Source organism: Hakea prostrata, chromosome 9 (genome assembly GCF_041222555.1).
Source record: "Hakea prostrata isolate BN-2017 chromosome 9, UWA_Hpros_2, whole genome shotgun sequence".
NCBI lineage: Eukaryota > Viridiplantae > Streptophyta > Magnoliopsida > Proteales > Proteaceae > Hakea > Hakea prostrata.
In genome coordinates, this window is record NC_142608.1 from 12,892,554 (window position 1) to 13,026,253 (window position 133,700).

A 133,700-nucleotide genomic window follows, 5' to 3' on the forward strand; every position below is an offset into this window, starting at 1 on the left:
AATGGAGTTTCAAGTGCATTTTCACTCCCAAGATCAGTCAGTCCGTAACCTTTAAAGTTGCAGCCTAGAAAGATTACTGCAAGTGCCTTCAAGTTATATTCACTATTACACTGAAAAACAACCGGGGGAGAGGAGTAAAATTAAATTGTACAGAAGGAGACTGCTTCTAAGTAAATTTAGAACTCCAAAAACTATGGGTGAAAGAGTAAAATCACCTCCTTTTTAGAGATAACTGGAAAGGTGTCTCTCTGACGTTACCATCATACTTAACCCAACAATGAATTTTTTGGATCAAAGGCCCCACTTAAGGGCGCCATAGAAAAACTCCAAAGCCTATCATCCCAAAAAGAAAAGGAAAAAAACAACAAAGAAAAAGAGTAAAGCGTTATGACTATTGCCTTATCATCAGTACTGGGCTCTAACGTTAGTTCCAGATTTCATACTGATTTATCATTTTGTTGGATGATCATGATTGGACAAAATATTATACTTTGCAGTTCCTCGAAGAAACTGAAACTGCAAATTGCTCTCTGGAAAATTTTGGTAACTAGGATTGAAAGCAAAACGCCTAACGCAGCGGGAAGGTACAGCTAAAGTTCAGCTTTCAAGAAATGGGGTGCACATATCTCGTCGTTAATAGCTGCCCTTTCTGGTCGAACTCGCTTATTGATGAAAAACCTCGAACTCCTCATTCTCGTCAATCGACTTCTGTAAGAATTCGGTGCTCATCTGCTTATCAGGATGTCTCTGTACCAACTGGTAAATTTACCCTTTGTTACACATATCTTTACCTACTTGAATGACTTGAATGTGGAACTCTGCAAGGATTAAAGAGTAAAACTAGAAGGAAAGAAATACTTATCCTTTTTTATGCATGAACTGAAAATCAGAATACCGAAGGGGCCAAATTGCTAGTACAAAAGGTTTAGAATTCTATAAAGAAGATAGGAGGGGAAACATGAAGCTTTCAGAATGTGTTGTTGCTTTGAAAACTTGCTCGTAAGTATGCTTATTCTGGATATAAGAATGACCCATTAAAATTGGGTGTTGCTCCACTATATTTTGAAGAAGATAGAATTGTCTAACCATGGATTTGAAAGTCGTGGTTGTGGATCATTCAATATTATGGTCTATTTTATAGACTACCAATTTTATTTCTTACTGATACAACAACCCTCCTTACATCTGACAATGAATTACTAATGATGAGTAATTGATTTCTTTAGTAAGTGTATGTCTCAAGGGAGAGAAGTGGTGAGTAGCTTGTATTGCGGAGAGTGGGTTAGTTTTTCTGCTGAAGCTCTATTCAGTTAGGAAGTTACTGTTAGTCGAAGGATGTACTGAATTTTCCAGTCTTACATGCATAATTCATGGGGCCCCTAGGATTGGATCCAGAGTTTTAAGCTACAAGGTTTGTATCAAGCTATCATAAAGGACATTCTACTGTGAGGTTGTAATTGGATGACACATTTGAACTCTATCTGAACATTATATCTACCATTTAGTGTAATCTTGATGGTCTCAACTCTCAAGTACTGTGACTCAATGTTGCTGTAAATAGTACAAACTTTTGCATTTAGCTTAGATTTTAATGCGTCATTTAGAACCAATTTTAGGAGCTTCTCTACAATTTTGATGGTAGAAAAATGTGTCAAATGCAAACCATCTTACTAGGCATAGTAAGGTAAAAATATATTTAGGAAACACAGATCTTTCTTTGCAGCCTAAATTTCTTTATAATTTAAATGGGTTTTCTTGTGATGAAAAATTTTGTATATCCCAATATATCCACTGGGAATTAGAGGCAAGATTGTTGCATTACTCTGGCATCGAAAAAAGGGCCAGTCTCTTAGTGAATGAGGGAAAAAGTTGTCTTTCTCTGAAGGAATCATTTAATACCAGAGGAGGTATTTTCTGACAGTGGGAAAAGTCTGCAAGTGATTTATCGGTTCAGTTACTTCTCCAATGGTTGAATTGCCATAGAGTGCAACTCTTGGTTAGGCTTTCTGAATATGATGTAAAGTGACCTCTGTCCTCACATCATTTATGCAGAAAATTAAAAGAAAAAAATTTCCTATTAATGAAAGTTGCATAAATTGAAAGGTGAAAAATGAAGAATTGGTCTGGTGGGTCTAATCTGGTCTCGTAAGAGAAGAGGATTCTTATGCAGTAAACTTGCTGATCAATTTAGCATGCACTAGGGATAATAACAGAATGTTGTCCCTCATCCTATGTAGGTTGTATAAATGCGTATTGAGGATAACTAAAACTCAGAGGAAGTACTCAGAGTAGGAATTTGATTATTAAGTCAATGTATGCCTCTCCTTCCCCTTCTCAATTTCATGCCACAAATTTAGTCTTTTTCCTTGAGTGCTTCCTTTAATAGAGAATGTATAAGAACATTGTCGTCTTCTGTTTGCAAACATACTCTTAAGTCTGTTACTAGTGTGTGTGATCGGAACAGTCTTTTATGCAGAGCAATTGATTTCAGACCAGATCAGAAATGATCTAATGCTAATTGAAGACAGTGTATTTGCTACTTTTCTTTCCATTTATTCAGCTTTCTTCTATTCCTGTGTTTTGGATGTTCTTGAGTCCAAATTGTAATGGTTTTTTACAATGTATATGTGACAGAGAGACTCAATAAAGACTCTTCCATGACTGGTGGTGCATACGATTTCACAGGAGCAACAACATCACTTACTCGTGAATTGTTATCTTCACCAAAAAAGGTGACCCTTGTCAGGCATGGTCTTAGCTCTTGGAATGAAGAAAGAAGAATTCAGGTTTTCTGTTCCTCAGTTTAGTCTATCAGATTATATCCTGATCTGGAGCCTAAGAGTTGGTCTTCGACTGGATTGCCCCATCCCTAGTTTATATGTCTTATTTTTTAGCAACTCTTCATTGAAGGTGCAAAATGACACTAGAACTTGTGACGCAACTAATTCTCACTGCCTTTCTACAATAGGAGAAGTTTTGAGAAAAGGATCTAACATCCACTAGTTCTTTGAGGAAGGACATTTTACTCTGGAAGACTTCCCATGTGTGCGTGTGAATATGCATCAAGGATTAGCTCCAGGTGCTAATTCTCGATGGATTAGTCTTGAGTTTGAGTTGGTTTAGGACTTCTAAGTCCTTCTCTGTTTCTGTTTCCTATTCTGTTTGGTACTTGTGAAGTTAACCTACAAATAAAGCTGGAGCTGCTGGAGTCTTCACAAGTTTCTGTGAAGCTCCATAGCATATTCTGGGCTGTTATCTCCTTTTCTTCTCTCTTCCTTAGTCTAAGTTCACTTTACAACCTCAAGATATAGGTATGAACAAGTTCATGTGTGAAAATCTAGTTTTTAATGAGATATAAACAAAGCAAACAAACTGAATTTGTCCAGACATTCAAAAAACCCAGCTGGCATAAACTGTTCTCAACCATCATCCTCGTACCCAAGTTTTAACTTGGGAATAAACTTCTAGGACAACATCAAGTGGCCATCCTTTTTTCTGCTTCATCTTAATGTGTTAGTCTTGAAGGGGAATTTAGCCCCTTCCAACCATAGTTACTTTATACTTTGATCAGAAGTTCTTGGTTGCCAAAGGCTCTTGTGGACCAGTTCCCTACCTCATTTTTGACTTTGCATCTTGAGACGTATCTTCACCTAGTTATGTTTTCTTGTTTAGGGAAGCTCGAACTTGTCCATCTTAACAGATACTGGAGCAAAACAGGCAGAGAAGTGCAGGAGAGCTTTAGCAGATATACGGTTTGACCAGTGTTTTTCTAGTCCTATTTCTCGTGCCAAGGTTTGATTACTACAATTACATGGATTTGATGATAAACTTCATGATCATCTAGTCAATGTCTAACTGTGGTGTTTGTGCAGACGACTGCTGAAATCTTATGGCAAGGGAGGGAGGAACCACTGGTTTTTCTTGATTCACTGAAAGAGGCCCACTTGTTTTTTTTAGAGGGCATGAAAAATGGTGAGTTCTTATTGTATTATCCTAGATCATTTGCTTTAACTCAACTGTACGTGCACTTCCCCACTTAATCAACCTCAGAATTTGGAGGCAGTGGATGCTAGGAAGAAATATCCAGAGGAATTTCATACTTGGAGAGAAGATCCAGCAAATTTTTGTATGAACGGTGTCTACCCTATCAAGAGATTGTGGGGAACAGCACAAGAAGCGTGGATGGAAATCTTATCTGCACCTGTAAGCTCTTTTGTAACTTCTCAACCCTCCCTCTCCCAGTGGCCATACTGAAATTTGATTTGTCAAGATGCCACATCCTCTGAATATTCTTTGCACATTTTTGTCTCATCAGGGGGAAAATTTTTTGGTTATCACACACAAGTCGATCCTCAGAGCACTGGTTTGTACTGCACTAGGGCTTGGTCCCGAAAGGTGATTTTATGCTTGGTTTTAGTGAATAACTGTTGCAGTAAATTGCTATGATGTTCAGTCCCCTAAACCATTATTTGGTATTTGCTGACTCTTTTAATTGTTAGTCATTGTCCCATTACTTTAAACTAATATTATATTTTTTAAGTAATACATTTCTTTCGTGGAAACGTGAAATATAGCATCTTTACGATACAGCATCGAACATAATAGTTTACAGTCCATCATTGCAAGAGCTGTTATTGCCTGGCATTGTGAGAATAAAATTGTATTTAATTGGCCATTTAAGCCTTGGTTTGTGTAACATTTGTGTGAATATTATGACTAATTTTCTCTTTATTTGTTTGCTGGACAATGAAAATGAACCTCCACTTGAAATTTATGAATACATGACTGCTAAAGAGTTTTTTTTCCCAATGTGATAATGTGCTAGGAAAGTATGCATATTTATTGGCAACAGCCTGTTGAAGCAACCCTAGGTTCTAAAATCCTAGTTTTGAATTACTACAGGTCTCCCCAAATGACAAAACTATTTTAATCAAAGATTAATGTGAATTCCATAATTTTGCAGCACAATGAGGACTCTCTTTAGTGAGGAAATAGCTGGGAATAATGTAATTAACCTTGAAAGAAGAAGCCCAAAGAAAGTTAATAAGACTTGCGGCTAAGATAAGAACTGTTTTAAAAAACAAAGGCTACTTGGGAAATTCGGGACAATCAAAGGAAAACATCCCTTAAGCATAAATTTTCCAAACTATCTTCTTCATAATATCGAACAGTTCCGTTGCTGAACTGGTTTGATTTAAAGATATCTCACTTTTGAGGACTCAGCTGAAATTCTCAGTGGAGTTTGATAGCTTAAGGACCAAATTTTCCTCACAGATAATAGGACCCTTCAAATGCACTTGGGAGCGTATCAGCAGAGTATTTTGGGGAACATACTAAAAACCTCTAGGGGGTTCATGAACCCAGGGGTGGTGAAGTAAAACTTCACTGTGTGATTGTTTCCTTCTGAGAAACACTCCAACAGACCAGAAGGTCAAAGCACATCTTTGCAACTTTGATATGGTGACGTTTAGAACGGCTTAATCCTAGTGGGGAGTGGGGAAACTGAATTTCTACCGAATCGCATGTTAGATTCAAGGATTTAATCTAGAGAAGTGAGTACAGAATTAGTTCAGTAAACTAGAAATCTTAGGAAGTGTACCTGTAGCAGGTATCCTGAAATCAACTAGAAAGTTAAGGGTCTGACAATAAAGACCCAATCTAGAGTTTAGGATCATACTGATGCTAAACTTGAAATCTGATTCAAAAGACCATGTCAGAAAACTGTGATTTGAAAGAGTTTGATTTCATTTGGAAAACCAAAATTTGATTAGAATGAAGATTGAAAAGAGAACTTAAAAGGTATTTAAAAAATAGCAAATCTAGTATATGCAGGGAGAGAAGGTAAGAGACAGCTGTCCTGAGAACCAATGGGGAGAATAAAACAAAAGAAGGATACGGATCAAGACTCACTATCTGTTTGTTGTACTAAACTACCACCAATCTAACCAGGAATCACTACCAGAGCTTCTACTGAATCACCAAAAATCTGAAGGCAAAAGCATGTCTTCATTCAACTTAAATCATGGAGTTGTTCAGCCTCGCTTTTATAAAAGAAATGAACAAAGCAGGAAAAAATTAGGAAACCCCCAGCCACTGGTTGTGAAGGATTGTCCTAAACAGACTCAAATACTATTAATAATAGAAGTAAACTTACTCTTTTAAGGACTTTGGTTTAAACAATCCTATTTCTAGTCAACTGAAGCAAAACCACATCTAAACCCCATGATTTGACTTACCCACTAACTGAACCATCACTTAAATCAAACAGGAACTGGTTCAATTTCTAGATGTGCAGGACCAAAAGGAACTCCTGCTTTTACACAACCGCAAGACCTCTGTCTTCTTTTCTTGCTAGCAACTGAAATCTGCATCATGAAATCTGTCAAAGAGTTTTTTTTCCCCTCATTCACCCAGCATTTATGCTACAGGAGGCAAAGCATGGAAGGTGCTTCTTTTGGTCCTCGCTCATCATCCTTGTTATTGCCAATTCCATATTCATTTGCTATGTAATACTTCCATTAGCCTTGTTTGCCCATGCTTGTGTGACCATTTGGCCTATGCAATACTTGGACTGCTCATGTTTGTCTGGTCATTGGGCCCTTACTTTTGCTTGATATGCTTGCTTGTGTTGCCACGTGGCTATTCACTATCACATTGTATAAACAACTATTTTGAACCTATAACAGTAAGCATGAAAATAAGGGCACATAAGGGGATTCCCTGCCTCTGGGTGTGGTCAGGGAAATGGATTGTACCCAGGGATTATGCCTAGATAGGCACCATGGCAACCTGTGCCTTGACTGCGTGATCTTTCAGGCTGTGCAATCCATGGGGCTTTTAGTAATTTTACCATGTCAGATTCTCGTTTTGTGGAATCCTCAATCAATCTTTTTCAATTTTTATTTCCAGTGGGGAAAATTCTGTCTGCCATGCCCCTTAGGTAGCATTACTGAGTTTAGGTCCTTATTTGGGCTTTGCCATGACCATCAATCCTTACTAGACCCCAACTGCTCTTTAACCCTGAGCTGCATGGAAACTGGGTCTAAATTGTTAGCAATTTTGTCCAATTTTGGAAAACTATCAGTTTTAGGCCTTGTGGGGTTGCAACGACCAGCAGTCATCAAGGAACCTCCATGGCACTATGGCAGGTTGAGTTTTCCATTGGAAATAACCTAATTTACATTCTATTTTGGCCTTGAATGGACTTTTTCTTAGTTCTCTCATTGTAATAAAGATTTTTTAGTTTCGTTGACTCACTCGGAAACTTTTATTGGTGCATGGAAAAGAAGAAAAAGGGCAGGGTGTTAAACCACTTATATATACCTCTAGGAAAGTTGAACTCTTGGCCTCTTGCTAAGAGTTGTTGCCCTTTGACATATGAGCTGACCCGTTGGTGTATTGCCTCACTTTGAACAGTGGTACACTTACAATGGTTTTGTTGGTACAGGTTTCGTGCAATTGATGTAAATAATGGTGGGGTTTCTGTGTTTAACTTCAACAGTCAGGGAGAAGCTATGTTACAATTCTTGAACATGACAGCCCATATGAACAGTGATCATGTCTATCATTATTAGAAGGATACAATGCAGTACGGACTATTACACCAGGGTCTAAAGCAACCATTGGCTATTTCATGGGGGAAGAAAACACAGTAATTGAAATCGACAGTAAATATGCTTCCACCCAAGAAACAATATTTACAAAGTTGAGATTGAGAAAGGGTTTTCTGATCAGATTTATGGTCCTTTGCTATTTCTTTATCTGTATTCATTTATTGAAAAAACTGGCAACAGAAAATTAACTGACAACAAGAATTCTGTTTTTTATTCTCTGTAAGTTTGAAACACAGACTGTAAGGTGGATCCTGTGGTATTGGATTTGCAGTTATAAATTTGGTTAAGATCTGCCACCTGCATCTAGGCAGATGAAATTCTGGTGAGAGGGACTACTTTTGGACTGTTCATCAACAGTGTCTGCCATGGTTCAATTGCTAGAATAAACCTCTGGTTTGTTTTATTGAAGTTTTTGGATCATTTATGCTGATATAACCCATAATTATTTCAGTCTTTGGGACTGAGAAACATCTATGTTTCATCTTCTGCTGTTCTTTCCCATATGGTTCTTTAGACCTCTACACTCTTTACTTTTCCAAGTCTGTCCGTGGTTCAGGGATTCTCAAGTTGGAAGGATACTTGGGCTTCAACATTATCTTTGGTAGTTAAGGCTTTACTGGGTTATGCTTATGTTCATTATAGACCAGGGATGCATTTGGAGCCAACGCGGGTTTAGCATGGTTGTCTCTTCCCATTGCTTGTAGCCAAAATTCCTCAAGTGACAACTGTTCAGAACAAAGACTTGCGAAACCAGTGTTTTTTTTTCGAAGGTTTGCCTGGGCCAGTTTATGCACACCTTAACTACGAAACCATTGTATTTTTTTTACCTTGACTACTCCTTGTGGATAGCTGTTACATATTATTTAAATATAAAGCAGACTTTCTGCTCCTGGCCCCCAAGGGAATTTGAAATCTGACTCGTGCATGGAAGCGTCGATCTTTTGACAATTGGGCCAGCTCTCGGTAACTCACCTTGCCATTCTATTGATTAGCATATTTAGCAAGGCTCTGATGATATATTATAGAAATCTAGGTGACTCGCCTATAAAACATCTTTTCATTGTATAAATTCTTCCTAAAGGTGCTTCCCAGCTGATGGCAGTGTTTGCATAACAGACCTGGAAACCTGGGGGTGGATCCCAATTTCACCTGTCTCATACCGTTTTATATCTCACTGGAACCGTCCCACTGATTGCTTCCTTGTTGATCTACAAGCAATTGCCAGTGGAAGAAAGTTTCTAATCCAACAAATCATGTATACAGTAAATCTGAATAATTCACATGGAATACAATCACATCATATTAGTCACCACTGCTAACTGTGGTTCTTGGTCTATCCATGCATCTATTCTACCATGTCACTCAATACACTAATTCCAAACAATAAAATGAATGCAGATAGATATATCATGGACTAGGTAGAAGAACCAAATTGATATTGCAGACCTCTCTGGTCACCCTAGGCAACAGCTGGTCACGTTCAAAATCAGAACCCATCTCTTCTAACTTTTTCAAACTCAACCACACACCCCCTTTGGGCGGGCGCGGGGCGGGGGTGGGCAGGAAGATTATCATGCATCAGACTATTGTCTAATCATTATCCTATTAAATTCCTTCACAGTGTTTTCCTATGACACCTCTCCTTTATGCATCAGAATTTGTGTGATCACAACAAATTTTTTTCACGCATCAGAGCTTCTATCTTTTCAACATCTTCTGGAGTGTCCACCCCATGGGCATCATGGTCAACCTTGATCACCTAAAAAGGATACAAGGCAACAACTTTCAGGATGCAAGATATTAAAAAATAGACAAGTGTAACGAATAATCAGTCCGTCATCATTACGGTTGATAATTGTATCAAGTAAGAGCTTTATCCATCAGAAGCCAAATTTTCATACTTGATGTAAGCTTTGGCCAGTGAACTAGGGTCACAGATGACTGTCATACATAAATTGCAAGTTCATCTAACATGCTGTATATTGAAAAACAATAACTGATACTCTCTAGTCATGAGATATTTTTGGTCCCATGGAGAAAAAAAATAATGAATGCGGTTCTAGGTAAAAGATGAACAAATCTATAAGTAATTGGCCATAATTGAATACTGGCTTGTCCTTCTCATAAAAGGACAATCTCAGGAGACAGTTACATTTTCATTTCTAAAAATTCCCTTGGTATATATGTAACCTTGTCTTTTGAGTTCGTGCTTTATATATATACACAAATATAACAGGTTCTATTTGTGAGCCAAACCCATAAGCCATAAGGTGCACGATGAGCGCACGGCTTCAAGAAGTAGAGGAGCTTGAAGCTTGATACAATATAATAAGATCCTTTTTTCTTTTCTTTTCTTTTCTTTTTTTCCCTCTTCTCTTCCCTCTTCCTTCTTTGCGGGGTGGGGGGATTGTTTACTGGTTACCAGAGGTTTTAGTCCATAGAGGAAGAGCTTGAGCCCCAGGTTTTCACCAAGATTATCGCATCTGATACCACATATGTGCCCAATTAAATTAGGAAAGTGAATGCAGTTCTACATAAAATTCAGACTCCATACAATTAGACACTCAAGATTTAAGCAACCAAAAGACAATAGTGTTGGCATGTCAAAATCAATTGAATAATGTGAAATGTGAAGAGAACATAAATCTCAGACGATAGAACAGGTTTAACTATTAAAATCTCATATGATACCTTCATCTTGTACCCATTCTCAAGGACTTTAAGCTGCTCTAGATCTTCTTCTAGTTGCAAAGGAGTTGAAGGAAGCTCTGGATATATCTTCAAAAATTTTGAATCATAGCTCTGGCAAGACAAAAGAGAATGTTCTAGAAGACAATAACCAACTCTTACAAGGTAATGGATGTAACTATTGTGAAGGAATGCATTGTTGTAATAACTGAAATCAAGATAAAATGCACAAGCAAACTAAGAATACCTGAATACCAAGATGAAGCAGATATGGGAAGTTTGGATTGAGTTTCCCAGACCTGTGGACATTTGGAGAAAGAGATAGGTTTAAATTACTAATCAGTAAAGATGATACATGGACTTAGAACCTAGTTAGCAAAAAGCAAAGGACTCACTTATTGTAGGGAATCAACCCCCTTGAAAAATATATCGCATATCCATGATTATCCACCACACACTTAACTCGGTTTGGATCAAATCCATCTTCAGGCTTTAAGGATGTGACGGCAGTGCTAAATACAGCATCAGGGGCTCCCTGCAAATTTATTTTTTTCAATTAGTAATCGAACCAAATAAAACAGATGAAAGTATTACAAGAAAACAAAATACTGCAAGCAATAGCGCTTTTGACTTAAACAGCACAAATATTGATTTAAATTAACTCTGGAGACGGAGAATTCACTATGCATGAACATGCTATCTATAACTATCATTTCATAGTGGTATTTGTATACATCCTGTATAAGAACATGTTATCCATAACTACCATTTTAGAACAACACCTCTGTTTTCTTCTTCCTACATCTCTCTCAACCTTGCCCCCCACCCCCAACTTAATTGAATGATGGTGTACTCATCTACAGTTCAACAATTCATCCCTATGGTCAAGCCGTCAAGCTATCAGAAACAGTAAGATTACCAATACACAAGAAAACATAACTAGAAGGCTAATTAATCTTTTCTCTCTTTTTTTCAGAAAAAAAAGGGTAAAAGATTCAGTCTAAAGCCAAAAGAAATTCTGGATATACAAAACATATCAAATCCTCTTCTCCATGCGCCCATAAAAAATTAAAATGACCAAAAGAAAAGGCAACTATCTACATAAATTTTCCCATGCATGACAGTTATGCTTATAAGGTCATCACCATAATAATCCTCAAGAAAGTAATGCAACAACAAATATACTGATGCAAAACCGAAGAAGCCCAGTACCTGCAAAGCTTTAACAATTCCATCTATTATCTCAGGTTCAATGAGAGGCTCGTCCCCCTGAATGTTAACAACAATATCATACTTCTTGCCAAGCTTTTGAAGAGCTTCACTGCAACGTTCAGCTCCTATCAACCAAACAAACAGTATGAGTGATCCATAAACCCGACTTGATAAATAAGAAATTTAATCAAGTGGACATTCAAAAAGCTATACCATTCCGGCAAGATTCTGATGTCATTATAACATCAGCCCCAAAACCTCGACAGCATTCTGCAATCTTTTCATCATCCGTTGCCACAACTAGTGCAAGAAATAAACATCAAGGTAAGTTCCTTGCCAATCAAATGAGAGAAAGAAGACACAAAGACTGATGAAACATCTGATTGTGTTCCCCTCTCCCCACACACACATATTTTGTTTAATGGTGAATTGGACAATTCTTCATCTTCAATTAATAAAGCAGAAGTGTTTGATACAGAAGAGGATTGAAGGATCAGACTGGTGAAAAATGCACAACTACAATGCAAGAGTAACCAGATAAGCAAACAAGATCCTCCAAAACTACATGTTTGTAAGTGTACCCCTTTACCTAATATACCTCCCAACACTGGAACTGGGTTTTATTGTATTAAAAAAAAATCCTCAATGCATGGTCCAAAATCTCTGTCAAATCATAGATTTTAAGCAAAATATTTCGGTTTCAATGATTTATTGAAACAAAAATGGGTATTTCTCAGTAGGAATGCAGGGTTTCAATAGACAAAAATGGGTATGACTCAGTAGGAATGCAGGGTTCTGATTGAATTTTCAGCGATTTTAGCCAAAAATATTTATTTGGTTCAGTTTCAGTACAAAAACAGTACATTGATAAGCACTATTTCAAACAAAATTGCTCAAAATTTTGATCTGTTTTGTAAGTTTTGAGTGGTTTTGCCTGTATGAGGGAAAATTCAGGCCAAACCATCACCTTCTGACCACTGAAATAGCCTTTTGGTGTTTGACCCCCCCAGGGGGGGGGGGGGAGAAGAAGAAAAGTTCCTTTAGCCATGCAAAATTAGGTAGAAATCCAATATGTTATGGTTTTGAAATCCAAACAAAAATATAGGACCTTGCCTCTCTGCATAAAGGTTTTTTTAGCATATCAAACAAGGTAAAATAGTCTCCACAAGCAATATCCAACAAAAACTCCTACCTGATGAGACCTCCTAGATTGAGCAAAGTTAAACCAAATAAGTGGTATTAAATCAGGAGTGTCGAAATTAGTCCATGATAATGCAGCCTTCATGATAACCAGTCATGGAAGAAGCTGGAGAAGGGGGGCCATTAAGTTGGAGATTGACTCCAACTTATGCTTGTTATTTGGCTGCTAGTCTTTTTCATTTTTTATTGTTCTTTTTGTCAGTCCATTCTAATGCCTGTTATTTGGAGGCTGTTCCCTTTCTTCTTCTAATTCCTTTTTCCCCCTGGATGGGGTTTGTTTTGGAGTGTGGGGGGAAAGGAGAGATTGCATAACTCAAATCACTGTTGAGAGGGATCAATATCTAATCATATTGCTGCAACAAAATTAAGATTAACCATCTATAACCCCAAAAAGGAGTTGGCAGAAAAAGCTGCTAGAACTCTAACTAATTGGTGTCTGTATCATGTTGGCATTGGAGAAGCCATTATGATATGAGATGTTATAACTTGCAAGAACCATGGGATAGCAACAAACACCTGAACTAAATCAAGCATATGTGGTAACTGAAATTAAAAATTTGGCCATTTGTATTAAAGTCACTCCACGAGACATACCAAACTAAATCTATGGATTTTCACATCTGCCATGACATAAGAATGATCATCACAAGTTTACAAATTCTTAGCATGGTCAACCTTCACAATTCCACCTTATCTTGGATAATATATTAATTCTCCTTACAGTTAAGGCTTTTAAAACATCTTTTGGTAGAACAATATTTAACTACTACACCAGCATCTCAGTGTGGAACCCTGGATCACAACATTTAGTTTCAAAATACAACATTCAAAGGGATATCTTATCCCTAGCAATAATCTAAAATGACAACAATGAACCATCTCAATATATGAACTGCAGCAAAAACATGCATACCTATGTGCTCCAATGTAGTTGCCAGCTTGGCTCTTTCCCATGTTCTCTGTGGAAAAGCAACTAAATCAGCAAGTGGATAGTTAAAGATGAAGCTTCAAGAACTGCAGTATCCTGAACTATCCATCAATTTGACAGTAAAATTCTTAAGACAGAAACAGGCTGAAAACTAGTCTTAATAGATGGCAAATAGAAATGAATCATCACAAAGCATATTAATTGGAACAGACAAGATTTGCTTTCTCCTTTAAATGCAAAAGAAGAAAATAGGAAAGATATAAAAGGAGGAGATGGCTTTTCTTGCCGCAGAGCAAATTAAAGTAAAAAATAAAAAGTCGGGGGTGGAAGGTGGAGTTTACGAATTGCACACCTATTCCTTGCACCCAAATAAGTAGGAATAAGAGTTAAGAATATGGTACCACTAGGTATAGAGAGAGAGTGGTTAGTTCAAGAACTGCAAGTGGTGTTCTGCAAAGCATTGAGGTTATTATTTCTTTTGGGGTTTGAGAATGTGAAAAGAGAGGATGTGCAAGGGGTATCCTGTTCAAGATACAAGGATTGAGTTTGGTATAAATCCAAGTGTGTTTCTTATACTGTTACCATCTCTATTCTCATAGTGAAAAAGTTCCCAAGTATCCCATAGATGTAGGCATAGTTGAACCACCTAAACATGTGTGTGATTTTGTGTTATATCAATTTTGCACGTAGGTCCCACGTAGCACTATTCATAGGTGGGGAAAATACTCAATTTTCCCAATAACTATTAATCTTTAGTCAATTTTCCCAAAACCTATTAATCTTAATTTACAGTTCAAGTGTAAATGGTAAAGAATGTAGAGCCATAAGAACCCCCTTGCAACAATGTGTATTGTTTAAGCTACCGCAGATATCTACGATTTTGAATTAAACATAATATTCAGAACCAGCTCAGGCTCCATGTGCAACGAGTTTGACTTTGTATAAAGCTTATGAAACACTACCAGAAATTCAATTCTATCTCTCAAGTTTTCCAATTTCCAACCATATTGTTCGAATAGGTAGAAAAATAACCAAAAGATACTACCAAAACATGACTGAACTGAAGAGAGAATGTCTTGAAAAGTAGTAGATCTAGATTGGGGGAAGGGGTGAAATTAGCACCAGCGAAAAGTCCTACAATATTTCTACTAAAAAAAAAAGTCCTACAATATGTTTCCATAGAGAAAACGAGAAAAGAAAACCGAAAAACAAAAATGTGAAAGGAATGGGGCAAGAGGCACAAGATCAAGTGCCTAAAAGGGAAAATTATAAAAATCGAGATGGATACCTGGATCATGGGTTTTCCCAGGATTTGAACAAGGGGTTTGCCCTGGAATCGCGAGGAAGCAAAACGAGCGGGAATGATTCCAACGACTCTGCTTCGAAATTTGGATGAACGACGAAAATAAGCACCAGCTGCCAGTGCGATGGCAGCTCCGGCAACTAAGCCGTGCGATATTACTAACCATACTTTGCTGCTACTGCTGCTGCTGCTGCTCCCTGATTCAGAAGTAGACGAACAGATCGACTTGAGGTTCATTTTCAATTTGTAGTTTTTCTTTGCATAGATGCAGATGCAGATCGACTTGATGCTTAAAACGGTTCGATAATTGGAATCAACTGAAACGTTTTTGGTTTAAAAGTTAAAACCATTTGTGAGAGTCCAACAATCCGAGACCCGAATTACCGTCTCTCCACATTCTTTACTGTACAAAAACTTATGGTTGGGGATTCTCTCCTCCTGAATGTGCGGTGAAAAAGGTCGAGAGTAACAGAACCCGATCTCGACCTTCTCCAATTTTAAGTCTTAGGCTCTTAGCTTTATCCATTCCCCTCCTCGCTCTCCCTAGTCACTCCTCTTAATCTCACGAATTTCAAATAATCATATCATATCATATCCTATCACATTAGACTATTATATAATAAAAAAAAATAATAAAAAGAAGAAGGAGTTATTTTTTTTTAATTATCCGCCCCCCCCCCCCCCCCCCCCCCCCCCCCCCCCCCCCCCCCCCCCCCCCCCCCCCCCCCCCGCGGGGCGACCCCCCCCCCCGGTTTTTGGGGGGGGGGGGGGGGGGGCTATCCGATCATGGATAAAATAACATCAAACCTCAAAGGGGACTTGGATTCAAAGTCCGGATACTCAAAACCAAGCACTACTAACTCTCCTACAATAGTTTAGGGATGCTTCTGTCCATCATGGGCTTGGGGTGAGGGGGGTTTAGGGTTGCTGGAGATGTTCAAATATCATTTGGATGAGATCCTCTTCAAATCTATAGACTTCAAATCTATGGAGTTATAATTTATAAAATTAAGTGTTTGGTTGTGGAATGAAATCAGTGAATTCATCCTAAAAATTTATTTGATCGACATGATTTTTGTGAATGTACAATTGTATAGCTTTTTTGAAATCCTCCTCACCTGTGGATTTCGACCCCTTACCATAAATATCTGATTCACCTTTTTACACTAAAAACGTGAATCAGTAGATTTCATGAATCTAGAGATTTTTACAACCAAGCGGGTATAATCCCTCAACTCTCAGTTACTTCCCATGAATCCCACGAAGCATTCTGAAATCTCTAGATTCGAGTGGCTAACAAAGGAAAGACACCTTTAAATCATCTAGCATATGAATCTCCCATAGACTATCAGAAGACAATGGTTGTAATAGATACTACTAATCCATGTAATTGTTGTCCTTAGTAATAGAAAATTTATTTAGCATAAAAAATAAATGAATAAAATAACATCAAATCGTAGGCGGTCCAAAACCTTCTTCCGCCCAATCGGGTCAAGAAACATGTTGTTCACATTGGGTACCGATCCAGACAAGGGGCATTTGAAATCGAAATCAGGCTAAGTAATGTGAGGGCAAAGGAACCTTAACGATTATAAAAAAACGTGATCCGATGAATATTTTATGGGGATGCAACTCATGTCGCGATTCCCTAGCTAGAGGGCTCTATCTCCAAGGCTTGGCCCTTATTTGGCTCCGGGACTTTGTCAATCCCAAGCCCTACCCTATATGTTCTAATATGAAGTTGTTGTTTACCAAAAAAAAAGATATTAATAATATCGAGGGATAAAATAACATCAAACCTAGTTTTAGACTCTTAAATAGTTTAATCATCTAGATATGAATCTCCATGATATCGAGAATGGTTGTAATAGATACTACTAATCCATGTATTGTTGTCCTTAGTAATAGATTTATCTAGATTATGATAATAACATCAAATCGGGTCCAGCGGTTAGGCGCGATTATGGTAATGTGGGGAGGCCTTACGTTTCTGTGTTTGGGTGTTGGCGGCTTTTTTCGACCTTAGTTCAGGGCCAATGATTATTGTCCTCAATCCTAAGCTCTACAGGGCCAAACCAAGCCCATTCCCGCCCTAATTGAGCTGGATCGGGATGGGTTGGCCCTGATTGGTCCTCGCCCTGACCTTGATTGGCTCTGTCCCTAGCCCTGACCCTGATTGGCCCTTCCCCAGCCCTTATTGACCCTATCTTGGCCCTAACCTTCATTGGCCTTGTCCCTAGCCTTAATTGGTCTTATCCTTGGACCTAAAATATCAAATGTAAATTCATAAAAAGTAATAATAATAATAATAATTTTATTCGTGCATATTGATGGGCTGATTCCTTTGATATCGGATATGGTCCATCCTATTTAGCACTTTGAGTAGCATATCATCTTGCTCGTTGTTGGCACTGCTGAAATAATATAGGAAATCTCTTGGCTTCACCCAAATAGGCATATCGAAGATGTTCTGGAAGAGGTTTCAATTCTAACAAAGGTGGCTCTTCAATAGATGGTTTAGGGGATTTAGTTTCAATCTCAAATAATACAAGAGGCTCAAATCGACTCCCTCTCAATGTCTCAGCTGGTCTTGCATCTAACCAAGCCATGTATCTACTTGCTTCATCACCTACTTGTGCAATTTCTGATGCCAATGAAAGTCTAATGGATCTTGAATGCTCTTTTTCTCAACTTCTTCTAAAACCAACTCTTCAATAACATCTACAATTGAGCATTGCTCTATCTCATCTGGAGCTTTCATTGCCTTGAGAACATTGAAAGTGACTTGCTCTCCATTTACCCTCATGGTCAATTCTCCTTTATGCACATCAATAAATGTCTTCCCAGTTGCCAATAAGGGTCTTCCAAGAATGATGGACAGATCTCTATCAACTTCAAAATCAAGAATAAAGTCAGCAAGGAAGATAAACTTATCAACTCTTACCAACACATCTTCAATTTTTCCTTCAGGATGAGCTAAAGATCTATCAACTAGCTGAAGTGTTACTGTAGTTGGCCTTGCTTCTCCCACACCAAACTTTTTGAAGATTGACATTGGCATAAGGTTAATGCTTGCTCCAAGATCACAAAGGGCTCTCCCAATATAATTATCTCCAATAGCATAGGGGATGGTGAAACTTCCAGGATCTTTTAATTTTGGAGGAAGCTTGTTCAGCAAGAAAGCACTACTCTCTTGTGTCATGGCCACTGTCTCAAACCCTCCAAATCTCTTTTTATTGGAAATGATGTCTTTCATGAATTTCACATAATTTGGCATTTGTTCAAGTGCTTCTACCAATGGTATATGATGTGGAGCTGCTTCAAAACATCCAAGAATTTCTTGAATTGATGATCTTGCTGCTGCTTATGAAATCTTTGAGGAAAAGGAGGTGGTTTATAACTCTATTTTTCTGGAGAACTCTGTTGCATTGGTGCTGTAGCCGTGGGTTCAGCACTCTGTTTTGTAGAATCAGAGTGTTTCTTTTGAACAGCAACTGTATCTTCCTTCTCCCCTTCTTCTTGGATAGAAATAGGTTCCTTTTGTTAGCTAGACTTTGAATGAGGTTGCCCTAGAGGTTTTCCACTCCTTAATGAAATAACTTTGCAATATTCTTTGCCTTCACGCCTAGGATTTTATGTGTCACTTGGCAATGATCCTTGAGGTCGATAACTTAAAGCACTAGCCAGCTGTCCTACTTGATTCTCCAGATTTCTCAATGAAGATGTTTGACTTTGAATAATTGCATCATTCTTTGCCATATTCTCCTTTAATAGAAGCTCTATCGATGAAGAAGGTTTTATAGGCTAAGTCTTCACTTGCTGTTGAGCACTTGAAACTAATGAGGTCGGATTTGCATGGAAGATGAACTGACATTTTGTCATTGAGCATTCCAAGAAAAGTTAGGATGCTGCCTCCAACCAGGATTATAGGTGTTGTTGTCACATCGCGCCCTAAATCCACCAAGGGGGTACCATATCTGGATCATCCGGGGGAGTGAATTACGGTCCCGCCGATCAAGTTTAGGAACGATCATAGTCACTTAGCACAATAATATAATCAAAAGCAAGAACAATTCTTTGTATTCAAATAATTTAATAATAAAAGTCAATAAAGGATCTCAGAAGGATTCACCAATAACATCAGAGTACGAAAATGATTCAAATAGGGTAAATAGTCAAGTGTAAAAAGGAGGGAGGAAACCTATCCTATAATAATAGCGGAAGGTAGATCGCCTAAAATTAAGGGTTACAACCGGTTCCCAAAATAACAAGGGAAAAAACTAAACTACAGTCCCGACAATTCAAATCAAAAGGTTAAAAAGGAGATGAGGCGATATCCCATCCCTAAATACATAAGTATAAAACTGAACTGCTCCAGATAAGTCCCAATCTCGGACTACTAGTCTTTATCAACTTGTACACCATGACCAGTGGGATACGAGTCATCAACTTGGCTTTCAGAGTGTTGACGGTCAAAGTCGATAGTAGTAGTACCTGCAATAGAGTCTAATAGGGATGTTGCAAAAAGGAGTGAGTTCAAAAGAACTCATCAAGGCAGTTATCCCATAAAACATAAGCCATATGATACAAACCATAACATGATGCAATATGATATAAAACACATGATGCAAGTATGATTCTAACTCTATGAATGCTAGTCTCTAAGGTAGACATGCTTTAAGTCATAGCACCATACTTCTTTTAACAGTCACTCTCCCTCAACCCATTTCGTATCTTGGGAATGCCGTAGTAATTGGGTAAAGTCCTCTCAAACCATGGTAGGGGATTCAGTCACCACTCTCTCAAATCGCCATTTGGTATAAGTATTGGCGCATGTCACGGTAAAGCCTAGCCCAATGCAGGTCATCTACTCAGTCATATCAACTCAAATCCAGATACATCCATTCCTCGCCCTGGGCGATCCTTTCCGATATCCTTCACACTAGAGTCAGTGTAATCCCGAATTACGGACTCATCAACCCTATTGGTCATCCACAAATAGTAAACGGGAAGCTCTCACGTCCTCTCACGGGTTGGTTACCGGTCTTGAGAGCCCGTGAGCCCAAGTCTATCCATTTGCAACCCTACCAATAAATGGCTCCCGCAATGAGATATATGACCTCTCACGGGTTGGTTACCGGTCTTGAGTGCCCACAAATCCTCACTGCTACCACGAGTCGTTCGGTCTCAATGCCCTTCCGATTCGGGTCTAATACGACAGGGACATCCTAGCCAAACAACTAGACAATCCTATGTATGTCATCCAATAACCCGAGAAAGTGTCAATAGGCATCTTATTCGGAGAACATCCCATACTATTCCCTTCGATGCCCAAGGACAAAAGCGTCAATAGGACACTTCCCAATCCCAAGTTATACCTAAGCAATCGCATACTCAAGTCCATCATATCTCATACATTTAATGCATCATCATGATAAAAGTTAAATCATAACATCAAAATGATCCATCATGAATACAAGTAACAAGAATAATAAATCATTATGACAAGAGTATATGAAATCACAATACTACTGTTCTAAAACATGTATAGCAGTCCTATGATATTCAAAAGCAATTAGGAGACTATGTTCACTAAGTAAAAGCACCAAAACATAAGTACATAGCCTATGTGTTTATGGAGATAACCATCCTTACCTTAGGTTGAGTTGATGACGAATCAAGAGTTACAAAGGAATGATCCAAAAGTAGTGTTAAGACCCTAAACAAACATAAATAAGAGATTAGAGAAGAAATCGGGAAGATTGGAGGTCGAACGGGTCAAAACGGAGCAACGTTGCTGTCAGTAGCATGTTTGGTCGATGGTCCTTAGTCGATGGCATCGACCAAAGAGGATCGACCAAAATGTCTTCGGGACAGAATAATGGGTTTTGGGGATTTTGGTCCAAAGTTGGTCTTCCGGGGCTCGGATCAATCCGAAACTTGGAGGGATGATTAATAACAATGTAAAAACACTAGCAAGTATTATCACAATCCAATGGTCCAAATGAAAAACCCCCAAATTGAGGTCCTATGTTCTAAAGACAAGAATCCTAGCATTCATGAGAAATTGATGTAATTGAAAGGGAAGCTAGAGAATTAGTTGGGAAATAGGTTAGGAACATGATTACAATCATTTACAAGCCAAAGATTAGACTAATCATACTCCACATCTCAGTCTAGTATAAGAAGCAAGTTGTTAAACAAAGAATCATGGTAATGTATATGCAAGGATCAAGATGCAAGTGAGGCATAGCAAGAATGAAGGAAAAACAAGTATAAATGGGAAGAGACATTATGGCAAGGTGTTTGCAAGGTTGCAGCATCTTGGCCATGGTCTCATCAATAAAAGAAGAAGAGAAGTGGGTAGGATAGAGAGCGAGAGAAAGAATCATACCTTAGAAGATGATAGTTGGAGAAGAGAGACAATGATTGCAATGATTGGGGGCAAGGATCCTTCACAAATACCAAGAGAGTGCCTTGGGAAGTCTCCACTCTCGTTCTCAGTGGTCTTAATGAGTGTAATATGGCTCAAAACATGAGGTTAGCTTAAATAGGTGAGAGAATATTCCAACAGCATTTTTTCTCAAATCTGGGCAACTTTGGTCGATGCACTTTGGTTGATGGCATCGACCAAAACAAGTTTCAGCAGAAAATCCAGAAATAGTTCAGCAACTTCGAACATGGATTCGGAGGGCTATACAGGGTCAAATTGAGCGGGGTTTTCTCCTACAAGTCCATCAAGAAGTCTAGTTTCGGGAAATACCTTCGGATTGAGCACGGGAGTTCATTAGGTACTTCAAATAGTTCACCCCTCTTCGGTGCGCAGGTTTTCACTAAACACTGACAATGTACCCAAGTAAGGGGTATCATCGTCAATGTCGGTCAAACACCATGTCTTCCATAAAGAGGGCCCACATTCCTTCACTTCAGGACATTGGATCTACTCTAAGGGAAAGGTCGGACATAACCTCCTAAGGCTTTCAAAGATAATAACACTGAAATTAAGGTCTAATATTAAGGTCTAACATCAAACAATTCTTTCTTTTTCTCAAAGCAATTAGGGTGTCTTGGTTAGGTTTGGGCTGGATTTTACATTCTTCCCCCCTTAAAGTAATTTCATCCTCGATATTGGGAGAGTACTAGGCTTATAAAGAGATGGAGGACATTGCTTTTATCTTGACCTTTCTTCTTCCAAAATCTTCGGAAAACAATTAACAATAAGTCTTTTGTAAGAAACAAGGAATAAATCTAACATGCTTTGAAATCAAGTCGGAAGTATGATCATGGCTTCATGAAGATTTCACAAGGATCATGGCGAAGATCAATATGAAGATTATAAAACCTTAAGAATGACAGGAGATTGTAGAAGAGATGGTTGCAAGGATGCAACATCTTCTTCATAGTCTCAATCACAAAGAATATAACATAGTAAGAGTAAATCAATACAACACATGAGAGATTACTAACCTTTGATTGAAGAACAGGAGATGCAAAGCTTGAAGTCTTGAAACAATTAGAAGGAATATCAAATCATGAAGGTCACATTTGATTTCTCTTCGAAATCCTCGTGTGGAAAACACAGGGTTATAGAGTGTATGGAGATCCACTCTAGGACAGCGGGATAAAAGGATCCAGTCGTGGGAGTGACTTAAGATCACCCTCCCATCAAAGGGAAAATAGAAGGCACAAGAAGAAATCGTGGAGAGGATAGACCCGCTTTGGGGTACACTTCTACCAAATGAAACTAGGCAACTCATGCGACAGAGAATAAATCCAACAATGTATAAGGTAGGTATGCATTTGGCACAGCAGCAAGGTTAGGGTTAGATGGGATTTTACATTCTTCCCCCCTTATAATAATTTCGTCCTCGAAATTAAAAGCATGCCTGGACTTCCAATAAGATGAGGAAACTTCTTCAGGGGTGTGATTGTTCCACCAAATATTTGCCAAGGGGAAGGAAGGTACAATGAGGAATAGGTCTAATAGGTAAAGAAGTCTGGACTTTTGGCTGACTTCTTAAACAGTTAAAAGGAACTCAAACACTACTCATAGGTATTTCATATGGACTAGGCAAATTCATATAGCAAGAATAAATCAAAATAATGCATATGGCCTTTATGCAATGTATTAGTAAGGATTAAATCAAGCAATGCATATGATATGTATGTAATGCATAAGTGAAGAATAAATCAGGACAATGCATGTGGTATTCATACAATGCACAAACAACTATAAATCAAAACAGTGCATATAGTATTTATGCAAATGCAAAAATCAGAGAATAGGTCAATAACAAGGATTGGAGTTAAGAGTAACATACTGGTTATGAGATCTTGATTTGGTTCCGACTCACTTTCAACAATGTTAATCACTTCATTGGTAGGAGGGGCTTGAACTGGTTTTGCAGCTAAAGCAGCTTGACGACTTAGTTTGTGAGGGCAGCGGTGGGCGAAGTGTCCTTTTTGACGGCAGTAAAAACAAGTGAGTTCCCTCTGTCCTACAGGTTGTACCGGCTCTATAGATCCTTGATGCACTGGCCTCGAGTCTGCAGCAATTTGATTGAGGTTTGCATCCTCAACACTTTGTCCCACAGTTCGGGGCTAATAAGTCGAAGTGGGATAGGGTGCAGGCCTAGTGAACTTTTTGTCGATCCTTTTAGCGTGGCTAGAACTTCTACTAGGTTGGGACTTCTAGTGACCTAACTTCACTTTTCCAACATTTGGCACAGTAACAAGGTTGGGGTTTGCCTGGGTAGCAGCACAGGTCTCACTGTGCATGGCCATTAACCCAGTCAAAATTTGGTTGAATTGCACACTCTGTTATTGCAACATTTCTCCCATGAGATTAATGATTTCTTGGTAGTTGACCATTGGAGGAGCACCGGATAGGTTGCCGGTAGCTTGACCTTTCGGAGGGTTCTGGACTTCAACATTTCCAGAGGACACTCCAGCTTTAGGAACAACTCTCTTTCCATTCTGACTTGAGGAAGCACCGCAGTTCCTTCTTCTGGCCATTCTAACAACCAAACGAAAGTTAAAAAAATCCATAGGAAAATGTCCAAATTCAAAATCACACTTCCAACATCACAAACATACTACCGACAATAAAAATCAATTTTTCTCAAAATTGGCCAAAGCAGCAAATTTTCACTTTCTTGGTCAATGCTCTTTGGTCGATGGCATCGACCAAAGAGGATCGACCAAAGAAATATCTGCGCGAAAATCAGATTAAAGGGCCCACCTCCTCATTTCATTTTCATTTCTCACACTACCATTTCGAGTTTGACTCTGAGGAAAATGATTTTCTAGGGTTCTTAAGAGTTTCCAAGCTTGATTCAAGGCTCCAACAACACTTGCAAACCTTCTTTGATTCAACAACACAAGTAAGCTCTCTTCCTTCTTCTCTTTTCTTGCAAAACTCATTTACCATTGATATGATTCTCTTCAAAACTGAATAATGCTTGTTGCTAATGGTTTGAATCATGCTTATGGATGTTTAGAAATATGCTCCCATTAGTTCCCAAACAAATCCAAGCTTAAAACACAAGATTGTACACACTTTGGTTCCAAAATCACTATTCATCTCACAAAAACCCAACTTTGCAAAAACTTGTCCCATTTTCAACCCAAATTGAATTTTAATATGAAATAAATTTCTACATGGCTAATTCACTATGGGGAAGGTGTTCCCACTCTCCGTTCGATCAAATTCCAATTTTCAAAAATTCACAAACGCAAGCCCAAAAAGGATTTTTCTCTTTCCTTCATGCTAAATTTTCACTTCCACACATCCAAATTTAATGATTTTCACCAAAAAAACCACCTCAGCACGTTTATCCAAGTCTTATGCACATGCTAGTATGTTCGAATCGTAATTTCACCAAAATCGAATTTTTCGAAAATTTACGAAAATGTCCTTCATCTATCAAACATACACCAATACTAATCCAATTGCAATTTCTTCTTTGTTTCAACAGATTCACTATGCCTAGAGGAGGGGGACGAGTTGATAGGGGTCGAGGGCACATTCCACGATCAGAGGTTACAGACGAGGAGCATTTCACCACTCCTATGGCCGAGTTTCTATATGTGTACTACTTCCATGACATACCGATAGAGCATGGACGGTTGGTTGTCGTGGATGACCTAGAGATGTTTCACATACAAGAGAGACTGGAGGCTATGGACTGGCTACACTTGCATACTACAACATATCCGCCTATCCGGTCTATCCAAATCTCGTCAGGTACTTCTATATTAGTAACCTGACCTACCGCTTCGAGGATGATCCACGAGATGGTTCTAGGATTGTCATGGAGGATGATTTTAACACACTAGTTAAGGATGACACTTGTGCAATTAAGGCTATCATTGCATCCAACTCATAAATTCCTGCTACTCTCTTATTTACAACAACTCTCTTAGCTGACCATTGGTAGTTGTTGTTGGCCATTCTCTCCAAAATCTCATAAGTTTTATTATATGACTTTGCCAATATAGCCCCATTTGCTGATGCATCCACTATGGACCAAGTTTGACCATTTAAACCATTGTAGAAATTCTCTATTTGAATCCAATGAGGAATTCCATGGTGAAGACATTTACGCAAGAGCTCCTTAAATCTTTCCCATGCTTCATGCAAAGATTTACTATCTAATTGTTGAAAACTAGTGATATCATTCCTGAGCTTGGCATTCTTTGTTGGAGGGAAGTACTTCATCAAGAACTTCTCAACTAAATCATTCCATGTGGCTAAATCACCATGCTGCCTTTGGAGGTAATAACTAATTCCCAAGGCCAATGACGTTACTAAAGCGGTGGCTCAACTTCCCTAGGGAGGTCTTGGGCCGCAATGAGTAAGGGAATAACTTCAATCTCAAGGCTTCTTTAGTTGCTCCAAGTATCTTAAAAGAATCACTTACCTCCATAAAAAGTCTAAGATGGAGGTGAGGATCTTCTGTTGGCATCCCATTAAATTGTCCCACAGTTTGAAGCATTTGGAACATCACTTACCTTGCTGCTCCTTTCTTCTAGCTCGAAATGTCCTTTCGATTTCAAAATTAAAGGGTATCAACTCTTGATCAGGCAACGGATTCATACAAGGGTAAAAGCACCTATGAATAAAAGAAAACTAACATCAAAGTAAATAAATTTCTATAAATAAAACAAGAAATTACTTATACACCAATTATCAATGACAAAATTCCCCAGCAACGACGCCAAAAACTTGTTGTTGTATCTAAAGATGCTACGCAAGTGCACCTGTCACAATCAAGTAATATATAGTAAGTAGCGTATCAATCCCACAGAGAATTTATCTTCAAATATTAATGTAAAAGGAAGATTAATTTAAACAAGAATGATAAAGTGACTTTGTGATTAACAAACTAAATAAAAAAGACAGGTGAAATAAACTAGAGATACTAAATGGGAAATATGCAATAGAAAGAACTATAAGAGATGGAATGTGTCACATCCACCCAGCCGGTACCCCATTTGGAATACCCGTGATGTGATCCACAGTCCAAGGATCAATGATCTGAGGTCCATGCCTCCCACATACACGGTAACATAATCATGAACAGTAATAATCAATGGTAAAAACAATTAATACTAAACAATATGTATAAGATAGGATTAAATATATATCATAGTGCAGAAGCTAGATAATATCAGAATGTGGTCAAAATCATATCAGGGAGAGAAGGTGTGGTAGCCACTCTCTCATAGCAGCGGAAAGTAAAAGTAGTTAAATACATGTCCAAGTATTAAAGATAATTCTGAAAAGTTAATTAATTACAGGTCCAAGTACTCCAAAAATACACCAGGGGAATGGGGCACTATGCTAGGGTTTCTTCTATACTAATAGTAGTCTCCTCAACAATACGGATGAAGTAAACCCAACGCTGCCACTCCCGCACAACTGTGGGGCTAACCCTGGTGCGGATAGTAATCCTCCTCGGCTCCAATATACGGATCCTGACCGACTCCACTACCTGGAGGGTTTTATGTGGAATCATAGTCCGCCTCAAAGGAGGTGCCATCGTAGTCCTCGGTACCTGGAATATAATCTAAAAACATTTGCACAAAAAGGAATGAGTTCGAAGAACTCAGCAAGGCAGTTATTCCATATTTAGAAATCATACACATTCAGAGCATAGTATAATGCAATGCGATATGGAACATATGATGCAAATATGAGTCTAACTCCATGAATGCTAGTCTCTAGGGTAGACATGCTCTAAGTCATAGCACCGTACTTCTTTGGGTCGTCAGTCACTCTCCCATTTCCATATCTTGGGAATGCCTGGGGAAGATCGGTAAGTCATCAAAAAAACCGTGGTAAGGGGGATCAGTCACCGCTCTCTCACATCACCATTTGGTCAAGTACTGGCACATGTCACAGTAAAGCCTAGCCCAATGCAAGTCATCTACTCAGTCAGTCAAGTCAGATTCAGATACGTCCATTCCTCGCCCCGGCGATCCTTTCCGGTATCCTTTACACTAGAGTCAGTGAAATCCCGGATTTCAGACTCATCAACCCTATTGGTCATCCACATATAGTAAACGGGAAGCTCTCACGTCCTCTCACGGATTGGTTACCGGTCTTGAGCGCCCGTGAGCCCAAGTCTATCCATATGCAACTCTACCAATAAATGGCCCCTTTCAGGTATCCGTAGCATGGTTTATGTCCCCTACCGGATTGGTTACCGGCCTAGAGCGCCCATCCAACCATACACTACCACAGGTTGTTCGATCTCAATGCCCTTCCGATTCGGGTCTGACACGACAAGGATAAACCTAGCCAACCAACTAGATAGTCCTATGTATGTCATCCAATAACCCGGGAGAGTGTCGATAGGCACCATCGGAGAACATCCCATACTATTCCCTCCGATGCCTAAGGACAGAAGTGTCAATAGAACACTCCCCAATCCCAAGTCAATACGTAAGCAATCACATATTCAAGTTCATCATCTTTCATGCATCCAATACATCTTATCATAAAAGTTAAAACATGATATTGAAATGAATCCTCATAGACATAACTAAACAAGAATAGTAATGTAACATGACAAGAGTATAAAGATGTCAATACTACTGTTCTAACACATATATAACAGTCTTATAAAGATTTAAAAGTAATCAAAAGGTTCCATTCATAAACAAGAACATAAATCATAGTTGGTGGTCTATATGTTTATGGAGATAACCATCCTTACCTTGGGTTGAATTGATGATGAATTGAGAGTACCAAGAAATAGTCCAAAATAATTGTTAAGGCCCTAAACAAACATCAATAATAAGTTAGAGAAGAAATTAGAAAGATTGGATATCAATTGGATCAAAACTGGCCAAGGTTGCTGTCAGCCAACAACTTTGGTCGATGGTTTTGGTCGATGGTATCGACCAAAAGGATCGACCAAAATTTCCTTCGGGACAGAATGATGGATTTTGGGTGTTTTCATCCTAACTTGGTTTTCCGGTGTTCGGATCAATCTGAAACTTGGGGAAACACTTAACAACAGTAGTAGGACACTATAAGTCAAGAAAATTACCCAATCCAATGGTCCAAACAAAAAGCCCCAATTTGAGTTAACAAGTTCAAGTGATAAACATCATGGCATGAGTTGGAATTGATTGCATTGATGAGGAATGACATGTAATAGTTAGAGGAACTAATAGAAATTCGATTGGAATCATATAGAAGTGATAAACATGAACATAGCATGCCCTACAACTCAGTTTGGTACAAAATGACATGATGTTAATAGAAGAATAGAGGAATACATAAGCTAGGCATGAGGTGGAGGCATAGCATCAATGAATGGCTAAGAAACTCATAGGTTAATCATGTGTAGACACTTGGAGTGGTGGTTGCAAGGTTGCAGCACCATTTCCAATGTCTCACCAGCAAGAAAGGAAAAGAAAAGAGTAGAAAATGGTAGGGTAGAGAGTGGAATGGTGATTCATACCTTAGTGTGGAAGAAGTAGACAAGAATCAATAGTAAACAATGAGTTTTTTATGAGGTGCCCTTCACATTAGCCAAGGAGGTGCCTTGGGAAGCTCTCCCCACGATTTCAGGTGAGAAAAATGATTGCACAAGGCTCAAGGCTCGAGGTCATAATAAATAGAATAGGAATATTCCATGGAATCTTTAACTTGGCAGACTGGGAAACTTTGGTCGATGGTTTTGGTCGATGGTATCGACCAAAAGGATCGACCAAAATGTTTCTCAGCAGAAAAACAAATTTAGTTCAGCAACTTCAAGTAGGGATTTGAAAGGCTATACAAGGTTAATTTGAGTGAGGTTTCCTTCCACAATTCAATCAAGAAGTCTAGTTTCAGGGAATACCTTCGGATTGTGCACAGGAGGTCAATAGGTACGTCAAAGAGATTAATCTTCTCCGATGCGCAGACTTTCCTTAAACACTGATAATGCATTTAAGCAAGGGGTATCATCATCAATGTCCATAGGCTCAGTCTCCGAATCATGATCATCAATCAGAATGGTCCATAGGTCTCTTCTACCACCGCTTCGGGTCTTTGGACCTGAATACAACAGTGGATCCGGGTTAGGGTCAGGGTTAGAATATGGCTGGATATTACAAAATGAGTGTTGGGAATCAATTTCCCCTCCCTTGAATTTATACTGTCAAAAACTACAGCAACACTGCAGCACAACATATATCAAAGAACCTGGAACAAAATTACATATGGGTATCTTCCAATCCACATATGCATTAACATTCTAATTCATAATCCTCATATTCCTATGGAGAAGTAAACTAAGAATGCAAGTTATGCCAAATTCCAATCATGGTTACGTGAGGCAGGTGAGCATTCCTACTCTACCCACTAAATGGCTAAACCCAAATAAGGATTAAACTAACTCACGCCATTCTTTTTTTTTTTGGTAGAAATCTCACGCCATTCAACAATTACCTAGACTTAATTAACTTTCCAGTTAACTAAAATCACAGCATTCCTTCATGGATGATCATTCAATAAATGAAATTAATCATAAACTAACATGCTGAATTCATTGATAATATGTTGTGCTGCAGCAAAGCTAAATAATAATGGATAATTACAGCTCAAAACACAGGTTTAGGTACTCTTATCATCTACTTAGTCACATCATGCTAGGTCCAGATACCTCCCATTATGCTTCTTGCCTTCTTGGTTTAGTATCATTTCCTATCTAGAGTCAACGTCTCTTTCTCAGACTATGCCTTGCTTTAACCTTATTGGTCATCCACATATAATGGGAGAAAAGCTCTCGTGTCCCCTCATGCTTCTCGCATTCTTGGGCTCCCACAAGCCCAAGCCTATTATACGCAACCCTACTAATGAATGGCCCCCACAGCAATATTGTGTCCTCTCATGCTTCTCATATTCTTGGGCGCCCACCAACCCAATATCATTGCCACAAGTCACTTAACATTAATATCCCACCGATAAGGTGATGACGGGGTTTCTAACCAAACTCACTAGACTTCCTAGTTATGGCATCCAATAATCATAAAAAAGTGCCAAGGGGCATCATAGAATTGTGTCACATACCACCTCCACTGATGTCCTAAGACAGAAACACCCGAATGGTATTCTCCAATTCACAGTTACAACCTACATTTGGAATACAAGATGGATTCAATCACATTCTTAAATCACAAGTCATTCAAAGTCCAAATAGTCACATGTTGATCATATATCAATAATATCATTAATCATCTATATTTTGAAATTTTAGAGTCATAATAATCATTCCCAAACCCTAAAACAACGATATGCAATCATATGATCAAGTTTCATAGCAACCAAGAATGTAACGATGATTATGAGCAAGTGAACGTTCTCACCTTACTATTGATTTGCAACCTTGTAAATTAGGTCAAAGAGTATGATCATGCTTTCTAAAAAGTCCTATTAACATGTTGGTTCAAAGTTAGAAACAACCCTAGAGATATGGTATTGAAAAAAGAAACAACCAACCAACTTGGCTGTGGGTGAGTTGCTTAAGTGGGTTGCCTAGGGCAACCAGAGCAATCAACCCAACCATGAATTTGCCAAAGCTTGGGTGGGTCACCCGGGGCAACCAGAGCTTTATGTATAGACATATTTGGCTCAGTTCGATAGGAAACTTCTCGTTTGGGTTCTAAACTACTCCAAATTATTTAGAAAATCCTGAAATGATACTAGAACATGATCTAACATAGTTTAGAGATCAAACAAAACAAAAAGAATGAAAACCTAATGAATCCTATATTAGGTCTTCTCCAAAAATCTTACCACGAGATTCATGGATGAGCTAGAGTGAATGGAGATTCATCTAAAGCAAAGAGGATAGAAGAATTAGGTCATTACAACGAGTAAAAACATTCTTCTAGGTCTTAGCAGTAGGAGGATTTAATCAAAAGAAGAGAACTAGAACAAATAAGATGAATACTAACCTTTTAGAAAGCGAAACGACAATCGAAAACCTTGACGGACACTTTCCACACATTCCTTCACATTAGAGAGGGTTTTGGAGCTTTGACGTTCTCTAACAGCTTTAGAACATAATGACACATTTTTGAACGAAAAATCATTAAATAGGGCTTCAAAAAAGTCTTTTTCCCAAAATACTCTTATTCCCCGAAATTGGTTAGCAGGCAACCCAACCCTGGTACTTTTGTTCCAAGAGTGAATTGAGGCCCTAAATGCCCTAGCTTTTCATTGGGTCTTATTCTATGTTATAAAAGGGTCTTACCTAATTTTTCAGGACCTTTTACCAGTGTCATCACTATGAAATCCCCCGGATTTCTAACCCTTTAACCTGTGGTTTTCAAGATTGAGAACCCGAGCCTTGAGTTGACAACAATTGTGGGCCATTCAAGTCGAGCCCAAAGGTTTGGAAGTGGACCCAATGATCTTGGATGGCCCTAGTGATAACTTGACACCTCTCCTAGAATTTAAAAGGAGAGAGAATGTTAGTCATGAAGGAATAAAAAGGGCGATTTTGGCACGTCTGTAGATCGACGATAGAGAGTCTGATTGACGATGTTAAGGTATCCAAACGTAGATAATCAAAAGACCTTTCTTACAAGCCAAAAATCATCGAAATCAGATTCTAGATGGGGGTCCAAACATGGACCGATTGAGTGGCAGGTTGGGTGACCCAACCCCCATCCCTTTTCTAGCTATAGGATAGAATCGAGATTTTGGTTTTTTAAACCTTATTTTAGGTTGTAACTCATCCCAAAATGCATTTTCTAATGCTAGAGTGGGGCTAAGGCTTAGGGAATAGGAGAAACCAAGGAGAAGAGTAGATCCCATCCAATCAAAGGTGCTCTGCGACTCGGATCACTGTGGGAACGTTGAAAGATGTGAGAATTCTTAAGCCCTTCTCTTTAAACATAGTTTGTGGGGGTTTCTCTTCTCTCTAATTGTGGGATTGCGATAGTGGAAGCATGTTAGGTTTATTGGATGCTCTTAAATTCTTGTGTTGAGGTTTATTTTTAGTATGAGAATTGTTGGTGCAAATCCTTGCAAAAGATTTTGCTTTTTGACTCTCTGAGACGCTTGCGAGCGATTGAAGAGAGCCAATTTGGGGCTTTTTTATCTAGATCGAATTTGATCAAATTGAAGGTACCCGTAGAATCCCTTTGCTACCAATTAGATTTTTCCAAAGTTTAGTTTCGATTCGACTTCAAATCGGTGGTGAAATAGTGATCATTCACTAATTAGGTTGAGAACTAAACTCTTTAAACTAGTGGTCAGGATTTTGTTTTCGTGAGAAGATCTTGGGATATCTTTTGAAACCCAAATTGACTCTAATTTATGATTATTAATCATCTTGCATGAATATGTTTATTTATCTTTTAGTCACTATCTTGTGGGAGTGAATTTTGGGACTTTGGAGAAATGATCAAAGTGAAAGGTGAAGAATATACTTAACCTTATATTGCATGTTTAATGCTGTTAATTAATTTTCATTATTGATGTCTTGCCTTGTTTTAGTATTATCTTGTGATTATGTATGTGACTGTTGAAAGGTAAGAAAATATGATTGCTTATATTTTTCAGTATTCTTTGAATAATGATATGAGAATGTGTGTGAGATCAGTTTTGAGACTTAGATTCTTTTATATCTTTTATTATCTAGGGTTATGGGTTCGCCCATTACCCTAGTGAACTTACATGAGTATGTATCTAGATATAAGTATATGAATGTTAGGTGTCTAGAAGTGTTTGGCTAGGAAATCTAATGAGTATTACTACCCTTCCAACATGGGTATTGAAGCTAGTAAACCTATGATGTTAGTGGCTGGGTCATAAGGGTCAAGCATGCCCACTATCATCATAGAGCGGTAAGGTTGCATATAATAGATAAGGGTTCCTGGGTGCTCAAGACCGTAATCAATCCGTGAGAGGACACGGAGAACATCCTGTCTATTATGTGTGAATGACCACTAGGTTAAGGAATGTGATAAATTTGACAAATATACCAACGAAAATCCAATTTTGGGGTCTCTGTGTTTTTTAAACATGAAGTGAGGTGTCAGTGCTTTAAAGCCTCCATTTTGGGGTGTCCGTGCAATTTACTCTATATATATTTTTATATATATATTTGTAAACCATATAATTAATGCTTAGTGACCAATTATCTCTTTTTAAAACCATATATTAACACAATGTATTAAATAACCTGAAGGACACTCCTCTTATGTTTGAAATTTGAATATACTTAACACTAGTTAACGGTGTTAGTCTGCTTGAGACCTACACGTAATATATTGCATTAAGGAGACCTAATATTAGTTTATGGTCTTTTAAAAAGACCAACACATAAAAAACTTTTTTTTTTTTAAAGTTTATTTACCTAGGAAAATATGGTTAGATTGGACCATTTTCGCATTGTCTTGCAGCCCACGGTCAGTATCCGGGGGTTTTCTTGTAGCAAAGGATTTGAAATCAGATTAAATCCAAGCATCGCTGTTAACCAAACGCACCCGAAATCTGTTTTCTCCGAGGATCCAAACACTGCCTTATTAAACATTGGAAAAGAAACGACTTCCCTATCGAGTGCAGCGGGAGCCGGGAAGGGAGTTCCTATTGAGTGCCATCTCCATTCACAGAGGGTGCCTGCCTCCTCCTCCTCCTCTTCTCTTTCCCAGTAGACAGGAGCGGCGGGTCTGTTATCGGTAAGCCCATTCATCTTCTCCGCCCTCTGTTCACTGCATCTTTGGTTATCTCATTATTGTCTTTGTCGTTTCATTAAATTCTGAGTATTTCAATAATTGGGAAAAATTGTTCTCTTTTGTTGTTATTTATCTAATTTTTAAGCATACATTTTACCTCTGTTGGGTATCTATTTATTGGCTCCTGAATAAATACTTCAATGGTTACTGTATAGAGTGTGTGTATGTGTGAGACCAAATTTCGTGTCATCTATTCAGACTATTCTTGGTCATCATTGGTCAGTGCTCAACCTTCTGCTCCTCCTGTTCAACTTCTGATTACAGAAAAGGAGAAATGGAGAATAATGAAATGGAAGAGCACAAGGAAGAAGAGGAGCAGGTTGTGAATCCATGGGAGGTAGCAACAAAGGATGGGGGGAAGATCGACTATGATAAGCTTATTGATAAGTTCGGGTGTCAAAGACTCGATGAATCACTAGTCAGTCGTGTTGAACGGTTGACATCTCGCCCCGCTCATGTCTTTCTTCGACGAGGCGTCTTCTTTGCTCACAGGTTTCTATTTCCTGATTCAATTCTATTATTTTCTCACCTGGCTGTCTAGTTCATGGATTGACACAAAACATATTCTTTTTCTAATTATAGGGATTTTAATGAGATACTTGATGCATATGAAAGAGGAGATAAATTCTACTTATATACAGGAAGAGGGCCATCGTCAGAAGCTCTGCATTTGGGCCATCTCATTCCATTCATGTTCACCAAGTACATTTCCTCATAACTGAACAGTATTTATATATATTTAATTAGAAGTGAACAATATTTGGATCTTGTATTGTCGTGGGTTAAAGCTTGTGAGCTTTGTGCACAATCATTTGCAGATACTTGCAAGATGCTTTCAAGGTCCCATTGGTAATTCAACTAACAGATGACGAGAAATGCATGTGGAAAAACCTCTCGGTGGAAGAGAGTAAAAGACTTGCTCGTGAAAATGCAAAAGATATTATAGCGTGTGGCTTTGACATAACTAAAACCTTTATTTTCTCAGATTTCGATTATGTTGGAGGGTGAGTATAATTTACCTTTTATAATTGAGATTTCAATTTTAGGGAGCTACTATTTTATTTTCTGGACTTGTGAGATCATATTAAACAAAGATGTAAATGCATTGCTGGTGGGTAGTATTTTTCATAAACCCCATTTGAGAAAGAACAAACCAGAGCATTCTTGATAAAATAGCCCCCACCCGCTCCGCCCCACCCAAAAAAAGAAGAAGTTATAATAATAATAAACTGCTTTGTAAATTGGAAAAATCCACAATTCCTACTACGGAATAATAACCTATGGGCATAATCCTGGAGGCATATGTAGACTTTTGAGCTCACTGTTAGCAGGTAGAAGTAGAACATCTAGTCTTCCAATTCTTGTGGATTAGGTAGTCAATGGCTAATATGCTTGTTTACACCGACTTATATGGACGAAAGCAGGTACAAATTGGAGGTGTTAAAGAAAGACATCGTGATGCACAAAGAAACTGTTTGCATTTCCTCCCCAGAGTTTAAGCTGCTTGATTTGAATTATCTTTGTAGAGACTTTAGAATGAGGAAGAATACACATGGCACACTTTGAGAAGTAAACTATAGTACATTGGTCTAAGGCCTTTAAACTAAGAAGGCAACAAAGGATACTGCATTTGTTTGATTGTGGAAGTCCATTTGGTGCTTTGTATATATTTGACATTGGGCCAAATGTATCTCAGAAATTTCTTTTCTGTATTCAACGGTTAAGATTTTCATCCTGGGTTTGTTTGATGATGTTCAAACTTCAAAGGCCTCCAAGTGAGTTGGCTTTTTATTTATTTATTATTTTAAAAAAAAATCTTGGATGTGGAGTTCGTAATGATGCTAGGTTCAACCCAATCTTCAAGGTTTCCAAAGCTCTGGAGGAACTTGTGGAATCAGCATATGGTTTCAAGTGTGAACTAGGCAACCCATGTATGGCTTTATTTTTTAAAACAACTTGCTTGTTTACTTCTGTTGACACTGTCAACTGAATTGAACTAGCTCTGGGTTTCTTCCAAGCTAGGTAGTTAATGTTACCCATGCTAGGAATTTCTTTTTTTGGGGTGGAGGTTGTGTTCTAATGTTGTTGTGCTTATGCTACACTTATTTGCTGCAGTGCCTTTTACGAAAATATGGTGAAAGTTGCAAAATGTGTCACATTTAACAAGGTGAGATTTATTCTAAAACTCTTGTATGAAAGGTTTCTCACAACTTCTTTCCTTTTCTTTTCCATAATTGCATCATCCACATCTTCTTCTTTGTTTTGATTGTCCTAACCCCTTAACAAGGATTATTCTGTCAAGTGGTGCAATGCAGGTCGTGGGAATATTTGGTTTTACTCCTGAAGATCATATTGGAAAAATTAGTTTTCCACCAGTGCAGGTAGGTTTTCTCCTGAGTCATCTGATCATAAAGTCATATATTTTGCATGGGAGTTGTATTTGCTTATCTTTACTTCTAGTGCTAATTTAGACTCTCTCTTGTTCTGGCTTTTTTTTTGCTGAACAAAAGTTTTATTAGTTGTTCACCACTGTACATGCTTCATTCTAACCAGGGATGATCGTATATTGGTGGTTGGTTTGTTTTAAACTTTTAAGTTACTAATTTCTGTCCCTAGTTTCTCTTTCTCTGATTTTCTGGGTTAATTGGGGCAAAGCTGATCCTAGTCCTAGTCTTAGCCTTACGTTAAACATTACAGAACTTCTTGCCTTGTGCATGGAGGCATGGGAGTCCTACATACGAGCTTATTTCTAAGTTATGTGGCAACTTAATTAATCACATGACCTCTAAATAAACCATCCATTTTACTTTATTAAACCAGGATTGAATTGGCAATTACAAAGTAAACTCATCATGGAGGCATAGGAGTTCTACTTACTAGCTAATTACTAAGCTATGTGACAACCTAAGTGATCACATGACCTCTAAAGAATCCAACCATTATTTAAATTGAACCAGGATAGAATTGGCAATTACAAAGTAAACTCTTCAATTTTTGGTAGCGGACCTGGATTTCAAAATCTTCTCGTTAAAAGGCAAGGCATAGTCTTTATGGCCATTTCTTTGGATAAGGATGGGAGCTATTGCTGAGCTCTGGTGATAAACATGGAGAGAAGGGTCTAGGACGGTAGAAGACTGAAGAGAGTTAGTGGGAGGGAGAATGGGCACACTGAGAGAATCTGGGGCCAAAAAAGGACTAGTCAAGAGAGCTGGGTCAGAGGAGAGGGGTGAAAGGCCAAAAGGGGAATGAGAAGAATGCTGAGGACTGAGCAAAAGAACTGGCTCATTAAGGTCAGCAGAGTCAGGTGATTGTGAAGGAGGGCTCCCTCCATGGAATGCAAGAGGAGGGCTAGTAATATTAGAAGATGAAGGATGGAGAGAAGATGAAATGTAAGAGGAGGATTGAAGTGGACTGCTGGAGTGGGGCGTACTCCAAAAGAAGGAAATGTAAGAGTGGGAAGGATACTTGGTAGAACTAAAGGTAACAGGTTGGAAGTCAAAGGCAAAAGCAGAAAGGAAGTAGGTAGCTCATTAGAGGCACAAGAAGGGCTGAGATTAATGATGATCACTCAGGAGGGTAGCTGAAAGCAAGACTGCAGGAGTTTCTTGTCAGGGTTCAGAGGGATGCAGGACATTGAAAGGAGACCAACAGAAGCTTAAAGAGGGCTGACATTATGCAAAGGGTTTGTAGACACTGACATTTGGTCATAACTTTCACGACCCCAACAAATGGCACGTGTCCTACTCTTTCACAATGCATACAGATGTGCTGAAGTCCCAGCTTAAATTATAACTATCCATGTACTTTCCGTAGTACTGGATATATACATTGATGTAACCCAGCATCTGGGTTTACCTCTTGGACCTTTCTTTAGGTGGAAGCAGCAAATAAATGGGTTATCAAAGGGTTAGGATTTTATTTATGGGTTGACTTGAGTATCCTAAGGTATAGTTTGTAGAGGAATCTTGGGAAAGATTAGGTTAGCAAAAATCCTGGATGGCTAATGAATTGTGTATCTTTGGTTATGGGAGGTTTTGGTAAGGAATGGGATGAACTAGGGTTTGTAGGAAAAGGAATGGGATAAACTAGGGTTAGTATGGGTAGGGTTTGAGATAACAAAACTTACCCTGGAAGCTTGCGGTGCAGCCTTGGGATAGTTTAGGATCTTGCGGCTAGGGGAAGAAGGATTCGTGAATGGATTTTGGCTCTAGCCTCACTTGGTGATCTTTCTTTTCTTCTTGTATTCCTTCGTTTCTGCTTCTTTTTCCTTTTTTCCTTTCTTTCTTTCTTTGCTTTTTTTTTCTTTTATTCTGATTCTGAAATTTCAGAACTGCCGATCAAATGATCAATAAGAGGGGGAAAAGGAGAGAGAAAGTTTAGGGGAGGTTGCTGTAAGGTTTATGGAAAGGGGGAGAGTGGGGGTTGCTGCCACAAGGGCTAGGAGGGGGAGGGGTAAACTTGCTGCCGCAGGTTAGGGCAAGGGCTGTAGGAGTCTTGCGATGGAAGGGGAGGGGTCTAGGGGTTCTTGTGTAACATAGGGAAAGGGGGAAGAGGGATGGGATTTGCTTACTGCTTTGGGAGGCTGCTTTGCACTTGAGTTGAAGGAGATCACCAAGAACAATGGTGGAATTTCTTGAAAACACTCAGCCCAGGTCGTGTGGTATCTCCTCCAACTCCAAGCTTTCAATTCATTAATCTTCAACCCCACTTCTTTTCAAGAATATGGGGGCTATAAATAGCCTTACATTAAAGCAATCAGATTTGGACCCTCAATCGTGAAAACCTAATTGGACTTAACTACTTGTAACAACACAAAAAAACTTCAAAAACACTTACAAAACTAATAACGAATTGCCAAATGCCAACTAACTAGGACCACAAGAAATAAGAAAATAGAATTTTTTTATCCAAAAGGAATCTTGCAAATAGATTCCAACTTAGATTCTCACATAGACTAGGACTCTTAATTATCTTGACTAAGACATAGACAATTAAAGAAAATAAAATAGTTCTGGACTCCTTAAGACTTGGAGAGGCAAGGAATTCGACTAGACTTAGGACACACCAAGGAGGGGCATAAATGATGACCAGAATACCCCTTAGGGCATTTGGCCAGCCCTAGGTTCTGCATGTCTAGGGGGCTGTTTTGGGCCCAACTTTCAGACCTCTATGGGCCAGCTAACCTTGGTTATGTCATACATACATTTAAAGATCAGCTTTATATTCTACAAGACTAAACAAGAAACTATCACCTTCGTGTCAACCATGTTTGTCAAGGCGACAAGGTGATAGAGGGCAATGAAAACAAAGGCGACACTAGGTTTCCTTGACCCAAAATGGGCCTAGGCGCCTAGGCAGACGCGTTGACAATCATGGTGTCAACCTTTTTTTCTTTATCTTAGACCTGGGCATCTATTGACACTAAAAGTAATGAGCTTCACAAGCCCAATAAGCAATTTGCACAACTATGCGAGCATTATGGTGTGTTAACAAGCAACTCATTCTATTCTTTGTTAAAGTAAAAACTTCAATTCAGTGTCGTAACCATTTTTTCTTTTCATTCATTTACTTCCGTTCGTTCTTAAGTCTTAGACCTAAGCTTCACATGTAAAGAGGATACCTCAATGTAAACCACACAAGTGGCATCAGTCTTAGTCTCAGTCTTGAGGGTTTCCCCTATTGGGTTCCCAATCTTAGTCTCTTAGCACAAGGCCTAGTATCCCTCGTAGGTAGTTATTAGCGGCCTAGACCATATCTTTCTACTTTTTGGTCTTGCTTTATATCTTCCTATTTGGGTACACTAGGTACTAGGGCTTATAGAAGTGGTGCTCGTCAGCATAATAGCTTTTATTCATTTTTTGTCTATATCTTTTAATGTTTCTGGTTTTAGTTTCAATCATGAACCATTCTCTTTTACGTGTAAGATAGAGCCCATATGGCATCATTAGAATGGTTCATAGGGTAGCAATTAAACATGGAAGCATGATCCTAATTTATACGATTGCATGATAACAATCCATTAAATATAAAAACAAACATTAAGGTATGGTATGACTACCATTCTTGTCTTAAACCATGATTACATCTAACAATCTCATGTCAACATGTTCATTAAGGATAAAAGAACATTAAGAACATTACAATTACACACTAAAATAGGTTTATACATATTACTTAGCCAACCTTGTCTTGTTTACCCTTTCCTATTGCAAGGTCAAGTCTCAGTCCGTCCTTTTTCTTTTTAGCACCCTTCCTAGAAGACATTTCATTTCATTCCATAAGGTCTACAGTATGTACCTTCAATAAGTGTACAGTTACATTAATGTCCCCAGACATAAAGCCCACTCCATTTTCATTCAATTTAAGACCTCAAATGGGTGCCATTTACTTTAGCATTCACTATGGGGCTCATAGGGAATAAAAAATTAGGTTAATTGGGGCACTTCGGGACTATTTGGACCCTAGGTAACCAAAAGCTGCTGATGTAGAGTGGCAGCAAAGAGCTGCCTGCCGCTCATTTCTGTCCTGACAGCCCTAAAGTGTGTTTTGGTCCTGTTTGCATGGGGTTTTTGACCCAGATCCCTTTTGAATTCAGAAAATTCCTATCTTGGAATTCTTGATGGGATCTTGCTCTCTCTTTATTTCTTTTTTGTAATCTTGATCTTTCTTGGGTTGGGAAACTTCTGCAATTAGGGTTTTATTGAATTCCTAAGCTGCCACAGGTTAAAGAAGAAGAAAGAAGAAGAAAGAAATGGGAGGGGAAAGGGCAGCTGTACTAGGGGTTTAGGGTTAGAGGAGGGTGAGGGATGAACTAGAGCTGAACGGGAAGGGGTCCTAGAGGTGTTGCAGGGGTTGGGAAGGGGCTGGGATGTCTGCATTGGAGGGGAAAGGGTGGGGGAGGTCTTGCGTGAGCTAGGGAAGAGGGAGGAGGGGCTGGGAGGGGCGGGGCTGTAGTGAGGAGGGCTGGGATGGGAGGGGAGGAGGGGCTGTACTGACTTGGTTAATGGTGAGAGGCTGCTATGAGTGCTGAAGTGCTAGTGGATTTGAAGATCACTTGCAGAAATTGAAGACGAAACCACTCTAAATCCATTGCAAGAAGACCACGGCTTTTCTTGCCTCCAAGATTGGATTAATTATAGTCAGTTCAACTTAAAGATTACATGGTTTGGAGGCTTTATTTATAGCCTCAAATAAAGAAGAGAAGTTGAAAAAAAAAAAAAAAGAAGAGTCACTAAGGCACCGTTTGTCTGCAAAGGTGGGGTGGGAAAAAGGGGGTGGAAAAAATAAATATGTGGGACCCATATGTAATGGGGTAGGGGAATAGGAAATGAAAGGATTTTGTGAAAAACTTTCAAATGTGGGTCCCATTTTATTTTTTTTCACACTTTTCCACAAAATTTGACCTATTTAGTGGGACTTTGAAAAGGGATGGGGTGGGAAAGTCTGCATGCCATGTTAGCAGTCAAGCTTCCTTGAATTAAGGAGGCTTGTTTGCCAACTTTCCTACCCTAGTGAGCCAACAAGCCACACTTTAGAATCTCATGGAAAAATTTACTTTTTCCCACCCCACTTCATCAACGGTTCCTAAATTGGAAAACCAACAAAACTAGCTTAACTACTACTTGACTAAGACTATGACTCAAACAAGAAAACTCAATAACTAACTCTAGAGGACTCCATTCCAAATTCTAAGAGTAGATATGAAGTCCTAAAGATTAGGAGAATTAAATGGACTCTAATTATGGGATCCCAACATAACTTTTGAATCTTACCTAAATGAGGACTTTTGAATAACTTGAAAAAATACTATTCAGAAAAATAAAATAAAAATATACCTAAGGTCCAAACAATACCTTGGACCTTCTGGGACCTATATCTTGTTATCACAAATTTGGGAAAATTATCAAAATGTCCCTGCATCGAATTAGGGGTCCTAGTTTTATAGAATCAACCCTAGGCCCTGTGGAACCCCTGGAAATGATTTACATCATTTCTTGGCAGGGGTCAGAGGGATGTAGGAAGTTGAAGGGAGACCTACAGAAGCTCCAGGAGGGCTGACATGCTGCAAAGGGTTTGTTGACACTGACATTTGGTGATAACAGTAGGACGGACCGTAGGATGATGCAAGGGAGAGCCAGGAATGCTTTGTCTTTGTGCTGGTTACCTGGTTAGTGTGGACTTTTCTGATGGCCTCCCCCAGGAGAGGTGAGACGGCCTCCCAAAGGAGTGGGAATTCATACACAATTTGGAAATTAGTATACGAGTATATCTTGCCTTGCCCAAAACTACACCGGGTTCAAAGAGAAAGCAAAAACAGGAAATCAGTGTGTGTTTAAAATTAAATTGGATGTGTAATGCTGTGCTAAGGTGCTTGTCTCTTCAGGGTTACCCTGATAGACCATTACTACCTATTGGATCCACTCAAAATCTTAAGTTTGACTGCAGGCTGTTCCTTCCTTCCCCAGTTCATTCCCCCATCTCTTCCCTGGCAATGATGATCTCCGTTGCTTGATTCCATGTGCAATTGACCAGGTATGGTCCTCTTTGTTGACTATTTATTTGTTTTGGCCACATCATGTAGTTGTAATGTTTCTGGTTTAAAATCTCTTATTGGTTCTGCCTAATTTATTAGTTTGTTTGAGCAACTTGAAACATATATCATTTATGTTTTCTGTGTACTAATTAATAAAAAATTGACAATTTTATATTGAAGCTTAAAAAAAAATTGCTAATTTTGTAATACTGAGCCTATATCCATCTCTCTTTCCATTTTGCTTTTGGGTGTAATGGTGTATCAGGGTATCTTGTTGTATAAGGCTCCTTGTTGGAGGTGTTGTTATTGTAGGTTGTCCATATGTATGCTTGTCTTGCATTCCCACTTCCATCAAATGGATTTTCAAAGATGTTTTTGTTACCACGAATTTCATCCTCTGCTTTTTATATTTGCTAATAAATTCCCTATTTTTTGTCATTATAATTTTGTGGACAGTTAATAATTTTCTTTCTATTTAGTACCATAACATTTTCTGTATTTAGAAATTGGGAGCTTATTTAGTTCTCAATATAGGCTAGGGTGATACATGCCATAAGTGGCATATTTATGCAGGACAGGATCCATTTGGCTGGCTCGCATGTTGGTGATTCCAACTTGGCATACGGAAATTTATCCAGTCCATTTTTGACAAGGAAATGGACCATCCATTTCCTTGTAGATGTATGACATGTGTCCCAACATCACATCATATGGTTGAAATCCATTTATAAGTCACATCAAAGAGTTGCGATTAAATTTAAAAAAAAATGATGTGATTTGTAAATGGACCTCAACCTTTTGATGTGATGTTGGGACACATGTCACACATCTACAAGGAAATGGATGGTCCATTTCCTTGTCAGAAATGGACTGGATATTAGTCAATTGATCTACTTTAAATGATCTAGTCATTCTCTCAAGACTCTCTTTCTGCTTCCCTCTCTCCCTTCTCCCTACCAGATCTCCCCAGGGCTAGTATAGTGTGCACGAATTTCGACAAAATGCTTGAGGAGAAGAATTCTGTACATTATGAAAGGTGATGATTGTTTAATCAGGTTTGCTTATGGGGCTTTGTTTTTGTGGCCCATCTAATGGGGAGGTAAGCTGAAATTAAAATAATGTATATGTGTGCTACTGAGAGGATTTTGTAATATGTATGCATATGAATCACAAGGATTGTTTGAAGTAAGGCTCTGTATCATTTCGCATAGTGTGATACTGGCCAATAAGCTTCTTTTCCCCCTGATTCATGAAAAGTAGTATCTCTAGTATATTGTACTGTTACGATAGGATATGATACACTCGATATATATTGGTAGTGTTGGTATGTCTGACATAAAGATATTAAGTGAGCACTAAGTGTTCATATGTACTGAAATATTGGCTGATTCAGTTCGATATCCAGAAACAAATGCAGCGAGCTTGAGGTGGCACAGAAACCCAAAAAACTCACCTTGAAATCCTCAAAATCTTTTTCGAAAAAAACTGTACTTTTCATGCTTGCAACCTTGGGGCTTCCATTCAACATTTGAAAACGATTCAAGTGGTGGAAATTCATCAGCCTTTGCATCACCCAACTAGTTGAAATCAAAGATTGAAGTAGATTTCATAAGAAAAAGTAAATGGTTTTTTAAGATACTGATTTTATTAAATTTTGTTCAGATAAAGTTGTTTGCTATAAATCTGTGCGTTTAGATTAAACTTAGCTATTAGATGCATCGAAGTCTAACAAGAATTTGAAATCAAATCCATGATTTTTCTGCCGGAAAACGAAGACGTATTTCTTGAACCTTCTTCCCTGCATTTTTTTTAATGCATGATGGAGTGATTTTATATTGCTTGTTTATATTGTTTTCTCACAAGTGTTCTTTTCATGTGTATCCTGATGGACCTTACCATTTTCATGCATTTCTGCACCATTTGACATGTATTGCGGATACAATACAATTTGTATATTAGAAACACCCTACTGATATGACACCTTATACTGGTATTCTGAACCTTGATTAGAGTACTGCATTTAGGTCTTCTTCTACCCAAGTAAACTTTTCTCTTGCACTGGAACCTTTTCACCATTGGCTTTTATGATTTTTTTTTCTCTCTCATTTTTTTTGCATCTCATAGAAGCAAGGTAACTGCATCTTTCTTTTCTTCTAACTAAACCCTGATGCCAACTGGGGTTTGATCTGCTCAGGATCCTTATTTCAGAATGACACGAGATGTTGCTCCGAGAATTGGATATCACAAGCCTTCATTGATTGAGTCATCATTCTTCCCTGCCCTGCAGGTATTCTGACTCTCTTGCTTCCTCTTGTATGATAATATGGATGCTGGATTCTTTTGCCAAACTCCTTATGAATATTTGATTAAGTTTTGTTTTTATATCCTTGTAATCTTTACCATCTTATACTAGCTGTTGAATATCATCATGATTCCTACTGGTTGCTGTTCTGTAGTTACTTTTACTGCAAATGTGGATTAAAATAAATAAATAAACAAAAATGATAAGTGTATAGGAATGAAGATGTAATGAAACTACTACTTTTTACCAAATTTCACTTCTAAATGTCTAGAGGATATCATGTACGGAAGATCTTTGTTATGTATAATTTTTATTTTTTTATTTTTAATGTTGGGGGGGGGGGGGATTTAGAAATCAATGGTTGGGTCAATCATATTATGGCCATAGAACTAAATTTTGTTTCGTTTTGCAATTTCATCAAAATACTCCTGATTTTGGTGCATTTTAGGTGTTTCTTTTGCCTTGGTTTTCATTGGACAGCCTAACTTGAGGCCAATAAACACAATGGAAGTGTTATTTTTGCCTAAAACCTAACCCTAAGTGGTGTTTGCGATTAGCACATGCTTGGTTGTATATGGGCGAAACTGGAAATCTAAATGCATATCTTGAGTCATGGAGGAGTATTCTGAATTCTGGACATAAACAGACCATGACATGGTATGGACAAAGTTATCCCTGTAGTCCGTCATTGCCCTTCTATTGGTACCATCATCAATATAAAGTAGATATCCTACCTTAGGGAATGTGTCGTATGGCTGGCTGTAACCGAATTACGAACGGTTATAACTGTTTGTGCTAGTCTTGATGGATATCGAAAGATGGAGTCCACAAATGATGCAACTGATCCATCCCCATACCCATGTGCAAACATGCTATTGGAATCAGCAGATGAACCATTATATCCATAAAACTTGTATGGTACAACCCCATGGAATTTTCAAAATGTCACCAATTTTTTTGTGATTTGGCGAAATATTGCAAGTTTCGACTCTGAATGGCATTTTGAGTTGGTCAGCTTGAAATTTCTGTAATTTAGCGAAATTTTGCCGAGATTTTGCAAAATTTTGGATCATGATTACTGCTAATCACGAAGGAGACCTCTCTTATTACGTGGATTTATTCTTTTACTTAGTCTCCCATGCGCAGCTATTGTTCATTGTCATGTGCAACAAAAGTAGGAACTGGACGAATGGTGAAGAAATACCAAAACAAGTTTTATACTAGGAGAAAATTTTCTGGGATATTTTCTGTTGAACTAAATGGACACCATTGATTATTTAGTAGGAGAAGATAGGCTTTAATTCTTTTTCTCTCAAGAGGATACAACAGTGGCCATGCATATGCTCTTTAAACTCTGAGTGGATTTTGTAAAAGGTAGATATCATCCCGAAAATTTGGAGGCATGTTGGCACTTGGCAGTAGTAAAAAGATATGATTGTGTGTACCTTTGCATTTATCTACAACTTGCAATGAAGGGGGAAACAGAGTTTGGCTTAGATGGGGCAAGTTAGTGGGAAAAAAGAGTTTGTTTTATATATTTCAATTTTCATGTGCAATTCTGCATTTCTCATTCCCTCTCCCCTCCCCCGCCCTGCGTCTTTTCTCCGACTCCTTGTCCCATTTTCCTTTTAAGTTGGGATAACAACGTTTTTGTTGCTGTTGTTGTGGCGAAGTAGTGATAGTTTCATCTTTTGTATTTGCTTTGTCTTATTGAATTTGCTAGTTGGTGAAGCATAATTTGTTTCTTTTATATGGAATTTGCAGGGGGAAAATGGGAAAATGTCTGCCAGTGATCCAAATTCTGCAATTTATGTGACAGACTCTGCAAAAGTTATAAAAAACAAAGTATGTCTTTAAACTTTCTCATCCAGATTTTATTTATTATCAAATTTAGTTTGCAGATACGCAGGGCAACTTATCTTTGCTTCTTGTTTGCATCTGATGCCTAGACAATTGCCTACTATGTGGTGGGGAACACCAATGAGATACATGAACTAACTGTGATCCATAATTTTGAGTTTTTTCTTCTGTAGTAGTGTAGGACACTTAACCAAATCCTGATCATGACTGAGTGATGGATATCATTCACTTGGGTGGGTTTTTGGGGTTCATGAGAATCTGGGTATATGAAGAACGCAATTTATTTACCTATAAGATTATTTGGAACTTGAAGATTTTATCTTCTTTCTCTTTCTTGGTGTGCTCTTTGCCTTTAGATAAGGTCCTGATGATTGGTTACCTGATTATTTGATGGTCGAGGCTGAGTAATGCATGTGTCTCGTATGAGGGGAACAAGAAAATGGAAAACATCTGTTTGTGAAGGCCGTAGAATTTTTGTGTCTCATGAAGGGAACATTGAAAAAGGGAGAGAATTGATACCCAGTGGTTTTTCTTTCTGTTGCGGGGTGTGTCGGGGCGGTGTTCAGTCTTCGGTAGGGAATGATGCAGTTATATGGTTAATCTGGCGCTAGTTTTGTAATTTTAGTTTATTTTAATGGTGGCACATTCATAGAAGATGGAGTTGAGTTAAATTTATCTTTCAGTTTCAGGATAAGATTAGGAGTATTTTATCCTCGTTATATAAATACATGTTGAATGTATCAGTGATTGAATTTTGGAGTTCAAGGTTTTTTTTCGGTATGAGACAACTGGGATGAAAATGTAATGTGTAGTGAAAAATTTGAACATTTTGCAATGGTAGAGGAACAAGGGGGGATGATGTTGGATTTAAGGAGTGGGTTTTTGAGTGGTAATTACTGCATTTGTATAGCATTCTTTGTTTACAGGTTGCTTTTTCGAATTCAATGAACATAACTTTACATTTTCTCTACAAGGAGAGCAGGGAAAAGGCATCCTTCCCCCTGTCTCCCACCCAAAAAAGGGGGCTCACACCACAGAGGGAACAACAACAATGAAATAGGAATGCTCAAAATATCAGTAATGATTTCTTTGAATATCATTGCTAGTATAGAGGTACACATGACACCCATAAGAAACCTTCAAATAATTAGGGATGAATAACTTTAATTAAGTAATTAAACTATTTGGTTTATCTCAAGAAGAAGCCATGTAACCATATGTGTTTAGATTACAAATAAGAACCTTTTTTGAGACTTTTCTGAGTGACTATACCATGATAGCTGCATATGTTTTGGCCCTTGAAACACTCCCTCTGAATTGTGACAGTAGGTTTTGCGGTGCTTTCCTGTATTATAATCTTTCTATTCTTCTTTTATACAATGCAAACCAGTATACTGACTTGGGTTTATGTTTCCATCCTCAGGTAAATAAATATGCATTTTCTGGTGGGCAAGATTCCATAGAGAATCACAGGAAATATGGAGCAAATCTAGAGGTATCAGTTTATCATTTACTGCATGGTAGTCCTTCTAATCAGGAAGGTCCAAATACCATCCATGGTGTGATATTGGAAGATTGTATTAGATGCCTAAGCAATTTTGAGTGGAGATTGGAGAGGATGAAATCATGTGGACACATTTAAGCATGTCTGCCTCAGGAGCCCCCTCAGAATTTGAAACACTTCCCTACCTTGATTTGCTTGTCAAAGAGAAAATACATAAATGAATGATAGGCAGGGCCATGAAACCTTGCGGTAGTCACTATTGTTGAATCTTTCTTTCTGACCTGATAAATAGAATGAGGTAGTTCTATACCTTGATGATTCAAAGAATCAAGGTATTGTTCTATACTTCTATGTATATAAGTACCATTGTTAACTATGGTGTACAGATGGAGGGCTATCATAACTTGACTAGTTTCTCCTGTATAAAGATTGAAATCAGCTCATCTAAACAGTTATCTATGCTAGAATTCTAATCATCAGATGACTTTAACAACCGAGTTAACTGAATTGTGGGCTTTATCTGCACCAAGAATTGTCATGATAAAGATGTTTTCTGACCTTCTAGTGAACTCAATTCAATTAAAGTCTTCCTAACGGCTTCAATGCAAGTTATCTTTGGACTTCCCATTGTCCTACTTGTACTGTTAACTAGCACTCCCCATCACTTGTTACTGATGCATTTACTAGGATTAGTTTCATATTTCTGCATGGTTTGTGCAGTTAAGCCTATGGGCTCCTGCTCCTCCTCTTCCTCTTCTTCTTCTTTTCTCTCTCTCTCTCTCTCTCTCTCTCTCTCTCTCACACACACACACACACACACACACAAAATTTTGGGTGGAACTTTATTTTGATGGGCCGTGTTGAGTTGCTGTAGCTTAGTATACATATTAGTATGGGTAGTGTAGCTTGAAGGCTTTTAGTAGTTTCTGATTTTGTTGCTTGATCTACATTTTTAAGGCATTGCCTAGGAGGCAAAGCTTTTTGATTCCCTGGGTGATCAATCATGGACCTGGTCAAGGCACCTACATTGAAGAAAACAAGGAAAAAGTGTAAGGCAAAAGTTATTAATTATTAATTTTTTTTTTGGGGGGGGGGGGGGGTGGAGTGGTGATGGATTGGGAGGATAGGGGGATGTGTAAAAATCGATGGAGGCAACTGCAACGACAATAGCACCAGAGGAAGATGGCATTGGCAACAATGTGAAGGCGCTCAATGAGTCTATGATGCAAGCTTCCAATCAATGAGGATACTTGGTAGTAAACTGAGTAGTCCTGGGCCTCAACAAGTCATGGCCATCTAAGTACGCCCGGAACTGAATGGTAGTCAACATGAATTAGTAGATTGATGTTGATGTTACTCCACTCCATCTGCTGTTCGTCTTTGACCGAAGGAATTGTAGTCGTATCTCTAATGTCAGATCAATCCAATGGGCTACACAAGGGCCCATAATGAATGTGGTCTCTCAATCTCAAGCAACCTTCCTGCTGCCCTGTGGAATCCCCTTTTGTCCAACATAATCTTCTTCCTCCTTTATGTTTATCATCTATGCTAAAATAAGCCAATTTATATTACTAGAAGCATCAATGGATATGGACAGGATTTTATGTTGAACCTCCCCCATGGGTTTCGGGGCCTTCACTTTGCAAACTTCGTAGCAATTCCTAATAGGTTCAAAGGTTGGATCCTTCACAGAATGGAACACCCATGCGTTACATGTGAACGGTTTTGTCACTGCCAGTTAAAGCCTTTGGAACTTATCCTTCAGATTGTTGCTCTATGGCTTGATGGTCTTTGCATTCTGGAAAAGCCTGTTCCCTCACCAGGTTTTCCCTCTCCACCATTCTCCCAAATCAGTCCCTCTATCTAACATCAGCTGAACACGCTAAAATGTTCCCCTTCAGTTTCTTATTCCTGCAACGAAGATAGTCCTCTAACAGAGAATATCTGCCTCAACAGTCAAAACTGCTCTGGCTAGACATAACTGTCTCAACATGCCATCTCCTCCCCTCTTTGTCTGATCCAATTTCAGTAAAAAGCTACTTAAAGCATGCATGGATACTCATCATCTGCTTGTTCATCAATTTTTCCCATATTAAATTTCCGGGGTGCAGCATGCTCCTGCAAAAGCTCTTCCTATATTCGTCTGCCTCTGGATACAGATTTTTCTGCATTCATAATTCCACCTTGGGAAGAGCAAAATAACTGTTCAGACATTAAAGGATCTTGTCACTTTGGCTTGCTTATAAGCAAGGTGCATTTTTAGCTGGTTGATGTCCCTTTTGAGATAATTCTTCTGCACAGCCTGCAATGAACTTTATGGATGTCCAGTTCTGATTTATGTATCCCATGTATCCAGCTGGGATTCACCTGCTTAGTAGGTTGATTGCTGGCCATCTATTTTGACAAAAGAAGAAGAAGCTATAATGGTTTTTAAATATTTAAAATCCAGTTCTTTGGTTTTTAAGTATTTAAAATCCAGATGATTAAGAACATTTCCAAATTTGAGGTTATTTAGTCATTTTTTTCTACGAAGTTTGTTTGAATTGCTCAAAAACACATGCATAAAATAAAATTATCAATGAGTCACTGCTGTACTGTGATTTGAGTATTCAAACAATCTGAAACACCTCTGTTTTCCATTAGCTGCTGGGATATTTATTGGGAAATTTTCAGCACCACCCCCGAGTTGCCCCCTAAAATTAATGCCACCCCTTGAGTTATCCAATTTATCACTCAGAGCCCCTGGAGGGTGAAAATATATCAAAGAAACCCCCTGCGGTTAGGAAACCACATATACATGCTGATATAAGCAATTTAATTATTTCAAAAGGACAAGAATAAACTTGAACAAGAAACCCTAAGCTTGACTTGTTTCTTTGTCTCCCTCTATCATCTGCGACCTCCTCCTCTCCCAATCATAAATCCTCTCAAAGTTTGGGATATGGTTCATGGATTGTGTTTTTAAACTTAGGATGTGGGGTAGCATTAGAAATGGATAAATAAAAACTAACTGAGACTAACGGTGTTAGTAATAAGGGGTCTAACTGATAAATTGGGTAACTCAGGGAATGCATTAATATTAGGGGGTAACTCCGCCGGGGTGGGGGGTTGACTTTGATGACCAACCCTCAACTTGCCATTGTGTTCCACCAGAACCAACCTAGGAAGAGAGAGAGAGAAATATCCCTAACAGTGAATATCCTGGATTTGCTAATCTGGCAGGTTGAGGGCCTTGAGGCTTAGGTGAATCCAACCCCTAGGACTGATCAGTCTACTTTTTGTTGACTTCAGTTGCCTACTGGCTGAAGCTAGTCCAATGAATGATTAAGTAGATGAGGTTTCCCAGCCTGAGCCCCCCTGAATCCTTAGGTTAGGAGCCTTACCTGATATACCAACTGGTTTCCATCAATCAGAGTCAAGGCCAAAATTAATAACATTTAGTTTTATTCTGAATTTTTTTCCCCTGTTCAATCAGAATTTTGGGATTACTATTTAACCTTCTTACCACTTCCAAGGGCCAAAGTATTTGTTCATTTTCTGTATGTTTGTGCATAGAATGTTGGTTTTTTGTGTTATTGAAAGTTTGCTTGGTGTCTGCATTTGATTAACATTGATACCTGCATATTTCTTTTTTGATGTTATTCAGGTAGATATACCAATTAAGTACCTAGGCTTTTTCCTGGATGATGATGCTGAGCTAGAGCACATCCGAAAGGTGAGATTGCTACATCCAATCTATCTTGTTCCATGTTGTGGAGAAAGTTTGATACTTTTGCTCTGTTCTATGAACTTAAGACATATTCATGCGTTCTTGCATAGCAGGACATATGACTGGCTTATTTTCTTATTCGAGTGGTATTTCCTTGTCTTTCAGGAATATGCTGCTGGGAGGATGCTAACAGGTGAGGTGAAGAAGCGGCTTATAGAAGTTTTAACTGAATTGGTTGAAAGACATTGTAGGGCACGGGCTTCAGTGACTGATGAGGTGGGATACCTTTGACCTTTTCTCTTACTGATGTTTAAAAAGTTTATGGCTAAATCAAGTTCTTTGTGCTTCTAGTGCTATACCACTTGAAGTTTATATAGAAAGTTGGTTTGTGAAACTTGTAGAAGAATGGGTTTGATGGAATTAAAGAATTGTGTAATGTAGTTTCCTTGATGTTTCTGGGGGTTAACATGGCTAGTCAAGAGCTAGGGTGAAATGAAGATGTAATATGGATGAAGAAAAGGTAGGAATGATCCTATTAGAGCTGGTTAGGAGTAGCTCCAACAATTGATAAGGTATGAGAAAGTTGATTGAGGTGGCACCGTTACATTATACAGAGGCCTTTCAATGCTCCTTACTTAGAAGTGATTCTATCGAGGTAGAAAGAACTAGAAGAGCTGGGGGGCAGACCTAAGACAACCTTAGGGAATTGGTGAGAAAAGTTGTTTTAGCACCATAAACAATGTATCAAAACCTATCTAGTTACGCTAACACAAAAGAAAAAAAGGGAAAAAGGCTGGCAGCAACTTGTAAGAATGTCTGTAAGTCTCTTATGCTATATCAGCTGTGGAACCTGATTGAAAAATTATCCTTGGCAAGTGGGGTTTGTCCAGATCTGGAGCAATGGACTGAAATGTCTTATGGCCTTTTTTTTGGGTTGAATCAAACTATTGGTCCTTGATATCTGAGGGGGTGAAAAAAAATACAAATTTCCTTTTTTTTCATGTCCAAGATTGCCATCCAAATTGATGCCAATGTGCAACTGACACAAATAACAGCTCTGAGATCTTTTTTTCACTGCCTGGGTTTCCTTGGACTCGGTTGCTATTACCAACTATTTTGAGTTTCTATAGATCACTGCCCTCACCGTCCAACTATTTGACTTCTTTAAAGATCACTATCCCCACCATCCTTAACCATTAAATGGAAGTTAAAAAATAGTGTTTGCTTGTTTTGGACCTGGAAGCTCCCCTGAAGATGAATGATATGTTCTTTCACATTATTTTTCTGAGTTATACTGGGCATCAGGCTTCAAGGTTTAGCACCTAAAAGAGAATACAAATTATAACACTTGACTGCTTTTTTCCCCTTCTATAAATGAAAATACGAAATCGTATTTGGTTGTTCATGGTTTATGTTGTCTACTTTTATCTTTGTAATTGAATCTGTAATTAACTTCTTTCTGCCCTTATTTTCTGCTTACTTTTCCAGATGGTGGATGTGTTCATGTCTATTCGACTGCTTCCCAATATGTTTGATTAGGCCAAATGATGGATCCTCCAAGACTCATTTAACAGCATGTCTGGTTTTGTAGAATTAATTTGAACAATGGTTTGTGAATACATGGATTTGAAATCAATTGCTAATGTTACCATTTGAGTAACAGGAGACAACTTGGTCTCTAGCCACTTGCAAGAGCAAACATAAGAACACACATCCCGGTTGCAAATTGCAGCTGAGGGTAGTGTTTCTTTTCTGATTTGAACCGACAACCTATGCTGGTTCAGAAATAACTTACGAAAAAAAGGCAATTTATTAGAACAACACTTGTTATAATTATAAGAATCTAACAGCAAAAAAAAAGGCTTGTTTTCAACTTTTAGACCAAATTCTAACGACTCAGGACTGGAAGTTAACATTATAGGTACAAATCTATAGTTCTAGAGTCCCTAGGGTTTTATTTGATGTCGCCAATAAGCTGGCTGAGTTCATCGGAACTGTTATTTGTACTCTCTTCCGTGAAAGTTTCAAAATCCATGACATGTGTGATTAGAATAAGCTTAATAATATAAAGTGATCTCACTGAAAAAAATTTGGTAGAGCACAAATCTGTTAGATCAAAAGAGCTGTTACAAGCTGAAGCATCTGCATTATATAATTGCATTAGCCAAAGGGTTGGTTAACGGCCAATCCATTGGCAGTTCTTGTAATATATAGAAAAATAGGTGACTCAAAATTTGCTTTAAGCCTGTAAATAGGACAACTAGATAAACGAATGCCACTTTAGTTACCTTGGCTGATGGGACCTACGGATTATTGGATTATTAATTAGGGCTGCAACCTGGTCCTAAATATTCTAATCTAAGCCCATTATCGCCTTAACCCTAATTTTGGGCCAAGGATTATTATCCGACCCTAAACCCTACAAGGTCAAGCCAAGCCTATTCCTACCCTAATTGTCCTTGATTGGACAGGGTCGGGACGGGTTGGCCCTAGCGCTATCCCTGTCCTTGATTGGCCTAATTGGCCTTGTCCATAGCCTTGACTGGTCTTATAATTGGCCTTGTCCCTAACCCTGATTGGCTCTATACTTGGTGCTGTCTCCAGCTCTAATTGGCCATATCCTTGACAAGTATGTTTTCATTCACAATTTTTCGATAAATTAATATCCCTACTCATCAAAAAAAAAAAAAAAAAATCCTATTCAAAACCTTGTTAACAAGTAAATCAACGGACGGGTTGATTGAGTGATAAAGATCCATACTTCTCAGTGGAGATGTCTTGGGTTCGACCCTTGCTGACGGGACCAAAATTAGGGTAAGAATCAGGGTCAAAATTAGGGTAAGGAACACGGCCAAAATCTTGAGCCCAATCCCTAATCGGGCTCGGGGCAGGTCAAGACCGCTAGGGCCAAACTTGCACCCCTTTAATTAAACTTTATGTAATTGCACAAGTATATAAATAACAAGTACTATACTTAAGCAAATATATTTACACCCATTTTGTTTTCAAACAATTATGATTACATCCTTGGAATTTCGTCTAATACAAACATCATCATGTTTATGGGTGATTTAAATATACACTAGCATAACAGTTGTAATCTAATTTTTTTAAAAAAATAATCAATAACATGGGTGATTATAAGGCATCCACTATTATTGGGGTGAAACTAGTAATACCCACTATTATGTCATAATTAAATGGCACCCACTTGAAAAATTACGAGTTACCCACAATTAAGTTTTGTTGTTACATGTTAGGTAAAATTATATAAATGCCCCTTACCCTTATTTAAGTTATTTAAAATTTAAAATTAAAATTACCCAAATATTCTATGGGTAGTAAAACTATCCAAATACCTATTCTTCTTATCCCTTGTCGAAAATTGCCCACCGTTGCTGCAAACCACCTCACCCCTCTTCGTGTCGTCGACCACTACCCACTACCCCCCTCTAACGCCAATGTTGTTGATTACAGCATCAATCTGGCCTTATTATAATAATAATAATAATAATAATAATAATAATAATAATAATAATAATAATAATAATAATAATAATTATTATTATTATTATTATTATTATTATTATTATTATTATTATATATTATTTATTTTGTACAGAAAGCTAATATTGGAAATTTTAATAATATAGTACACAAACTAATAGTAAGAATATGATTATTATATAATTTCAAACATAAAGGATGTAAATATAATAAAGTTTCACGGTTATAAACATAATTGTTTGCAAAGACAGGAGATACAAAAATTATGAAATGATTTTATGATTTTAGTCTTCATGCAGAACCACTTGTGCATGCGAGTGATAATTAAGCTCTAGCACAAAAATAACCAAAATTTAATTTCTGCCGTGATCTATATGGATTTTCCACTTATTTTAATATAAAAAAACAATTTCAAAATATAGGAAACGGATGCCAATTTAGTCACGTTGGCCAATGAGACACAATAAAATAATATTTGGATTTTTTTTTTTATTTTGGTCGTTAATATTTGGATTTTTCAGTTAAGATAAAGAAAGGTTCGTGTTTCCAACGTTTAAATATAGAAAGTAGGACTTCGATCCATTCGCGGATTCGGTATGGTTTTCATGAGGATGGGACCCACCAGCTAATATTGAAAAGCTTCTCACAGACAGATTCGGAATCGACGGCCCACGCAAAGATTCTAGTTGAAACTTAATCCCTTGAAATCGAATCTAATGAAATCCTGTCATTCTAAACATAGAGGTATGGTTGTTATGTAATTCCAAACATAAAGGATGTGAACATAATAAAATAAGTTATAGAGGTATGAACATAATTGTTTACAAACACAGGAGATGTAAATGTAATTTGCTTAATACAATATTTGGTTTTAGTTAGGGAAGAATTGTGATTTAGGTGTTTAATTTGCTCACCTAGTTAGGACAACCCTCTTAATTTCGAGCCGGAGGGAATGACTATGCTCATCTACGTGTAGGGATGTAAACAGATTGGATTCAGATCAGATAGTGATAATACCATATCCACGTCCTATTATATTTGGATGAATTCGGATAGTGTGCTATCGGTTTTCGGATGGATTCAGTCGAATTCGGATGATAGTCGGATAGCTATTTTCTTAAGTAAATTCTTCTAAATGGGTATGAATACAAAATTTCAACTACCTAATGACATTTTTACCGTTTTATTTGTGATGGCTAAATTCAAAATTTAAGAACTTAGCAATTTTAGTGGTTATTTTAATAGAAAATCCAGAAAATAGTCATGTATCTCAAGTAAAATTTTATAAAATAAGAAAAAAAATACAAATAAGTAACTTAACCGGATAATTTTATCGGACGGATAATAAGCAGTAGGAAAGTAGTATACCATATTTACATCCTACTAGTAATCGGACGGATTTGGATACCGCTAAAGAAATGTAATGCCAATTCGGATGCGCATTTCGGTTATTTATTTTTTGATTATTATTAACAAAAAAAATCTGAAATTACCGATTAGAATAAGCTTAATAATATGATGTGATTTATCATTTTATTCTTCATGTAGAACCACTTGGGCATGCGAGTGATAATTACGCTCTAGCACAAAAATTACCAAAATTTAATTTCTACCGTGATCTATATCGATGTTTTCATTTATTTTAATATAGAAAACAAGTTCAAAATGTAGAAAACGGATGCCACTTTAGTCACGTTGGCCAATGAGACACAATTCTATAAATAAAAATAATATATTATTCGGATTTTTCAGTTAAGATATGAAAGAATCGTGTTTCCAATGTTTAAATATAGAAAGTAGGACTTCGATCATCCATTCGCAGATCCAGTATGGTAGGATGGGACCCACCAGCTAATATTTGAAAAGCTTCTCACAGATTCGGAATCGACGGCCCACACAAAGATTCTAGTTGAAACTCAATCCCTTGAAATCGAATCTAATGAAGAAACCTTAAAGAATTGGTGCGAAATAGAGTCCGCGAGAAATTGAAATATGACCGTTATGGATTGCACGTGAATGTTCTAAGGGAAGATGAAAAGCAAGTTTCCAATTCCCATCACCATTTGAAATTCAAGTTTCCAATTCTGATTACCATTCGAACTCATACTTCGATCAATTATAAATACAATACTTGAGGAACCTTCCCTCCTCAGCATTCGTTTTCTGCGGAAGTGACTCGACGAGCCTCTCCCTCTGTTTCACGTTTTCTCTGTTTTTGTTTCTGCAAAAGAAAAAGATGTCGACGAAGAGAAAGAGAGGAGGAGGAGGAAGTGGAGAACCGAAGGAGGAGGATCCGCTGCTGGAGCTTAAGCTCTCCAATGAACCAAAAAGGCCTGATCCATGGGTTATTAAGAAAAGACTCACGAAAAGTGATTTGGGTCGTCTGAGTAGACTTATACTGCCTGGCGCTCAAGTGGTGAAGCATGTCCTCCCATCTCTGAGTCACGAGCAACTCGAGAAGATGTCAGTAAATGGCAGCTTAAAACTGAACGTGCTTGACTCGGATACAGGGACAAAATGTTCGTTGAGCTTCAAACAATGGCGGAGTAGCGGCTCTTATAAGCTTGGCCTGAACTGGAATTCTGAATTTGTGAAGAGAAGACAACTTCTGAAGGGGGATGAAATTGGGATGTTTTGGGACAATTCTGTCGGAGGATTTCGTTTCTCGGTCACAGGGAGAGCCGGTCGCTGTGAGTGCGCACATCACTGCCTGTGCCTGCGCCTGTGTCAGCCTATGCCGCAAGACATGATCATGTGATTCATACATATCCAAGAAATCTTGGATATTTTTTGATTTTTGGCTTAGGTTAGGTTATTCAATGTGTATACAATGTTTTGTAAGAAGGGTGTTCAATAATTCTAGTAGGGTTTAGCAAGAATGGAATTCCAGTATTCTGTAATGATCAATAGGAATTTTGTTTAAATGGTTTTGCTGTTCTCAAGATTTGTTCAGTTCAAATTGAATTGAGATCACTGTGATTATAGAAGCTTAGTTTTTTCAGAGTTCGATTGATATTCCTAGTATGCGAATTAAAACAGAGATTTCAATGTCAATCACACTGACACTTCCCTGGTATCTCTCGAGATTCTTCAAACAAACGCTCTTCTTCCTGCTCAAACAGCTGCTCCACTTTGGCCTGAAACCCATCAAAGGAAACTGTTTATTCGCTTTCCATTCCCTGCAAATCGGGGTTTTGCTCATTGTTTCTCTTTACTGGAAATTTCTTCTCCTTCATTCTGGTTTGCTAACAGGAGGCTCGGGTGTGGAAGACAACTTGGTCTCTGGCCACTTGCAAGAGCAAACATAGGAGCACACATCTCGGCTGAAAATTGCAGCTGAGGGTAGCGTTTCTTTTCTAATTTGAACGGACCACCTATGCTGGTTCAGAAATTAACTTAATTGTATTTGAAGGGATATTGTTACGTATATTAAATTTTAATGATTTGAAAAATTTATGGAAAATTTATATTGTGATGTATGTAGGAATTTCAACAAATAAGATATTTTGCATTTACCTCGCGTGTGATATCCAAAAAATGAATTGAGGACGTATTATCATTTTTATACTAACTGTTGTTGCGAAACACGATCTAGGGTACGTGAAGACTGAATATTAATTTACCTCCACATGGGCATATCATGATGGAGAAAAATTTACTTGACTACATTTTCAGAGGTACTTTTTTAAATATACAATTTAAATATAAGACAGGAGCACTTTGCCCTTAGGAAATTCAAACCCTTTCCCTTCCTTGTTGGATTTACGTAATGGTTTTACCATACGATTTTAAAAATTCACCATTCCAACTCTGATTCTCAAGTTGGAATTGGTCTCGAATGCACTTGGGTTTTTCCTTTAAAATGATTCCAGTCAGTAAAGCAACTGAAAATTTGTAGAGTTTTATCTCTTGGGGTTGCTGCATCCGTAAGATCTTTGAATCAAATAATCGCAATTATCAAAGTTTTGGGTTTCCATTTTCTAGGATTGCGGTTGAATATGAGGTCATAGACCTTGCAGTATCGGTGAAGAAAATCAATTTGTATTTTCTCATGTTGGAATGTGAAAGCAAACGCAACTAGGAAGCATTAGTTTTTCACCCTAAAATTTTAAAAAGAACAACAAATCTAAGATGAGACCTTCTAAATACCTTTAGAAACTAACACATGGGTTGTTGGATTTTGGGCTGAGACTTAATTATTTGAACAAAAATATACATAAAAGTCAATGCAGGGTTGGTAGAGTGGTAAGATCCATACTTCTCAGTGGAGGGGTCATGCGTTCGACCCTTGCGAACGACAAAGCTCCCTCTGAGGTTGTAATCAAGGTGTGCGTAAGCTGGCCTGGATGAACCTCAGACACCACCCGAAAAAAAAGAAGCATAAAAGTCAATCAATTTCTAGGCTGAATCGGCTTTATAGGAAACTACTTCGAAAAATGTTGTTTTTTTGGGTAAAAGATGTGATTATAATAATTATAATAATAAAAAATTACAATCAATAGCTTATGTGATTGTGAGCATCTTTTTTTTTTTTTATTTCTTCTTTTGGTTGAAAGCATAGACATTATTGAGCTAAAACAAAACCACGAGGAAGTTTACAACAAAAAGAGTCAAAAAGCAAAATCCAATAAAAGAAGGGGGAGGGACGGTGGTACACAAACCAATCCTGAGTCTTTGTTGCTGTTTTGGCAAGTACGTCTGCTGCAAAATTGGCTTCTCAGCCTTCTCTATGCACATGAGAAAATGAACATTCTGTGAAGGAATGAACCAATTGGAGAATATCAGTGACGAGATGAGATATCTTCCAGTTGGGGTGAGCTATCAAATGGGTGAGAGAGAACACAAGAGCCTGATGTGGTGATCGAGGGCTAAGGAAAGGCCTTTCCGGATGGCTTGTGCTTCAGTCACCAAGGACTCTTGGTATCCTATGCCTTGCTCGAAGACAAAAATCACCTGAAAATTATGATCTTGAGCGACTCCTCCGCCAATTCCTGAGAGGTGAGGATTTGAGAAAGAGGAGCCATTCACATTGAGTTTGATGTTAGGGTGACAAGGGGGTTCCCATCGAATAAGTGTGGGTGGCCTAGTAGGTGATGTGATACAAGCTAAAGGTGAAAACTCTATGATTGCTCGATGCAATTTTTTTTTGCCTCACACATTAGAGTATGGAAGAGTTGAGGGTGGTTGGGTGTGGGTGAGGAGTCTTGGGAGACCGAAGAAGTTTGAGTTGTGGGTGAAGGGTTGTGAAGAATCCCATTGATGAAGGTGGAGGTTGTTCCATAGTTAGAGGGTGAAAGGGCAGAGTAAAAAGATATGATGTGCTGAAGCGATAGGGTGACCATAGGAGATGCATGATGAAGGGATCTTGCAGCCATGCTCAATTAACATGTCGGCAGTGGGCAGTTTCTCATGTATAGCTTTCCACAAAAAGAATAAGAGTCTCGGTGGAAGAGCAAGATGCCAAAGTTTGAGCCAATTAAGGTGGCTAGACTAGAAAGAACTCTAGGGGAGTTAGTTGCTAATCTATAAGCAGAGCTTACAGTGAATGTACCAGCGGAGGTGAATTTCCAGATGAGACGATCTGCTATCCTGTGAAATCCCCCGGATTTCTACCCTTTTAACCCATGGTTTCAAAATTTGGTACGGTATGTACCAAAACTGAATTTCTACGGTACGGAACCGGTTTCAGGTACTCATACCATTGGTAAGTACCGAAACTGTGCCGAATTGGTACCATACAAAATTAAGGTATATAAATGTAATTTTGCAATTAAAACACTTTACCTTTACCCCACCCTAAAAACATCCTAAAAAGTACTCTTCCCTGCTCATAAATGTCTACTCTATTTTTTCCCTAAGAACCCGTTTGAAATTAAGATCTTGAGCATGGATTTAGATGACTCTATATTATAATTATTATTAAACTAACATGGGCTAGTTTGTTTCGTTGCTTACTGCTTCATATCAATCTTAAGCATGAAAAATGAAGAATTTTCCAACGTGATCATTCTTCTTTTCATGCTTCCGTCAGAGCTTGGAGAGATTTATATTTCTAAGTTTCTGGTAATTAGATTTATTTGCTTTGTCTTTGTTAATATTAGATTCTGTTGATTGTTTGATCACAATGACACTTGGTCTCGACCATTAGATCAAATCACGAAATGTCACTTGGTCTCAACCGTTGATCCAGATGCATCTCATCCGTACATGATCTAACATTTTTTCCTATTTAAACTCCTCCAGACTTCAACTTCAACTTTTACCTTCTTATTTGCGAATTCGTCTGTCCTTGAAGTTTCTCTGCATTTACTCTGCGACTGCAAGCTTTTCAGTCTCCAGGCTTCAATCCTTCTCCAGTAAGCTAACAAGTAGGTTCATCAATCTCTTCTTCAATGTTTCCCTCGTTCTCTTGATTTGCTTGTTCTTTCGAGTTCGGGATTCTGTCCTTAGGATTTTGTTTTCTTTTTCCAGTTGAAAATCCTTAAAAACCCTTTCCTTTTCTCTACAATGGGTAGTGGAAGAACTTTAGACAATGTTTCTGCTAGTAATGTCGCTGGACGAGAAGATTATGGTGACTAACCTACCCCCTCTACCTCCGTTGAGTTGTCTGGTGACAGAGGTGATAGGATTACCGATCGTTCGTTGTCTTCTATTCGCCCAAATCGTAACCCTAGGGAGCCATTTGGAAACGCTCCCCCTTCAACTTCCCAAATCAAAAATCTTCCAAAGCTGTTGTTAAGGCCTCCCCAATCGGCTCGATTCCTATACCCAGGCGAATCTGGCTTTGCCATTAACGTCCGACGAAGAAAGCGTCGTCAGGAAGATTAAATCTATCAAGGTGTGTCAGGAGATTCATGGCCTAGTGATGGAGTATGATGCTGTTCTCCAAATGTGGGGTCTAGCCCTCGGCGAGCTCCCGAATCTTCTCATAATTTTGCACAATTCAACTTCACTTCAATTTGTACACTGTATATGCTTAGCTAACTTTTTAATTTAATTTAATTTAATTTAATTTTTTTTTGTTTATTATTATTTTTTGTATAGTGCCTCTGAGATACAACCCGAAGGTTGTGAAGGCATTGGCTGCCAAAGGGATGGAGACTGCCGAGGACCGAACCCCTAGGGCCAAGAGGAAAGAGCCCGAGGGTGTTGTCGCCCCCGAAGCCTGCTGCACAAGGCCCCAAGGGGGTTTTGATAATGTTGATCGAGGCCGCAGAAAAGGCAAGGCGCCCGTAGAGGTGGAAGAATCCACCCACGAAGATGTCGTCCTCACTAAGAGGAGACATGACTTAACCGATGACGCCGCATCCAAGAAACGGCGAACGGTAACCGAAGAAGGGGATATCTACATTCCCGAATGGAAGTTGAAGGTGACCAATCGTATCACTCGAGACTGTGGGAAGGCTTTACAATGGGGCACATTTGCATAGATTCCTACTGACAACAAGAGCCTAGAGTCTGTCACTGAGGAGGAATTCGTAAATTCCTCGGTTCGGTAAGTTCTTTTTTTTTTTTTTTTTTTTTTTTTTTTAAACTTCTGTTTGCAAAATCCATTAGTGTGTATGCGTTCTTGAACTTGATTGTCAGTCTTCGTTGTTTTTCTCAGGGTAATTGCAGACAACTTTCACCGAAAGATGTTATGCTTCGGGTTGGGCGTGTTAGCGCCCGGTCGAAGCGGCAAGAAGAGGAGATGAGTTCTAGGGGAGATGAGATTACTTGGTTGAGAGCAGAGAGCTTGAAGCTCAAACAAGAGAATATGAAGCTAGGGAGGGCCAACAATGTAACAACCCCCCTATTTCTAACCTGGAATTCGTATTGAAGGTCTGATAACCCAATGGTCAAGCTGGAATAAGTTGTGGAGTATCTAGATTGAAGTCCATAATCCATATATTGAGTCCATGGATCTGGATTTTCTTGATGAAGAACCTGCCTTGTTGGGAAAGTGGAGGTTTAGTTTGAGTTAAGAGGTGTTTGAAGATGTCCAGATTGAAGGTAAGACCCCCCCCCTCACATGTTGTTTAGGGTTATTTTTGAGTTGGGGATCAACCCCTTGAGCAAAGCACCCAAGTACTGAAAAGTTCTAGGGGGCGGTTGCTTAAGGATGTTGATTGGCCAATCAACCGCCCAAGCGACTGCCATGGTCTGGCTTCGGGATTTTATCCTAATTTGCCCCTTGTTCCCTATTTAAAGCTAAACCCCGACCTTTTTACTCATTATTATATCCAGGATTGCTGTTGTGGAGGGTTAGGAGGCAGAAGACACGTGCTGGAAGGTGAGAGAAACGTGGATTGCAAAGTGGAACCTTTCCTCGTTTGTTTTGTGAATTTTGTAGAGGTAAGTGTTCTCCGTTCACTCCATTCTCTTCCCTAAGCTTTTGGAATGGTTTAGATCCATTTCCTTTATGTTGGTAGTAACCAGATTGTGTTGGTTCTATTGTTTATCAATGATTTTGAGGAGATCCTGTCCGAAAATAAATCCTTGCATTCGAATAAATGATGGATCTAATCAAGGGAGATGAATTGAATTATGAATATTTATAATTTTAGGTTGCTGATTTGGACCTTTGTTATAGACTTCTTAAGAATGAAATTCAGATTTAAATCATCCTGAAATCGGATTGAAATTGGATGGTTGAAAGTCACAATTTTAGACTTTGCAAACTATCTGTAACAGGAGCGGTTGCTTGACCCAAGCGACTGGCTTAGTCACAATAGCTTTGTGAGGTTTGTCTTTGCTCTGATTTGACTCATGTCTTTAATGTATTATTGTAACTCTATGTTTAGGTGTTCTCTGAGTTTACTGGAAGTCTTGTGGGTGAAGTTTATTTGCACTTTAGTAGGCTTTTTACATTATTATTGTCACAGCCCACCCAGCCGAATCCGGTCATACCCGAATGCCCGTGGGGGCGATACACCACAAGATCTAGGTTCAGTGACAAATCCATACAAAACATGATATAGCATAATTAAATGAACAAGAATAAATCAAGTTCATGTAATAAATTATCAAGACTAAAATAATGGTTACAATTATTCATTATTTCAAATCAAAAGGTATAACATCAGAGTTTTGAAAAAAAAAATGATAGTTTTACTCACAGCGGAAAAATAAACTAAACTAGTTCTCTAATGGAGTCCAACCCAAAAGAATTGTCTTGACATTGGCATGAAGCTCCATGTGTGTCCACTTCTTCTTCGGTCACTCCTTCACGTAGATATGTCGGCAATGAATCCTCAATTTGGAAGAAGTCCTCATAACCTACAGTATAATCTAATAGAAAAAGACATATAAAATGAATGAGTTCAAACTCTGAGGTCAACTCAACATCATATCTGCATTCATTCACACGATTCCACACCACATATAACTAGAATATCGATAACATAAATAATGATATTGATATGATATATGAATGATTATGATATTATGCTCCTGACTCTATCATGAAGTCTCTATGGTAGACACGCATTAAGTCACACACCAGTCTTCTTTGGGTGGTCTCATCACTCTTCCCTCACGGCACTCAACCACGTTTGTTGGGTTCTCCGCGGTTGTTGTGTAAAGCCCGTCAAGCCATGGTTGGGGATTAGGTCACCACTCTCTCACATCACCATTGGTATAAGATTTGGCGCGTGTTAAGGATAATCCTAGGCCCAATGCAAGTCATATGGTCTCGTACTACATATGGTCCGGATATCTCCCCTCATGCCTAGTGCCCTTTTGGTTCGATACCTTCCCACTTATGAATTGAATCCTCAACGGGAGGCATCTATTGGATCCCATTCCTTAACCCAGCGGTCATCCACATATAATAGACAAGATGCTCTCCATGTCCTCTCATGGATCATTTCATTGGTCTTGAGCCCCCATGAGCCCTTATCTATTATATGCAACCCTACTTCTCTATGATGATAGTGGGTCTGCGTGGCACATAGGACCCAACCACTAATATTACTGGTTAATCGGTTTCAATATCCCTACCGAAAGGGTAGTAGTACTCACGAGATCACCTAACCCAACATTTCTAGACATGCCCTAGGTATGTCAATCGGTAATTAGGGAAGCACCAAGGCCACCATAGAAATGCGTCCCATACCGCCTCCTTTGGTATCCTATGGTAGAAATACCAAAATGGCATTTCCCATTCCCAATCACAATCTAAGCAATCACATAATGTCACTAGGGCAATGGGTGAACACAAAACCCTAGTAAGCGACATAAAATAAAATGAGTAATTTAATTTAACTTAACATCATCCATATATTTTCATATCAATAATTTGGAATTCAACAAGAAAAACTCAATCCATTCAATCTCATTCATCTCATACATTCTCATATCACTATTCCAAGATATTGAAAAATAGAAGGCAAAATCACAAGATAATACTAAAGCAAGTCAAGATATTAATAATAAAAATTACTTAACATAATTAAACATGCAAGATAAGGTTAAGTATATTCTTCACCTTTGAATTTGCTCCTTTCTCCAAAGATCAGTAATTCCTTCTCACAAATTAGTGACTAAAGATATATTAACCTATTTATGTAAGAGAAATAATTATCACAAATTAAAGTCAATTTGGGTTTCAAAGGATATCCCAAAATCTTCCCATAAAAACCAAAATCTGAAAACTAGGTTAAAAAGGGTAGTTCTCAACCTAACTAGTGAATGGTCTCTAATTCGCCACCAATTCGAAGTCCATAATGAAACAAAACTTTGGGGGAAGCTAGTTGGTAGCAAAAGGATCCTACGGGTACCTTCAATTTTATCAAATTTGACCCAGCTCAAAAAGCCCCAAATTTGACTCTCCTAAATCACCCATGGGTGACTTGGGGAGTCAAATTTAAAAATCTTTTGCAAGGGGACAAACCATTACTCTCAAACACAAGGGAACATTAATACAAGAAAAGGAGATCATCAAAGATACCTAATAACCTTTCTTTTCAAAATCTCCCAAATGAAGAGAAAAGAAATTACTCCCAGAACCATGTATAAGAGAATGATTAAAGAAAACTAACATTTCATAATATTTTCGAAATGATCCGAGTAACAGAACACCTTTGATTGGATGGGAAATACTCTTCTCCTTCCTTTCTCCTTTTCTCCAAGCCTCCACCTCATTTAAGCCTCCAAAAATGCGTTTACGGATGAGATAAAACAAAAATAGGGCTTAAAAACCCGAAATTCCAAATTTGCCCCTAAATTGAAAATGGGGGGGGGGGTGGTTGGTTCACCTAAACGGCCCAACCTTTCGGCCCATGGTTGGACCCCCAAATGAACTCCAATTTTGATGATTTTTGACTCGTAGGAAAGGTCTTTTGAAGATCCTCGATTTGATACCTAATTCGCATCAATTGAATTCTCCATCATTGACCTATGGATGTTCCAATACCACCCTTTTTACACCATCGTGATTAATCTTCTCTCTTCACTTAAACTCTAGGAGAGTTGTTGAGTCATCACAAGGGTCATCCAACAACATTGACTCCATTTTCAATCCTTTGGCCTTGACTTGAATGGCTCACAGTTGTCGGCGACTCGAGGCCCGGGTTCTCGGTCTTGAAACCACGGGTTAAAGTGTTAGAAATCCAGGGGATTTCACAATTACAAGTAAAGACATACTTTCTTATTTATATGTAATGACATGCTATATGACGAATTATATTTCTTACATTCTCTATTGATCATATCACATGCTATAGTTGTATAAATCATTCTATTACTGTTGAAAGTATGTTGTATATGAAGTTTCTATATACTTTATCACTTTATGATATTGAATGAAATGGTTATGATATAATGTTGGCTGAAGTGATGTAGTTATGATGAAAGGGTATCCAATTGGGTATCCATTGCTTGAGATATTAGAGGGTTGTGGTATGAGACACAAGCTCACTAATGCCTCTAGCACTATCATGACTGTTGGATGACATACCTAGGGAGTCTAGAATGCATGGCTAGAAACCCTTACATGCTACTACCCTTTTGGTAGGGGAATTGAAGCCGAATGACCCGTGATAATGGTGATGTGACTCTATTTCATCCTACAATGGTAACCAGTCCGTGCGGAGACTCAGTGGTCTACTGTTGATCATACAATGGTAGGGTTGCATATGTTAGGGTTGAGCTCATGGACATCTAAGTAGCGGTTAGGGAGTCGTGAGGGGTTATGAGAGCATCCGCCCCAACAATATGTGGATGACCATAGGGTTAGGGAATAGAGTTCAACAGTGGTAGCCAGTTCGTGAGAGTTCTCATTCCTAGGTTGAGAAGGATACGGAACCGAGTTGGTTGGTGCCATAGGAGAAGTATCTGGACTTCATGTAATATGTTACTGTATGACCTTGCATTGGATTAGAAACCCTGACATGCGCCAGTACTCATGCCAATGGTTGGGGTAAGAGAGTGTTGACTTAAACCCCAGCCATGGATGATTGATGAGTATTGAACCCCTTTACCCGGGATCCTAACAGAGGTAACTAGTTTGTGAGGGATCAGAGTGACTAGACCTACCCAGAGGAGGGGTGGTGTTATATCTTAAAGCATGTCAACTGTCTAGAGACTTTCATAGTTAATAGCATTAATATTATTGCATATCATTCATTTCATATAGCATTGCTAGATATGTTGACATATGTATGAGAAATGTGTTATTCTTACTGAGTTTGTCAGAACTCATTCCTTTCTTTGTATGTTTTATTATACTGTACAGATGGTAGCACGTCGAAAACCAGAGATATACCACGTGAGTGCAACTTCTTATATGAGGAGGATGTGGCACCGTCAGTGGGAGATGGAGATGTGGTCCACGAAGCCTCATGTGGATACTTGGAGTGCACTTATAGCACCCATTGATGGCCGAAGAAGGCAGATCGTCAGACATTTTGAGAAGTCCTTGGAAAAGAATTGGAGAACTCCCGATCTTGTTGTTTTAGAAGAGAAGACTATAGCTTTAGAAAAGTCTACTGGAAAGAAACTAATTTAGTTTATTTTATTGCTTCCGCTGAACTTATTAATTCTTGAAACTTGATTACTTTGATTTGATTCTTTACTTGATTCATTCTTTGGAGTATTTGGACTCTTATAATCCTTTTGATTAATTATTTGAACTTGCTCTTGCTCTTGATTATCTATTTCTTGCATTTATTATTATTGATGGATAAGACCATGGATCCTGTGACGGATCACGCCCACGAGTTGTCGGGCATAACCGAGACCGGTGGGTGGGGTGTGACAAGCAAAGACTTAGAGGTAGCCGTCGGGAGGATCGGCAACCTTGATCGAGAAGGGAAGAGCCTCCAAGGGATGCTGAGGGAGGCAAAGATAAAAATTGAAAATTTGGTGAAGGAGAGGGAGGATCTCCAGGCTCGGGCAGCTCCTTCTAAGCTTGAACATATCTCTGTCAAAGCCTAGAAGGCTTGTATTCAAAAGTATTTGAATAGCAAACCTTTCAATGAGTTGTTGGTCCCCTTCAACGCTTAGGCCTTCAGAGACGGGCATAATGAGGTATGGAAGTCAATTTTGACAGTTGACCCAGTCTTCAACATAGTCCTTTTGAAGAGGTCTGCCATCCCGAGGTGTTTGATTCCCTGAAGCAGCCACTTCCCGAATGAGCCCGATCAAAGGATGATCCCCCAACAACTGACCCGAATATTGAATTCTATCTTAGTGACTCTCCTCCTCTCTCCTCCGAAGTTGAAGTAGTCTAAGAAAATCAGGTCCCTCCTCAAGAGCAAGTCCCAACTACAGAACCCCAGGAAATTCCCAAACCCGAACTTGTACAAAAATGATAGCAATTTCTCTATTTTTCTACCGACTATGTTCGGTATCTTTTTTCTTCTTTTCTTTTCTTCTTTTTTGTAAGGGTGGCCCCCCTCGGCCATTAACGCATCAATGAAAAAATATTTTTTTTTCTTTTTCCGTTGTCTCTAAGATCATTCTTTTTACGCATTCATTAGTGATTTTTCGTTGAATAATTCAGTAATCTCATAAGTGATATTCAAGTGTATCAGAGATCTGCACTTAGAAAAATTCTTACTAAGTGTTGGGAGGTCTCATTCGGGTTAAACCGATGCCTCTACTTAGGAAATTCTTGAGAATTTTTCTAAGTATTAGGAGGTCTCATTTGGGTTGATCCAATGCCTCTACTTAGGAAATTCCTGAGAATTTTTCTAAGGGTTATGAGGTCTCATTCAGGTTAAACCGATGACTCTACTTAGGAAATTCCTGAGGATTTTTCTAAGTGTTAGGAGGTTAGGAGGTCTCATTCGGGTTAAACCGATAGCCTCTACTTTGGAAATTCCTGAGAATTTTTCTAAGTGTTAGGAGGTCTCATTTGGGTTAAACTGATGCCTCCACTTAAAAAAAATTCCTAAGAATTTTTCAAAGTGTTAGGAGGTCTCATTCGGGTTAAACAGATGCCTCAACTTAGGAAATTCCTGAGAATTTTTCTAAGTGTTAGGATGTCTCATTCGGGTTAAACCGATGCCTCTACTTAGGAAATTCTTGAGAATTTTTCTAAGTGTTAGGAGGTTTCATTTAAGTTAAACCGATGCCTCTACTTAGGAAATTCTTGAGAATTTTTCTAAGTGTTAGGAGGTCTCATTCGGGTTAAACCGATGCCTCTACATAGGAAATTCCTGAGAATTTTTCTAAGTGTTATGAGGTAGGACTTGGTCGGCTAACATCGAAGCCTTTTGAATTGATTGTAATACTGTGACCCTTGCATGCCCCCTATTTAAAAGGGGTTTGGTGTTTGAATATAAATTAGATTGAAAATTTGAATCAATTACATTTAAAAATTGCAAACATGATAACAACTAAGGAGAGAACTATTTTAGATGTCTCACATTCCATGATTGGTCAAGTTACGATTAGTTGATAAGCATTTTAACTTATAAGCCCCCGAACCTACTGGTTTCACAATCATGTAAGGTCCTTCCCACAAAGGGTCTAATTTCTTTTGATGATGCAGTTCGGATGCTAAAGTGCTTCTCAGGACTAAGTCTCCCTAATGGTACTTTCGATGCTTTACTAGGGCATTGTAGGGGGATGCTACGCTCCTTTGGTAACGTTGTGTTTAGGCGATGGCTCTTGTTTGGACTTCATCAAAAAAATCTAGGTTGTTTAACAATCCTTTCTCATTTGCTCTTTCTATGAACCCCCGTTCTCTGAGGGTGCTTGCCATTATTTCTACCGGAGCCAAAGCTTCTGACCCATAAGACAATTTGAATGGAGTTTCTCCCATGGGCGTTCGAACTGTCGTTCGATATGCCCAAAGAACATTCAGGAGTTCCTCAACCCACAAAGCTTTATTAGATTCTAATCTCTTCTTCATTCCATCCAACAAGGTTCGGTTTGTTACCTCTACTTGGCCGTTGCTTTGAGGGTATGCCACCGAAGACATCCGGTGCTCGATCATATAACTCTCGTAAAATTGCGTGACTTGAGGGTTGTCAAATTATGCTCCATGATTGGTGACCAGAATCTTCAAGATCCCGAATCTATGGATGATTGACTCCAACACGAACTTCTCCGCCTTCTTTTCAGTTATTGATGCCAGTGGGATTGTTTCGACCCATTTGGTGAAGTAATAAATTGCTACGATAAAATATTCTCGACTGCCAGATGCCTTGGTGAACTTGCACATGATGTCAATCCCCCACATTATGAACGGGATTGGATCAAGGGTTGACATCAGGGTTGTTGCTAGCCTCTTCGACATTGTCGAATGGATTTAGCAATTCTTGTAGTGATGTACGTACTCCAAAGCATCTTAATCTCTGAATACCTTGTTTCGGCATCTAGAAGTACATGGGTGACATAGTAGATTGGCCACTACTTCTTATCCTTCTCCCGAACAAGGATTGCACTTACAGCTGAAGATGAAGTTGCCAAGTAAACTTGTAGAGTTTCACCTTTTTTAGGTTGGGATAATAGAGGCCTGCCGAGCATTGTCTTCAAGTTTTTAAATGCTTTTTGACACTCTTTCGTCCATCGTGCCTCCTTTCTTCCTTTTAGATCTTTCAAAGCATTGAAGAAAGGTAGACATTTTTCTCCCAAGCACTATGAATAGATTCAAAGCTGTTGCTCTTCCTATTAAGCATTGTACGTCTCGAATAGTCTTTGGAGGCTTCATATCAATTAAGGCATGTATCTTTATTGGATTTGCTTCAATCCTTCATTAGGAAACCATGAAACCCAAAAATTTACCTGAAGACACCCCGAAGGCACATTTCTCGGTTTTAAGCTTCATCTGGTACTTCCTCAAAACATAAAAGACTTCCGTCAGGTCTACAATGTGTTTTGAACCCTGAAGACTCTTTACGAGCATGTCGTCAACATAAGCTTCTATGTTCTTCTTGATCAGATCTTTTAATATTTTATTCACAGCCCTTTGAGAAGTTGCTCCAGCATTCTTCATCCCGAACGGCATGACCCTGTAATAAAAACTTTCACGATCGGTCATGAATGCAATAAACTTTTCATCCTCCACGTTCATTAGGATCTGATTGTATCCCGAATAAGCGTCCATGAAACTCAAGGTTTCATTTCCGGCTGTTGCATCCATCATAAGATCTATTCGGGGTAAAGCGTAGCAGTCCTCAAGCACGCCTTTTGAGATCATTGTAATCTGTACACATTCGCAATTTCCCGTTCGAATCTTGACCATCACAATGTTGGCCAACCAAGTTGGACACTCGATCGGTTGGATGAATCCTGAACCCTTCAACTTCTCCACTTGGCTCCTAATAGCCTTGTGCTTCTAAATTGAGAAATTCCTTCTTCTCTATATTACAGGTTAGGCCCTTGGATCTATCCACAACCTGTGCTCTGCTACCGATTGGTCTATGCCAGGCATATCATCTGCTGACCATGCGAACACATCAATGTTCTGCCAAAGAAAGCCCTTCAATTCTTCTTTGTAGTCCTTTGTTTGCTCTAATTTGATGAAGGTTGTTCTTCCTTAATCATTAGAATCCAATTGGATTTGTTCTAACTTTTCAACAGGTTCGGGTCTTTTCTTTACATCTTCATCTCGATCATCATGAACTTCAATTGATAGAGCTATAGCTTTTCTGGCCCAGCCTTATCTTTCAAATATGAAACATAACATTGCCTAGAAATTTTCTGGTCAGAAGTTACCTCTCCTACTCCTTTTTCAGTTGGGAATTTGATCGTCATATGTTTGGTTAATATAACCTCTCCCAACTTTGTGAGGGATGGCCTCCCGAGTATGACATTATATGTTGGGAGTTCCAGAACGACTAAGAATTTACCCAAATAATAGTCTCTTTGGGGAAATTTCCAATTGTTAGGTTCAGTTGTACTGATCCCTCCGCAGTTGCTGACGATCCAGCAAAGCCATATAAGTGAGTGGAAGATGGCTTTAACAAATCCTCCTCCATCTTTAACTTCTGATACGCATCATATGACAGGAGGTCTGCAGACGATCCTGTGTCTACCAATACTCTATGTACTTCCCGACGTCTAATCTCGACCTTGATCATGATCGCATCTTCATGGGGTGTGGATACGCTTCTCTCGTCCTCCTCATTGAAGACAATACTCTCCTCCACATTCGGTCTCTTTCTTTTTTGTGCCTCTCCCGAACCCACGAACTAGGACTTTGCCTTCAATTTTCTAAGGGATTCAGGCTCAGAGCCCCCGAATATGGTAAGGATCAGGGATTGACTAGCCCCTACGATCTCTTTCCCTTTCTTGGATTGGGAAGCTTCAGCCGGATGATCTCTACTTTTCTCTTCTCTTCTCACCAATGGCTTTCCTATCCCAATCATCGCCTCTGCCTTTCATAAAATTGGATAAGTGCCCCCAAGATATTAATCTTTTGATGTCCGCTTTCAAATGCCTACACTCATTTGTGTAATTCCCATAATCTTTATGGAAAAGACAATACTTTTCCATGTTCCTTTCTCCAAGTTTAGCTATCATCTTCTTTAATTTGTGGCCATCTCAAGATGTCTTGATCTTTAATTTGCATTCAGATCTCTGATCGTTGAGTATTTAATGGTGTATACCCTGAATGATTAGGTGAATGTTGCCTCCATCCCGAATGTGTTTTCCTCCCTCGATCATTGTTTGGCATTTTCGAGCCTTGGCCTTTTTCGAAACCCTTTGGTCTTTATTGGCTGTCTTCATCTCTCATTGCCGAGCGTCAAGGATCTTTGTTACTTCTGCCTGCTTTTGACATCTCTGTAAAAGCTCGGGATATGTGGTTGGCATATCCTGTAACAATAACTCCAAGAGTCGCCTATTGGAGAGGCCTGGTGAAGAGAGCTTTTTGGCTACCTGTTTGTCCAAGTTCTCGATCTCCATGGTAGCTTTGTTGAATCTTTGCAAGTAGTCTTGAATAGACTTGTTCCTTTCTTGTTTGACAGTGAATAACGTCTCTTTGGTCTTCTTAGTTTGGATTCCACTTTGGAACCGACGAATGAACTTTCAGGCTAGTTCATCAAAATCAGCAATTCTTCCCGAAGGTAAGTTCGAGAACCCTTTCTGTGCTACCCCCGTGAGTGATGACCCAAACACTCTACATAAGATTTCATCAGAGTTACCAGCCACAACCATAGTCTGTTGGTAGTAACTAATATGGGCAATTGGATCTCTCGACCCATTAAATGGAGAGAAGGTTGGAAGCCTAAAATTGTGGGGAACTCGTACCTGGCGATTGCGTTCATGAACGGGGTTTTTCTGATGATTGAATAAATGTCATTGGACCCCTTACCCTCGTGAGTTGTCCCAACTTTTGCTTAATGTCTGACAATTCTCGATTGATTTGTACTGCCTGAGTACCATCCGATCGAATGTTGCCACGACCCGAACGATGAAATGTTGTTGTATGCATGCGTACTCCATGTTCGAGTCTGGTAAGGGTTTCAGTTCGACTCTCTTGTTCTCGATCTTGAATATTATGTTCATCTCTTCTGGGCACTTCCTCAGTTCTTTTCACTCCCGATCACTCTTCTCGAACTCCTTGTGGACTTGGGTTTCTTCCTGTGTGAAATTCTGATCCTCAGTTTGTTGTCTATTTCTCCGAGGAGAACATCCTTGGACTAGAGTATTTCTTATCCCAGCCCTTCGTGCTCCCCCTTGGGCTTCTTCCCGATCATGGAGATTAGAGTGTCTTGGAGCTCCTAGGTGTCTAACCATCGTTCAAAGCTTTGCTACATTTCCAAAAATTGAATTTGCATCCAATTCATCTGCTCCTATGTTACTAGTGCCATTCGAACCTCGTCATTTGGGTCATTACGGTGAACTCCTTTGGCAACTTCTTCATCTTCATGGGTTTCTCCGTCACGAACACAATTTCCCTCTGGAGGGGTTTCCTCCTGGAGGAGGAGAAAGATTTTGATTCCTCAGTGTTGCAGATCTAGTATCCACCATGGCTTTTTTGAAGCATTTCCCACAGACGGCGCCAAATGATGCATCCAAAAATAGTTCAACCTTCAAATCCTTGATCAATGACCCGCAAAATTAGGTTAGACGTGGCCCGACTGCACTGTCGAGTGGCCACCTCCGAAGGCTAAACCAGTAATGGATCCCACAGAGCTCAGGCTAGTTGCAAAGCTTAAATCGAAGACAGTAATGGAGGGAAAATGATTTGGTTACCTCTCTTGGTGTCAGGCTTTAGTTTATATAGGATTTACCTTCCTTCCTTGACCGTTGGATTCGTTCGTGCTTTTTCTTGGTGGCCGTTTGATCTTAGGGTTTTTACCCTTCTTTCGGAGATTTGGGCAATTACCTTTCTTAGCACGATCACCCACCTCGCGTTAGTGGTAGTTACCCTTTATAACTCGATCACGTATCCCAAATTCTATGGATCACGTTCATTTCTATAGTCGCAGAGTTCCTTCACCCTCACGTAATTGATTGGTCCGAACTCTGAACTAGTCTTGACCATGATTGAACCGTTCCAAACTGGAGTTTGTGGCCCGACTGTTGTTAAACCTAGCTTATATTATTTTATCCTCATTGGTATCGTACTGAATTAATGAAACTGTTCTGATTGATAGCCTTAGTGGTCACTAGTTTCACCCCAATAACAGTGGGTGTCATTTAAAAACTCTTTTAAATATAAACAGATATATTTACCCTTAGCGAACTTAATGTAAGTTCTAAAAAAAAAGTGAAAAGCAAACAAAAATATACATAAAAGTCGATCAATTTCTAGGCTGGATCGGCTTTTTAGGAAACTACTTAGAAATTATTATTTTTCTGGGCAAAAGATGTGATTATAATAATTTTAATAATAAAAACTTACAATCAACAACTTGGGTGAATGTGAGCATCTTCTACAAGAAAAATATGGAACTCTAGAACTTGATTCAAAGCACAGCTGCAGTGGCTTTAGACTTTTTTTTATTTTTAAAGAAAGGTTTTATTGAGAATTTTAAAAATATAGTACGCTGACTCATCATTTAATCCTGTTATTCTAAGCATAAAGGTATGGTTGTTATATAATTCCAAACATAAAGGATGTGAACATAATAAAATAAGTTCTAGGGGTATGAACATAATTGCTTGCAAACACAGGAGATGCAAATGTAATTTGCTTAATACAATATTTGGTTTTAGTTAGGGAAGAATTGTGATTTAGGTGTTTAATTTGTTCACTTAGCTAGGACAACCCTCTTAATTTCGAGATGGAGGGAATGACTATGCTCATCTACGTGTAGGGATGTAAACAGATTGAATTCAGATCAGATAGTGATAATACCATATCCACGTCCTATTATATTTGGATGAATTCGGATGATGTTCTATCGGTTTTCGGATGGATTCAATCGAATTCGGATGATAGTCGGATAACTATTTTCTTAAGTAAATTCTTCTAAATGGGAATGAATACAAATTTTAAACTACCTAATGACATTTTTACCGTTTTATTTGTGGCTAAGTTTAAAATTTAAGAACTTAGCAAATTTAGTGGTTATTTTAATAGAAAATCCAGAAAAATAGTCACATATCTCAAGTAAAATTTTATAAAATAAGAAAAAAATACTGTTGTAAATATGTTTAAAACTTTTAAATATTTTATTTATTTTAATTGTGTCTTTTATCCATGGTTTTATTTAGTCCCACATCGGGTTGAGAGGATCTGATTATATGGTTTTTATATAGTAAGAGCCCAGGTATTATTAATTTGCCTGAACCCTATAGTGACCCTGCCATGATTATATATATATATATATATGATATCTATGGGACTTGGGACTTGGAGGGCCGTGGACTTGGAAGGCCCAGTTTGTCATGAGCCCTACTCTAGAAAGCCCACTACTGGGTGAATACGTGGAGATGCCATTTGAGTGGCACTCTCCTGTAGGGAGGTCAGCTGGAGGTACCTTGCTGAAGAGAGTTGAGCTGAAAGGTACCCTCACAACCTTACCCTTTCACCCACAGCCTTTGGGGCTCTATATAAACTCAATTTCGTGCTCATTCTTGACACACATAATTCCTCCTCCTCTTTCTCTCTCTCTCTCTCTCTCTCTCTCCCTGTTATTCTGTTAAGCAATGAACATAACCTGATTATACCTTGAGTAAACCTTTCTGGGGTGCAACCTTAAAGGTTTGGGCTGACTGATCTTCGGGTGAAGACACTTTTAGAACCCGTATTGCACAATTCGGGGTGTCTAAATACCTTAAAGAAAGTACTTCATGTACGTTTCAGCTCTAAAGGAGTATTGTGATTACAACAATAGTTCTGGTGTGCATGCAGATCCCTCAATCGTCTACAACAAGTTTAAGGTATTTAGTATTTTCTACTATGGCTACTGACAACACTGAAGTAGTCAACACAACTGTTGGAAAAGAGACCAACATGAAGGACTCTGCAAACGTAAGTACACATGAGAAAGTCACTGAGAACAACACTTTGATAACTCTATGAAATAGAGTTAAGATTTATAACTTTTATACTTGAGATGGCTTGATTTAGGAGTATTTTGTCTTTGTTTTAGTGATAGTATTCATTAGGTGTTGTTTTATTTAGTCTCAACATGTTGCATTTTGTTTAGTTCATTTTTGTCACATTGCATGAATTTCCCTTCTTTTTATGGATGAATTTGACTGTTTCTCTTTCTCTTGAACATGTAGGTGAAGATTCATAATAGAAGAACATGTCCTCTAACTTTGTTGTAGAGTTGTTGCTGCATTGCTACAACAACGGAGCAGAATATTCTCAGATCCAATTCAAATGGAATTGACCAAAAAGGGCTAACTTAAGTGGACTAAATTCTTGTAAATACATGATGGTTTTCAGCCCTTGATCTCAGGAGGAAGGTTCTAATCCTATGGCCAGAATCTAACCTAATGATTGAAGACATTTATGGAAGAAAGAGAAGAGAGGCAAGGATGAGAGAGGGAGAGATTCGACCAAGGTTGTGGATGAGAGACTTGGCTGAGAGGAAGGAGGTAGAGAACGAATGCTGGAGCTCTTGTGGAAGCAAGGAGCTGCTGGAGTTGTTGATTTGCTGAAGAAGAAAGATGGAGCTCATGTGGAAGCATTGAAGCCTTAGTTTATTCTTGTTTTTATAACTCTATCTTCTTATTTTCTAGTCTCATGTCAACTATACTTGGTTTTATGCATTTGAATTCTGTTATGGGCTAAATCTTAGCTGTGTTGGGATGATAGTAGTACCTAAACCTGAATTTTGATATGTAATTAATCATGTGTTCTTTAGTTTTATTGCAATCCACTTTATTGTTAATGAATTCAGCATGTTATATTGACTAATTTCAGTTCTTGAATGATCTTTCTTGAATGAATGTTATGATTTCATTAATTGAAAAATTAATGAAGTCTAGGTGTTTGTTGAATTGTGTGAGTTAGCATCATCTTTAATTAGGTTGTGTTAATTAGTAGGTTGGGTAGGAATACCCAATTACCTCACATTACCATTGATTGGATTGGGTTTAAATTGCATTCTTAATTCAATTCTTCATAGAAATATGCTGATGTTGATTTAGGATGCTAGCTTATGTGTATTGGAAAATACCATATTGCCATTCATTCCAAGTTCTTGATTTATCTTGGGGTTGTAGTATTGCTTTAGTATTTGTGTTTTAAAATTCAGGGGAAGGGAAACTTGATTCCTAACACACTTGTCACTCATTAAGTTTCTTCCATTGCTCAAATCTACATTTTAGTTCCTTAGTTTTCTTTACCTGTCATTTGGTTAATTAGTTAGACAAATACCAATCAACCTTGTTAATTTCATTTAAATCAATTTTACTTTTACATTGAAAGTTAAGGATATAATTCTCCGTGGGATCGATTTTGTACTTATCATTTATTACTTGATTGCGATACGTATACTTGCGTAATATCTTGAGATACAAGCAACACACTCCTCTTCCATCTCTGCAAGCTTCACAACCACCAACCGAAAAGTTAGATTTTGACAAAATCAAGCAGTTCAAAGGTGAGAACTTTAAACGTTGGAAGCAAATGCTATATTTTGCACTTATGGAAGCTGGGATAGCATTTGTGCTAAGCATGGTAAAAAATTCGAGGGAAACTCAAGTTTCGACCGGGTGAAAATGGGAAACTTAGGTGGAAACTTGAGAAATTTGAGAAACCAAGACTTTTCCGTCAAGTTCGCATCAGTTTCGCGGTTTAGGTTTTGGGGTGGGACCCGTTTAGCATTAGGTATAAAGATGCTTTGTTGTTTGCAAAATCATGTAGATATGTATCATGTCTACTCATGTGGTTGTCCAAAAATACATTATAACTTAACTCTTAGACTAACATTCAATATATATTTATAACTTCAAAATAATTGACAATAGGAAAATACAACTTAGTGTTAGGGTGCCTGTGGTTCATCCTTGGGGTAGTCTTGCCATCCTCTCCTCCAACCAACGCATGCTCCCTGACTTTTTGCCTTGGTTGTCTTATCGCACGCTTTTGGTCGGTCATCAATTGCTTGGTAGTCCACCGGGGTCGCCTTTGGTAGGGTCCGTGGGGGTTTTGTCGTGGGTATTTGGGACATGTAACAAAAATTGATTTGGGAGCTACAAATTCGGGTCCCAGTTTCCACAAATTTCCCGGTTTTCACAATTTCCCAGTTTCCACGTTTTCGTTTTCCACGATTTCCCGTTTCCCGAATTTCCCAATTATCCCACGATTTGGGTTTTTTCCTCATGACCGCTGGTCCCGGGTGCCGTTTCGCGTTTCGTGGTTTGGGTTTCGCGTTTCGAGATTTCGTAGTTTCGATAGCCGGGCTTTTTTCGGTTCTCTGGTTTCGTTTCGCATTTTCCTGGGAAATTTCGGTGGTTTCCAGTTTTGATGGAATCTTGTTCTATGGTGCTAAGTGAACCCCAACCTGATAAGTCAGGTGATCCTACATTTGATCAGAAAAGGATAGAATGGTTCACTGCAGATTTCAAATGTAAGAATCGCATTCTAAATGCGTTGTCAAATGAGTTATACAATGTGTATAGCTCTTTTGAATTTGCTTATGAAATCTGGGAGGCATTAGTCAAGAAGTATACTCTTGAGGATGCCGGTAACTTAAGGTTTGTGGTTGAAACCCTTCTGGAGTTTACGATGGTCGATGGGATTAGCATCTTTGACCAAGTAAACAAGTATCAAGTGTTGGTGGGGAATTTGGCAAAAGAGAATATCATTTTGCCAGATGCCTTTGTGACCAGTGCCTTGATACATAAGCTTCCTTCCTCTTGGAGTGCCTTTAAGGTCTCAATGAAACAGAAGAGGAAGGACTGGGCCTTTGACAGTGTTGTGGTTCGGATTAGAATAGAAGAGAGGAACCGACTTAGGAATGAATCTAGTAGTTCCAATAAGCCTAAGGCCAACTTGGTAGAGACTGAACAGAAAAAGAAATTTAATAAGTCTCTGAAACCCAATCAAGATTCTACCTTCAAAAAGAAGAAGAGAGCATGCTTCAAGTGTGGCAAACTTGGGCATTTCATTAAGGATTGCAGGGTAAAGAAGAAAGGAGGATTAGAGAAAGCAAGGGCTAATCTGATTGATTCTGAGATATATGCTGCAATGATAACAGAGGCTTTTGTAGTTGAAAAGTCAACATCCTGGGTGATAGATACAGGTGCTACCAGGCACATTTGTGGAGATAGGAGCTTCTTCTCCAAGTACTCTGATGCTGCTGACAAGATCTTCATGGGAAATTCTCAACCAGCCAATGTAATCGGAAAAGGACAAATCACCTTGAAGCTGACCTCTGGAAAAATTCTGAAGTTGGAGAATGTTCTCTATGTACCAGATATAAGGCGAAATCTGATCTCTGGTCCGCTCTTGAATAAAGCTGGGTTCAAACTGTCCTTTGAAGCAGACAAAGCAGTTCTCTTGAAAAATGATGTATTTATTGGAAAATGTTATCTAAATGATGGCCTCTTTGTATTGAGTATTACTGAATTAATAAATACTTCTGATTCTGCTTATGTTTTTTATTCTTTTGATTTATGGCATGGTAGACTAGGTCACAGTAGTGCACCTTATATATCTCAATTATGTAAGTTGGGCATTATACATAGTGTTAAACCACCACTGACTAAATGTCAAATTTGTGTTGAGGCTAAATTTACAAAGAAACCTCATAAGTCAGTGGATAGGAAAACGAATTTGCTAGAACTAGTGCATAGTGATTTATGTGATTTCAAATCACAAGAATCAAGAGGTGGTAATAAGTATGTTATCACATTTATGGATGACTGTTCTAGATATACTATGATATATCTACTGAAATCTAAGAATGAAGCCTGCAATGCCTTTCTGTCTTATAAAGCAGAAGTAGAGAATCAACTTGGAAGAAAGATAAAAAGGCTAAGGACTGACAGAGGGTCAGAATATTTCAGCCTTAGTAATTTTTTTGAAGAGAATGGCATTATTCATGAAACCACTGCCCCATATCAACTAGAATCTAATGGGATAGCAGAAAGGAAAAATCGTTCATTAAAAGAGATGATGAATGCAATGTTAATCAGTTCTGGCTTACCACTTGACTTGTGGGGGGAATGCAATATTAACTTCATGTTATTTTTTAAACTGAATTCCCCACAGGAAAACTGGAATGATACCATATGAAAAATGGTATTTAAGGAAACCAAGTGTAAACATGGGGTTGTTTGGTCAAAGTGGCCATTCCAGAACCTAAGAAGCAAAAAGTTGGTCCTAAAACCATTGACTGTGTGTTTTTAGGATATGCAGTACATAGTTCTGCATACCGTTGCATGGTTATAAGAACCATTGAAGAAATTTGTGAGGAAAATTCAATAATTGAGACAAGGGATGCTGAATTCTTTGAAAGAATATTTCCTTTTAAATTTAATAGACTTGATAGTGAGTCTGGAAGTAGTAGTATGAATCATGGAAATGATTTGGCTACAACTGCTGATTTATCTCATGAATTGACACAAGACAGTGGAAATGAGATAATATTGACTCCAAGTGGAAATGAGAATCCTATACGGAAAAACAAAAGACAAAGGAATGCTAAATTTTCATCTGATGAGTGGATAGTCTATCTTATAGACAATGACCCTCTCATTTATAGTGAAGCAGTTACTTCTCCGGATGCTGTCTTTTGGAAGGAAGCTATAAAGAGTGAACTAGATTCCATCATAGCTAATCACACTTGGGAATTGGTAAATCTTCCTCAAGGTTCAAAGGTGTTAGAAACCAAGTGGATATTTCGAAAGAAATTGAAACCTGATGGTTCCTTAGATAAGTTTAAAGCCAAACTTGTAGTCAAAAGTTTTAGGCAAAAGAAAGACATAGATTACTTTGACACCTTTGCACCTGTAGCAAGAATAACTACAGTGAGAGTTCTCATGGCTATTGCATCTATCTACAATTTGGTGATACACCAAATGGATGTAAAGACAGCATTCCTAAATGGGGAATTGGAGGAAGAGATCTACATAAGACAACCAGAAGGTTATGTATCTCTTGGTCAACCTAATAAGGTTTGTAAATTAGTCAAGTCATTGTATGGGTTGAAGCAAACACCCAAGCAATGGCATGAGAAATTTGATATTGCTCTCATTTCAAAGGGTTTTAGTGTCAATGATTCTGAAAGATGCTTATATAGTAAGTTTCATCAAGGGAAGGGTGTTTTTATTCTACTTTATGTAGATGACATGTTGATCATGGGAACAAGCCTAGAAATAGTTAATCAAACTAAGAAACTGCTAGTGTCTTTATTTGACATCAAAGATTTGGGCACTGCTGATGTAATTCTGGGAATTAGAATCATCAGAAAAGAAAGAGAAATTATACTCTCTCAAGCTCATTATGTGGAAAATATGCTTAAGAAGTTTGGTTTTTATGATTCTGGTTCATTCAAAACTCCTTTAACTATGGAAAGTAATTTTCAGAAGAATATTGGAGAACCAGTAAATCAGAAGAGATACTCACAGATTATTGGATCTGTAACATATCTGATGAACTGTACTAGGCCAGATATTGCTCTAACAATTGGAAAATTGAGCCAGCATACTCATAATCCTAGTAAAGAGCACTGGCTTGGAATTGAACGATTACTTCGGTATCTTAAGGGTACTATGCATTATGGACTTCACTATAGTGGAAATCCCTCTGTCTTGGATGGACACTGTGATGCTAATTGGATCTCAGATTCAAGAGAAACACTAGCTACAAGTGGATAAGTGTTTATGCTAGGTGGAGGAGCAATCTCATGGAAGTCAGTTAAGCAATCATATGGAACATCTTCTACAATGGAAGCAGAATTTGTAGCTTTGGAAAAGGCTGGAAGTGAAGCTGAATGGCTTAGAAACATGATTGCAGATATACCTCTATGGCCCAAACCAATGCCACCTATATCGCTGCACTGTGACAGTAAAGTAGCTATAGGAAGAGCTAAGAATCGGGTATATAATGGCAAAAGAAGACACATACGTCTTCGACATAATCTTGTAAGGCAATATATTGATGAAGGAACAATTGCAATTGATTACGTGAAATCAGAGGAGAATTTAGCTGATATGTTCACTAAAGCTATGCCTACAAGAGCTTTTAATGAAGCACTTATGGGAATGGGATCAAGACCTGTGACATAGGTCATGTGACGGACACCCAACCTATATGAAGAGGTTAAATCCTGAATTAGGTTCAAAGGGTAAGCAACGAAGTCACTAGATGACCTGTTTGTACTACTATACCCATTTTGAATAATTATAGTAAAGTAGTACCACCATATTGTTGATAGGATGAGTAACTGACTCTTAATCAAGCATAGCTCACGAAATGTGGGAGTGTGTCGAATGTGGTGCACACCTAATGCTGACCTAAACAGATATAGAGGGTGAGGCCGCCTTCAGTTGGAAATATTACACAAGTAAAGTTCCTTAAATATCTGTGAGACCAAGATTCGAGACAAGGCCGATAAAAATGTATATGACTTGGGACTTGGAGGGCCGTGGGTCGTGGGCTTTGATCCGGAATGCCCAGTTTGTCATGGGCCCTATTCTAGAAAGCCCACTATTGGGTGAATACGTGGAGATGCCATTTGAGTGGCACTCTCCTGTAGGGAGGTCAGCTGGAGGTACCTTGCTGAAGAGAGTTGAGCTGAAAGGTACCCTCACAACCTTACCCTTTCACCCACAGCCTTTGGGGCTCTATATAAACTCAATTTCGTCCTCATTCTTGACACACAGAATTCCTCCCCCTCTCTCTCTCTCTCTCTCCCTATAATTCTGTTAAGCAGTGAACATAACCTGATTATACCTTGAGTAAACCTTTATGGGGTGCAACCTTAAGGTTTGGGCTGATCTGATCTTGGGGTGAAGATTTGGGCTGACTGATCTTGGGGTGAAGACACTTTTAGAACCCGTATTGCACAATTTGGGGTGTCTAAATACCTTAAAGAAAGTACTTCATGTACGTTTCAGCTCTAAAGGAGTATTGTGATTACAACAATAGTTCGGTGTGCGTGCCAGATCCCTCAATCGTCTACAACAAATACAAATAAGTAATTTAATTGGATAGTTTTATCGGACAGATAATAAATAGTAGGAAAATAGTATACCATATGTGGATCCTATTAGTAATTAGACGGATTTGGATACTGCTAAAGAAATGTGAATGCCAATTCCGTAGCGAATTTCGGTTATTTATTTTCTAATTATTATTAACCAAAAAAAAAAAAAACTGAAATTACCAATTAGAATAAGCTTAATAGTATGATGTGATTTTATGATTTTATTCTTCATGTAGAACCACTAGGGCATGCGAGTGATAATTACGCTCTAGCACAAAAATTACCAAAATTTAATTTCTACCGTGATCATTATGGATGTTTTCATTTATTTTAATATAGAAAACAAGTTCAAAATGTAGAAAACGGATGCCACTTTAGTCACGTTGGCCAATGAGACACAATTTTATAAATAATAATATATTATTTGGATTTTGTTTTTTGGGGTAATATTTGGACTTTTCAGTTTAGATATGAAAGAATCGTGTTTCCAATGTTTAAATATAGAAAGTAGGAGTGTAGGACTTCGATCATCCATTCGCAGATCCAGTATGGTAGGATGGGACCCACCAGCTAATATTGAAAAGCTTCTCATAGATTCGGAATCGACGGGCCACACAAAGATTCTAGTTGAAACTCAATCCCTTGAAATCGAATCTAATGAAGAAACCTTAAAGAATTGGTGCGAAATAGAGTCCGCGAGAAATTGAAAGCGTTGGTTTAAAATATGACCGTTATGGATTGCGCGTGAATGTTCAAAGGAAGATGAAAAGCAAGTTTCCAATTCCCATCACCATTTGAAATTCAAGTTTCCAATTCTGATTACCATTCGAACTCATACTTCGATCAATTTATAATACAATACTTGAGGAACCTTCCCTCCTCAGCATTCGTTTTCTGTGGAAGTGACTCGACGAGCCTCTCCCTCTGTTTCACGTTTTCTCTGTTTTTGTTTCTGCAAAAGAAAAAGATGTCGACGAAGAGAAAGAGAGGAGGAGGAAGTAGTGGAGAACCGAAGGAGGAGGATCCGCTGCTGGAGCTTAAGCTCTCCAATGAACCAAAAAGGCCTGATCCATGGGTTATTAAGAAAAGGCTCACGAAAAGTGATTTGGGTCGTCGAGTAGACTTATACTTTCCCGGCGCTCAAGTGGTGAAGCATGTCCTCCCATCTCCGAATCACGAGCAACTCGAGAAGATGTCGGGAAATGGCAGCTTAAAACCGAACGTGCTTGACTCGGATACAGGGACAAAATGTTCGTTGAGCTTCAAACAATGGCGGAGTAACGGCTCTTATAAGCTTGGCCTGAACTGGGTTTCTGAATTTGTGAATAGAAGACAACTTCGAAGGGGGATGAAATTGGGATGTTTTGGGACAATTACAGTCGGAGGATTCCGTTTCTCGGTCACGTGGGAGAGCCGCCCCTCCTCCTCTCCTCTTCCTCTTCCTCTTCCCTCCTAGTCGCTGTGAGTGCGCACATCACTTTGCACGTGCTGCCCTGTGTCAGCCTATGCCTATGCCGCAACACATGATCATGTGATTCATACATATCCAAGAAATCTTGGATATTTTTTTTTTTGGCTTAGGTTATTCAATGTGTATACAATGTTTTGTAAGAAGGGTGTTCAATAATTCTAGTAGGGTTTAGCAACAATAGAACTCCAGTCTTCTGTAATGATCATAATGAATTTTGTTTAAATGGTTTTGCTGTTCTCAAGATTTGTTCAGTTCAAATTGAATTGAGATTCACTGTGAGTACAGAAGCTTAGTTTTTTCAGAGTTCGATTGATATTCCTAGTATGCGAATGAATTTGCAATATTTCATCCGGGGACTTGGGAGATACATCAAAATTCATTCTTCTTGGAACCAAGAAAAGGAAGAAGACCAAATAAAAACTTTGTTGGAAGAATGATGATCAATGCTTCTTGCCATATAAATTTTAATTTTTAACTTTTTTAATTTTTTTAGAGCAAATTGCAATTACACCCCATAATGGAAGATTTAAAGCAATGACACCCCACTTTATGTTTAAAAAACACAAACACCCCAATTCATTAAACACACTAGTTCATTCTGTTAGTGAAACTGTTAGTCCATTGTTTGTTTTTCTTTAATTCCAAAAATACCTTTATTAAAATATGAGGAAAAAAAATCTAAATGAACATGTAAAATTACCAAAAAAAATAAAAAACCTTAGAAAAGTATTTAGAATGATTCAAACAAGTGGCTCCCTTCACCCATCTTCTACCTCTGCCCCTCTCTGCCTGTTGGTGTTAGGGTCCAACGTCGGCCATGGAGAGGATGCCAGGTCCAGTGTGCTTCTTGACGAAGTTTTCACCGGTAAACTTGGCGACACTACTGGATCTGGTGGCAGCTTCTCGTGTCTCCAAGTAATGGAGAAGCTCCGTCTCGAACACCGAACTAAATTCTAATTTATTCTTCCCCTATTCTCAAGATCTCATTCAAGTAAATCCTTGTTTCTCCAAATTTACGAATCGATCAAATGTTCCACAACATTGTTTCTAAGATGCCAAGAGATTAAATGTTTAAATGAAGACCAAGAAGAACCAAAAGATTGAGAACTAGTCTGTCGGAGTACGAGATGAACACAATCGATGCATTGAGTTATGGGAAAAGGATTTTATTTGAATCTTGTAGGGCCCGGCAACCCAAATACGCCGAGACATTAGCATGCCTAGATGTTGACTTGAAAGAAAAAGATGTCAAATGGATCTGACGCTAGATCCACATAACACAGAAATTGATCGAAATTCATTTTTATGAGATTTCCTTGGTTGAAAACAGCATTCAAGACATGCCAGCATAAACTTTAATCTCTGTCAGGGTTTCTCTTAGTTTACTCTTTGGAAGTCTGGGTATGGGTTACATTAATCTCACACATTGTTGTTCGGATTCTCCTTCTCCTTCGATCCACTCCAGAAATTGCATTGATTTCACTGTTAGAGCTATACACTGCTGTAAGAGATCTAGGGTGTCGAACGGTGAGAGAAATAGGGGCGGGCTGTGGTCGCCGACCGGGAGGGGATCTGATCGTTGCCGGCAATGGACGATTTTTAGTGGTGGTAACTATTTTCCGGTGTGAGATGGGAAGAAGATGGGTGAAGGGATGGGATCTCCCTTCACCCACATATGGTTGGGTGAATATTTTAAATGCTCTAAATATAATGATATTTTTGTCATTTTATTCTTTCATGAATTTTTGTCATTTTATTCTTTCATGAATTTTTGTTTTATTTTTGATAAATGAAAATAAGATTGATTAGAGAATAAGTTTGATAGAAAAGGGTATAATAGTCTTTGCGATCATATAACTAATCACTCTAACAGAATAGGACCTATGTGTTTTTCAAACATAAAGTAGGGTGTCAGTGCTTTAAGGTCTTTATTTTGGGGTGCCCAGAGTAATTTGCTCTTTTTTTTTTAATTAATTAATTTATTTTTTTGACATTAGAATTCTTTTAATAGGGCTTAAAATCGGATTGAATCCCTTTAGTCACTAAAATTATGTTTGCTTACGGTCAATTGATCCTCTTATGGGATATCGTTTTGAGGTTTGGAGTGGAAAGGAAACTTGGTTTTTTGGGAGATGTGTGTCTTGGAGGTTTTCTATAAAAGTTTGATGATCTTAAAATTGGTTTCCAGAGGCACTTGAGTTGATGGGAGGTGATTCACTAGCAAGTCAAGCCGCATTGTAGGACTCTATCGGCTGCCGATTCGTTTGCGATGACATGTATATTGTCTCCTTTTTGTAGTTTATTTTGTTTTTTATTTACCTTTCCTAGTCTTTTTTTCTTCGATTGATATTCTTAGTATGCGAATGAACTTGCAATTTTTTTAATGGGTTTTCCCCTATTATTTGCTAATTGGCTTTCTGGAAAATCTGACTACTCATTCCGGAAAATCTAACTACTCATTCCAAGATCAAAACTAACTTAATAAGAGTGAAATTTTTAAGCAATTGTTTTAAAGTTGTTTGGGAAGGGATGAAATGATGCTCCAACAAACTAAAGAAAATTGTTTGTATCCACGTACTTCGCCGCTTATGTTTGGTTGTTCATGGTTTATGTTGTCTACTTTTATCTTTGTAATTGAATCTATAATTAACTTCTTTCTGCCCTTATTTTCTACTTACTTTTCTAGATGGTGGATATGTTCATGTCCATTCGATCGCTTCCTGATACGGAGGAAATATGATTGAACCTGGTTTGTACTCGGTTTGACCCTCGACCCCTGTCGAGACGAAGGGAATCAACTCGCTTCCTAGCGAGCCAGGTTCAGAGGATAGCTTGCTGAGGAAGAAAACTAAATCGACAACAGGTACGTCCTAATCCGACTTATGGATTAGGTTAATTACCCTAATGATGGCAGACACAACTTGGCTGCTGTCACTTATCATAATTGAAGGGATAATCATTGAATAACCGTGAGGTTATCTCAGGAGTCCTCTACTAGTTCAAACTAGTAGAAGTCTATCGCTCAACGGATCTAACTGTTAGGATTCAACGACTATCCGAAGAAGGCTCAAATGCATCCAACGAAGAAGATTCAAAGGTACACTCTATATAAACCTTACTTACCTACGAGGTGAGGGGGACTCAGATCCACATACACACTGGTAGACGTAAACTATTAGAGGCTTACGATCTAGATCACTTTCCCAGTTTTTCATTCCTTAGCTCTGTGCATCTAACAGAGCCATTTGTGATTAAGTTCATCAACTGACTTAGCCTTCGGAGATGGACTCCCGACCCCAGTGGTCGGGCCACGTCTGACGCTTTCGTTTTGCAGGTCATCACAAGGAGATCTAAGGGCTGAGCAGATTTTGGACGCATCATTTGGCGCCGTCTGTGGGAAAGACTTATAAAGCTATGGTGACTAGATCGGCGGCAGCCGCTACACAACGTGATACTAGTGTTCAAATTCCTGGAGAGAATAATCCATATATTCCCCAAGGAAGTCTACCACCTCTTGAGGTAGATGGTGGTCAAGGAGGACATGATCCTCCGGGGACATTCCAAGATCAATTGAATCAGGTAAAGATTCAACTTTTGGAGGTAAGTCAAGCACTCCGTGTGCTAACCAGACGAGTGGTATAACCACAAGAACCTGACCACCGCGATTCAGGGAGGCGTGTATTACCATGGGATCAAAGATTGACTGAAGATCAGAATATCGGTCAGAACTTTTGCGAAGGTGACCAAGGGCCTAGGAGAATCGACGATCAACCTAGGCGGGATGATCGGTTTGATAGACCACAGGAAAGTACGGTCGATTCAAATACAAGGTTGGATACAGGAGTGAGGACTCACTCACCAACTGTTAGACGAACCGTTCGTGATGATCGAGTAGTTCTCGATGAGCGGAATGTTAGTGACGGACGGGCCGTTCATGATGATCGAATAGCTCGTGATGATCGTGTTGTTCGAGGTCATGATCATAATGCAGAATATCACTCGAATCATATTGGTCAGGAATTGGCCAATATCAATAAAAAAACTAGGACAATTGGCTAGAGGAAGGATAATTGCGGATATTTATTCAGTTATTCGGAAAACCCCCTTTGCCGAGCCAATTGCGGGATATCAGTTTCTCCACAACTTCCGTTTGCCTACCTTTTCTACATTCGATGGCTCCGGAGATCCTACGGCCCACATCGGCTATTATCAGCAGACTATGGCAGTTGCAGGTAATTCTGATGAAATTCTTTGCAGGGTTTTTGGTTCATCTTAAACCGGAGCATCACAAAAGTGGTTTTCGAACCTCCCATCTAGAAGGATCGTAAACTTTGATGAGTTGGCACGCAAACTCATAGGGCGATTCCAGAGTGGAATCCAAGTCAAGAAGACAGAAGAAACCTTGTTTACCATCAGACAAGGAAAGAGCGAATCGATCAGAGAGTATCTGAAAAGATTCAATAGAGTAACAATGGAAATAGAGAATTTGGATGAGCAAGTAGCTAAAACTGCTCTATTCACTGGACTCACTAACCGAAGACTCCTGGAGCTATTACTACAGGATATGCCTACAACTTATGCTGAGTTGGTATAGAGATGCCAAAAGAAGGCTGAAGTCATGGAGATCTTAGATGCGCGCCAAGGAGACAACAAAGCCTCCACTAAAGAATAGAAGGCTCCTGAGCAAAAGCAGAAGCCAAAGTAGAATGTTCGAGATTGGGTTGGAAAGCCTCAGGCTTGGCGGCAGAGATCTCCCGGTAAAAGTGAGTATACTCCATTGAATGCTCCTCGGGTTGATATTTTGAATATCATTAAGAAGCGAAATATTTTGAAGTGGCCACCCAAAATTCCTTTGAAGCCTGGAGAGCAGTAGGATCGAGAAAAATATTGTTGTTTCCACAAGGATTATTGTCATTATACTAATGACTGTCGTTATTTAAAAGCAGATATTGAGAGATTAATATCTCAGGGACATTTGTCCAATTTTGTTAGCAGAAGAAGGGAGGAGCCACGTGAGGCTGCCCCTAAAAGGGATCGTTCGGTTAGTTCAGAACGACCGAAGGAGGCCCCGAAGTCTAAAAAAGGTAGGGAGGTGATTGATGCTACTCGGTCACCAATCCTTACAATTTTCGGAGGCCCAGAACCCGAATCACTCCGGAGGTTAAAGACAAAATCTAAATTTGTTGGAACCGGAGAGACGCAGAAGCGGAAGAGGCCAAATGGTGGAGATTCCATCACCTTTGGCGAGGAGGATGAAAGAGGCATTTGTCTACCTCATGATGATGCCATAGTCATCAAGGTAGAGATTGCGCGCCGAGAGGTACATAGAGTTTTAGTTGATATAGGGTCTGCAGCTAACCTAATTTCTTATGAAGTGTATCAAAAGCTGAAGGTAGATGAGGATTTGATGGAACCGTCATCCACGCATTTATATGGCTTTGCAGGATTGTCTGCAATAGCGGAAGGATCTGTCTTGTTGGATTTATCCATTGGAAGTTTTCCCAAGGAGACTACCGTCCAAATCAATTTTTTGGTGGTTCGGGAACTTCCAGCTTATAATGTTATCCTCGGACGACCATCTTTGTCCAAGATAGGTGCTATTGTTTCAACGAAACACCTGAAGATAAAATTCCCGACTGACATGGGAATTGGTCAAGTTTCCTCTGATCAGAGGATCTCTCGGCAATGTTATGTTGCCTACTTGAAGGACAAGAAGGGCCCGAAGAAGGTGACGGCCCTACCTGTAGAAGTTCGAGATGATCGGGAAGAAGTAGAAATGCAAAGGCCCGAGCTAGTAGAAAAGCTGGAGCAAATCCAGCTGTGTACCGAGGATGAGAAAAAGATTACTTATATCGGGTTTGAGCAGCTGGAGGAGTTCAAGGAGGAGTTGAAATTTTTTCTTCAACAAAATAATGATGTATTCGCATGGTCTGCCGAAGACATGCTAGGAATTGATCGGGCTGTCGCAGAGCACAAACTCTGGATAGATCCAAAGGTGAAACCAGTTATCCAGAAAAGGAGAAATTTCTCCATTGAAAATACGAGGCCGTTCGGGGCGAAGTCGAAAAATTGAAGAATTATGGTTTCATAGAACCAATTGAAAGCCCAACTTGGTTAGCCAACGTGGTAATGGTCAAGAGGGCGAATGGGAAGTGGAGGATGTGTACAGACTACACAGACCTCACCAAGGCTTGCCCTAAATATTGCTATCCGTTGCCCCGGATTGATCTCTTGATAGATGCGACTGCAGGATATGAAACTCTGAGTTTCATGGATGCCTACTCAAAGTATAATCAGATCCTTATGAATAAGGAAGATGAGAAGTTCACAGCTTTCATGACTGATCGTGAAAGCTACTATTACAAAGTCATGCCATTTGGCCTGAAAAATGCAGGAGCAACATATCAGAGGGCCGTCAACAAGATATTCAGGGACCTAATTGGTAAGAATGTTGAAGCTTACGTTGACGATATGCTTGTGAAAAGCATTACAAGAACAGGTCATATCGCAGATTTAATAGAAGTATTCTCAGCACTGCAAAAATATCAAATGAAGCTAAATCCAGAAAAGTGCGCCTTTGGAGTTTCTTCAGGCAAATTTTTGGGCTTCATGGTATCACAGAGGGGTATTGAGGCTAATCCAGCCAAAATACAAGCTCTAATTGACATGGAAGCTCCCAAAACTGTTCATGATGTGCAGTGTTTAATAGGGAGAATTGCCGCTTTGAATCGTTTCATCTCCAAGTCTGGGGAGAAATGTTTACCGTTCTTCAAAGCACTTAAAGATTTGAGGGGCAGCAACAAAGCGAATTGGACGGAAGAGTGCCAGAAAGCTTTCGAGGAGTTAAAAGAAGCACTGGGACAGCCACCACTTTTGTCCCGACCAGAGAAGAGGGAAATCTTACAACTATATCTAGCGGCGTCCCTTTCAGCGGTCAGTGCAGTACTTGTTCGTGAGAAAGATAAGAAACAGTGGCCAATTTGCTATGTGAGTCACGTGTTACTTGATGTGGAGACACGATATTCGCAGACCGAGAAGCAAGCTTTAGCTCTCATGATAGCAGCCAGGAAGCTACGGCCATACTTTCAGGCTCATCCAATAGAGGTATTTACGACTTTCTCTCTTAATAAAGTTCTTAATAAACCTGATTTGTCTGGAAAGATGGTGGCTTGGTCGGTCGAACTCAGTGAGTTCCAAGTGAGTTTTAAGCCCAGAACGGCAATCAAAGCTCAAGCGTTAGCTGATTTTGTAGTAGAAACTACTGCACCAGTGGAAACCACTATTGAAGATCCCATTATACCAACCATTTGGGAAGTATATGTGGATGGCTCGAGTAATAAGGATGGAGTAGGAGCTGGAATTCTATTGAAAAGTCCAGCAGGATTTATCATTCGATATGCACTGAGATTTGCATTCGAAGCTAGCAATAATGAGGCAGAATACGAGGCCCTAATAGCTGGACTTCGGTTGTCAAAAGCATTGTCCATAGCAGATGTTACTATTTATAGTGACTCGCAACTTATAGTCAACCAAGTCCAGGGGGAGTATGGTATTAAAGAACCTCGCTTGCAGAAGTATCAAGGGATTGTGTAGGCATTTCAAAAAGGAATTCAGGAGTTTGAAGGTATGTCAAATTCCGAGGACTGAAAACATAGTGGCAGATGAGCTATCCCGATTAGCCAATGCCAAAGAAAAAAATCTAGACCCTTCGGTCTACGTTGAAGAGATAACATTTCCAAGTTATCATGAGAAAGAAATTTCTTATATTGAAGCAGAGCGTTGCTACATGGATCCGATAGTTGAATATCTGAGAGATGACAAACTACCTGAGGATCCGAAAGAGGCAAGATTGATCAAGATACGATCAGCAAGATTTGTCATGCAGAATGGGAGATTATACAAAAGATCTTATTCTGAACACCTTCTAAGATGTTTAGGTCCCGAAGAAGTTGACTCGGCTCTAGCCGAGGTTCATGAAGGAATTTGTGGAGCTCACATGGGTGGACGAGCCCTGGCACACAAGATTCTAAGACTTGGGTTATATTGGCCTACGATCCAAGAAGCTGCTATGGAGTACGTTCGTCGATGCAGCAATTGTCCAATTCATGCTACAGTATCAAAGTGCCCAGCGGAAACCATGACCTCGATTCTAGAACCCATCCCCTTTGCGATGTGGGGAATTGATATCATGGGCAAATTCATCAAGGCATCAGACGGACGGGAATATCTGATAGTAGCAATTGATTACTTCACGAAATGGGTTGAAGCCAGTGCCCTGGCAACAATCACCGAGAAAAAAGTGAAGAAATTTGTGCTTGAGTCAATCATATATCGCTTTGGGATTCCAAAGATTATCATCACTAACCATGGCACCCAGTTCGACTGTCCACAATTTGAGCGATTTTGTGGAACATAAATGATCGAGCATCATATGTCCTCAGTGGCATACCCCCAGAGCAATGGACAGGTAGAAGTTACTAACCGAACGCTGCTTGAGGGGATAAAGAGAAGACTTGAGGCTGACAAGGCCTTATGGGTCGAAGAGCTACATAATGTACTGTGGGCTTATCGAACTACGGTTCGAACACCCACAGGAGAAACTCCATTTAGGTTAGCATATGGGTCTGAAGCGTTGGCACCTGTGGAGATAATGGCGGGAACATTACGGGACAGAGAGTTCGAAGAAAAAGTGAACGAGCAAGGACTGCTTGGTAGTCTTGATTTGTTGGATGAAGTTCGGGCAAAGGCAATAGCACGAACTCAACATTATCAAAGAAGGATAGCGTCACATTATAATACCCAAGTAAAGAATCGTCGGTACTTAGCAGGAGATTTGGTGTTGAGAAATACCTTAGCTTCAGATCCACGCCACCAAAGAAAATTGGACCCTTCCTGGGAAGGACCTTATATAGTTGTAAAACCAGTCGGTTCAGGAGCTTACAAGCTGAAGAACATCAACACCCAGAAAGAGTTGGATCGTTCGTGGAATGCCAGGCATCTCAAAATTTTTTATCCTTGATGATGATTTCAATTTTGTTCGTGATGTAACCAATTTCAACTCAATCAATGCAATTATTGGTTTTCAACAAATTATCTTTTGATTGGGGGGCATCATACACCACATTCAAGAACAAGATCCAACTACAAGGCATCGGTTTAAAACTCGAGTGAGTTCCTTCTACAAGGCATCGGTTTAAAACCCGAGTGAGTTCCTTTGTGCGGGAAAACTAACCTCTTAACAACGAACGTACTTGGGTTGAATTGCTTTTGATTGGCAATCAAAGCCTTCAAAGAACTCCGTTCGTCCTCTGGTGGAGTTTTTAAGGGCCTTACGGGCTATAGATTTCATAACCTTATATTGAATTCTGTAAATTAAGGATATTGGTATGGATCCGGGCTTCATGTCATAACCACTAGTTTGGACGTTGACGACCAAAGAATCCAAAATATTTTTATCATCAAGGGATATTGTTAAATTTGGGAAATGGTTAAAGAAGATTGGTCCACGACAAAGACTTGTCTCTACTGCTTCTAAAAGGGAATCTTGGAATTGGGTAAACCTTTGGTCTCGAAGGGCCAGGATAAGGGAAGTGTTTAATCCTTCATGGTGGAGAGGTTTAATTGCTATTTGGACACACCCAAAATGGATGTAATTGTAATGTTGTTTAAGGTTGAGTATTGTTTGCTTTTGTATAAGAGGAATTTCTTCCAATTCAGAAGACGCACGAATTGTTTGTTCAACGGTCTTAATGGTTTCCCTAAAACCGAAGATTGATTGTTGGTAAATTTCTTTTTTGGGGACTTTGGGCATACTCCATTCTACCAAAGATTGGTCAAAGTCATTGTTCATTTCTTCTTGGTTTAGGATATTGGTAGCCATATTGGTCTCTTGTTGGCTCATAGTTGAAGACATGCTTCAGGAATACACACTCATTGTTTTATAAACTCTCTCTCTCCCACCTAAAAGAAAGGGGTCCACTTAGAGAAATCTTCACTCGTCACTAAGACCTAGCACAAAAGAAGACTTACCAACCTTCAGCCTCACCTCTAGGAATCATACCATAACGGTCTTTTTTACTTCTCGGATACCCTAGCCAACCTATTAGGAAGAAAATTAAAAGAAAGAAAACAAAAGTATGGATTTCAAAAGCATATAAATAAGAACAGTAAGCTAATAGGCGGCAAAGCCAGCCATCAGTATACCAAAAATAAAAAGAAAGAAACAAAACATGAACAAAATTTTGTAGAAATAATATATGCATAAAGAAAATTAAAGAACAAAAGGAAAAGAATTTAAAGAAGTGATAAAAACAAAATGCATAACATAATTGAAAGAAAGAAATTTAGGCGGCAAACCGACCGTATGCAAATAATGCAAGAAAAATAAAAGAAAAAGAAAGGCGGCAGAGCCATCCTTTCATGCATTGATGTTAATGATAGGGTTACAAGAAGAAGGATAACCGGAGCATTGGTAGGGGTAACCGGACTTACATGGAAAAGCTTGGGTTACACCGGAGTTGTTGTAATGATACACCACGCCTTCATGGCTTTGATATTAGGGTGGACAGGATTTAATGGTATTACGTTGTTACAAACCATCGGAGATGATACAAGACATTGTTACAAACATAGAAGAAGATGATACAAAGGCAAGGGGAAGGGATGAAACCAACCTAATCCTAGAGGAGCACTCTCCTGATGGTTTAACCGATTTTTAAATCAACAATAAACTCTAAGAAATGACCATGGTTGCCAATGCCTATCGGCTTCGTAAAACCAATGACCAGTCAGTAGCCATGCTTCTCATAGTAGGTTTTACTAGCCAATTAAAAGGTTGGTGGGACCACATCCTCACTCCAACCCAGCACTTAGTGAACCAATACTTGAATATAATCAACCAATACTTGATGATGTAAATACTTATATATATATATATATATATATATATATATATATATATATATTTATTTATTTGGTGTTTGCTCTAATTGTTAATGGATTTTCTTTGACATCAAAAGAATCCAATATTTATTACAGATTTACCATAGTAAGATCTTTAAAAATGGAAACAACATTAGAATGAAAATTCCCAAACTCCATAAGTCTAGTCTTGTTCTTGAATTTTTATCATTTTAGATTTGGGATAATTACTGTTGCCCCCTTTCCTTATAACGGTGTTAAGTAGCCGTTAACTTTGAATATGTAATGTCTACTTTGTCCTTCATTAAAATTAAGAAATCAAAAGACGATGCTACCCCATTTGTGAAAACCAAATTAAATGTCATTTTACCTTAAACTTCATTTATTCGAATTAAAGAAATGGGCAAAATTCAAATCCGATTTCTTTAATTTATTTTGAATTCATTTATTATAAATTAACAAAATGGGCAAAATCCAAATCCGATTTGGTTTCCCACTTTCACTAAGCTTCATTTATTTTGAATTAAAGAAATGGGCAAAATCCAAATCCTATTTGGTTTCTCACCTTCACTAAACTTCATTTATTTTGAAAATATTTTAGGTGACATTTAGTTTCCAGTTTGAGTTGAATCGATTTTCCTTCCTCTTCGGTTTCTATTTGAGTTTTATTCAATCATTGTTTCTTTATTTGGTTTTTTTTTTTTAGAATAAAACGGATTATGGTTACTTTTTTCTCCACAAGTAAGTAAGGGTACAACTGTAACTTGACAAAAGGGTAAATTAGTAAAGAGATATGTATAAGGGTATTTTGGGATTTTTGAAAAAATATAAAGATGCCACATCATCAGTAAACTAACGGAACTTAACTATAGGGGGCATTAGTAATTGTACACAAAGTTAAATGTTGGGTTAGTAATTTTGAAAAGTACAGGGAGATATAGTAGTAATAAAATCAACGTACAGTGAGGCAATAGTAATTATCCCTTTAGATTTTAATTCTTTTTATTTCTTTTATTAGAGTCTTCTTCTTCTTTCTTTTTTGTTGGGGGAGGGGGCAGCAGGGTTTGCTTGTTTGTGAATAATATCTTTAACTAACAATATTTGCTTGAATGATAATTGGCATAAATACGTATAAAGGAAAAGCAAACCCTGACATAGTCTCATTTGATTGTCTTTAGCATCTCTTCAATGGAATCAGAGTAAAGGTAGCAAATGTGGCTATAATCCTTCATTAGTAAACACAAATAGTTCAAAAATAAACCGAAGTCCAAGGGGTGTAGATGAGCCAACTATCCCATCTCCTACCATTTTAAAGGTAATAGAGGGCACCCATGGAAGCAAAAGCTACTGGTAGTGTTCCAATTGAGACACTTTTCTTTGTTTTCTTTTGGGTAATCGGTTCTAATTGAGACTTGAGATTATACAGAGAGGAAAGAAGCACAAGCATTTCTGTTCCATTCATGTTTCAAACAATACACAAACCCTACGACTAACATTCTAATTACCAACACCAATTCAATAGAGAAGCATTAATGGGGGTTAGGAGTGTGGGGGAACAAAAGACCAAACAGATAAGTCATGTACAAGTTTTATTGGTGGTGGTGGTGGGGGGCGGCTGCTAAGCTAAGTAACGTTAGTTCCAGGCAGCCCAATTGGCTGCACTGCCAACACGTGGCATGCAAGTGTTCCTGGAGAAAGCATCAACCTTAAAGATGGCCCCACACATGGCACCTTCACTATCAACCCTCGGCATTGCCTTCAGCTTGTTCATCGGATGCTCGAAGCTCATCAACCCTCCTCCACTGTGAAACATGCAACCTGAAACAACCAGGAACCACAAAACCCATTAATTATTAGGTTAAAAGGATATCAGAACCAAGATCCCTAAAATTTCTGATGTGTTATCTAACGTACCAGTCGGAAAAGGTGCGAAGGATTTGCCGCAGCTTGTTTTGATGACCTCTAGATCGTCAGAAACCACAACCGAATCATCTTCTGCAATGCCCCAGTGCAACTTTACTCTTCCATCCGAGCTCTGCTCAGAAACACAAACAAACAGGTATGTTCTCTGTCATGTGATTTACTTAACAAGATTCAGACCTAGAGAGAGAGAGAGAGAGATTGGAAGAAGATTGAACATACCAGAGCAGCAAAGACGGTGCCTTCCTTGCGATCAAACACGACAAAACCAAAACTTCCATCGAATTCCTTGACGACTTGATCAGCAGGGTAAGGTCCCCTGTCTCGGAGAGTGCGGTAAGCCTCAATCACCAGCATCGCCTCATTAGCATTCTTAGACAACCCATACTGCTTGATCAGACTGCAGAGATTGTTCAAGCTCCCAAGAAACACACAGTATATCTCATCATATCCACAGAACAACCTGCAATTTTGATTCAATGAGCTGTTCGTTTTCAAATCGATCTAAACTCGAAGAAAGAAATCAAACAGAATGAATGAATGAATGATTTCAACACCTTTGGTTAGTGAGAGAGTAGACTCGATCAGGACGAACGTAAGCTAAAACCGCATCATTGTTGAAGGACATGGAGAAGGCATTATCTGGATGTGAAGAGATGAAATCCTTGAGAATCTCCTCAGGAAAATTGGGTCTTTTAGCCCTCTTAGATGAAACAGGGCTGTTCAGCTCCTCTGGTGGATGTGCTACTTCTTTGTTGAAGATCGCCAACATCTTTGATTTGTAGGGCTTGAATTGGAAAAATTGAATCGAAGTCTGAGAAACTAAAACTGGAAACAGTAATTCTGAAATTTAAGGAAAACAAAGCACAGTAATCCTGAAATTTAAGGCAAATAAAACAAGGATGAATCAGATGAAGAAGAAGGGATACATTTAGCGTATTTATAGATGGGAAGAGGCGAGGAGGTTTTAGCTTTTCTCAGAAATGGAGGCACATGAAGAAGATGAAATCCAGGAGTGGAGAAAGTTGCTGACGGAATGACTCAATGACATGTCAGATATTATCCAAAAACCTAGATCTCCAGGCAAGGTAAACGGATAAGACTCTTATCATTTTTTTTTTAAAAAAAAATTTCCCTTTTTTTGGGGCAAAGGTAAGATTAGATGATTCACCATGTATGAGAGATGAGCATGGGATCATCACGCAGCTCTCTTATATTGGAATCTATCACCTATAATACCAAACAAACGGTCAAAAATCCATGACAAATCTGTCATTAGATGGAATAAGATGTGGTGGACAAAAATAGGATGGCACGTCGTACTTTTCCAAGTAAAATTCCAAACGTTGAACTTACTTGATTCGTTTGGGTGGAAAAATGAGGCAATTAAGTTTTCTTAATTTTTTTTTTGTCTGTTGTTAGGTATGCTTTCTTAATTTAGGAGTTTATCTCCTAATGTGGCATCAGTGCCTTCCCACCTCTATGTAGAAAGAAAATAACAAAAAAATGGAGGGACTTTATATAAAATGTAAAATAAATTGGCGAGGACCAACAATATTCTTCTTTCACTCATTTTACGTCTATTATTTTTTCATTCTTAATCCCATTTTTCACCGGGGTCTTATACTTTTAATTATCCTTTCTCTATTTTCCTCGTGCAAGCAAACAGTCTCTAAAGGAAGATGATTCCATTTCATACAAAGAAAACTCGGAATGAGAAAACATATTTTACTTTCAAATGGTATATAACATTCGAGTCCATACCTCTAGCACACAAATCCTCTCTGTCTAGTCTGTCTAACTAATAGATGGACGACATCTAGGTGCAAAAAAAGCTATACCGTTTGATAAATATGATGTTTTAAAATATATGTTTGGCCAACTTTTTGTGCGTCCAAATGTTGTCTGCCCAACTATTAGACGAATGGACACTCAAAAACCTAGATGCAAAAGATCTGGATCTCTATTCTTTATATTATTCTCACATTTCAGATATTCATATGGTGAAATAGAGGTGGATACTTCTTATCCAAAAATATAGAAGAAAATAAATAAATAGAGGTGGATACTTCCATCTTCCTAAATGTATGATGAAAAATACGAGAGTAGAGTTTATCATCTCAACTCATAACATTATATGAAAATGAATAAAGCTTTAAACTATGACTCTGTTGGTGCATGATTTGACGGGGGTTATGAACCATGAATTGCACCAAACTAATCAGATCTGGCCCGCTATGGACTTGAATCCACTCTTACCTACAAGGTTGAAGAAGAACTGTTAGAAATGGAGCCGATCAGCTGGATCGGCGCTTTGTCTTCGATGATTAAATTAGTGAGTGGCAAAGTTAAGACTGTAGAGCTCCTGAGAGCTTCAGAATGTGAAGATGCAAGTAGTTTCTTAAATGAATTCAAGTGTCTTACCTTCTGTCTAGGCCTTAGCCTTATTTGTAGATTCCTTTTCTTGACTCGACATTCCCTTAGCCGTCGATTTAGCATTGTGGAACTGATAGTTAGGATTAGATCCTTGTATGGCTTTCAGATTGATCTTGTATCTAGTTCAAACCATTGGTTAAGTCCGGTCATCCAGTACGAACCGGGTTTTGGGTGATTTACTCACAACAGATTCATTAAGACAAAAGTAAGTTATACGAGAAAAAATTATTAAGACAAAAGGAATTTATCTCCTCAGAAAATGGGGTCACAGTCACGGCAGAACGCTTTTCCACCGCACATATTATGTTGGGATTTATTAATTATTAACATAATTATATGCCCAAGGGCAAAATTGAAAACTCACATTTAGGGCGGTTACAAAATATAGGGTTATATATTTTAGTAACCACCACATTACTGAGGTGAACAAATTTATGGATAAACTAGATTTCCTGAAAGGTGGTTCCCTCTCTTTCTCTCTCCCTCTCTTCAAGAAACGCAGAAAGTAAAATTGTTTGAGGATCCTCTTCTCCTTGCTTTGGATCTCAATTTTATACCATCCATCCCCATGGCATTTGGGTTGTGGAATTCGTTCCATTTCCTCGTGATTGTGGAATCAAACCGGTGAAGAGTTTGTGGAGGAACAAGGATGTGGATCCAAATTAACTTCCGTTGCGGTAATTCTATTTTTGGAAAGCAAATCCAGGTAAGGATCTTTCCCCTTCTATTATTGAATAGATATATAGAATCTTACCTACATTGGCATCAAAGCCTAGGTTCCCACGGTTCTTTGTTCCTCCCAATTGTTTGTGCTTTCTTGAATGGATCCAATGGGAGGATCAAGGGTTTATAGAAACCCACTTTGGAGAATCCAAGGTTTGATGGAAATCCATGAAGAATTTATAGTGTCACACCCCACCCGCAGGTCTCAGTTACTCGCCTGACAACCCGTGGGTGATTTCCATCACAGGATCCACGGTCTTACCCATCAATAATAATAAATGCAAGTATAGACAAATAAAGAACAATAGCAAGTTCAATAAAAAAAAATAATAAAAGGATTACAAGAGTCCAAATACTCCAATAAAAGAATCAAAGAAATAACGAGTTCAGCAGAAGCAATCAAGTTTCATTCCAGATTCTTTTTCTAAAGCTAAGAACTGTTTTTCTAAATTAGCAAGCAAAGGGGTTCTCCAAATCTTCTCCAGACGATCAACAAAATGTCTGGCAATCTGCCTCCTTCTACCATCAATGGGTGCTATAAGCGCACTCCAAGCATTCGTAGGACACTTTGTGCATGCTATATCCATCTCCCACTAACGGTGCCACATCCTTTTCATACGAGAATGCTCGATCATTCGGATTATCTCCGACTTCCGACGTTGTGACACCATCTGTACAGTTAGTATAACATACTAAGAAAAAGGAATGAGTTCTGACAAACTCAGTAAGGATAACATAATTCTTATCCACATGTCAACACAATCAGCAATGCATATATGATATGAATGATATGCAATAGTATGAATGCGACTAAGATCTAACTATGCAAGTCTCTAGACAGTTGACATGCTTTAAGATATGACACCAGCCCTCCTCTGGGTAGGTCTAGTCACTCTAATCCCTTATGAACTGGTTACCTCTGTTGGGATCCTGGTTAAAGGGTTAAAGTCCACACCAGGCAATCCATGTTTGAGGATAAGTCAACACTCTCTCACCACGACCATTGACAATGAGTATTGGTGCATGTCGGGGTTTCTAATCCAATGCAAGTCATACTGGTAACACACTACATGAAATCCAGATACTCCCCCTATGGCACCAACCAACTTAGTTTCGTATCCTTCGCGACCTAGGAATGAGAACCCTCACCGATTGGCTATAGTTGTTGGACTCCACTCCCTAACCCTATGGTCATCCACATATTGTTGGGGCGGAATGCTCTCATGACTCCTCATGACACCCGGTCTGCTCCTTGGACGTCCATGAGCCCAACCCTACCATTACATGAACAAGAGTGGACCACTGAATTTCCGCATGGACTGGTTACCGCTATAGGATTAAACAAAGTCACATCACCATCATCACGGGTCATCTGGCTTCAATTCCCCTACCGAAAGGGTAGTAGTGTGTGGGGTACCTAGCCATGCAATTATAGACTCCCTAGGTATGTCATCCAGTAGTCATGATAGTGTTGGAGAAATCAGTGAGCATGTGTCCCATACCACAGCCCTCTGATATCTCAAGCCAAGATATCCCAATGGAATACCCTCCCATCACAACTACAATACACCATTCACTATCACACCACAACCAATTGTTCAATATCATAATTGATCAAATATATAAAATAACATCATAAACAACAAGTATACAATAAGATCAACATGTTTTACACAGTTACAACAAGACACATGAGTAAAGAATAATAACGTAAATAGATGATTCATCATGTATGTGTAATTGCATAAAGACAAGAATGTATATCCTTACCTGTAATTAAGTAAAAATTCCTTAGAAAGCAAACCGTTCACAATTAGAAGACTTTCAGTAAAGACAAAAAACACCTAAACACAAGGTTACAAGATTATATACGACAAATGAGTCAAATCAAGTAAAAGCCAAAAGTCACATAGCCAGTGTGACCCAGCCGGTCTCTTGGGCCGGTCGCTTGGCCTTGAGCAATTGCTCCAAAAACAATCAGCTCAAATCCGAAACTCAGGCTTCTGATCATCCGATTTCAATCCTGTTTTGGGATGATCTCAATCTGAATTTTGAACTTAACAAGTCTATAACCAAGGGGTAAAATAGAAACCCTAAATTAACACAGATCTATCACCCAAATCCTTCCCTGATTAGATCCATCCTTTATGCAAAATGTAGGGATTCATTTTCAGACAGGATCAAATCAAGAACATTGAAAAGGGGATACAACTAATCAATAAAGGTAACAATCAACCAAAAAGGGGATGGGTTTATACCAATCAAAAGCTAAAAGAAGAGAATGAGTGAATGGGGATTCACCTACCTCAACTAGATCAACAAGAACATATGAGGAGAGGTTCCAGATCTCAATCCGCTCTTCGCTCACCTTCCAGCACGTCTCCACTGACACCTAACCTTCCAAAACAGCAATCCCAAGTATAATAATACGTTAATAGGGCGAGGGTTGTTATTTATAGAGACCAAGGGCAAAATTAGGGCAAAACCCTGCAATCAGGATCTGACAGTCGCTTGGGGTGGTTGATTGAACCTTAAGCAATCACCCCCTAGTACATTGCTGTACTTGGGTGCTTTGCTCAAGGGGTTGGATCCCAACCTCAACTTAACCCTAATCAACACATGGGGGAGGTCTTACCTTCATTCCGAACATCTCCAAATGCCACTTGCCTTCCACCAAAGATCCAACTTCCCAATAAGACAGGTTCTTCATCAAGAGAATCCAGATCCATGGGTTCATGGTATGGATCATGGACTTCTATTCGAACACTCCACAACTTAACCTGGCTAGACCTTCGGGTTATCAGACCTGCAATACGGATTTTGGGTTAGAAATACGAGGGTTGTTAGAGATAGGGTTTTAAGAAACCCTAATTTTTTTTGGATCCAAGTGGGAGGATCCTTTTGATCTCCCTTATGTAAAAATTGCATGAATTGATGATCCATGATGAATGTTTTTTGGATTTTTTCCATGCATATTTTTGGATGAATTTTTTGGAGAAAAATCATTTTTTCCGTTCTGTGGAACTGAAATTCGTTCAAAGGGAAATGACATTGGTTGGTCCACAGAGGACCAGACGAACATTCATCTATTCACAGTGGACTAGACGGACGTCATAGAGGACCAGATGAATTTTGAGTTGGTGAGACGGCAGTCCGTCTGGGCAAATGGACTCTCAGACGGCGAGCCGTCTCAGAATCCGTCTCAAATGGATTGTTAGATGGCGATCCATCTCGAAATCCATCTGAGAGTCTGTCTAGTTTAGAATGTGTTTTTAACTTACAGGATACTAGAAGCTTGACACTCTGAGTGATGTTTGGGCATTAAGGTCCTAATGGGGGCCTAGTGGGAGCTAGTGAGGTAGAAACGTTCTGTGTGAACCACCTTATAGCATAAACATGAGTGGGTGTTTTATTTTAGTAAACATGTTTTAATTATGGGTCTTTTAATAATGTTTCTAGCACAGAATGAAACTAGTATATAAGTCTATGTGGGTTTGCATGAGAATTTGATTGAATGTTTGTTAGCATCTCTTTTGGTTTACGTGCTTATCCCATAGGTTGACTATGTTGGTGTGAATTGATGTTGCTTGTGTTGTGTTTTATGCTAGAATAGTTGAACTCATCCTTGTATATATTGTCTCTAGTTTAATGGCTACTACTAAGAGCATAGTTGCTGAAATCACGAAAGGAGATTAACTGAATGAGAGGAATTATGACCTCTAGCATTGAAAGGTACAATATCTCCTAGAAGAGCAGGACATGCTGGAAACCATAAACTAGACCATGTCCCCACCTGAGGAAGGTACCTTTGCACAGCATCGCAGGGACCTTGAGCTTTATAATGCCTGGAAGAGGAAAGACCGGGTAGCTAGGATTACTATCCTAAACTCTATGAGGGATGACTTGATGCTTCAGTTTGAGAAGCATAGGACTGCAAAGTCTTTGTGGGAGGCAGTGAAGTTTCAATATGAAGGGACTTCCACCACAAGAGGCCACCAGCTCGGACTCACTTTTGATGGTTACAAGATGCACCAGGGTCACACCATGAAGCAGCATATAACCATCATGTCCAACATGATTAGTGAGTTGACCACATGTGGGTCCCAAAAGACTGATGAGGAGCAAGTCTTTATAGTCATCAGCTCATTGCCTAAGACTTGGGAGCATATGAAAATCTTCTTGACTCATGCTAATGATGTCAAGACTTTTGATCAAGTTGCCAAGCACCTTGAGATGGTGCTCCTCACACTGAAGTACTTGCCACTAAAGCTAGCACTAGTAGGGGTGCAGGCTTTAAGCGCAAGAAGTTAAAAGCTCAACCTCAGCGGTCCAAGCAAAGTAACAGAGGTGGGAACATAAACAAGAGTGGCCCCAAACAATCAAGGGGGACCAGTGCTAGTAAGAAGAAATCACATTTGATTTGTTTCAATTGTCGAAAGCCTAGGCATTTTGCTCGTGATTGCACTGAGTAGGAGGTATGTACTGTGTGTTATACCTCATCTTGTTATGTAACAAGTTCTACTATGTTTGCTGAACTAAATCCTTTGTGGATTGTTGATTTAGGTGCGACAGAACACATAACAAGGGATGCCGGTCGTGGAAACCATGGGCCGAGGAAGCAAGAGAATAATGTGGGGAACAACTCGTGTGGAGGTTCGGCATGGCGGCAATTAGTTTTGGAGGTGGCCAAATGTTGTTACTCCTGCGTGTTGAGCTCCATATTTGGAAAATCTTGTTTCTTATTTTTGAACATGTTTGAGAGTTGATGAGAACAATTCTTGGTTTGATCGGTGAGTTTGGTGGTTCTGTGGTTTTTGATTGGATCATTGATATTTATCTATTTCTGAGCTTTGTTTGCCAATACTTTTGTTGATCTATATGTGGCGCTGCTGGACTATTGGCTGTGGTGATGGTTGGCGGGTCCAAGGTTCACTATTTGATTTGCTAAGGCTTTGAGAGCCTCTCTTCCTCTAGAACTTATTCATTCAGATGTATGTGGACCCATGAATGTGCACACTAGAAAAGGACAGGCTATTTCATCACATTTATAGATGACTGCACGATATGGTCATATTTATCTAATTTCTCACAAGTCAGAAGCTCTAGAATGTCTTAAGAAATGCATAAGCTTAGTTGAGAATCATTTAGCTAAAATGATTAAAACTCTAAGAACGGATAGAGGTAGAGAGTATCTATCCAATATGTTCAAAGGGTTGTGTGATGAAAAGGGAATATCTAGGCAACTTACTATTCTAGGGACTCCACAGTAAATGGGGTTGTTGAGAGGAGGAATAGAACCTTGCTAGACATGGTGAGATCCATGATGGCGCAGGCAAACCTACCCATCTCTTATTGGGGAGATGCTATGCTGACTGCGGCCTATATCCTCAACAGAGTTCCAACCAAATCAGTTCTTCCACACCATATGAGTTGTTGACTGGAAGGAAGCCAGGTTTGAGTTAATTGTGCATGGGGGTGTGCAGCATATATTCACTCTACATCTCACCAACATGGGAAGCTTGGACTCAGAGGAAGTGTATCTTTGTAAGATATTCTGAACTCTTGAAGGGCCATGTTTTATTGGGCTAGATGAGAGTGAGAGGAGAATGGAACTTGAGTCCAGGGATGCTACATTCTTGGAGAATGATTTTCCATCTTTTTTAGGAGTTAACAAAGAATCATTATAATTTTTGAGATACAAGATAATGATCTTGTCACTCCAGGGATTTTGATTCTGGATAATGAACCTAGGGTTCATCCAGAATATCCTAGTGAGAGTGGGAGTGCAGATATGATAGCCACCTCAGAGGGTGAGCAATCTAATATGCACTTACATCGTAGTGGGTGCGGGCTAGTTCCTCGTCGATGTTTCGACATAGAGGATGAAGCCTACATGGTAGCTCCTGAAGAGATCGACTGTGAGATGACTCCAGTCGATGAGCATGAACCAAAGAGCGTATAGGAAGCTCTTGTGGGGACAAGCTCAAAGGAATGGTTGGAGTCGATGAAAGTCAATCATGTCTAGGACTTGGTTGACTTATCGTCGGGCCGAAAGGCAATTGGGAACCAGTGGGTTCTCAAGATCAAGAGAAAGGCGGATGAATCTATTGAGAGATTCAAGGCTCGTTTAGTGGCTAAAGGCTACACCCAACGAAAGGGCATTGATTATGAAGAAACATTTTCCCCTTTGGTTAGGCTTTCCTCCATCCGCCTCATACTAGACATTGTTGCTCAGTTGGACTTGGAGCTTTATCAGATGGATGTAAAGACTGCTTTTCTCAATGGAGAACTTGAGGAAGAGATCTATATGGATCAATCTCAAGGCTTTGAAGCTAATGGACTTGAGTGCAAAGTGTGCAAGCTCAAGAAGTCCATATATGGCTTAAAGCAAGCATGTAGATAGTGGAATGTGCACTTCTACCAAGCTATGATGGAAAATGGGTTTTCCATGCTTGAGGAAGACCACTGTGTTTACACCAAGAGATCTGATGGTAATTATGTCATTCTAACACTGTACATAGATGACATACTCATGGCTAGCAATAGCAAGGAGCTATTGGAAACCATTAAGAAATGGTTGTCCTCCGTATTTGATATGAAGGACATGGGTGAAGCAAGCTATGTGCTTGGTGTCAAGATTATCAGAAATAGGCAAAAGAGATTATTGGGTTTATCTCAAGAGACCTATATTGAAAATGTCTTGAATAGATACTGTCACATCCACCCAGTCGGTACCCCATCAGGCATACCCGGGTATGTGATCCATAGTCCCAAGGATCAAGTATCGAGCAACCATGCCTCCCACATACACGATAACACAATCATGAACAATAATAACCAAGGTAAAAGCATATAATAAAATAATCATGAATAAGATAAACAGATAATCAGAGTGCGGAATAAAATGATACCAAAATATATATAATCCAAAAAGAGAGAGTAAGCGGGAGTCACTTCCTCAATGGCAGTGGAAAGTAGATAAATCAAGTTAAGTTACAGATCCAAAAATCTAAAAGAATATATCAGTGAAAGTTTAAGTTTACAAATCCAAGTTCCAAAATAACAGCATAAAGCCTAAGCTAAGGTTTCCTCAGTCTTATACAATGTGTCCTCATAGGTGTACATGAAGGAAACTAAGCAAGGCCTTTCCCATACCAAGGTTGGGCTAATCTTGGTAGGGAGGGTAATCACCCTTGGCACCTTCACAATAACTTTCATAATGGCCAAGACCTTCAATGTAGTATGCGGGATCCTAATCCGCCTCGAAGTATAAGCTATCAGCTTCTTCGGTACCTATAGAGAAATCTAACAAAACAATTGCACAAAAAGGAATGAGTTCAAAAGAACTAAGCAAGGCAGTTATTCCATAATACACAAGTCATATGATACAAAACATAACATGATGCGAAATGATATGAGGCAGATGATGCAAATATGATTTTAACTCTACATATGCTAGTCTTTATAGTAGACATGCTTTAAGTCATAGCACCATACTTCTTTGGGTAGGTCTCAATCACTCAAGCCGGTGGGAATTGGGTCTTGCATCCCTCGAGATAAATTCATAGTTGGGGTTTAAGTCACCGCTCTCTCACATCTTCGTTTGGTCTAAGTATCGGTGCATGTCAAGGTAAAGCCTAGCCCAATGCAAGTTATCTACTTAGTCATACCATGTCAGATTCATATACATCCATTCCTCGCCCCCGGCAATCCTTTCCAGTATCCTTCACACTAGAGTCAGCATAGTCCCAAACTATGGATTCATCAACCCTATTGGTCATCCACAAATACTAGACGGGAAGCTCTCAAGTCCTCTCACGGGTGGGTTTCCATTCAACACAACTTTACCATCTTTACACATTAAAAACCTCCCATTTCCAAAATAAAATTCATATCCAAGTTTCTCCAACATAGAAATAGATAACAAGATTTTTCCTTATACTAGGAGCATACAAACAGTCAACTAAATTAAAGAATGTTCCATCATTCAACTTTAGTTCAAAAACTCCAACTCCTTCAATTGATGCTTTATCATAATTTCCCATATAGATATAGCTCCTCTCATCACTTATTCTCTTTATCTCCTTGAACCCCTTGAGGTTGCTTACCATTAGACCTCAGAAAAGAGTAACGTTGAGACTTTTTATGTCTAGGCTTCTTACAAAAATAGCAAACAACTTGCCTTGACTTAAATTCAATATCCTGTCTCACATTAGTTCTCTTATTCTTTTGCCAATCATTCCTCTTGTTGTTAAACCTCTTCTTCTTCTGGTATTTCTTTGAATTATTGGGCTTAACAACCTTCTCTTCAACAACAAGAATTGCAAAATCTTTCTTCCTCAATTTAACATCTTCATGACCAGTAACCTTGGATAAAATATCATCTATAGTCCAACTTAACCCAGACACAAATAGATTTGTCTCACGGTTTCATAAGAATCAGGCAAAGAAGATAGGGATTGTAGAAATCTTATTTTTTTATCATCAACTGGTCTTCCCTGCAAAACTAATTCATCAGCTATTGCAATTATACTATTTACATGTTCTCTAGCATCTCCATCTTCAGATAATTTAGTTCTAATAAATTTCTCCCACAAACCCTCAATGTGTTGCCTAGATTTCTTACCAAACATCAATTCAAGACTATCTAAAATAGCCTTAGCAAAGGGACTATTCATATAACCTATCATAAGAGAATTCGTCATATAACCCAACATTAGATACTTCACTTTATTATCAGCCTCAGTTCAAAACTTATAAGCAGCCTTTGCAGTCTTAGAAGATTGGGCACTAGGCATAGCAAGACAATTCTCTTTAATACATAGTAATTGTATAATCAAATAAACAAGTCAATTCTATGCTTCCACTCAGCATAATTGGGTCCAGTCAAAATGCAATTTTTCATGATATTAAACATATTCAGAGAGCTAGAAGAACCGGACATTTGTTATATAACATGTAACATAATGAGGAGACCATTACCCACTTGCACAAAACTATAACATTAACATTGGACACATGTGGCAATCCCAAGTCCTTAGATGTCTCAAACATTTCCCGTATCCGATGGGTGTAAGGAAAAATTCGATAATCCAAGAACCACATCAATCAAATTTTTTAAACATTCCTTTAGCCGATGGGCGTAAGGGAAAGACAAAATAAAATTACCATTCATACATGTCTTATCCGATGGGCGGCAACATACAAGAATGATAAACTTATCAATAATCCTAGCTTATCCATGTGATTAACCGATGGGTGTCATCATGTCTAAGCATTGGGCAATCGATAAAACATACAAAACTCATATATTTAAATGCTCAAATCCATGCTCCCACTCAAAGTAATTAATACAACAATTTATAAAACAAATATAGTTTGTGATTTCATTAACAATTGAAGTAGGAACAATATAAATTCAGTTTATATAAAAGAATTAATATAAGCAAAAAATCAAGAATATTATGGCTTGAATCATACACATAAATATGGCTTAAAATCAATATCAATTTGGTTTGAGCCAATTAACCTTGATGACTTGGCTTGACTCAAGCCAATAAGGTGGCTAGGCAATTATGAGTCAAATTTGATGATTTATGTAAGTGAAGAAACCTTTCATTTCTCAAGAAATGAATAAACTTTTCATTAAACAATTATTCTTAAATTCCAAGAGAGCATTTATTACACTAAATGACAAAACATTGAATCAACAAAATTTTTTAACTTACTCTCAAACTCCCATACGTATAACTCTTGGGATCTCTTTTTTAACAAACAAACAAAACCCAAAGGTCAAAACAATTTAACTTTGGATCAAAACAAAGAATCTTTCAAGGAATCTTTCAAAGTTAAACAAGAACAGTTCATATAAAAATAAATAACTATGCAGAGCCATCATGCTTGTGCTATTAGATAAACTAGCTAAAAGAGAGAATCAAGAAGAATTATGTGCAAGTAAAATAATAATATGTGTCGGGCCACATAATTCCTACAAATGCATGATGTATTGTCTTGTGAATGAAATAGAAATGCATGGGATCGAATGACAATTTAATGACTTGATTGAATTGCTTGAGTTGAAACGTCGATATTATTCTTGAGATGTTGAATTATGAATTGTGAAATGATGTTTATGCTTGTTCAATGTAGAATTACCATGCTCTCATAGTTAAATGATTGAATTGTATGAATTGTGTCTAGTTTTACTCAAATGAGAATAAATGATGATTGAAATGAAAAATATACATTGAAATGAACAGAGCATGATTATGCAATATTGAAATTGAAGATAAAAAGAGTAAAAGAAAAATGAAATAAAATGTAATGGCTTCTATAAGTCCTGATACTTAACGTACCCAAATGAGAGAGCATGAAGCAGCTTCTGTAAGTCCTTGTACATAATGTACTCAAGTGGGAGGGCATGAAGCAAGACTGAAAAGTGGAAAGATATACTAGACTGATGATGGTCTCATGTAGAGAACACCTGGCCTTGTGCCAAAAGACTAAAAAAAGAATATCTTGATAAGAACTTCTAAGACTGAGACTGATATTGATGCCACTTGTGTGGTTTAGACTGATGGTGTTCTCTCTATAGGTAGCGCTTAGATCTAGTTTAATAACTAAAAAGGAAAAAGGAAAATGAAGAGAAAATTGGAATGCAAGATGTTATATGATTTTGATGTGATGATTAATGCATGATGAATTGCCTTACTTACTTACATGGTTGTCTATATTGCTTACTGGGCCGCAAAGCTAACTATGTAAATGTTGACAGGTCCTCAGATACATGGTAAGGGCAATGGTGCTGCCATTTGAAAGTACCTTTAAAGTTGAAAATGGAAACTCTTTTCTTTTTGTTGCAACTGATGTTGGATTAACTGGACTGTGAATGTATATATTCCTTTGAGACTATATGTACTTAACTAGACACTGTTGAAAGGTCAAATGTAAACATAACATAATTTTAGATTGTGTACATATGTTATAATTCAAAGTGTCAAGCAGGTTGTTTGTTTTGTTCTTGAGAATGTTTAGTTTAGCATTTTGTTTTAGTAATGATAAACAGGTTGAAAAAGAAAAGAACTGTCATGATCCCTAGTTGAATGTCTGTAATGTGGGCTGCACCAAGCCTGTGAAAACTTGCGTCGTGACATAGGTCTTGTTCAAAATTTCGAACTCTTCAAAATAACTGGCTTGTAGATTGGGAGGTCTACGCTGTTGTTTTGGGTACATGGACATTTTAATCTTTTCTTAAACATAGACAATTTTATCAAATCATGTAAATCTTTATGTTTGTTTTAGATTGCCACTTTTACCTCCTTCATTCTAAATGTTTATGTTTTCTCCCAATTTTTTTTTAGGTTTTTGTATTGGAGATGGATGGGCAGTTTGATAGGTTCGATGAGCTAATCTATGTGGAGAGTCATTTGAGCAACATCTCCACAAGGTTCTATGGTGAAGTTACTCAACAAATGTTGAAGCATTCAGAATATTCCCTGGAAGTAACAATGGAACAGCTCTCTTCCAGACCATTATTGGGTTGAAGATTAGAGACCTCGATGAGCAGATTGTGGCAAGCAAAGCTGCAACTCCACTGGAAGCAGCCAAGGCCTGATGATCATTGGAAATTAATATCCATTGTCAAAGTATTAGTTTTTTATTCTTCATCTTCATTTGAGCATAGATGCCTGTATAAGTTCTAGAGAATTTTAATAATGCATTTCTTGTAACTTTGTGGGGAGTTGTAAAATAGAATAGCCAAGAACAGATAAAAAGCAATTAATTAAGAAGATGTTTTTCAGTTTTGGGAGTCTGATTAGTACCCTAGGTTCAGCAGTACTCATACTAATTGCATACCTACTGATTTTGAAAAATACATATGATACGGTCAACATAATTGTTGATTTTGCTTCAATGCTTCACTTTGGATAGGGCAAAATAGTCAAAAATATTTACAAGTATTTACATATAAGCATTGGTCAAAAAGTCGGTGATATATCGCCGTGTTGATAGAACCTGACATGAAACTCATGGGCAACTGGGAATTTCCAAAAGTCGGCTCCGTGTATGTTTATTGGCCTTAAACTATACTGTACAACAAAATTCAGATCAAAATGAAATTTCTAGGGTGTAGGTGATATCAACAGCCACTGACACTGACATTTTGGACCTAACCTATAAGGTCATTTTAAGATTTAGGATTTTCTGACTTAAGGTTACGAATAAGATTTAAAGATCTTCACTCTTTTCCTTTTCCATAAAATGAAAAGTTTGACCCAATACACTGAAAAAGTTCGTTGAAGCACAATTCATTATTTCTTGGCATTCCTTGAATTACAGGCCACTCATGTCTAAAAAATGTGAAACAAGGCACTCAAATCTATCAGAACCATTATTTCAAAAAAAAAAAAAAAAAAAAAAAAAAAAAAAAAATTCAGAATCCAATACAGTTACCAAAAAACAGAGGACGCAACGTGGGAACGGAGAAATTTTAACCTGCTCTCAACCAAAATTTCTCACCTGGAAATCAAGATGTAATGCTAATAAATTTCTGTTCAATACAATTTATCTAATCGAGATTTATACAGTGAACCCTAATTTTTTTTTCTCTCTTTTCAGTCATCAACCGCCACCTGCAGAGTCTTTCTTGCTTCTTGGAGCTTCTCCTGGATCTCCTCATCAGTGTATCCGTGATCAATTAGTTTCTCTTCCAGCATCACAAGTTTCAGTTGAATCTGTCGCTTCCTGTCATGCTCTAAGATCTCCCAGTTGGGCTTCTTCACACCAGCAATGCTCTGATCTCCTTGAAATCCTTTCTTTTCTACTCTAGGGTTTTTTGGCTTCATGAAAAATTTGTTGTTCTGGGCATACCCAGTTGTGCCAGACCCCCTTGGGGTTTGCAATCCAATGCCGTTGTACATCGTTCACTGGAATTGATGTTCACCGAACAAAATCGAAGCAGGAGATATGCAGTATGCTGTGAAATCTTAAGACGGAAAAAATCGAAGCAGTGATGTGAAATCGTAATCGAAAGCAGGAGATTTGATATCGAGAGGGAAAATGAAAGCAAGAATGTGAAATTGATGAATCTGTGAACGAAAAAGGAGAATCAGGGACGAGTTTTATAAACGCAAATGTCGTGACCGACTCAGACTCGAATTCCGATTTGGGAATTGCGACACACTTCGACCTTTATTCGAACTCCACCAATGCCATGTGGTATTATTGTGTTATACCTTATAAGTTATAATATAAGTATATAACTAATGACAATATTATTATCTTAATTCCTTTTATTATTTAAAAATAATAATCGATCAGTAATTTGTTCATTTTACATTACTTCTTGCTGTGTAGATTAACTAATGTTGTGGCTTATTTTTTTTCCAAAATGCCAATAATAGCCCTTAAGGGTATGTTATTACTGTTTTACCTTTGGTTTGATTTTATCCGTTTCAGCTATTTATGCTCATAATACCATTAAGTTGAAATTTTTTCACATGGTCAGATTTAAAATATTTTAAAAAAAGTTTTACTCAAATAGATTATATTTTTGAAAATAATTACTAATTTCAAATTTTGTTATAATTTTTGTCCCCCAATAAATGTTCTACCATGGATTAGCCAAATTATCCTTAAGTCTTTTATTGCAAATGATGAAACTGACAAATGATATGAAGACTGAGGGCTATAAAAGACAAGATGTCGTCGGCCTTAAAATTGCTAAAAGACGGAAGAAATTCGTAAAAGATTTGGGATTTGGTAATTATTTTAAAAAATATGATCCGTTTAAGTAATTTTTTTTAAATAATCTTATTGAATAAATATTTTTTTTAAATCAAACCATTTAGAAAATTTTCCCTTTTTTTTCTCTAAAATGGTCATTTGTATTAAAGAGAAAAAAACCAAATAAAATCATACAATCAAGAACCAACCCTCAAATCTCACAAGATCAATTGCCCCTAGTTACACCTAATCTCATTGGTTCCATCTCATAGAAACATAGAAAAGAAGTCAACATTTGAAGCGAGACCGACTAGGTGCCTCTAGATCAAGTTCACTCCTTATCGTTGCTATTCAGGGTAAATTAACATTTGAAGAACCCAATCTCGTAGCTTGATTTGCCAAGAAGTCAGCAGCCTGATTATTTTATGTATAACAATGGGTAATTTTCCAAGGATGACGGGCAAAAAAGAAATCAACATCTCTCCAGCACTGCAAGAAAATGCATGGAATCTTCCTTTGCTGAATCAATACCACAACAACCACTGAGTTACACTCAATCCATTGTCGTGGTATATCTAACTTTACTGCCCACTCTACACCTTGCATCAAAGCCTCCATTTCAGCCTCAAAATTAGTTTTTATACCTAAAAAGGAGCTGAAGTTAAAAATAACAGTTGATGACTCATCTCTAAACAGTCCACCTGCATCAGCCATACTAGGATTGCCCAAAGAACTGCCATCCACATTTAGCTTAACCCATCCTACAAAAGGAGATACCCATAAAATTTCTTGAGGAGGAGCAGGGCTCTTAATAGAGATTTTCAGACCCATAGCCTGCGAGTGGGCAAAAACCACTGGAGAGACCTTTCTAATATCAATTACATAATCATGATGAATGATCAAGGTCAAAGGAGATCTAATGTAGTACCTAGTTTTTAGATAGTAGCACCTCCTCATATCGAAATTTATTACGAGCAAACTATAGATAATACAAAAGCAAGAAGCATCCATGAACCACACAGTCCCTAAAGGCTAAGTATTAGCCTGTTGCCTCCACCACTTGTAACTATCTTGAAGAGAAGAGTTTGCCTTCTAACTCATACCAAACCATGCACACAAAGATTGCCAACAACTACAACCAAAAGAGCAATGAATAAATATATTTGTAATATCTTCAGAAGCCCCTAAACACATACCACAATGTGAAACCAAGGAGATCCCTTTGGACATAACCACCGCATCAAACGGGATGCCAACAAAAAATCTGTTGTCTAGGTAATAACTTCAAATTCCAAGTAATGTTTGCCCAATCCACAACCGCACCATTCCATTTTTTTCCTGTGCATATCCTAGGCATATTTGATTGAGAACTCTCCTTGGACAGTACCGGTCCAATGACAAATATCATTGTTGAACACCAGTAAGAAGAGGGATAAGACTTACTAACTCCAGGACTTCTCTTAAACGAGGGGAGTGTACCCCCGTAAAACACAATTGCCGATCAAGAATCCAATCCGCCACTTTAAGATTTAACTTGTCCACCAAAATGGAAGGAACCTTCAATTGGGAAGCAATAGTAAAGTCTCCTAACCAACGATCCTTCAAAAAATTAATGGTTGTCCCATTACCCACTGTCCATCTCTTATGAGAAGCAACAAAATGCCAAACCTTTTTTAGCCCAAAAAGAATTGAAGAACGATGCTTAGAAGTCCGCAAATTACCCTTATCATCAATCAACTTTCCTTCCAAAAATCTTGAAAAGAAAGAGTTACTATGCTTTATTTGCCGAGCCAACCTACAGAGACAAGTAAAATTGAACTCTCGCAAATGACGAAGTCCCAACCTGCCTTCACACTTCGGAGCACAAACGGACTCCCATTGGACAATGATTTTCTTTATTGACTCTATATTTCTAGTCCAAATAAAATTACGCATCCATGTTTCAGCTTGCTTTATATTAGAGCCTGACCACCAGTCTAAAAAAAAATTATAAATGGGCATACTAGAGATGACAGAGTGAACAAGTTCCACTCTTCTTGCCATAAAGAGAAGCTTCCCTTTCCAACCAAGAAGGAGACTTTTGATTTTATCAAGCACATGCAACAGCCTGGAGCTAGTCGCTTTCCCTTTAAAATATCAATACCAATATACTTTGTAAGGAAAGAAGTTGTTGGGACCCGAAGAAGCTCAATTTTTTGTTGCCTCCTATGAGGGGCAACTTGGCCAAGAAAGAGCTTACTTTTGTTAAAGTTAATATGTTGACCAAAGAAGTCTTGATATTTTCCTTAACAATCCACTAATCCCTTAACATATCTCAATGAAGCATTTGCAAAAATGAAAATATCATTAGCATATAACAAAAAAGAAGGTACTTCCAAACCCCTAAGGCTATGCGAAACCTTAAGATTCTCTGACGTCATCAATAGAGTGAAGACCTCTACACAACACTTTTTCTACTAAAAGGAAGAGAAGAGAGGAGATGGGATCACCTTGACGCAGCCCCCTCTCAATACCAAAATAACCCACAGGTCCCCCATTCAATAGAATAGAAATTCTAGAAGAAACTAACAATTCATGAATTCGCCCGACCTAGTTGTCAATAAAGCCAAATTTTCGCAAGACAGGAAAGAGAAAATTCCAGGATAAGGTATCATAAGCTTTCTTTATATCAATTTTAAGACCCAAACCACTTCCTCTAAAAGAGGAGAACAATATATTGGTAAACTCCGAAGCAACATAAATACTTTTTGAAATAAACATACCCTTCTGAAAAGCTCTTTGTTCAACAAATATCAATTTGGGAAGAAGAAGACTGAGACGAGAAGCTATACATTTAGATTCCACTTTGCAAAAAAAGTTGTTCCTGCAAATTGACCAAAATTTTTCCAAAGAAACTACATTTGCTACTTTCGGAATCAAAGTAATGAAACTATTATTGACCCCTTTAGTGAGTTTCCCACGCCGAAAGAAGGTTGTAACCGCAACCCCAAAATCACAAGAAATAATGTCTCAACATTTTCTAAAAAAACTGCTTGGAAAGCCATCAGGGCAGGAGCACTATTGGAATCAAGATCCTACACCACCCTTTGATTTCAGGGGGGAGGGGAAGAAGAAAAAAAAAAAAAGAGGGGGGGAAAAAGGGGGAGGGGAGAGAGGGGGGGGGGGGGGGGGGAGGAGGGGGGGGGGGGCCCCGGAGTAGTGAGAGTTACTTGCCTAGTATCACCAAATATCTCTAGTGTCAGTTTGCAGTACAAAAACTTCTATCTAACATTAATAAAACATTTCCACTTCGCCGATGGTTCGACCAAATAAATTTACCTAACGATGGAAATTCCAACAAATTGCAGGCATCAACCATAGCTTGAAAATCACTTGAAGACCCCAAACTAAACATTCCTAGGCCCTTTCTTTTAGAAGACCATAATATATCATTAAGATCCCCTATAACAACCCACGGCATACTAGATAGTGCTTGACCAATCAATTCCAACCACAATCTTCTATGATCAGCTCTAAGGCAACACCCATGCACCACAAAGAGGCCAAATTGAACTCATTTCCAAACAAATTGTAATGAGATTTGTTGATCGAGGAGCCAATAACCACCAGGATGCGACAATTCTCTCTTCCAAAAACCCATAAGTTTGGTTCTTTATTATTACGAAAAATAAACACAAGATTTTGAAGAGTATATCCCAATCGATTAAGTAAAAGAATTGGGCACTTTCTAATCTCCACATTTGGTTGAGCAATACATAAAATGTCTGGTTGACGAATCAACAGCATAGACCTTAGACTCTTAGAGCCCTTCTATCTACCAATGCTTTGAATATTTTAAAATAAGAGATTCATAAGAAAATGTTAGAGACCTAAAGAAACCTCCCTATCGGAGAGCTAATGAAAATTTTCCTTACTATTAAAGTGGTTACCCCAAAGGAAAAATTAAAAGTGAATATGAGAACATGGTGAAGGTTAGAGAGAGAGAAGCTAGGTTTTTTTGCTTCAATTTTTTTATTTTTTAGTTTCACTATTTCTCCCCTAGTTTAAGTCCGTTTAGAGTGATAAAATCATAAATAACCCTACATCTATTTATGAATTTATACTTATATTTAAATTTTCATTGTTTCAGCATGGCCCGAACCAATGCTTGGTTGAGAAAATACTAAAAAATAGGTAGAACACCAAGCTTCGGGTGGTGGGGTGCAAAGTGTTGAAAACAACCAAATGATCCTACTGAGAGAAAAATACAAGGAATTTTATTAGTTCTATTTCTGACTATCCATTTCCTTTTAAATGAAGAAAACATGTCGATCAGTCACATCCAAAAGTTTAGATTAAATTAAAATAACTGTTTTTTCTTTCATTTAAATCTTACCTAGGTTTTGGATGTGACCATGGACTTGGATCCTTCATCCAAAAAGAAATGGATGGTCCATTTCTGATAAAAATCCAAAACACGATGCTAGAAGAAAGACAATTGAAAAAGAAAGGATAAAGAAAAGATGATCCACACCCTACAACAGAAGACCAAACAATTTAGATCCAAACTCTACATATCTAAGACCGAACAATTTTGATCCATTAATGCCCATTGTTATTGGCTGGCTTAGCTATACCCTTCATTTTTTGTCATTTAATGTGAACCTTATTTTCAAAAGGTCACTTGGCATGACTTGGGAAAGGGTATTCGCAGTTATTTACTTTCATCACACATTCAACTGAAATTAGTACGAAATGCATGCACATTGGTTGTTATCTACTTCCATAAACTTTACTAATCTTCACTCAACATTTGGAAAATCATCTACCTAAAGTACCTATATATCATGACACTAATTAGTTTTCTGAGAATTTTGTATGAAAACTAATCCAATAGATAAGATTGAGTTTGGTGAATGTTGTCAAACATATTATGATTAGGACATTGAAAGAAAACCAAAAAACAAGTAAATATAATCGAATGCTTGTTGGAATTAGATAAAAGACTATTCATGATGATAAATCTCAGAGAATATACAAGTAAGTGAAATCAAGGGACGGAAAATCAAAAAGCAGAAAATGTGAAAGAGAGAAACAAAGAAAATCAAAAGCAAGAGATGTGAAATATTATAGAGTGTTTCTTGCTTCGTAGAGCTTCTCCTGAATCTCAATCATCTGTGTATCCGTGATCAATCAGTTTCTTTTCCAGCATCACAAGTTTCAAATGAATCTGTCGCTTCCTGTCATGCTCTAGGATCTCCCTGTTGGGCTTCTTCACACCCACGATACTTTGATCTCCCTAAAATACCTTCTTTTCTTCTCTAGGGTTCTTTGGCTTCACGAAAAATTTGTTGTTCTGGACATACCCATTTGTGCCAGACCCCCTTGGGGTTTGCAATCCTGTGCCGTTGTACATCGCTCACTAGAATTGGGAAACTAGAGTTGATGTTCACGGAACAAAATCAAAGCAGTAGATATTCTATGAAATCTTAGGACGAAAAAAATCAAAGCAATGATGTGAAATTGTGATTGAAAGCAGGAGATTTGATATCATGAGAGGGACCAAAATGTCCATTGAGTTGTTTAATACATAAGATAAGACTAAAATACCATCAATATTTTCTTTGTTATTAATCATATAGATGGGAGAAGGAATTCCTCTTTCACTCATCTTCTTCCTTCATCTTGTCGGAATCACTTTTGAAACCATTGCTGGAAACCACCCCACCCTGCAAAAGCCAAAAAAAAAAAAAAAACCATGGTTAGTGTTGGGGAGGGGGGAGGGGAGGCCCACCTCAACCGAAGACTCAATAGAGAGAGAGGGGATGAGAGGACTTGGAACGGTCCTTGAAAGGGAGGTCTTTCCAAAGGGGGGTGGAGAAGAAAATAGTCGGAACGAACAAGTGCAACTATCTTTATCCCTTGATGATTAGTACTTTAGTAGAGTTGCTCCCCTGCAAGTGTACTTATGCCTTTGCATTCTTCTTTTTATTTTTTCCTACTTTTTTTGTTCTTGAGAGAAGGTGCACCCAGTTGCAATCTTGCAAAAAAAATTTTTTTGGTACAAAAAATTTTTTTTTTGGTAGGAAATAAAAACTTTATTTATGTAATTGAAATTTCCGCAGGATCTTACACATTAAAGAGTCAAAAAGTAAAATCCAAGCTAAGGAAGGGGGATTTATGTAACTGAAATCCCCGCAGGATCTTACACATTAAAGAGTCAAAAAGTAAAATCCAAGCTAAGGAAGGGGGGGGGGAGAAGTGGTATAAGAAACAGTCCTGTGAGATGGCCGTTGATTTAGCAAGTGCGTCAGCTGCAAAATTGGCTTCGCGTGGGATGTAGGTGAAGGAACAATCTGGAAAAGAAGCTGCAAGCCTGAGGATATCGGTGATGAGGTGTAAGATTTTCTAGCTACCGCATGATGAAGGCTGCAAAAGAGAGAGAATCAGCGATTGGTGATCGCTTCCCACATGGATATGGGGGATCCGAAGGTCGAGGGCAAGGCGAAGACCATGGCGAATGGCTTGTGCCTCGGCAATGAAGGAGTCCTGACAGCCCGTGCCTTGGCCAAAAGCAAACACGACCTGATGAGAAGAGTCGCGTGCGAGTCCACCAATGCCCGAGCGTTTCGGATCGATAAAAGATGAGCCATCCACGTTTAGTTTGATCTTGCTTGGAGGTGGAGGTTCCCATCTGATAAGTGGGGAAGTGATTTGCAATCTTGCAAATCACGACACTGTTTAAAAATATTTGGGTTGGATAAATCAATTCGAATTTTAATAGATTTGGGGTGATTCTAATTCTAAAAAATAATTTGTGGACTCTAATTGAAAAATAATTTGTGTTTCTCAAGAAGACGTTGTATCAGCAGAAGAGCTGCTTCAAGGATCTAATGACTGCTAGTAAATATAGTCCCGGGCTCTTGTGGGGTGGTTTTCAACATGGTGATTTTTGATAATGGTTCTAGCAGTGGTTCCCATAGGGTGAAGGAAGAAGATGGGTGAAAGGATTCCTCCTTCATCCACCTATATTGTTAATAACAATACAGTGTTGGGGCTATTTTAGTCTTATCATATATATATAAAACAACTTGAGGGGTATCTTGTTCCTTTTAGGTTTAAAATTTGAAAACGCTTAACGGTGATTAATAATATTAGTTTGGTTGGGAACCGCACCTAATATATTGCATTAAAAGGAACCAATATTAATTTATAGTCCACTAAGAAAACACCAACATGTAAAAACTCCAATTATAATTCAAAAAGAAAGAGGTGACCGCATAAAAAGATGTTTTAAACAAAACTCCAATACCCTTTGAAAAAAAACACTCAACTGGCCTTTTAGAATAATTTATACTTTCTGTTAATTGATTTGTGAATAATTAATTATAATAATAGGATATAAATAGTAAGTAATAATACTTGCTTCATTAATATTAAATATTAAATATAATATGTTTGATATAATTAGGTGAATAATAATATTAATAATAATAAATATATGTATTATATTATATAGAAAATCTACTGTTGTCCCGGAAATTTATCTAGTCCACTTATGAGTTTTAACATCATCAATTTTCTTGTAAATGTATGAGTGTGTCCCAACATTATATTAAGGCTTTTTAAATAATAATTGACGTTTATCTTCGGTGAAAAACGTTCAATGTAACATCGAAAGGTTTTCAATATTTTATTTTAGTAAAAATAAAAGAATAATTTTCATTTGGACAGATGCGAGTCATATTTGATCTAAAAGAGTGACCAATTTTTAATATTGGAGAAGCGAATTTGAATTTTTACGAAGTAGCACCAGCAAGTTAGACCGATTTGATCGGGTTCAAGGCTAATGACTGGTCTTAGTGTAGTTCAGGATAATTAAAAGTTGAGTTCAATCCACTACTGTTTGAAGAAAGTTTTTAAATACTAAATATAATCCAATATATTGTCGCCTCAAAGAAAACAGAATTTGTTTCCAAATACATTTGGCTTGTATAAGTACATTTGAGATTTTGTTATGAATAGGGCTTCAACCAAAAGGATTAAGAATCAAATTCCTGTTAAAAAGCTTGGAGTGGGAGGGAACATCAATTAATTCAAGCTTTCTTAATTTGGTATCATGCAGATATTTTCCACGTGGCATTCAAATTGCGACACAGTATTTTAGAAATTCAACGACCATGATTATAGGAGTGGTGAAGATTTTCAATCTTAAACTTCTAAATCACCGCGTACCTGATTCTTAGAAACCCACGTGGTAGCAAACAAAAATTCAAATTAACTAACTCGAAGGGTCTCATTTGGTAAAAGACGAACGCTTCCACATAGGAGGTCAGAATTCGAATCTCTTCGAGCCAGGGGCAAAGCCCTTTTCTATATTAGTTATATAAAAGCGCCCCTAAGGATGTAGTTGCAGTCCTATATATGTTCAAATCTCGAGAGGAACAAAGTAGACAAGTCTTGTTTGAAAATTAAAGCATATTTCAGATTTCTTGATTCATAAGCTAATTATGAATATTATATATACCATAATATATCATATCATATCATGGTCGCTCCACCTTATTTAGTGACATTACTAATTATTGCATTTCAAATATCGTAGCCATTCTCTACTTCAATTAGATACATAAACTTGTTCAGTGGCGGACCCAGGATGCAATAGTGGGGGTAGGGGGCGTGGGGGCGAAGAATGAAAGCCAAATAACCTTCCCATTTGGGGTCCCACCTCTAAACTATTTTATTAAATTAAATAATAGACCAACATATATTTTGTGCGGCCCACACATATTTAAAAAAAATTATAAATTATTGATAATGATATTTTTTTTCCGACAAAATATAGGTAAAATTAAAGCAATAAAATATATACATAACTTCAACCCTAAAAAGTTAGATGTAAACCAAAATTTTCTTTGGTAGGAGATGTAAACAAAATAATTTTTGAGGTAAGAAATGCAAATCAATGGTAGTTAGTTACCTACTAACTATAGACATTTTATTCACAATACAAAATCAAATAACAAAAATTGCAGAAGAAATAAAGAAACATAGAATATAAAATCAAATTAAAAAGAATAACAAAAAAAAAAAAAAGATAAACAATAAATAAAATGAGAAAGAGAAAGAGACCTAATTGTGGAGTAGATTTTTTTCCAAATTTTCTTAGCCACGCTTATAGAAAGGGAAGAGAATAAATAGGAAAAAAAAAGAATAGAGGAGAGAGAGGAGTGAGGAGTGAGGAGAGAGGAGATAGGAGAATAAATAGGGATTGAAGAGTTAGTTTTTAATTATAAATAACATTTTGATTTTTGAATACCTAATAAGATAAGATTTTTTTTTAAAAAATTTCCTTTAACCCCACCCATGTTTATAGAAACAGAAGAGAATAAATAGAAAGAAAAGATGAGAGAGAAGAGAGGGGAGAATAGGGATTGATGAATTAGTTTTTTATTAGGAATGTCATTTATACCCGTCATTTTACCTTTAAAAATTGTTCACAATATTGGAGGGGGGGGAAACAGTGACATTTCACAAGTGGGAAAAGAAAAAACTGGAAAAATTAAAGGAATTAAGGGAATATGTATAAAATTTTTAAAAATCCGGGGGGGGCATGGCCCCCTCCGGCCCCTTCATAGGTCCGCCCCTGAACTTGTTTGAACCACTAAGTTAGTTCTCTGGGCGAATGACAACACGCTTGATAACCAGCCCTTTCTTCCCCTGGCCACTTTTTGATTCAAAGTGGGAGAATTGTATTTCTCCACCATTTCCTGGGCACTTCGTGAACTCCCCAACTTTGAGCTCCACCCATTGCCCCTTTGGCTTGTGCTGAATGCATTCTTTACGTTCATGTATTTTTCCATCAGGAATTACGAGTTGGAGATTAACAGGAACTTCAAACCCATATGCATCATCTTTCAGCATTACAACGAAAGCCACCTCATATGTTATTTCTGGAGAGAGCTTTGATATGTTGAACTTTCCTTTCACTTCGAGCGAGCACACATTTAAAAGTTCAGCAACGTCGACAAGAATATTACTGAAGAACACAGAACAAACACATTAGGAACAGAACAAAGTGCTCATGCCTGCTCAAGAAAAATGAGTTTCTTGCAGGATCACTATTAAAACCCAGGAACTCCACTCAGAAGTTCATCTTAGTTGGATGTGCATGCATATGCATGGTCATTCAAACATATATGGACCAAGACTGGTGATCTAGCTCGCTTTTTCAAGCAATCAACTTGAATTAGAAACCCCAAAACCCAGGTGGTGGCCATGGAAAGTCTCTACTTTTTAAAGCAAAAACTCTCTCAATTTGGAGCATGGCCTCTAGGTTTGATGCCATTACACATCTTTCAACATAAAAGTCCGAGCTTTAGGGTGGAAAGTCTCTTATAGGTTCACAAGCCAAGCAGCCTATATTGTTATGTTCTAATATAGGTCATCATTAGTTACGATCTAATGGGGTAGTGTGTTTTAACGTAAAGTTGCCGTTAACTGTAGAAATAGTGGTCTATAGGAATCCTCTGCGTCCAGCTCTTTGTGCATCCATCCAACCAACTGTTGGATGAACAACATCTAGAGGCACAAAGAGCTGGACCATCAGATGGATATTTCAAAGCATGTTATGGATCTGATGGTCAAGCTCTTTGTGCATCTAGATGTTGTGCTAGACGGATTGGACACACAAAAAGCTGGACATAGAGGTGTATTACCTATAAATACTGACCATAAACAACAGTTATCTGGATATTCGAAACTAGATACTCAAGTTGTAATGCTTAAACCTTAATCCTAACATGCATATATTAATTACAACCCAGTTAATGTGAGATTAGAGTCTAGATTCTCTATCCATTAGGAAGAAGTCTATGCTCCCCTTACACTATTCTGGGGTACAATAGGAGTGGAGCCCACCTTAGAGTGCTGCCAAAATGAATCACAGGTGGAATCCCAGAAAATAGATAAAGTGTGAAAGGAGCATAATCTAGAACTTTGTGGATAGAGGGTTCATACTCGAAAGTTTAATAAACCTCACATTCATGGCTATTAAGACAGTGATTGCATCAAAGCTTGGAAAAATGCTCGTAAGATTACCTTGTTTTATTCAAACAGTACCAGCGCCAGTATCGCTGGTCATCACCCCAAGTGATTGAAAGATCCTTTGAGATCACTGTGAAATGGTTGTGACTGACGATGCTCTTTGGCCGTATAAACGGACTCCCTTGATAACAAGCCCACTCTTCCATAGCCCTCCTCCCATTCCAAGAAGGCTAAAGCTCATGTCTCCATTCATATTTCGACATGTCCAAAACTTCCCAACAGGAACTTCAAACCACTCTTTTTTCGGCTTGGAAAGAAAATCCTCTTCATGTTCAAACCACCTTCTATCAGGGAGTGAGAGATCAAAGGTCACTGGAAAGTTCCATCTAGAAGCACCATCTTTCAACTGCAACACAAATGCAACTTCATACATGATTCCTGGTGAGAGATTTGATGTGTCAAACTTCCCACGCACCTCAAGCCAACAGACGGCTATGAGTTCAGCTATGTCAACACGCACATTGCTGTAAATCGAAGTCAAGATAGAACATAATGCTTAGTCAAAATATCATAATCAATATGAACAAAATGTTAAGGTAACTGATTTTTCTCTAACTAATGGTGTAATGGGCCTTATGATGGGAGAGTCCATTAACTCTAGAGCTTAAAGTTGTTTATAAATAGTAGCTAGAAGCAACAGTGTAGGTATTAATTCCAACCTAAATACTTAGGCTATAATGCTTTAAGCAAACTCTAATCCAAACCCAAAATGCAGGAAATGATGTAATATGTATAGGATAACTATTGTTAAAGAACCTTGTTTCTTGAAAAGAATCCCATTTCCAGTAACGTTGGTCTTTTATCCAAATGATTGAAAGATCTCTTGCATATACCATGAAACAGTTGTAGCCTGTTTTGCAGTTAATCCAATACTTCTGCATCAAATTGGAAAAGAACTTTTAGATTAGCTAAACAGATAAACAATCAATGGGTTGGAATTATACGCGCTTACCTTTCCGTTTGTGTCTAAGAAGATTCCATCGGACAGACGGTCAACCAGCTCCCCGGTAGGGATTCCTTTGAGCTCCTTGGTATGGATTCCTTGGTCGTGTGATTCTGAACTTTTCATGATATATAGCTCTGCAGTTATGAGGAAGCCTTGAATCTAGCTCATGAATAGCAACTTCCCATCCATTGCCGTGAAATGGATGAAGAACCTCTTGTTGCAACAAGCTAGCTAGACCCTGCTGCTATAAGTCCTTTGGTTTTGGTGTTCCCATGTCTCAAGGTATTTATAACATGATAAAGTTGGAGAATATCCAACTATAGATGAATATTATTGTTGCTATCTGTAATCGCAGGTGGTGATCGACCTAAGTGATTTTGCCAACTGAAGCAAGAAGGCACAAGAGTTTGATGACGGAGTTCAGTCCAAACGGACCTACTCTCCGGGACTCAGGTGTGAGTCCGATCTTACTATTGTTTCTGGTTTGCAATCTAGAGGATTTCTACTTATTACAGGTAAGGACATACAATCTTATCTTTATGAAATGATTCGAACATGCTAGTCCAGTGTCTTTCATTACTGTTCTTAACTGTATATAACATGCTGATTGTACCATACACTTGCTGTTTGCATTGTCTTGATATGTACTTTATCAATTGTGATTATGGTATGATGATGATGATGGTTTGTGGTTCTGATGGAAAGGGTATTCCATTGGGATATCTTAGCTTGAGATATCAGAGGGCTGTGGTATGGGACACATGCTCACTGATGTCTTGATATACCTAGGTAGAGTCTAGAGTTGCATGGCTAGGTACCCCACATACTACTACCCTTTTGGTAGGGGAATTGAAGCCGGATGACCCATGATGATGGTAATGTGACTCTATTTCATCCTACGAGGGTAACCAGTCCCGTGCGGAGACTCAGTGGTTCACTGTTGGTCATACAATGGTAAGGTTGTATATATTAGGGTTGGGCTCATGGACGTCCAAGGAGTGGACTGGGTGTCGTGAGGAGTTATGAGAGCTTTCCGCCCCAACAATATGTGGATAGCCATAGGGTTAGGGAGTGGAGTCCAATAGCGGTAGCCAGTCCGTGAGGGTTCTCATTCCTAGGTTGCGAAGGATACTGAACCGAGTTGGTTTGTGCCATAGGGGATGTATTTGGACTTCATGTAGTATGTCACCATTATAACTTGCATTGGATTAGAAACCCCGACATGTGCCAGTACTCATGCCAATGGTCGTGGTGAGAGAGTGTTGACTTAACCCCAGCCATGGTTTGAGAGCCAAGTGTGGACTTACCATTTTACCCAGGATCCCTACAGAGGTTGCCAGTCCTTGCCGGATCAGAGTGACTAGACCTACCCAGAGGAGGGCTGGTGTATAACTTAAAGCATGTCAACTGTTAGAGACTTTCATAGTTAGATCTTATTGGCATTCATGTTTTTGCACTTCATACATATCATATATGCATTTTTGATGGTTTGACATATGGATGAGAATTATGTTGTTCTTATTGAGTTCGTCAGAACTCATTCCTTTATTTTCTATGTTATATAGAAATGGAGGATATACGCCGGAAGATGGATTGGTTTCCCATGAAGGAGCCTTCTTGCATGAAGAGGATGTGGCACTGGCAATGGAAAATGGAGATAGCCTGTGCGGGAGCTCCTGCGAGTGCATGGAGTGCGCTTATAGCACCCATTGATGGGCGGAGGAGACAGGTTGCTAGGCAATTTGGCCATCGTATGGACAAGAATTGAAGAACCCCTTTTCTTGATAAACATGAGAAACATTTTCTAGCTTTAGAGAAAGAAATTGGAAAGAAGATTATTTAATTCGTTTTTATTGCTTCCGCTGAACTCATTGTTCTTTTGACCCTTTTATTCTTTTAATGATTATTTTATTGGAGTATTTGGATTCCTGTAATCCTTTTATTTAATTATTGAACTTATTCTTGCTCATGATTATCTTTACTTGCATTTATTATTATTGATGGGTAAGACCGTGGATCCTGTGATGGGTCACTCCCACGGGTTGTCGAGCCGATAACCAACCGGTGGGTGGGGTGTGACAATGAGCTTGTAAGATAACACTCTGCGAAGGTGAAAGACAGTGTAGAGAGCATCCAATTATGTTTCCAAATCATGATTTGCTTTCTTAAAGGTTAGTACTCATACTCTTCGTTCTAATTCTCTTCTAATATTTATTTCTCCTACTGTCTAAACCTAGTTGAAGGCTTCTAGTTATTGTACCAACCTAATTCTTCTACCCTCTTCACTCTAGAGTAATCCCTATTCATTCTGGCTTATCTGTGAATCTTCCGAATCGATTGCGGAGAAGACCTAATATGGGATTCATTAGATTTCTATTCTTTTTGCATTGTTTGATGTCTAAACTATGATAGATAATGTTCTAGTAATATTTTTGATTTTTCTAAGTATTTTTGGAGTAGTTTAGAACTAGATTGAGAAGCCTTCTGACGTTCCAAGTCAATTCTGTCCATACTCGTAGGCTAGTTGATTGGCAAGATGACCAGCTTTGCCTTGGTTGATTGCCCTGGTTGATTGCTCTGGTTGCTCGAGGCAGGCAACCACTCTGACCAACGACACCCTGCAATGTTGGTCTTTTGTTTCTCTTTTCAATGTCAAACTTTTAGGGTTATTTCTAACTTTGATCCAACATGTTAATAGGACTTTTTGGGAAGCATTAACTTAGTCTCTGACTTAACTTACAAAGTTTGTAAATCAATAGCAAGGTGAGGACATTCACTTGCACATAATCATTGTTACGTTCTTGGTTGTTATGAAACTTGCTTATAATTTCACATGTTGTTGTTTTAGGATTTAGGAATAATGATTATGACTCTAAAATTATAGAATATGAGTGTCTAATGATGCTATTGATATATGGATCAAGATGTGACTTTATGGACTTAGATTGATTTTTGAATTAGGGATGTGATTGAACCTTCTTGCTACGTGAATGTGTGTTGTGATTTTGAGTTGGGGAATACCTATTTAGGTGTTTTTGTCTTGAGACATCAGCGGTGGTGGTATGGGACACAATCCTCTAATGCCCCTCGGTGCTTTTCACGATTATTGAATGCCATGACTAGGAAGTCTAGAAGAGTTTGGTTAGGTACCCCATCATATCATCACCCTATCGGTAGGGTATTGATGCCGAGTGACCCGTGGTAGCAATATTTGGTTGGTGGGCGCCCAATATTGCGAGAAGCATGAGGGGACACAACATTGTCATGGGGGCCATTCATTGGTAGGGTTGCATATAATAAGCTTGGGCTCATGGGAGCCAAGAAGGCGAGAAGCATGAGGGGCCTCGAGAGCTTCCTGCCCATTTTATGTGGATGACCAATAGGGTTAAGGGAAGGTGTAGTCTGAGAAGGAAATGTTGACTCTAGATAGGGAAGGATACTGAACCAAGAAGGCGAGAAGCATTAGGGGAGGTATGTATACCTAGAATGATGTGATTAAGTAGATGACTTGCTTTGGGTTAAGGTTATCCCTGACATGCGCCAATTCTCATGCCATGGTGTGGTGAGAGAGTGGTGACCTAAATCCCAACCATGGTGATAGTCCTAGAAAGATGACTTTACCCCTTACCCGGGATCTTGAGACCGATAACCAATCCATGAGAGATCAGAGTGACAAGACCTACACAGATGAAGCTGGTGTCTATCTTAATGTGTGTCCACCATTAGAGACTAGCATCCTCTAGAGTACAGTTGCATTGTCACATTCTGCTTCATGTCATGTTGCACTATGTGATGTATTGATTTGGACTATGATATTGATTATTTGTTTTTGAATTACTTGCTTAGTTCTTTTGAGCTCACCCTTGGGGAAAATTGTTGTTTTAAATGGCAATGTAGGTGAAGAAGAGATTCCGACCTATGGTTCGGAGATATTTCAAGTTTATTAATCAGTTGAGTAAGCAATGGGAATTGACAGTGGCTCGTGGTACGATCTCAATACCAATATGGAGCACTATTACCCCAACAACAATGATAGGAGATGCCTCATTCGCTGATGGGACTATGAGTTGGATATTGATCCTGAGTTAGGTGTACAAAAGATTGGAGAAGAATGTGAAACATTAGAAGACTTAGGAGTTTTGATTATATTTTCTTTTCCTTTCCAGTTGTTTACTTTAGTTTTGTCATCACTTTTGCACTCTAATTTGGTTTTGAGATCCTTGTTACTTGACATTTTTCTTTTTATTATAACATTAATTTATTTTGCTCATGATTGGACTATTGTATAGAATGGTTGGTGATTGTCAAAAACCTGATCTGTGGACTTGTGGATCACACCCCTGAACATTCTGGTAAATGTATACCAGTTGGGTGGATGTGACAATCACACATAGCGGCTATTGTGAGTTCAAAATGTAGTCTTGTGAGCATTTGGTTTGTGAATTAACACCTGATGGAAACCAGAACGGAGATCGAGCTTGGAGAAGATGGTGGCGCCGTTCAACTCATCTAATAGCTCATCTACTGTCGGGATTAGAAACCAATCTAGAATAGGGATTGCATTCAGTGCTTTGTGTCAACACAAAATCTCCAGGTTCCATTCTCCTTTTTCACCAACAAAGCTAGAAAGAGAAAGGGCTCGTTTTGTGTCTGGTGATTTTGGTTGCTAGAATCTCATGAACCTATAGCTACATTTCAGCCATTTGATAATAGGGGTAGCGATACAAATGGACGTTTACAGGATCCACTGTCGGCATCAGATGGATGTGGTGGCTCTTCTCAGTGAGGAGGAAGACTGGTGGATTCTGAGAACATTGAGTTGAAATCGCAAAGGAGTTAAGTGAGTGCAGCAGCATCTTTGGAATTAGCTCGCTGAGTTAGTCTGAGTTGGAGTTCTAATTGATAGAGGGCTACAAAAGCATTTGTGGCTGCTAGGTGATGTACATCATGATAATGCATTTGTGTTAGCACTTTGGTGGGGTCACCTTGGAGAGTAATTACGTGGTTTTGATCCGTATAGGTTGGAGTTAATCATTTATAGTCGAATTGGACTAGACTAGCGGGCCAACCACTGCACACTTAGGAACAAATCTGCACCAAACAAAGGGAGGACAAATACATCAATTGTCATCGTATGCGTAAGTAATCCTACTGTAAGGCCCCATATCATGCCTTAACACCATAGCCGGTTCCCACTTCCCATCAGAACTATCGTTGCCAGTGACTCTCCACTGGAAGGGATAGGTGATTTGCACTTCTGCTATACAAGAAATTGTGAGTACTTCTGTAGTGTGGTGGTGTCTCGCAATTGGCTCACTGCCTCATCCAACAATCGTAGTTGAGTTCCTTCTGCCATTGGTGGAAAGTTTCTAAATGAAAGCACCAATGGTAAGGTTAGGGATCAATGATCGCTTCGAGGGGGCCTCCTCCATGTAAGCAAAGAAGAATTGGGAAAGAAGATAAATATTTTTATATGACTTTTTTGAGATCCGTATAGTATTTATAGTCCCACTCACATTCCCATGATAGTAATTTCCCTAACCCTACTGTCTTACAACTTGAGTACTTCCTGATTCACTCACCCATTACAACCATTACACATAATCAGTGAGTATTGTAGGCCTTCTATGCTGACTTTTTGGCCTCTCCATGAGACGCAAGGCTTCTGGGGTGAAATCGTGCTCAGTTGGTTCAGAACCATTTGGGGTATCCAGAGTAGTTGGTCCATTGTCCTCCTGCTTCATATCATAATAGTACCCAATTAAACCTTGTGTAGCTCATGCCAAAGATGTGAATGAATTATATTTACCAGCAATGAAAAAGGGAATTATAATTTTGATTGGTTATATTCATGGTCCAATATATGAAAAGTA

The 133,700-nt window shown here is 38.5% G+C and overlaps 7 protein-coding genes and 1 non-coding gene across 11 annotated transcripts; 3 read left to right on the top strand and 5 right to left on the bottom strand.

Annotated features, from left to right (window-relative positions):
* The first annotated feature begins 458 nt into the window (after positions 1–458).
* Positions 459–8,354, top strand: LOC149004708 (putative 2-carboxy-D-arabinitol-1-phosphatase). 2 transcript variants are annotated; one of them, XM_089167862.1, is made up of 7 exons: positions 459–759; positions 2,635–2,732; positions 3,673–3,792; positions 3,873–3,972; positions 4,064–4,203; positions 4,316–4,395; positions 7,448–8,354. In XM_089167862.1, the coding sequence occupies exons 1-7, from the start codon at positions 612–614 to the stop codon at positions 7,572–7,574; spliced, it is 813 nt and encodes a 270-aa protein (XP_089023988.1). In that variant the 5' UTR covers positions 459–611; the 3' UTR covers positions 7,575–8,354. The 2 variants fall into 2 exon arrangements, with proteins under 2 accessions (XP_089023988.1, XP_089023987.1); XM_089167861.1 differs by having other exon boundaries at positions 2,635–2,786; positions 7,448–8,353.
* A 210-nt stretch (positions 8,355–8,564) lies between these two features.
* CKS (Nucleotide-diphospho-sugar transferases superfamily protein) lies at positions 8,565–15,453 on the bottom strand. 2 transcript variants are annotated; one of them, XM_089167863.1, is made up of 8 exons: positions 14,930–15,451; positions 13,627–13,672; positions 11,727–11,813; positions 11,514–11,638; positions 10,697–10,836; positions 10,549–10,600; positions 10,305–10,415; positions 8,565–9,372 (listed from the first exon to the last, which is right to left on the bottom strand). In XM_089167863.1, exons 1-8 carry the CDS (start codon positions 15,179–15,181, stop codon positions 9,280–9,282), a joined length of 906 nt encoding a protein of 301 aa, XP_089023989.1. In that variant the 5' UTR covers positions 15,182–15,451; the 3' UTR covers positions 8,565–9,279. The 2 variants fall into 2 exon arrangements, with proteins under 2 accessions (XP_089023989.1, XP_089023990.1); XM_089167864.1 differs by lacking the exon at positions 8,565–9,372 and adding an exon at positions 9,385–10,096 and having other exon boundaries at positions 14,930–15,453.
* A 2,120-nt stretch (positions 15,454–17,573) lies between these two features.
* On the bottom strand, positions 17,574–18,221 carry LOC149004710 (uncharacterized). Its single transcript, XM_089135695.1, has one exon. The coding sequence runs from the start codon at positions 18,219–18,221 to the stop codon at positions 17,574–17,576; it is 648 nt and encodes a 215-aa protein (XP_088991821.1).
* Positions 18,222–25,527: 7,306 nt separating this feature from the next.
* On the top strand, positions 25,528–25,634 carry LOC149004711 (small nucleolar RNA R71). The gene has a single exon (XR_016170074.1). It is a non-coding gene; the product is annotated as a small nucleolar RNA R71 (small nucleolar RNA).
* Positions 25,635–33,873: 8,239 nt separating this feature from the next.
* On the top strand, positions 33,874–53,929 carry LOC149004712 (tryptophan--tRNA ligase, cytoplasmic). Of its 2 annotated transcripts, none has more exons than XM_089168412.1 (13): positions 33,874–34,132; positions 34,388–34,681; positions 34,772–34,891; positions 35,008–35,193; positions 36,305–36,356; positions 36,505–36,570; positions 42,635–42,721; positions 44,917–45,009; positions 46,789–46,869; positions 48,308–48,379; positions 52,035–52,103; positions 52,263–52,373; positions 53,586–53,929. In XM_089168412.1, exons 2-13 carry the CDS (start codon positions 34,464–34,466, stop codon positions 53,634–53,636), a joined length of 1,206 nt encoding a protein of 401 aa, XP_089024538.1. In that variant the 5' UTR covers positions 33,874–34,132; positions 34,388–34,463; the 3' UTR covers positions 53,637–53,929. The 2 variants fall into 2 exon arrangements, with proteins under 2 accessions (XP_089024538.1, XP_089024537.1); XM_089168411.1 differs by having other exon boundaries at positions 34,454–34,681.
* A 44,488-nt stretch (positions 53,930–98,417) lies between these two features.
* Positions 98,418–99,944, bottom strand: LOC149004713 (stem-specific protein TSJT1-like). Its single transcript, XM_089135650.1, has 4 exons — positions 99,470–99,944; positions 99,135–99,375; positions 98,907–99,027; positions 98,418–98,810 (listed from the first exon to the last, which is right to left on the bottom strand). Exons 1-4 carry the CDS (start codon positions 99,682–99,684, stop codon positions 98,626–98,628), a joined length of 762 nt encoding a protein of 253 aa, XP_088991776.1. The 5' UTR covers positions 99,685–99,944; the 3' UTR covers positions 98,418–98,625.
* A 14,741-nt stretch (positions 99,945–114,685) lies between these two features.
* On the bottom strand, positions 114,686–114,991 carry LOC149004714 (uncharacterized). Its single transcript, XM_089135696.1, has one exon. It carries the CDS (start codon positions 114,989–114,991, stop codon positions 114,686–114,688), a length of 306 nt encoding a protein of 101 aa, XP_088991822.1.
* Positions 114,992–125,444: 10,453 nt separating this feature from the next.
* On the bottom strand, positions 125,445–127,950 carry LOC149004715 (lectin-like). The gene is made up of 4 exons (XM_089135697.1): positions 127,834–127,950; positions 127,638–127,756; positions 126,974–127,345; positions 125,445–125,814 (listed from the first exon to the last, which is right to left on the bottom strand). The coding sequence occupies exons 1-4, from the start codon at positions 127,948–127,950 to the stop codon at positions 125,445–125,447; spliced, it is 978 nt and encodes a 325-aa protein (XP_088991823.1).
* Between the last annotated feature and the right edge of the window lie 5,750 nt (positions 127,951–133,700).

What these genes read in the sequence shown, in the direction of transcription:
- LOC149004714 (XM_089135696.1), bottom strand. Translation starts at nt 114,991, where the DNA reads ATGTACAACGGCATTGGATTGCAAACCCCAAGGGGGTCTGGCACAACT.
- LOC149004710 (XM_089135695.1), bottom strand. Translation starts at nt 18,221, where the DNA reads ATGCCAAATTATGTGAAATTCATGAAAGACATCATTTCCAATAAAAAG.
- LOC149004712 (XM_089168412.1), top strand. Translation starts at nt 34,464, where the DNA reads ATGGAGAATAATGAAATGGAAGAGCACAAGGAAGAAGAGGAGCAGGTT. An exon ending in ATTCCATTCATGTTCACCAA is followed by an intron (nt 34,892 to 35,007) that starts GTACATTTCCTC and finishes AATCATTTGCAG; the next exon opens with ATACTTGCAAGATGCTTTCA. An exon ending in CATTCTTCCCTGCCCTGCAG is followed by an intron (nt 45,010 to 46,788) that starts GTATTCTGACTC and finishes TGGAATTTGCAG; the next exon opens with GGGGAAAATGGGAAAATGTC.
- CKS (XM_089167863.1), bottom strand. Translation starts at nt 15,181, where the DNA reads ATGAACCTCAAGTCGATCTGTTCGTCTACTTCTGAATCAGGGAGCAGC. An exon ending in GAATTGTTAAAGCTTTGCAG is followed by an intron (nt 10,837 to 11,513) that starts GTACTGGGCTTC and finishes ATAAATTTGCAG; the next exon opens with GGAGCCCCTGATGCTGTATT. An exon ending in GGGTTGATTCCCTACAATAA is followed by an intron (nt 10,601 to 10,696) that starts GTGAGTCCTTTG and finishes AAATGTCCACAG; the next exon opens with GTCTGGGAAACTCAATCCAA.
- LOC149004715 (XM_089135697.1), bottom strand. Translation starts at nt 127,950, where the DNA reads ATGAAAAGTTCAGAATCACACGACCAAGGAATCCATACCAAGGAGCTC. An exon ending in TCTTAGACACAAACGGAAAG is followed by an intron (nt 127,757 to 127,833) that starts GTAAGCGCGTAT and finishes AATTTGATGCAG; the next exon opens with AAGTATTGGATTAACTGCAA. An exon ending in GATTCTTTTCAAGAAACAAG is followed by an intron (nt 127,346 to 127,637) that starts GTTCTTTAACAA and finishes TTCGATTTACAG; the next exon opens with CAATGTGCGTGTTGACATAG.
- LOC149004708 (XM_089167861.1), top strand. Translation starts at nt 612, where the DNA reads ATGGGGTGCACATATCTCGTCGTTAATAGCTGCCCTTTCTGGTCGAAC. An exon ending in GGATGTCTCTGTACCAACTG is followed by an intron (nt 760 to 2,634) that starts GTAAATTTACCC and finishes TATATGTGACAG; the next exon opens with AGAGACTCAATAAAGACTCT. An exon ending in ATGAAGAAAGAAGAATTCAG is followed by an intron (nt 2,787 to 3,672) that starts GTTTTCTGTTCC and finishes TTTCTTGTTTAG; the next exon opens with GGAAGCTCGAACTTGTCCAT.
- LOC149004713 (XM_089135650.1), bottom strand. Translation starts at nt 99,684, where the DNA reads ATGTTGGCGATCTTCAACAAAGAAGTAGCACATCCACCAGAGGAGCTG. An exon ending in TACTCTCTCACTAACCAAAG is followed by an intron (nt 99,376 to 99,469) that starts GTGTTGAAATCA and finishes TCAAAATTGCAG; the next exon opens with GTTGTTCTGTGGATATGATG. An exon ending in GCACCGTCTTTGCTGCTCTG is followed by an intron (nt 99,028 to 99,134) that starts GTATGTTCAATC and finishes GTTTCTGAGCAG; the next exon opens with AGCTCGGATGGAAGAGTAAA.